A 144,179-nucleotide genomic window follows, 5' to 3' on the forward strand; every position below is an offset into this window, starting at 1 on the left:
CATGGTGAAATGACTTGGCCATTGTCACATAGATAGTAAATAGCAAAGTTAGGATTCGTACTCAGATAATTATGGTACTGTGGGAAGAGTGCAGTATTAGGTGTTAGAAGATCTGGCTCAGCCAATTATTGACTGTGTACCAATAGTCTCATTTTGCACATTTGTCAAACCAGGAGCTTAGATTAGATTCTCTAGAGCAGGGGGTCCCTAAAATGGCATCTGTGGAGAGATTTCAAGGAGTTTGTGAACTTGGATGGGAGAAATTCTATCCTTCCTTTCTCATACTACATATTTTCTTTTATGCATTTAAAATATCATTCTAAAAAGAGCTCCATAGGCTTCACAAGACTGTCAAGGGGGTCTAGGACACAAAAAGTTTAAGAACTGCTCTCTAGAGCATCTTTAAGATCTCTTCAAACTTGAAATCTCATGATCCTATTGATTGATTCTCTCTAAACACAGTGATGTTTTTCACTAAGATGCACTATTTCTAGCCTTCTGTAGAAGCTCCTGTTCAGAAAAATTGACCCCAAATGATGTTTTTTCTCCTCATTAATAGAAAGGATTTGAGTCTTCCCTTAAGGGAAACATTCTCCACTTACCCATGGACTGGTAAAGCACTGGAATTGTTCCTTAATTTACTCTCTCTGGCACTCGGGTTGGCCTATTCAAGGTACCCAAGGCTGTTAGCTGTCAGGATGATTGAGAGACCTTCAAGTCCATAAGATGATGGATTTAGAGCTAGCTGGGACATTTGAGGTCATTTTGCCCAACCCCTTCATTTTACAGATAAGCAAATTCATGCTTATGGACATTAGGTGACTTGTCCAAGGTCGTAAAGGTGGTGTACGTTAGAGGTGGGATTTGAACCCAGGGCCTTTAATTACCCATTTAATACACTTTCCATAATACTCCCATATCCTTCCCCTCCTTCCTTCCTTCCTTCCTTCCTTCCTTCCTTCCTTCCTTCCTTCCTTCCTTCCTTCCTTCCTTCCTTCCCTCCCTACTTTTCTTTCTTTCTTTCTTTCTTTCTTTCTTTCTTTCTTTCTTTCTTTCTTTCTTTCTTTCTTTCTTTCTTTCTTTCTTTCTTTCTTTCTTTCTTTCTTTCTTTCTTTCTTTCTTTCTTTCTTTCTTTCTTTCGTTCTTTCCTTCTTTCCTTCCACCCAGGGTTACACAACTAGTAAGTATTTAAGTCCAGATTTGAACACAGGAAGATGAGTCTTTCTGACTTAAGTCTGGTGCTTTATCTACTTCACTACCTAACTGTCCCTCCATGTGCTTTCAATCATTTTTAGTTGTATCAGTCTCCTAACCCCATTAGAGGTCTTCTTAGCAAAGATTATGGAATGGTTTGTCATTTCCTTCTCCAGATCATTTTATAGATGAGGAAACTCAGGCAAGCAAGGTTAAATGACTTGCCTAGGGTCACATAGCTTTAAGTGTCTGAGACTGAATTTGAACTCAGGAAGATGACTTCCTGACTCCAGTCTGGGAAATCTATCCACTGTGTCACTAGCTTCCCTCCCTCCAGCCCAACATCAGGGAAGGGCTTTGTGTTTCACAGTTCCAAAGGCTTCTATATTCTCATATTCTCAGGAACCAAGGTATTCTCCTATCTGTTTTCTCATATTTTTGCTTTGAGGAGCTATATGATTATATGGTTTCTATAATTTCAGGACTATTCTGAGTAGATGAGCTGGCCAATTATTACCTTGGAAGGCAGGGGGCTTTTAGCTCAGAGGGATTTAAGGATTTTGGACCAAGGACCAGAAGTTATCTTAGAAGTCTTCTAGTTCAATACCCTTATTTTACAGTTGGGGAGACCGAGTTTCAGAGAAGTGATGGGATAGCTTCAGGTCATATAAGTATTAAGTGTCAGAGATAGGATGGGAGATGACCCAGAACAGAGCAGGTTTAGGAGGAAGTCAGAAAGCAGGGTAAAAGAAAGGGAAAAAAGAAAGCTTAGGATAAGATTGAGTAGTAGCTAAATAGGAGCAGGGACCAAAGAGAGAGGGGAAACCAAAAGAGGAGGAGTGAGGGGGAAGAATAAAAGAGGAATGATACTTTATATTTTTACAAAGAGGAGGAAGGGTGGCAGAACAGGAGAGTGAGTGCCATGTAAAATACCAAGCCATACTTCCATCCCCTTAATGTGATAGAGTCAGCAGACTCATTTATTTTGGCTAAAAGGCAGGCAAGGAAGTATTTAAAGGACTCTGTGCCTCACCAGCCACCAGTACTAAACCCCAGTTTCAGAGGAAGGAAGCTGTCCTCTGCCGGCATACAGGCTCACTCTACCAGGAGGTGCCCTGGAAGTCACCTAATGCACCCCTCTGATTCCAGTCAGACTAATGAAACTTATTTCAGTCTGTCCAAAGGTGAACTGAAACATGAGAATAAGGAGAAAGGTGAAGGGTTGAGACATCATGTCATATGAGGGCTATTTGAAAAGAACAAACTAGCTCCCACCTGTATAATTCTTTCCTTGTGACTCCCCTATGTGGAAGGCTGTGCCAAGTAGGGATCAAGCAGTTTGGGGGATCTGGAGAGTCTTGAAAATACAGTCAAGCTTGTTCAGAAATGCCTTGTATAAGAAGGAGCAACTTCAGAGGCATGAATCAGGAGCACAGATATTATACTGAGGAGGACCTTAGCGGTCATCTAGTCTTAGCTCTTAATTTTACAAGTAAGGAAACTGAGACCCATATTTTTGAAGTGATTTGGATAAGGCTGCATAAGGCAGTAAAGGATTTGAACTCAAATCCTTTGAATCCATATTCAACACTATTTTTACTGAGGCAGCTAGGTAGTGAAGCAGATAGAGTGTTGGACCTGAAATCAGGAAGACATGATTATAGCTTTGGTTTCAGACACTAGCTATGCGACTGGGCAAGTCACTTAACCTTTGTCTGCTTCAGTTTCCTCATCTATAAAATGAGGATACTCATAGCACCTACCTCCCACTATGAGGATCAAGTGAAATAATATATATTTTCAAACATTTTGCATAGTGCTAGGCACATAGTAGGTACTTAGTAAATGATTGTTTCTTTTTTTCTAGTCCTAATCGAAATGACTTCCTCAGTGTAACCCAGTTAGTAAGGGTCTCAGCTAGAACTTGATCGAGTGCCAGAATTATAGGCTGTCAGTTTTGGAAAAGATTTTGGAGATCTAGTCCAGTGTCTTTATTTTATAGATGAGGAAACTGAAGTCCAGGAAGGTAAAGCAGTCAGTGTTCCTAAGGTTACACAGAGCCTCTGGACTCCAGAACCAGTATTTCAAAGGATCAAGGACTTAGAATTGGAAAGGACTTTGGAAGGCATCTAGTCTAACTCCCATTTTACAGATGAGTAAAATGAGTCCGAGAAAGGGTAAATTATTTGTCCAAGTTCACACATGTGGTAAGTATTGGAGGTGGGGTTTGAACCCAGCCTTTTGGACAACAAATCTAGCACTCTTTTTACTGTCTTGTGCTTCTTTCCTTATTTCCTTCACTATATTAACTTGTCCAGATGTTTGTGATACTTCTCATAAGAAATTAGAAGAAATGAATGAAAAACACTTATTAAGTTCTCACTACATGCCAATCACTGTGCTAAGTGCTGAGGATACAAATATGAAAGGTAAAGATAGTCACTGCCTTTAAGAACAGTATTTTATAATGATGGAGTCAACATAAAAAGGGCAGGGCCATGGCCAGGAAGTAGCACTTTGATCTGGAAATTTAAGGGCATTGTCAGTGGGATTCTTAGGGAAATAGAATGACATACACCCTCCAAGAACAATGGCAATGTTGATATGATCATGTTTAAACTAGAGAAGACTTGAGAGTGGTCTTCAAATGTCTAGAGCATTGTTGTACAGCTTCAAAACCTACCTATCCAAGGAGAACAAGATGGGGACATGGATAGAGAGATATTCCTATGAAAAAGTTCTTCAGGATCCAAGCTCAATTGTGAATCAGCAATAGAATGTAAGTATAACTCAAGCTCTACAGTCCATTGGTATGGGATTTTCTCCTCATGGTGGATATTAATATCCTGTCTCTGTGTGATAGTTGAGGCAGAATTGGTGAGAATAGGAGAGAAGAGAGATATAGTCTTTTTAGTGTCTTTGGTTCTTTTGGTTTCTATCTCTGAGAGATGAGTGGTGTCATCCTCTCTTTAGGTTGCTGAAGTGAAGAAAAAGCCTGGGAAGAAGCTGCCATGAGAAGTGACAGTCTCTATCATATCCTTATCCACTTTCCTCCATAAACATGGGCTCTTAAGACCATATCTGGAGTAGAGTGCTAGAGTTTACATCTTAGGGGAGTTATTGACAACCTGAAATAAAGCACAGGAATTCATCAAAGGAACTGATGATATCAAATCTTGTTTTCCCTACATTCCAGTAGAATAGGCATGCCTTTTCCATTTATTGTTTTGCATATTTCTAATATTTTTCCCCTCAATTATATAAAAAACATTTAAAAATTTTCATTTTAAAAAGTTTCAACCAAATTCTCAACTTCCCCACTCCCCCTTCCCTGAGAGGGCAAGTAATCTGATATAGATTTTACATGCCTAATGTTGTAACGTATCTTTCCATATTAGTCATTTTGTGAAAGAGAACTCGTACAAATGAAAGAAAAAAGTGAAATATACAATATTTTGCCCTGCATTCAGACTCCATCCATTCTTTTTCTAGAGGCAGATAGTGTTTTTCATTGAGTCCTTGAGAATTGTCTTTGATCACTAGGATTTGATCACTAGGATTGCTAGGAATAGCTAAGTCATTCATAAATGTTCATATATAACATTACTATTACTGTGTACAATGTTCTCTTGCTTCTCACTTCATTTTGCATCAATTCATGTAGGTTTTCTCAGGTTTTTCTTAAATCATTCTTTCCCTTATTTCTTATAGCACAGTAGTATTCCATTACAATCATACCATAATTTTTTTCAACCATTCCCCAACTGATGGACGTTCCTTTACCTTCCAATTCTCAATTACAAAAAGAGCTACTATAGATATTTTTGTACAAACAGATCTTTTTTCCTTTTCAAAAATCTCTTTGGGATTCAGACCTAATAGTGGTATTGCTGGATTATAGTTTTAAAGCCCTTCGGACAAAGTTCTAAATCACTCTTCATAATGAGTGGATCACAACTCCACCAGCAGTGCATTAGTTTCCCCAATTTTGCCATATCCTCTCCAGGATTGCTAATTTTATTTTTCTGTCATATTAGTGAATCTGATAAGTGTGAGCTGGTACCTCAGGGTTGTTTTGATTTGCATTTCACTAATCAAGAATGTCTTAGAGCATTTTTTAAACATGATTTTATATATAGCCTTGATTTCTTCATCTGAAAACTGCCTATTCATATCTCTTGACCATTTATCAATTGAGGAATGATTTGTGTTCTTAAAAATTTGACTCAGTTCTCTATGTACTTGAGACATAGAGTCTTAATCAGAGATACTTGCTGTAAAAAATTTCCCTAGCTGTCTATTTTTCTTTTAATCTTGGTTTCATTGGTTTTATTTGTGCCAAAAATTTTTAGTTTAATAGAATAAAAATTATCCATTGTATATCTTATAATGCTTTCTATTTCATGTTTGGTTATAACTTCTTCCCTTATCCATAGATTTGATGGGTAGACTCTTCTGTGCTCTTCTAATTTGCTACTGGTAGCACCCTTCATGTCTAAATCATATATCCATTTTGACCATATCTTGGTAGAGGGTGTGAGATGTTAATCTATACCTAGTCTGCCAAACTTATTGTAGTTATCCCAACAGTTTTTGTTAAATAGTAATTTCTTGTTCTAGAAGCTTGGATTTTTGGTTTATCAAACACTAAATAACTAGGGTCATTTGCTACTATGTGCTGTCTAGCTAATCCATTCCATTGATCTACTGTTCTATTTCTTAACCAGTACCAGATTGTTTTGATGATTACAGCTTTATAATACAGTTTGAGACTTGGTAATCCTAGACCACCTTTTTTCACCTTTTCTTCACTGGCTCACTTAGTATTCTTGATCTTTTGTTCTTCCAGATAAATTTTGTTATTATTTTTCCTAGTCCTGCAAAATAAATTTTGGGCAATTCCATTAGTATAGCACTGAAAAAAAAAACAGATTAAATTAGGTAGGATTGTCATTTTTATTATACTGGCTCAGCTAACCCATGAGCAATTAATATTTTTCCAGTTGTTTAGATCTGGCTTTATTTTCATGAAAGGTGTTTTGTAATTGTTTCCATATACTTTCTGGTTTTGTCTTGGCAGGTGGACAAGAATTTTATATTATCTACAGTTAATTTAAATGGATTTTTTTTCAATCTCTTGTTTCTGGGTTTTGTTGGATATTTATTCTAAATAAAAAAAGAGGTAAGAAATTTTAGTAGTCTTTAAGTATTTGGAGATACTATATGGAAGAGAGACCAGACTTGTTCAGTTTGGTCTCCAAATGCAACATTATATAGAAGTTGCAGAGAGACACATTTCATGTTGATATAGGCAAGGAAAAGCAAGTATCATTCATTGAACCGTTATGATATTCCAGGCATTGTACTAAGCACACACTTACAAATTTAATTAAAAAATAGTCCTTGCCCTCAAGGAGCTTGAATCTTACTAGAGGAGGTTAACATGTATATTCAAGCCAAAAAGCCATGAAGGGGGAATAAGGTGGTTGTTAGGGGCATGCTGTTGAAGTCCAGGAAATTCAGAAAACAGGTGGAAGGGAAATAAAGATTGGCTGATGTGAGTCCTTCCTTAAAATGGAGGTCCCCAAAACAACTCACCAATGGGAGAAGGGAACCAGCATGGCACAAGGATGTTCTAGTGTAAGAAGGATGTTGACAAGGATGAACAGGAGGACACATATATGGATATGTGTGACATATGTGTGTATACCTGTATATGTCATCCAAATCTGTCTCTTTCTCTATTTCTATTTCTATCTGTCTCTTTCTGATTCTGTCTCTCTGTTTCTCTCTGCATCTCTGTCTGTCTCTCTGCCTCTGTCTCTTTCTGTCAACTTTATAATATTCATATGTATGGAGCGGACTATTACCTATAAGCTAGCCTAGGACACATTACATGAATATTTGGCTGTATGTAAGTAAATGTTATTTTTTGAGGGATGGTGTGCTTTGCCCTGTCATATACTTGTTCTTAGTCATAAGGAGGTACCTAACATAAACCCATCTTAAAGTGTGAGGTGAAATCTTGAGCATATACTTATAGTTGCCTTTTTTTTGAAACCAGAAGAAACATTAGGATGGGCTAAGTGGTGATGACAATGAGTGGGTTATGGGTGGTTATTAGACAATATAAAAAGAGTGCCTGGAGAGATGCCTAGTGGTAGAAAGTGGAGACTGCCAGTGAATATTTGTTGATTTGAATATTAGAACTCAATTTCATTCACCAAACATTTATTAAGGACCTACTATACACCAGACACTGCACTGGCAATGGTGAAAGAAAAAAAGGTACAGCAAAAGAAAAAAAAAGAAAGGAAGGAAGGAAATGTAGTGACTTTTTCTATACCAGGCATCAGGATAAGCATTGGAAGAGAACAGGACAAAGGGAATAACCATTTATTAAGTACCTTCTATGTGCCAGACACTGTGCCAAGAATCTTACAAATATCTCTTTTGATCATCATAACCCTACAATGTAAGTGCTATTATTATCCACATTTTACAGTTGAGGAAACTGAGGCAAAGTTAAATGATTTCCCCAAGTTCATGCCAATAGTAAATGACTGAGGCTAGATTTGAACTCATATCTTCCTTACTTGAGCCTAGCATTCTATCCACTTCCCCACCTAGCTGTCAAGGGACTATGAAAATGGTAGAATTGATCTGATTTTAGTGCTCAGACCCCAGAGTAGGAAAGGAGTGGAGGAAGGGAGACATGAAATGCAGAGGTGGCTGAAAAGTGCCATGGTGGGCCTATTTATGGGCTAGATAGGGGGAAAGCTCATCCACCAAGCCTTCAGAGGGCTTACACATTTTACTGGAAAGAAACTACTGAACATAGACAGTTAAGGGAAGAAAAAACTTAGTTAACTGGAAATTATTTGGGGGATGAGGTAGAAGAATCTTGTAATTGGAGGCATCAAAAAAGATTTCTTGTAGGAGGTGGCCTTGAAAAAAGCTATGGAAAATGATAATTCTATCTAATTTAATTTACTTATTCAATGTCACACCAATCAAGCCATCAAATATTATTTTACAGAGCTAGAAAAATAACATTCATTTGGAAGGGCAAAAAGTCAAGAATACCAAGGAAAATCAATGGGAAAAAATTGAAGAAATATGACCCAGTAGTACCTGATCTCAAATTGTATTACAAACAACTAATCATTAAAACAACCTGATGCTGGCTAAGAAATAGAAGGATAGATCAGTGAGACTGGGTACACGGTACTCAGTAGTGAATGACCATAGAAATCTAGTTTGCTAACCACAAAGATCCAATTTTTTGAGGCAAGGAATCACTATTTGACAAAAATCACTGGAAAAATTGGAAAGCAGTTTGGCAGAAATAGGTATAGACTAGCATTCACACTATATACCAAGACATGGTCAAAATGAGTACATGATTTAGAAATACAGGATGAGGTCATAAATAAAATAGGGGAGCATGGAATATCTTACCTGTCAATTCTATGTATAAGGGAAGGATTTATAAAACAATAGCAGAAAGAGATAGAGAGCATTGCTGCATGCAAACTGGATAATTTTTGTTACATGAAATTAAAACATTTTTGCAGAAGCAAATCAAATGCAGCCAACATTATAAAGAAAGCAAAAAACTGGGAAAACATTTATAGCAAATATCTGATAAAGACCTCATTTCCCAAATATATAGAGAATTAAGTCAAAGCTATATGAACACGAGTCATTCTCCAGTTGATAAATGGTCAAAAGATATGAACAGGTAGTTTTCAGACAAAGAAATCAAAGCTATATATATTAATGTGAAAAATGTTCCAAATCACTAGTGATTTGAAATATAAAAATAAACACAACTCTGAAGTACAATCTTACACATATTAGCGTGTCTAATATAACAGAAAAGGGAAATAACCAATGTTGGAAGGCACGTGGGAAAATTTAGACACTACTGTCCTTGTTGGTGGAGTTGTGAACTGATCTAGCCATTCTGGGGAACAATTTGGAATTATGTCCCAAAGGCTCTAAAACTGACCCTTTGATACAGCGATACCACTAATATGTCTGCATCCTAAAGAGACATTTTTAAAAAGGAAAAGGACTTATATGCACAAAAATATTCACAGTAGCTCTTTTTTTTTTGTCAAATAGGGTTGTGACCTGCCCAGGGTCACACAACTAGTAAGTGTCTGAGGCCATATTTGAACACATGTCTTTCTGACTCTAGGTCTGGTGTTCTATCCACTGTGCACCTACCTGCCCCATTGATTGGCTACTTTTGCCTAATTTTTAGTTGTTTCAAGGGAGGGTTCTATCTATGATAGTGATAGTCGGATGCATTTATTAGGACATGGCTATAGGATAAAAGCAACAGGGGTGTAAGGCAGAATGGCATGATGGATAACAAACCAATCTGGGAGCCAGGACAACTTGGATCCAAATTGTTCTTCTGATACATAGCGACTGAATGGCTCTGGGCAAGCCACTTCTCAATGGCCCAGGACATTTTCTAAGACTAATTTGTAGGCACTGATATACATTGGTGGATGAGCTTCCTCGTGAAGAAATTTACAAAGCAACTTGGAGTCATGATTTAATTTTATCTTCATAAAGATGCTGCGATATAAGAGGTTGATGCCTTTATTTCCCTCCTGTATTTTGTAGATGAGGTAACTGAGTCCAGAGGGACCTAACATTATACTCTCCAAGTGAAGGAACCAGGACTCTAACTCGGGTGTTCTGCCTCCAACTTTCACACTCTTACTGTTACTAGACCAGATCATATCGCTAATTGCTTGTTAAATGAATGACACTGAATGTAATAGAAGGTCCCTTACAGCAGGAGCAATAATTCCATTGTTTTGCATCCTATCTCTTCCTGGGATTTGAAAGCCTTTTGTATACCTTGACCAGGCTGGACATTTATTCTTCATAACCTGGAGTTCCAGCCAGACTAATCTATTTGCTCTTCTCTAAAACTTAGCTTTCCACCTCCAGCCTCCATGCTTTTGTATAGACTGTCCCTCTGCTTGAGATGTATCCCCTCCTCACCTCTACCTCTCAGATTCTTTTCAGTCTTTTCAATTATTAATCAATCAGTCAACCAGTAGTCATAAAGTGCTAGACACTGTGACTGGAGATACAAAATAAAAAATGAAACATGACCTGTCCTTAAAGAGCTTACATTGTTTTTGGAGAGGCAACAACAATAACAACAACAATTATAAGTGCAATACAACCCTGGGAGGTGGGTGCTACTATTATTTCTATTTTATAGATGAAGGAAACTGAGGATGGAAGAGGTTACATGACTTGCTCAGGATCACACAGCAAGTGTCTGAGGCTAGATTTGAATGCCTTGGACATACATGAGAATATGCAAAACATAAAAATGAATTAAAAAATAATTCTTCTGGTGAAGGTGGGGTAGAAAGGAAGGCTCCAGGAGCTAGGGGAATCAGTAAAAGCTCCATGTAGAAGATGATGTTTGACTTGAATTTTGAAAGAACTTGTGGATTCAAAGAAAGACAAAGGAGAGATGCTTTCCAGGCTACTTTCTTTGGCTAAGCCTTTCCTGATCTCTCCTAGTTGTTAGTATTCTCTCCTGCTTCAAATTATCTTGTATTTACTTACCTGTGTAAATACTGTATCTCCTGGAAGAATATAAGCCTCTTTTTATCCCTAGAGTTTAACACATTCCCTTCACATCTCAAACAATCATTCGCACAGTATTTCTCCAGTGCCTACTATGTGCCAGGAAATGTGCCCGGCTCTGGGGATACAAATACAGGAGTCTTTACTCTCAAGGAGTTTCCATTCTATTTGGGAAGGAGCCAGAGCTGAGAGCCTTGGATGAGGCAGCTACTCCCCACTACAGGGAGTGGAGCTTCAGGGTAATAGATTGTTATGCCCTTGTCAGGAGAAGTAGTAAAACTGATTTTATTATTGTTCCTTGAGCAAGAATGAATGAATAAATCATTTGTTAAGGGCTTACTATGTGCAAAGCACATGTTAAGTGCTGGGGCTATGAAGAGAATAGTAAGGCATCTGCTGCTCTCAAGGAGTTCATATTCTAACAGGGAAGACAACAGAGAAGATTTTAGATGCAAGTCAGATGGGAAAGTCCTTTGGTCCTTAGGGTGCAGCAGCAAAGAAAATGATAATACCTCTTCTTCAATATTATTTTCACTGATAAAATCACACTTTTTCTGATACTGAATCATTTGACAGAGCCAAGGACGTTGGTGGCAAGAACTTTCTTTTCTGGGTCCTTAGTAGCTCGGATTGTAGCACCTGCAGGAGCAGTGGCTAGGATGTCTCTCCATAGGGGTTGTTTCCCAGGATGATGGCTGTGGACCCTCGGCTTTGGGGTTGAAGGTCTTGGACTTTCAAGAGATTCAGATGGTGGGGGCAGCTGGGTGGTTCGGTGGATTGAAAGTCAGGTCTAAAGATAGGAAGTCCAGGGTTCAAATCTGCCCTCAGATGCTTCTTAGCTGTGTGACCCTGGGCAAGTCACTTATCCCCCATTGCCTAGCTCTTACCGCTTTTCTGCCTTGGAGCCAATTCATGGTATTGATTCTGAGATGGAAGGTAAGAATTTTTTTTTAAGAGATTCGGATGGCACAGAAGCTAGGGATAGAGGGAGAATAAATGTGTAATGGAAGGACAGATGGCAGGATGCTCACATTGACTGGTTCCTGCTGTGGGTGGTCAGATAGGATGTGGGGCCAGGAAGCTTTGCTATTCCTAGGCTCTGGAACCTCAGACTAGGGTCAGTGGAATTGAGGACTGATTCACCCTTCAATCTGGGCTCTTCTGTCCTTGGGAGTCTAAAAACCGAATGGTTTGATTCTCCTTAATACATGAGGGTGGATGAAGAGAATGTTTTTAGGTATTTTCTGGAGAGTTGATAATCCCAGTGGGAAGAGGCATGCAGCAGCAGGGAAAAGAGTAAGATATCCCTTCTGGAAAGGATCTGGTTGCCCAATAAATGGTTGTATGGTAACTGGAGCTTAATAAGTGCTTGTTGAATTGAATTAAATTTCCCCTCTTTAAGGAAGCTCACTGTCCTTCAAGGGTGAAAACTACGCAGGGAAAAAACATATATTTTCCTGCAGAGACCTGGGACTAGAAATGTAAAGCCCCAGGTGAGGTATGAGGTAGGAAAGGAAAATTGGAAAATTTAGGGAAAAAATTTTCCTGACAACAAAGGGCACACCCCTCCCCAAATCAAACCTTAACCCTCTCCCCCAAATTCCTGCTCCAGTCCTTCACATTTCTTTACCTAAACCAAACATGATCATTTTATGAACAAACTATCCAGCACATAATGCATTTTATGGTTTAAACCAACAGGGGTCTGCAAAATGCACTAAAGTTTTAAGTATTGCATATATTTAATTTTTGTTGATGGTTCCATTTCTCCCTCAAACCTTTCCTTTCTCCACCCCCCACTGGCTTCAGCATTTCCAGAAATCTTGTAGCTTTACTCGGTGAAAGAGAGGCAACAGACCATAGCTGATAGGATGTTCTGTATGCAAATGGAAGACTTGGATTTGAATCCTGTCTCTGACCTCTAACTCCGGGAACCCAGTGTTTCTGGGTTCCATTTACTTCATCTCTAAAATCAAGAGGTTGGGTTTGAATCAGGGTTTCCCAAGATTTATTGCATCATTGATCACTTTTGCAGTCTAGTGAAGTCTTTGGACCTCTTCTCTGAATGCTGTTTGTTGACTACATTTGTAATAGGAGAAAATGTTAATTTTCAGTCAGCAATTTCCCTCCAAAGGGCAGCTAGGTGGTACAATGGATAGAGCACCTGGCCTGGAGTCAGAAAGACTGGGTTCAAATCCTGCCTCAGTCATACTTACTATTTATTTGATTCTGGGCAAGTCACTTAACACTATTTACCTCAGTTTCCTCTTCTGTAAAATGAGCTGGAGAAGTAAATGGCAAACCACTTCAATATCAAATGGGGTCAGGAAGAACTGGGCATGATTGGACAACAAAATTCCCCCATCCAAGTTCAGTGACCCCCTGACACCTATGTACCCTAGTTTACTACTAAATGTTTTCAGATATCCTTTTAGCTCTTCATCTCTAAGGTATTCCCTATAATCATCTATGATCCAACAAACCACACTGTCCTTTTGAGGAAGAGAAAAGGTCCAGGCTCTTGTTTTAGATCTTGCTATGTGACAGTTGATAAAATTGAGACATGGAAGTGTCAATTCATCTGTAATTCAGTTTCCCAGACTTCCAGCTTCTCCATTAAACCATGTGAATATGGGAAATATTGGAGGATGAACAGGGAAAAAAGGAAGAGTTGTAGTGCAGCCATTTCCAAGGAGCCCTGATACACATGGGTTGGTAGTACATGAAGATAACTAAAATAACATTGAAGCTAAGTAAAGTCTTTGACCTCAAGGACCAACATTCTACAGGGAAGCAAATCATGTATACAGGGAAATAAATATGAGAAAATTTGCCCAAGGAGAGAACACTAACATTTAAGGGGATGAGGAAGGATTCCTTTAGGAGGTAGCATAAATTTCAACTTATGAGGTAAGAATGATTTATTATTCTCATTTTACAGATGAGAAAACTGAGGATCAAGAAATAGAGGTAAATGACTTGCCCAAGATCAACCCTCTAGTAAATATAGGAACCTAAGCTTAGGTATCATAAATGGAAATCCAATGTTCACTTTACCTTTCTCCATTTCCTTTATGGATTAGGGCACAAAGCACATCTCCATTGTTCCCTTCTAACTTAGAATCTTACCTTCTTTTGGAATTTTCCATAATTACTTAGGATGAAATGCATCTGAGCCCTTAGACTTCATTAATGTGATACTTTTTTCTGCTCTACACTTCTATCTCTTTTCTTGGAGGGAAGATATTGGTATTGAGCCTCCTGGTATCTTTTTATTTTAAACCCTTCCCTTCTGTCTTAGAATCAATATTGTGTTTTGGTTCCAAGGCAGAAGAGTGGTAAGGGCTAGGCAATGGGGGTTAAGTGACTTGCCCAGGGTCACACACCACCAGGAAATATCTGAGACCATTGAACATAGAACCTCTAGTCTGTAGGTCTGGCTCTTAATCCACTGAGTCACCTAGATTCCCCTAAGCCTCATCATATCTTGAAGGGGCAGAAATTCATTTTCTCCCAGAAAGAGAGATCTTAGGCCACAATCTATATAGAAAGGCATAAAGACCCATGATCCACCTTAAGAGACACATCTTCCTTTGAAGTCCCTTAGGTCCAGTCCCTTCCCAATCCATATCCCTTTCTGGGATCTCTTCACTGAAAATCCTAGATTCCTGGTCTAGTTACCACTCCTTTGTCCATTTCTCCCTCATTGCTGAACTTTCCCCTTCAACTTGTGTCCCCATTCCTTGTCTCATGCCCAAGGCTGATGGACTCCCTAGGCTATATTCACTGACTCCCAGAACAACAAAGTGCCAAGACAGTTCCTCTCGGAGAATTCCAATGATTAATTCTGTTTCTTCTCACTGTATTCTGCCTCCAACTCGGAAGCTGGGGGGGGGGGGTCTGCTCTTCACTATTGTTACATCTGAGACCCGGTGTCTTTTTAAGGTCCAAAGGCCCTTGCCAATTAAGCCTGTTCTTGAACACACACTGAAGCCAGGAACTTCCTTTTAGTGTCTGACTTTGACAGCGAGGGAGCCTTCTCTCCTTTCTCCACCCCCTGTCTTCTTCCCAGCACTGGCATTTTCTCTACTCTCAGGGACACCACTTAACGCCTTTGTAATTCTGCCCTTGTTCCCTTTTTACTCAGACTTTGTTCTCCTATTGTTGGGCCAGAGAATGAGAGAATGAATGAGTTAATTGCGGTATCTAAGCTGAATTGGCTAGAGAAGGATGCAGATAGATTGGGGAATTCATGGCAGAGGAAACAAAGGGGTGGAAGTGTCTGGAAGAAACTCAAGTGATCAAGGCCTAAAGAAGCACACTCATTCTTAGCCTGTGCTCCTGGAGTAGGGAGAGGAAGCCAGTGATGGTGAACGTTTTTGAGGCTGAGTGCCCAAACTGCACCCTCATGGTGCATGGAAGCCAGTGATGGTGAACCTTTTTGAGGCTGAATGCCCAAACTGTACCCTCATGGTGCATGTGAGTTGCCCCCTAACCCCAAATAGGGGAGGGAGAAAGTGCTCCCATTGGGCTTCTGGGCAGAGGGGCCAGTGAAGTGAAAAATGTCCTCAGGCACAATGGAGATGGGAAGGGAGCAGCCCCTTCCAGCATGCATACCATAGGTTTGCCAAAATGACACTAGGCTATGGCCCAGAGAGTGGAGATGTTGTTGCGCTGAATTCAGTTCAATTCAATCCAATAAAATATTCATTGAGCACCTTCTATGTTGGAGGCACTGTGCTATGTCCTGGGCATACAAAGACAGAAATGAAATAGTGCCTGAACTCAAGGTGCTGACATTCTACTAGAAGGATGCAGGAAAAATACAAGTAAACATAAAGTAATTTGAAGAGGAAGAATGGGGAGAAAGACAAACCTTTCTTAGGAGGATGGCACCCAAACTTTGTTTTGAAGGAAGATAGTTCAAATTCAGAGAACTGCGTATACAACTCTGTGTGTGTGTGTGTGTGTGTGTGTGTGGTGTGTAATACTTAAGAAGGAACTGATGGAATGGGCCAGACATCATGAAGGTGGTAGGAGAACTGATGTACATCTATCTTCAGATTTTTTTTCTTTAAATATATTCTCTTGTGGATCAATGGAACAGACTAGGGGTAAATGGCCTCAGAAAACTAGTGTTTGATAAAGCCTAAGATCCCAGCTTTTGGAATAAGAATTCACTATGTGACAAAAACTGTTGGGAAAATTGGAAAACAGTATGGGAAAAATTAGGTTTAGATCAATTGCTCACACCCCATACCAAGATAAATTCAAAACGGGTAAATAACTTAAATATAAAGAGGAAAATTATAAATAAATCAGGTGAACATAGAATAGTGTACCTGTCAGATCTATGGGAAAGAAAGGAATTTAAGATCAAGCAAGAGACAGAGAACGTTACAAGATGTAAAATGAATAAGTTTGATTATATTAAATTAAAAAGGGTTTTATACAAACAAAACCAATGAAACCAAAGTTAGAAGGAAAGTAACAAATTTGGGGAAAAGTTTTATGACAAAATTCTTTGACAAAGGTCTGATTTCTTAAATACATAAGGAACTAAGTCAAATGTACAAGAAATCAAATCATTCCCTAACTGAAAAATGGTCAAAGGATATGAATAGGCAGTTTTCAGATGAAGAAATCAAAACTATTAATAATCACATGAAAATGTGTTCTAAATCCCTCCTGATTAGAAAAATGCAAATCAAAACAATTGTGAGGTATCATCTCATATATAGTAAATTGGCCAATAAAGAAAAATAATAAATGTTGGTGGGGATGTGGCAAAATTGGGACACTAATGCATTGCTACTGGTGTTGTGAATTGATCCAATCATTCTGGAAGGCAATTTGGAATTATGCCCAAAGGGCTTTAGAAGAATGCATGTCCTTTGATCCAGCAATACCACTACTAGGTTTGTAGCCCCAAAGAGATAATAAAAATGTTTGTACAAAAATATTCATAGCTGTGCTTTTTGTGGTGGCAAAAAATTGGAAAATGAGAGGATGTTCTTTGGTTGGGGAATGGCTGAACAAATTGTGGTATATGACAGTGATGGAATACTATTGTGCTGTAAGGAATGATGAACTACTGGATTTCTTTATGAACTGGAAAGACCTGCATGAACTGATGCAGAGTGAATGAGCAGAACCAAGAGAACATTGCACACAGAAACAGAAACATTGTGGACCAATCAAATGCAATTGACTACTACTAATAGCAATGTAATGATCAAGAACAGTCTTGTGGAACTTATGAGAAAGAACATGAAGAAAAAGAACTATGGGAATAAAAATTCATAAGAAAAACATGATTTATCACTTGGTTATATGAGTATATGATTTTGGGTTGTGGTTTTTAAAAGACTATTACAAATATGAATAATATGAAAATAGGTCTTGAGCAATAAAACAAGTATTACCCCAGTGGAATTGCTTGTCAGCTCTGGGAGGGAGGAGGGAAGAGGGGAGAGAGAGAATATGAATCATGTAACCATGGAAAAATATTCTAAAAATAAATAAAAATAAAAAACCCTCGCTAACTAAATATATCACCTCCATGAAGCCTTTCTTGCTTGTTCTGACCTCCTATAACATTTAAAGGTCCAAATCACAGGGTCTAGCCCATGGTCAATCAATTAATCAATACACAATTATTAAGTGCCTATTGTATGCTAAGTACTATTTTGGGTGCTAGAGATATAGATATAAGAAATAGATAGTTCTTGACTTCCAGAAGTTTATATTCCACTTTGAGAGAATGAATGAATGAATGAAGCATTTATTAGACACTTACTCCATACAAACCACTGTGCTAAATACTAGGAATATAAATTGAAAAATAAGAGTCTTTGCTGTCAAGGAGTTCATGTTCTGAAGAGGAGACAAGACACATGAGAAAATGGTAGCAAGGGAAGTTTTGGTCTAGACCAAGAATTCTTGACTTTTTTGTGCCATGGATCCCTTGAGGAGTATGATAAAACCTATGGATTCCTTCTCAAAAGAATATTTTAAAATGCATTAAATAAAATACATCAGATTCCAAAGAAAACCAATTATACTAAAATACAGATAATGAAATTTTTTTTTTTGAAAAAAAGTTTATACTGTCAACAAGCTCAAGATAATAACCTCTGGGTCAGGCTCTCAAAGGAACAATGAATGAAGTAGTAGGTTAGTAGATTGTACTGTCCTTGGCAATAACAATGTTATCTATGGATTCCATTATTGTTCCCTGAGAAAAAGATAGAAAATAATGGTGAGGGGGCAGCTTGGTGGCTCAGTGGATTGAGAGCCAGGCTTAGAGATGGGAGGTCCCAGTTCCAAATCTGTCCTCAGATACTTTCCAGCCCTGTGACTGTGGACATGTCACTTAACCCCTATTGCATAATCTTTATGGCTCTTCTGCTGTAGAACCATTACATAATATTGATTCTAAGTTAGGAGGTAAAAGTTTAAAAAAAAAAGAAAATGTTGGTAGTAAGGCATATCCACAGGTAGTAAAATCCCCATGTTTGCTGGGTCTTGGTGTATTGGTGGATGTGATGGAAGATGGTTTGGGGCTGCTTTGATATAGAAGAACCAATGAGGTCAGAAATTTAGAGTTGGAAGGGACCTTAGAGGTCAGCTAGTCCAACCCCTTACTGAGTCTCAGGAAAGTTAAATCATTTGATAAGTGTAAATAAATAGTGGGGCAGCATTTGGACCCAGGTCCCTTGACTCAAAATCCAGCAGTCTTCTACTCTATTGGAGCATCTCTCATTCTACAAATTGCAAACAAATATTCCTAGAAAATTTTTTCCTATAGTTCCACTTTTACCCTAACATACTCTTCTTTGTATCATATTTATTGGTGTATATGTCCAACCATCCTTCCCCCTCTACATCCCTGACCCCTCATTAAATTCTTTGCCTCTTCAAGGCAAGTTCTCTGCCATTTTGTAGAGTTGGAAGGGACTCTAGAGGTCATCAAATCTAACCCTTTCACTTCAGAGATGAAACAGTAGATACCCACAGTTGGTAAGTGAATTTCCCATGAACACATAGGTGATAACACAATTTTTATGAATTTCTGTGGCTGGAAACATCCCTTTATGACAATAAGCTTCTCTGGATATTGTTAAGCAGGCATTTGGTGGCAGACATACAATCCCCTCTCCAGGCCTCCTGACTTATAAACCTTTCAAAAACCTAGTGGTTAAGGATAGCTAGATGGCTCAGTGTATTGAGAGGCAGGCCTAGAGATAGGAGGTCCTGGGTTCAAATCTGACCTATCACATTTCCTAGCTATGTGCCTCTGGGAAAATCACTTAACCCCAATTACCTCCTTTGCCTTGAAACTGGCGCTTAGTATTGATTTTTAAGACAGAAAGTAAGGGTTTAAAAAAAGAACCTAGTGTTACCTCCACATTTTCAGGAAACAGCCAGAGAATTCAGTGAGGTCACTGCTTTTTATAATCATTTCCATAATTTGCCTAATCTTCCCAATGAGACTGTGAACTTGTTGAGGGCAGGAGCCTATTCTTCCCTTATTTCTTCTTCCTTAGCACCTATTATGGGACTGCTCACATAGGAGCATGCAGCAAGGTTTGTTGATTAAACTGTCACTGTTTACTGCATTTATGTCATTCTTATTTTTTTCCTCAGAATTTGTCCATGCTTGCATTGTTGATCCTGGCCTTGAAGTCCCTTGAGGGAAGGGTATATGTTTGGGGAAATGCTTTGATGGACCTAAGCCTATAAATATTCTTCTCCACGACTTGGTTGAAATTCATGGAATGAAAAGTCCTGCCCCACTTCAGTGACTCCATAGGCTGGAGAGAAAATTTGAAGATGAATAAAAAGAAGAGAATACCAGGAGAAGGAGATGGTGATGGGATGGACAGACAAGCTTGGAAGCCACAAAGAGTGCTTGGCCAGGAGTGGGGGATGTTAGGACTTGAGAAGAAACAGAACTAGGAAAGGGAACAGGAAAGGAGGAGGCTAGAGATTGGCCAGAACTGAGGAATAGAAATGAGGAGGATCCACTGATTTGGGAAGGGAAGAGAGTGGACTGGTGGTTAGACAGAATGGAAAAGAAAAGAAAGTGTAGACAAAATACATGTGGGGGAGAAACACTTATTTGACAATTGTGGAAGAATCCTTTTTTCAATTGTAAAATGCTATCTCAATGTGAATAATTATTATTATGGGGAGGGGATGAAACCTGGGGTCTTCACAGAATGGCAAAAGGCTCATGCCACATTCGATGTCTAATTCTGACAGTGTGCCTTGCCCCAGGGAGTTATTCAGCTCGGAATAGTGTCATTTACAGACAGATTCAAAACAGAGAATTACAAGTTTGTAAGCAACAGCCTCTCTGATGGCTTGAAGGGGAAAAAAAGTATCCTTGTATTATCCCATTGCAAATTATAAATTCATAACCAAGAGTGTTATCCTACTGAATGCAAAATGAATTCATTACCAACAGCATTATTCCACTGAATACCAACTGAAAGAGATGCGCATGGAGAAGAGGATCAGGATGTGTGAGAGAAGAGGGGAAACCACCCCCTCTCTACTCACTCTTTCTCTCTGTCCCATTGGGGTGATTTCCTGTCTGATCTTGAAGTTATATGTATATATCTGGACCAGTTATGGCTTGGACCAGTATACTTCTTAGCCATGTAACCTTGGGTAAGTAATTTCACCTCTCCAAGTCCCCAGATTCATCATCTGGAAAATTGGGATAATGATGCTTATTCTATCCACATCTCTAGGTTGCTGTGAGGATCAGATGGGATCAGAAGGATTTTCTAAACTGGCAATCATCTCCTGTGGTGGCTGTAATAATAATAATATTGATACTAAGCCCTTATATTTGCATAGCAGTTTGTAGCTTTCAATGCATTTCAACATCACTTCTGAGCTATTTTGGGCAAGGATTAGTAGTTATTTTTTTACAGATGCGGAAACTGAGAGTCAAAGCAGAAAAGTTACTTACTCAAGGCCATAGATCTGGTGAGAAGGTACAAACATCATCCCCAAGTGGCATTTCTTGAGAGCAAAAGTGGGAGACATGAGACGGTGTGTTAGTTTGAAGCCAAGGTATTTCATTCTTATAAGTTGTGAATTCACTCTTATCTGAGGGCAATTCTCATCTGTGGCTGTTACCCCTAGTAATCTGACAAGTTCAGGCCACTCTCTACTTTCCAGTTCATCAAAGGACTTAGATTGACAGCTCTCCTTCCTAGAAGATTAAAAAGACAGGGCATGTCTCTTTTTGTTGCGATCTTGAATGGGCACCCACAAATGGAGGGAGGTCAGAGAAAGAAGGGCTCCTAGTCTCCAGAGAGAGAATTTCCCAGACTACAGGGTACCTGCCTAAATGACCTGGAGTTGGAATGAGAAGTTTCTACTCTGTAGTCACCTATCTCAGAAAGCTGAGAAAGGTAGCTGATCAGAGGACTTCCTGGGCAAATTCATTCGAGTGTGTTTACAATACCGAAGGCAAATGATGATTGTAGCTCCAGCTGTGCCAGCTGTTTTTTTGGCTTTTCCTCTACTGTGTGAATGTACTATTACGCTCAGCATCCATGGTGCTCCAGATCCGATTGTGATTGCATGGTAGGCATGGCTTTCTGCTATAGGTGGGTTATTTGATATCTCTACTTTGCAGTGTGAAGATATTTCCTTGCTTTCAACTGTGATGGATTCACACTACTGACAGAGTGAATATAGTCTGTTTCTGTTTTTAATATGGTGGTAATAGTGGAGGATCTGGTAGCAATGTTGATGATTATTTTAAATAAAATATTTAACAAAGTCTCTGTTACTCTTCCTGTGGGAAAATAAGAATACATGGTCTAGATGATAGCATAGTTAAATGGATTTGGAAATGGTCGAATGGTTGGATCTAAATAGTAGTCATTAAGAACTCTGTGTCAGCCTGGAAGGAATCCTCTAGGGGAGTGTCCCAGGAGTATTTGGTCCTGGATTGTTTAACATTTTTATCCACAATTTGGTAAAAGATATAGATGGCACATTTAACAAGTTTTTCTATTCCACAAAGCTGGGAGGGAGCTAAGGACTCACAAACATCTCAATAATTTAGAAAATTGGTCTAAATCGGAGAAAATGATTTTTATGGGAATAAACGTCAGTTTATACTTCAGTCCAAAAAATTAACTTCATAAAACACAAGAAGGAATAGGCAAGACTAGAGAGATGCTTATATAAAAAGATTCATGTAGTTTATGGATCTTCAAGCTTATTATAGGTCAATAGTATAATACGGCAGCCAAAAAAAGTGAACATAGCCTTTGGATGCATTAAAGACATTCATTATTTAAAGGCAATATCCTCTCTGTCCTAGTCAGACCATATTTGCATTATTGTGTTCAGTCCTGGGCACCACATTTTGGGAAAAATACTGATAAACTGAAGAGGGTGACCATAATGAAGAAGGGCATCAAGTTTATGCATCATGAGGACCAGTTGAAGAAATTGAGTAAGTTTAACTAGGAGAAGGGAAGATGATTGCCCAAGTATTTGGAAAGCAATCATGTGGAAATGACTAGGTTTATTCTATTTGGCCCTATAGAGCAGACTTTAGAACAGTAGGCAGATTTCAGTTTAATTTAGAAGAATACAACTTCCTAACAATTATAGTTATGCAAAAGTAGAAAGGGTTGAAACCCAGCATGTAGCAAATTTCCCTTTCCCAGAAGTCTTCAAGCAAAGGCTAAATGACTAATGACTTAGAGGGGATTCTTATTGAGGTACATGAGATCCCTCCAACTCAGAGATTGTGTACACGATGGTAGAAGTGAGGGTGCTGAAGGTAATGATGATGAAAGTGATGAAGATGGTGATAGTGATGAAGTTGATGTGGGTCAAGATGAGGCTGACGGTGAAGGTGAGGTTTATGCTGATGGGGATCATGACTATGATAATGTTGTTGGTGCTGGTATTGGCTTTGATGTTCATGTGGATGTTCAGGATGTGGATGGTGATGGTGATCATTGTGATGGCCATGACAATTGATAGCTATAGCAATTCTTTCTTTGATGGTAATGTTCATGGTTATTATGATAATAATGATAATATTATGGTGATGGGAAAAGTCATCTAGAACTTGGATAGGCAAGATGTAATAAATAGGGCATTCTAATTTGTGGGAACAGCAGGAACAAAACTTTAGTGGTGGTGATCATTCTCACATGTGTTAGGGGTCAGTGAAGAGATATGATTGGCTGGAGAAGCAACTATGTTGGGAAGCCAAGGAAGATGAGTTTAGAGGTGTGTATGTGTGTGTGTGTGTGTGTGTGTCTGTCTGTCTGTCTGTCTATCTGTGTGTAGCAGATAGTAGAAAGCCCTGAAAACCATGGTAATTGGGAGCTGCTGAAGGACTTTGAGGAGAGGAGTGGCACAAATAGTGCTGTGTCTTTAGAAATTTAATTTGGCTATGCTTGCAAGCTGGAAGAAACTAGAGATGGGAAGACTGGCTAGAGTGTTCCAGGAATGTAGAGAAATAGGTTTAAATATTTATAGGATGTAGAGGTTAAAGGGAGATTGTGCAGAAGTGCAGAGATTCTAGAGTCCTATCCCTAGCAGTCTCTAGTAAGTTACTACTAGTAAGTAGTTCAAAAGCCTTCTTAGAGAAGGTGAGATTTTGGAATGTTGGAGAAGTTGAAAGAACCTTGGCTCTGGAGTCTGAGGAGCTAGGGTCAAATACAGGTTATTTACTCTCTATGAAATCTTGGGAAAGCCATTTGACTTATCTGTTCCTCGGTTTTCCTCATTTGCTTTTTTTTAAACCCTTACCTTCTGTCTTAGAATCAGTACTGTGTATTAAGTCCAAGGCAGAAGAGCAGTAAGGGCTAGGCAATGGGGATCAAGTGACTTGCCCAGGGTCACACAGCTAGGAAGTGCCCAAGGCCAGATTTGAAGGACCTTCCATTTCTAGGTCTAGCTCTCAAACCACTGAGTCACCTAGCTGCCCTCTCAGTTTCCTCATTTGTAAAAAGTGTTGGTAACTAAGGTGGTTCCTTCCAAACAAGTCTTTGATCCTGTGATATCTTAGTCCATTATTTATCTGTGTGATCTTGGGAATATCATTTCACTTTCCTAGGATTCTTTTTACTCATCTGAAAAATAGGGCATTTGGACAAGAATATACTCTCAGAGTGTGGTCTAGTGACCCCTGGGAATCTCTGAGATCCTTTCAGAGATTATATAAGGTCAAAGCTATTTTTATAATAATACTAAGATATTTTAAGTAAAAAAATTGGTAAAAATCAGTAGATATAACCCAGGTAAACAGAAGCTCTTGATGGGAGTATTCCTTGATTTTTAAGAGTGCAAAGAGGTGTCAACATGGAATCTAGATGCCCCCAAACTTGTAGCCTAGAAAGACTGAATGAACCCCAGTTTACTTGGCTTAGGGGTGAAGACTCCTGGCTTTACCTTGTCACACAAGAGTTCCTCCTAAGGGAAAGTCCTACTTCACTGCCTCTCAGACTAACAATAGACTTTAAGATGTCAAATGACTCTCCTTGTCTCCAGAAGCCTCTCCCAGTATATCACACCCTCCTTCCTAGGATCTAGAATCGAACTCAGGACCTTCAGCTTGCCAGACTTGATGGCTACCTACTGCACCAAATCTTTCTGTGAGACTAGGTCGAACCAGGAGCCTTCACCCCTAAGCCAAGTAAACTGGAGTTCATTTAGTCTTTCTAGGCTACAAGTTTGGGGGCTTCTAGATTCCATGTTGACAGAGGTCTTGAGACCCAAGTTTGAGAACCACTGGCTTAGATAATCTTGAAGGTCTCTTTTAGCTCTGAATACTCTAATCATATGGCTTTTCAGACAGAGGTGTTTATAAAGCTCAACATTGGGGAATGTTAGCCATCATTAGAAAGTCTGCTGGATTTGCAGCCAGATCCTAGCTGTTATTACTCATGTGACTTTGGAGCAAGTCACTTAAACTCACTGGACCTTAGTTTCCCTGTTTGTAAAAATGAGAATCTTGAATTAGATGTTCTCTTCCAGGTCTAAATTCAGGAGCATACAGTTCTCAAGTTAATTTGGGTCTTCGGGATAGGCTATTTGCAGTCAGCATCATGGAGATCAGAGGGCAGAGAAGAAGTCCTCCTGGTGGCATTCAGTAAAAGAAAGCCCTGGATGGCTTAGGGTGCCCCTGTGTAATCCTGCACCTGCTCTCTGCCTGCCTTCCCTCCCCCTCTCTGATTTAGCATTCATCTCTCATCCCCCACATGCCACCCCTCCAATGTCTCTCTCTGAGTCACTGATGCTCATGCTTTCTTATTAAATACTAATTTCTTGGGATAGGAATTTCCTTGCTTCTTTTGGCATCTGATTGGAGCATTCCTTAATGATGCATAGATTTGCCACTTTCTCTTTTCTTAAGCAAGGCTATCAGGGTGATGGAACACAGGTCTATGCCATGGATATTCAGTGCCCCAGGGAGTTAACCTGTCTGGCTACAGAATTCGCTTTCTCCCCCTTGCTCAACGGATTCAGCCATGGAAACAAGCATTCCAAGGATTCTAAAAGAAATTGATCTGCCGGTGAAAATAACATTGCCTACTCTGCCTCTCCTTAGTTGTCCTTGGGACCTGCATTTGGAGAGGAGAAAGTAGTCTAGCAAAATAAAACAAAACAAAACAAAACACAAAAACAAAAAACAACAAAAAACTTCCCACAAAACTAACCTCTTCAGTCCTCAGCTTCTCCATCTGCATAATGGGTTTGACCATTCTTGTGCCTCTTAGGAAAGATTGTCAAAAAGCTTAAAATAGTAGCTAATAATAGCTAGCATTTAACTAGCACTTTCAGGTTCCCAAAGCACTTTACAAATATCCCTTTTTTATTCTCACAATAACCCTGGGGGAGGTAGGTGCTATTATTATTCACATTTTGGAAATGAGGAAAGAATGGATGGGAGGTGGGGCCTTTGGTAAAGCTAAAAAAATTATTTTTCCTAATGGGCTAGGATGGTGACTAATTACAGTGAGGGTTAGAGCAAGGTGATGATGAGGGGGGCAGGGCTGGACCCAGGGATCCTTGCTGATATTAGAGAGTTCATATTTGTACCCAGTGAGTTCTGAACCCATTGGCCTTTGTTCACCCAAGACCTTGATTTCTCTAGTCAGAGACTGATCAGAGAAGCCAGGGATGACCAAGCTCTGGGGCTTGATTTTTACAGTCATAAAAATTAGATCCAGAAGGACAGCTGAGTGGCTTATTAGATTGAGATACAGACCTGGAGACAGGAAGTCCTGGGTTCAAATGTGATCTCAGGCACTTCTCAGCTGTGTGACCTTGGGCAAGTCACTTAACCCCCATTGCCTACTTCTTACTAGGCTTCTGCCTTGGAACCTATGCATGGTATTACATTGATTTTAAGGTAGAAGGTGAGGATTTTAAAAAATTAAAGCCAGAAGAGATCAACCAACCCAAGCTCTTAATTTTTAGAGGAAGGAAACGAGGTGCAGAGAGTGATTATTAAAAGTATGCTCCTTGAAGGGAGAAGGTCTCTTCCTTTTTGGTCTTGGCATCCACAGGGTCTCACTCAATGCCTAGCACATCATGGAGACTTAATAAATTGCTTGCCAACTGGCTGATTGATAGACCACCCAAGATGATCCAGTTTGTGGAAGATCCAGGACTTCAATCAAGAGCTGCCTGGTGCTCAATCCATTGATCTTTCCATTCTAAATTGCCTTTCATTATAGGACTATGTGTTGGAATATCTTCTTCCTGACCTGATTTTATTGTTGTACTTCCTGATACTTCTAATAACTTTGTTGGGAAGATGCTACATGGAAAGCAACTGGGAATCAACTCACATGGTTTGATTTTTGGATAATCAATTTATCTTTGAGATCTCCAGTTTCTAATTTGGTAAAATGGGATAGGAATTGGAACAGATGATCTCTGATGTCCCTTCTAGCTTTTGCACACCTCCAACTTTGGTCCTCATTATGGCAGAATATTGGAGCTGGAGGGAACCTCTGAAATCATCCAGTCCAGCCCTCTTCTTTTTTAAATGGGGAAACTGAGGACCAAAACTTGCAGATCACGAGATCATCTCTTTTTAAAGAGCTCTTCTGGGAGGGGGCAGATGGACAGTCTTAAACCCATAAGCAATCTTAGAGATAACAGGCTCAGAGATCTTTGCTCACTGGGGTTCTTTGCTATCTGCCCTCCCCTTTTTCCAGGTGGCTTCTCCAGGCTGAGGAGGAAAGGGGCTTAGAGCAACTGAAGTGATTCCAAATTCTTACTGACCTCTCCCTCCAACCCCCCACCCCCCAGGGAAAGAGGCCAGGCTATTTTTAACTCTGATTCTAAATTCCTAAAGACTATGAAACAAAAGCCATGAGGCAGCGCATGTGTCTGGGAGCAGCTAGAGAATCAGGGATGTCTCCGGGGATGCTGTGAGCCTTAACTGGAGAGGGGGGGTGTGGGAGAGTACACATTCAGATTGGAATTTTAAACAAGCTGAGTCACCACGAGATTCCCACCCTGGTAAAGAGGGAAGGACTCAATAGCCCCAGGCTTTAATTCAGGAATTTAAGGGTGACTCAGTGCCCTTTGAGACCAAGGGTTCCCTGAGAGCTGACTTCTCTATCAGGCCAAAGGTTGCAATAAGACAGAGGGTCTTGACTCTTCTGCCTTGGTCCAGGGGCTGCGAAAGAGCAGGGTAATCTATTCTTCCTCCTCTCTTCAAGGCTTCCTAGGGGATTTGTTTTGGGGTTTAAGTATCAAATGGAGCCAAGAGGGAGTGTTCCTTTAATGCCTCTTATTATTCCTATGACCTCACCTAGGTTTCCATGGTGATATGATTAGGGGACCAATAAAGAGATTAGTAAATTAGGCCAGGCATGCCAGAGACCCTCCCCAGGTTGGACCCTCCTTGCAACTATGGAGCCCAAGTCCAGGAGGACAGGCTAAGGATGGGAGAGTTGGGACAGAGATGGTTTGTTTGGTGATTGGGGAGGCAGAGATCCTCTACCCTACTTCCTGCTGTGCCAGCCCATTTTGTCAGAAAAAAAAATGGGGAAGCAGTGGTATGGTGGAAAAAGGATTAGACTGGGAACCAGGAGATCTAGGCTTAAGTCCTAGTTCAAGTACTAGGCAGCTTTATGATTCCTGGAACTTACTTTACATCTCTGGGCCTCAGTTTCCCCATTTCCAAATGGAGCAAGTGGACTAGGTGATGTGTTAGATCACAGAGGTGGGGAAGACTTAGAATTTGCTCCCCTATCCCCAGGGGAGCGTCAGGTTTCTTGTGTAAGAGTGCAACTGGGAGAGAGCAATGTTGAAACCAAAGGGGAAAGTTTTAATGGGGGAATTTCAGGCAACAAGAGAAGCCAGTGGAGGAGATATTTCTGAGCAGTAGGTTTTCTTGCTGCCTCTTACATTACCTATGTGCTGCTTACTGGGAAGAAAGAAGTTTTCCAGACAAAGTCATGCATATTTTACACTTAGCTTCATGGGTTTATGGCTAAATGGAGCCTTAGAGGCCATCTAGTGGTTAACCCTGTCATTTTACAGATGAGGAAACAGACTTGCCCAAGGTCATACAAGCACTGTAGTAAGTATGGTTGGGGTGTGAACCCATGTCCTGATTCTAAATCTATGGTTCTTTCCCACCATAGAATGGTTCAGTGCCCCCTTTACCACTTAACTATGTGATATTAACCTTTTAAAAAAAAACACCTTACCTTTTGTCCTAGAATCTTGGTTCCAAGGTAGAAAGGCAGTAAAGGCTAGGCAGTTGGGGCTGAGTGAGTTGCCCAGAGTCATACAGCTAGGCAGGGTCTGAAGCCAGATATGAACCCTAGACTTGCTATCTCTAGGTCTGGCTCTCTATCCATTGAGCTACTCCATCCTTTATCTTTCTGATGACTCTCTAAGATTTATTATAGTTGTAGAGTGATTACTGAGTTCATAAGCCAAGAAAATCAAACATCTTGATGGCAATAATGTATGTCACTATGCCTAATAGGCTCTTCTCCATGTCACTACAGTCAGAGTGAAAATAGAAAGACATCAAGATCATCCACTGCATCCCGGGTGATCATCTACTCTTGTCTTGCCACTGGACTTGGATGCCTCTGGAAGAAAGAGTGAGGCTGAGGACTTTGTGCAATCCTGCCTCATTTCAATCCAATTCATATGCAAGTCATGATGTCAGCCAGTGATGATGTTATGTCATTGGTCCTCTTTGAAAATGAAGGAGGAACAACAACCACAATGGAAAGGATTTAGATTTAGAAATCTGGTTTTTCTTCCACCAAAAGCATTCTGGGTTGAATACTAGCTCCACTCTCCAGATGGATTGGTCAAAAGCCCAGAGCCTCATCAGCATCCCAGAGTCCAGTCTTTCATCATCCCAATAGCTGGTTGCTGAAACTTGAGGTAATGCTTACCAATGAATGATTTCTAGGCACTATTTAACTTTCTCCTATTTAAGAGATTCTTGATTTTGAGTGAAAAAGAGAACAAAAGGTGCAAAACCCCTTTTATAAGGACTCACCTTTACAAAGTTCTCTACAGCTTAGAGATATATAAATATATATACATATATATTGCATATACATATATAAATAATATTTTATTTTCCCCCTATTGCATATAAAAACAATTTTTAAACATTGTTTTAAAAAAAAATTTGAGTTCCAGTTTCTCTCCCTTCTTTTGATCCTCCCTCCTTCCTGCCCTCTTTTTAAATATTTATTTTTATTTTTTAAAAAAAATTAGTTAAAAAATTTTAAATTTAATTTAGAATAATTTCCCATGTTTACATGATTCATTTTCTTTCTTTCCCCTCCTCCCACCTCCCTCCCATAGCCAATGCATAATTCTACTGGGTTTTACATGTGTCATTGATCTAATATTTGCACTAGGGTGATCAGTTAGAGTCAACATCCCCAATCATATCCCCATTAAATATGTGATCAAACAGTTGTTTATCTTCTGTGTTTCTGGTCCCACAGTTCTTCCTCTGGATGTGGACAGCATCTTTCTCATAAGTCCCTCAGAATTGTCCTGGATCATTTCATTGCTGCTAGTAGAGAAGATTATTACATTCCATTGTGCCATAATGTATCTGTCTCTGTGTACAATGTTCTCCTGGTTCTGCTCCTCTCACTCTGCATCAATTCCTGTAGGTTGTTCCAGTCTCCATGGAATTCCTCTACTTTATTATTCCTTTTAGCACAATAGTATTCCATCACCAATAGATACCACAATGTGTTCAGCCATTCCCCAATTGAAGGGCATCCCTTCATTTTCCAGTTTTTTACTACCACAAAGAGCTCAGCTATGAATATTCTTGTACATGTCTTTTTCCTTATTATCTCTTTGGAGTACAAACCCAACAGTGCTATGTCTGGATCAAAGGGTAGACAGTCTTTTAAAGCCCTTTGCCTACTGCCCTCTTTTTGAGACACTTTCTAATTTGATCCTCAGGACAACTCTGTGATATAGATAGTATGAGAATTATTAAAAATCAATAAATTAAGGGCATCTAGGTGGTGGTTCAGTGTGCAGTATACTAGAGCTGGAGATGAGAGGTCCTGGGTTCAAATCTGTCCTCATATACTTCCTAGCTGTGACTCTGGGCAAGTTGCTTAGCCCCAGTTGCTTAGTGCCCTTGTACCTTGAAACTAATACAGAATATTGATTCTAATAGGGTAAGCATTTTTTCTTAAACCCTTATCTTCCATCTTGGAGTCAATACTGTATATTGGCTCCAAGGCAGAAGAGTGGTAAGGGCTAGGCAATGGGGGTCAAGTGACTTGCCCAGGGTCACACAGCTGGGAAGTGTCTGAGGCCAGATTTGAACCTAGGACCTCCTGTCTCTAGGCCTGGCTCTCAATCCACTGAGCTACCCAGCTGCCCCCAGGGTAAGCATTTTTTAAAAAGTCAATAAATTAATAATCATTCATTAAGTGCTTATTATATATATGTATATACATATATACATATATACATATATATATGTTGGGCATAGGGAATGCAAATACAAGACTTGCCCTCAAGGAACATATATTCTATTAAGTGAACACATTTAAGTAAATTCAAATATATACAAATTAATACAAGATAATTTTTCTTTTTGGTGGGGGGAGGCATTGACAGTCGCCTCAGCCAAGAAAAGTTTCATCTAAGAGATGACACATACTAAGTTTTTAAGGAAGTTAGAGATTCTAAGAGGTACAATGGAAGAAGCATTGGCCTTGGGGTTAGAGGACCTGGATTCAATGCCTGCCTCTCATGCTTTCTACCTGTATGACTCTAGGCAAGTGAACTATCCTCTCTTAGTCTCAGTTTCTTCATAAGTCAAATGAGTGGGTTGTGCTGGATGTTTGCTGTGGTCCTTCCAATTCTGGATTTATGACTATGACTTTGACCTGTGACTAGAACATTAGGGCTACTGGGTAGTACAGTGGATACAGTACCAGCCCTGAGTTGAAATCTAACCTCAAACACTTACCAGCTCTGAGACTCTGGGCAAGTCATCACTTTGTTTGCCTTGGTTCCCTCATTCATAAAATGAGCTATAGAAGGAAGTGGCAAACCAAATACTAGTTGTGTGACCCTAGGCAAGTCACTTAACCCTGTTTGCCTCAATTTCTTCATCTTTGAATGAGCTGTAGAAGGAAATGGCAAACCACTCCAGTATTTTTGCCAAGAAAGCCCCTCAAAAGGTCACAGATAGTTGGACACGATTGAACAACATCAACAACAAAGGAAGGGTCTTGTAGGCTTGAGGACCAGTTTGTGCAAAGCTATGGAATATTGTGCTCAAAGATCACAAGAAAATCAATTTAGCTGTAACAGAGTGAGGGAAAGGGTGCAATAAGGAATAATGTGTAATTAGTCTAGAAAGGTAGGCTGGAGACTAATGTTAAGAACTTGACATGCTAAACAGTAGAGTCTGTTTTATATCCTATAGGCAATTGGGAGCCACTAGAACTCTTTGAGCAGAGAAGAGACATGATCAACCTATGTTTTAGGAATGTCATTTTGTGGCATCTATGTAGATTGAAGAGGGGAAAAGACTTGAGTTAGTGAGATCAATTAGGAAGCTATTATAGGAGCCCAGGTAAGAGGATCTAAGCTAGAGGGGCACCACATTAAAGAAAGGAAGGAATAATAAGAATGATTGTAAGGGTAGAATCAATAATATGTGATAATTAATTAGATATGGATGATGAGGGGAGTAGAGAATTGAGTATAACTCTGAAGCTGTCATCCTGGGTGGCTGGAAAGACTGAGCAGCGAACAGGGAAATTGAGTTTGAGATGCTTATAGGATATCCAGTATTTCCATGTTTAGTAGGCCATTGGTAATTCAGTCCTGGAGTTCAGAAGAAAGTCTCTCTCTGTCTGTCTCTGTCCCTGCCTGTCTCTCTGTCTCTCTGTTCTCCCTCCCTCCCTCTTTTTCTATACACACATTAGGCATACAAATACACACACACACACACACATATATATATATATATATATATTGATAGGATTAACTCTCCCCTTATCTATTTTTAGCTAATCAGATCAAGAATTCAAAGCACCCTTACAATTAAGTATGAGAGTTCACAAGTCACTTAAGCTCACATCTCCAAAGGTCACATCTCCACCCTGCCCTTAGGCAATGCTAGGCAAATTGAAAGACTGCCATTGGTTTATGTGAAGGAGGAGTGACAGAAAATGATGTGGAAAAAGGAGCATAAAAGAAGAGACCATCATGGTCTAGATTTTATTCACTTCCTGCCATTTGGAGAGATTGGTTCCAGAGATTCCTTTCCTGGCTTACAGGAAGAATTTTTTTTTTTCCTGGATCCTGCATTGGCTTGCTGGGAGAGTGGCTGAGATTCCTGCCTTGGCTTTGGAGGAGGCTTCATTGGTGGAACTCTGGCTGAAGACATCACCTGGACTTCTGGCTGAGGATAATTGGGAAATCCATGTGGAGACAGTCTTGGGGAAGCCAGACTTCACTAGAGAAAGACTGATAGGCTTGTTAGGAATCTGTCTCTTTATCTACATTTTCTCTTTCATTCTTCCCTCCTCTTTGTAAATAAAATCAAAAGTCATTTTGACTTAAGCAATAATATTTTAAAATTGGTGACCATAATATTACTTTATAATTCATATTTAGCATAAAACCTAAATTTAAACTCTTACCCTATATATGGAGACAGACAGAGACAGAAGAGAGACAAAGAGACAGAGAGGAGAGAGATAGATACACACACATAGAGAGAGACAGAGACAGAGATAGAGAGAAAAGAGAAGAGAAGAGAAGAGAGGAGAGAGAGATCTGATCTGGAAGACATCTGACTAGAGATGATAATTAGTCCCATAGGAACTGATAACAATCTCAAAGACTAAACAACTTGTCCAGTGGCAGGGTAGGGAATTGAACCTGTCTTCCCTGACCCCAGGTCTGGTGGCTTTAGTGGATAGGGTTGGAACAGGGAGTCCGAAAACCTAGGTTTCTCCTTCAGATACTAGCCATAAGACCTTTCTATCTCAGGTACTAGTTATGAGACCATGAGCAAATAACAATCTCTATGACCCTCAGTTTCCTGAGCTGTAAAATAGGAATAATGATACACTATCAACTGATAGAGTCTGTCTGAAGAAAGCAGTTGGCCAACTTACATATTATTCCAAAATACTAATAACATTTATATAATGCTTTAGGGTTTACAAGTTGTCAATCAAAGTGGAGCCCAGTGACAGCAGGATGAGTTACCACTAAGGCTCTAGCTAGGCACATGATAGGCAGTCAGAGGTGGCCTTGAGATTCTAAGTGATTCCATGAGGAGTTTACCTACACCATTCTGTTTAACTGGGATGTGCTCCCCCTAGCCTGTTCAGTAGCACAGTAGGTAAATCTGAGCCAGAAACAGCTGATTCTCAACCTGACATTCAAAGCTTTCCACAATTTGCTCCTATCTCTGATCTCTAAAAAAAATTACTCATGGCTCCTTAGGAGAGTCTTTACTACAGTCAGGAAGGTCTTTCCACTGTCCCATAAAACACTCAATGGCCAATTCTATATCCTAGTTTCTCATGGAATTCTTAACTCTATTGTAAGAATCCTTCCCGCACCTCTCTGACCATCCAAATCCTCCCTATCCTTTGAGTCTTGGCTTCTTTGGGAAACTTTTCCTGACCACTTCCGTTCACTTTTATACTCTCTTCTCAACTCCATCTTGTCTATACTGTCTATATCCTTTCTTTCCTACCTTGCAATATTATTCTCTGTTTTCTTTGTTTGTCTCCAATCAGCTGGATAGCTCTTTAAGAATATGGACTATTTCTTCTTTTAATATTTCTCCCACTGAGCACTGAATTGAATGTGCACATACATGGATGTGCCCAGAGAAGACTTGTTGGCTGAATAAATTCAGGGAAGCATTATGGTATAAGAGCTCCAAATTTAGAATCAATTGACCTGAATTTGAATCCCAGCACTGTTACTCATATCTTGTGTGACCTTGGGTAAGTCACTTAACTTCCATGCACCTCAGTTTCCTTATATATAAAATGAAGTGATTTTTGGGATCCCTTTCAGATATAAATCTGTGATCCAAATATTTATAATCTATGGTCTCTCATGGTCTCAGTCTTCAAATCTATGAAATAAGAAGATTGGATTAGATGGGTGTTTTTTAAACTCTTACCTTCCATCTTAGATGATTCTGAGGCAGAAGAGTGGTAAGGGCTAGGCAATGGGCATTAAGTAACTTGCCCAGGGTCACACAGCAAGGAAGTGTCTGAGGGCAGATTTGAACCCAGGACCTCCCATCTCTGGGCCTGGCTCTCAATCCACTGAGTCACCCAGTTGCCCACTACTAGATGATTTTTTTAAGGCATCTTCCATCTAAATCTATGATCCAAATAACAATAGTTAATGACCTTTCTGAAATTCAGTGTCCTCTGGTATAAAACAAAAAGGGTTGAACACTGTTGCTTCTACAGTCTCTACAATAATTCATTCTATGAGTCCTCCCTTTGATCACTTCATCAAAGTGAATAGAATGCTAGATCTGGAGTCATGAAGATAAATCTGGCCCCAAACACTTGGATTTGCAATCTGGAAAATCTGAGTTCAAACACCTACTGTCTGTGTGATCCTGGGTAAGTCATTTAAGCTCTATCTTTTACCACCAATTTCCTCAACTATAAAATGGGGATCATCAAAGCAACTATCTCCCAGAGTTTTTTTAAGGGTGAAAATGACATGACATTTGTAAGACACTTTGTGAATCTTAAAGTGCTATATAAATGTTGGCTATTATTAGTAATAATAATAACAATCAGATTCTGGACTCTGAACTACTTGCCTATTATTTCTGCCTACTGCTATAGGACTGCCTCCAGACTCACATTGTTACAGAATCTCAGAGTTGGAATGGATCTCAAAGTCCATTAGTCCAAATCCTGCCTGTGTAAGAATATTTTCTCTGTAATATATCTGAAGAATGATGATACAATCTTTGCTTAAAGGCTTCCGGTGTCGGAGAACCTTCTATCTCCCCAAGGCAGCCCATTCCACTTTGAGGGAGTTATTGGTCCTGACATCCAGGCCAGCTTTGCTTTTTTGTTATTTCATTCATTATTGTGGATTGTCAGGTGTCCCCATGTGGGCATGAATCCAAGGAAGAAACTAACATGATTATTCCACCTCTATGAAGGGTCATCACAACCCCCTGAATGTATTCAGGCAATCCTGTAGCCAAACAATCAAAAGCACTCATTTCCCAAGGGCTTGAGGTGCTCATACCTGGTTATTGCCCTCAGAATGTGAAATCTACAGGGATCTGGAAGAGAGATGGGGAGCACGTACAGCTGTCTCTTCTCTCTCTCCTCAAGGCCTCAACTCCATTCCTCCTCACCATTCACCATTCTCTTGGCAGATAAACCTCCCTACTTACTATTTTCCTGAGGAGAAGAAGGCCATCTAACATAATTTCTCTTTCATCTCCTTTAATCTTCCCTCTTCTAACCTCAGATTCTGTGTCTTCTAGTCTCTACTCATTTATCATTTATCCTCTGATCTCAGAAGATAAGATAATCTCTTTGAAAAAGTGAATCCTTCCATATTTGACCTTGATTTTACCTTCTCTTACTTCTTCTGGAACCTTGATCCATCCCACTCTCTCTTGCACCTTTGGTCTCTTGCTCTTTATTGGATCCTTTTCTGTTGCTTCCAGACACATGTAAGCCTCCCCCTATATAAGCTCCTGTTCCATTAAAAAAAAAAAACAATAATCCTCCCAAATGTCTCTTCTTGACTCTTAAGTTATCTTATTTCTTTCTTCTCCTTCAATGCAAAACCTCAGAACAGAGTGGCTTATACATATTGTCTCTACTTGCCTTTAGTCACTTATTCCTTGACTCTACTATAATCTGGCTTCTTACTATTTTAACATCAAAAAACTAGATCTGAAAGGGATGTCTGGGGTCACTGAGCCCAATCTCTTCATTTTACAGATGAGAAAACTAAGACCTGTAGAGGTTAAGTAATTCATTCAAGGATATGAAGTTAAAGAGTGTCAGAGATAGGATTTGAGCCAAGAGTCCTGGCCCTTCTGTTGTGTTGTATACTGTGACTTTCTCCAAGCTCACTGGAGAAGCCTTAATTACTAAATCCTATGGCGTATTCTCAGTCCTTCTCCGCCTTAGCTTTGGCACAACACAGCACTATGGCTATCCTGTTTTCCTGGATTTTACCTTTCCTTTGGGATTAGGTGACCTGGTCTTCTTCTAGGCACCCTTTTCCCCCCCAAAAGGAAAGCTGAGCATAAGCTTGGTGGTACCCAGGGTTTAGATAGACTGTACTAGAGAGAATCTGATTTTAATCATCACTTGCTTTATCCTCGTATATACTCTCTTATTCATGTGTGTATGTGTGTGTTTGTGTGTAGGGTGAGTATATGGGTGAGGGTATCCATGAGCCCTGGCTCTGAGCACTCCCATACACACATTGGATGAACAAATATTCAAGGAATGGAATTCCCTGGAAAATGAAAGTCTTGGACTCATTACGACTCTCATCTTTGTGTTTCTCTGTGATTCTGTCTCTGTCTGTCTGTCTTTCTCTGTCATTGACTATCTGTCTCTCCTCTAACTCAATCTCTGTTTTATCTCCCCATTTATCTCTGGCACCACAACCCAAAGGACCCTCAGATACACTCGACAGTGTCCACATTCTGTCTTCACATACTCGTTACAACCTCTGCCTCAACAAAAGCTTTCCTTCTCTGATACCAGACTCATAACAACCACACCAGCATATGATTACACTAGTGCCACATGTGGCCAATGCCCTTAAGTAAAAACCCCTGCAAAACCTTTCTTTCTTTGCAACTGTTTATACAATAATATAATGCAAGGGATGAATATTCCTGTAAGATCATAAGATGTCCTGTCTTTCCTTATCGGTCATGGAGCATCTGTGAAACTGCTTTGACCAGGCTTTCCTCTGACTACTCCTTCTTGTTCTCCTTAGCTGCTTTCTCTTTCTTCTTCTCCCTCATAAGTGCATATGTTCCAAGAATGCTCTGCCCTCAGCTTTCTCCCCTTTTTACATTTATCTTTGGGGATTTCATCCACTTCCCTGACTTCAATGATCATTTTTGTACATCTGACTGAAATATTTTCCTCGAGTTCACATGTCTTTCTTAAGTGCTAGTCCTGTATTTCCAACTACCTTTGGTCTTCTCCACCTGGCCCCCTCATAATTTCCTGTGGAAGAGAAGAATGATACATTTATCTTATAAACCAACTACAGGAAGTAACCAACGTTTCCAAAGAAATTGTATTTGGTGAATGGGGAAAGGGGAAAGGGGAAACACTTTAAAAAATTATTTTACCATATCACAAAGGTTGAAGATATAAAAGTTTTGCATATTTATAAATAAAAAAAATTTTAAGATTAAAAAAGCCCCCATTTCCCCAGATAAACACATTATCACCCAGTAATCAACCCCTTTTCTAAGTTTTCCTGTTGTTGACAACAACATTAGTACTCTCCCTGTCCCCCAGATAGAAATCTTGGAATCATATTCTATTCTTCCTTTCTCTCATACTCTATATCCATTCAATTGTGAAATCCTGTCAATTCTACCCTGTTGCTCCCATCTATTTCCTCCTGTTCATTGACACAGCTATTACTTGATTTCAACATGGGGTAGAGTATGGGGTTCTGGACTTGGAGCCAGGAAGACTTAAGTTCCAAACCTTTCTCAGACACTTCTAGCTGGGTGACCCTGGATAAGTCACTTAGCCTTTGTGAGCTTCCATTCCCATCTGGAAAATGGAGAACTCCTCTTTATAGGGCTGTTTTGATGAGGAAATAAAATAATCTATGCAATTTTCAACATTCAAGTTCTATGTAAATCAGCTCTTCAATTAAAGCAAGAACTTCTTTGTATCCTCAGATCTTGACACAGTGCCAGGCACATAGAGGGTATTTCATAAATGTTAATTGACTGACTGATTATTTAGGGCTTCACCTCTTCTCACTTGAACCAATAAACTTCCTTCAGCAACAATTGTAAGGAAAGAACTTCCACAGTAGTATTAAAGTAATTTTTCTGAAGAATAGGTATGACCTTTTACCAGGATCAAATGTGTGCTTCTTAGTATAGCACTGAAGGCTCATCACAACTTGATTCCTTCCTACCTTTGCACCTTCTCTTTCTCTCTCTCTCTCCCTCTCTCTCTCCCCCTTTCTCCCTCTCTCTCCCTCCCCCCTCTCTTCTTCTCTCTCTCCCCCCTCTCCCTTTCTCTCTCTACCCCTCTCTCATTCTTTTTCTCTTTTCTTCTCTCTCTCTGTCTCTCTCTCTCTGTCTCTCTCTCTCTGTCTGTCTCTGTCTGTCTGTCTCTCTCTCTCTCTCTCTCTCTCTCTCTCTCTCTCTCTCTCTCTCTGCATCTGTGTGTATATATTTATATGCCTATATATAGATATACACACTTTGCCATTCAATGATTCCCAATCTATTATACCATTTCTTGTAGCATACCTTCCATCTTCCTACTCCAAGACTTTTGCCCTGACTGTCCCACAGGATGTTGAGGAAGTTGTAGAGCAGGAGTCCTTAGCCTTTTGGTGTCCTAACCTCTCTTAAGTGCCTGATGAAGCCTGCAGAACCCTTCTCAGAATCATGTTTTTTAATGCATACAACAAAATACATTGAATTACAAAGGAAATAGTGGGTTACTAAAAATAAAGAAGTAATTCTGTCCTCCCTGTCACTAAAGTTAACTGCAGTTGCTGGTATACAATCTGCCCACTAGAGTATAAACTCCTTGAGGGAAGTTGTTTCTTATGTATTTTTTTGGGGGGGGGGGTATCTCTAGCACGTAGCACACTGACATGTGTATAACAAGTACTTAAAAATAATTGATGACAAAAAAGTTTGATGACTTAGTAGTATTCTATGGAGAATTGTGAAGGATTTGTTGGCCTCTCAGAATATTTTTAAGAACATAAAAATAAATGGATTGGATTATAAAGGAAACTTAAAATTTTGTGAAAATAAAGATCTATTTTTCTCAACTCAATCAACAGAGCACCCCATGAAATCTCTCCCTAGATTAATTCTATCTCCCTACCATTGACAATCTGTTGTAGAAGAAATGTCTCCTCACAGGATAGTTGTACCATGTGGACTCTGAAATCCCTTCCATAGATGAGCTTCTGTGCTTCTAAAATTGCTTATGGAAACCCCACCGTCTAGATTATAAACTTCTTGAGGACAGAGATTGTGCCTGATTTCATTTTTGTGCCTTTAGTACAGTGACTGTTATTGAGCAGGTACTTAAAAATGCTTCATAAATTAGCAGCTGTTTGGGGTAGAATTGTGAAGTAGGTGTTGTGTATGTAATTGACAAGTTCAATAGGGACCAGCTTTAATGAACAGATAAAAGTGATTTGAAATTGAACATCAAGTGTTTAGAAGTATAATTTACATAAACAAAAGTACTTGAAAAGAGTTGACTGCTCTGGTTGATTATCATCCTTCTTATACTCCTTCCTTTCTGTCGAACCCCACAAGCACCCCACTTCTTCCTGCTGTACCCCCTTCAAAGCTCCCTAGCACTTGTTTCCCCCTCAATGTGTGAGGCTCCTGAATTTTTGTGTCCTCTTCTCCAGCTATTAAAAGTTATCTGTTTCACTCTTTTCCAACCTGAACATTCAAATAGGAATGGAAGACACATATCAGATCATTTAGGAGATTAAGGAATGCTTGGGAGAGATTTAAGGAACTTATGGAAGCCAGAATGGAAAGGATATTGAATTTGGAGTCAGGAGGATCTGTGTTTAAATCCTGCCTCAGAAACCCAATAGCTGTGTGACCCTGGGCAAATCACTTATCCTCCTTGAACCTGTTTCTTCATCCATAAAATTGGAGTTAACAATATCACCAACTTTATAGGGTTATTATGAGAATCAAATCTGGCTATATAAGTGTTTTACAAACCTTATATGTTAGCTGTTATTAATAATTATTAACCCTAATCTTTGATCCTTGGGATCCCCTGAAAATGTTTCTAAGAACAGAAATTTTGGGCCAGGAGACTGTAAGACTCAGTTAAGGGAGATCCTCTGATGATCTGATTCACAAAATAGGTGAAATTCTCTGTCTCTGTCTGTCATTCTCTGACTCTCTCTCTCTCTCTCTCTCTCTCTCTCTCTCTCTCTCTCTCTCTCTCTCTCTCTCTCTCTCTCTCTCTCTCTCTCTCTCTCTCTCTCTCTCTCTTTCCCTCTCTCTCAGAGAAAACATAATTAAAAGGCAAATCTATATTATCCTTAAATCCCCATGGACTCAGGCAATAACTTATTTGTCCTAAGGTTAAGGAAACTACAAGTAAATTTTTTTCTTTATTCCAAATTTGACAAACACAAACAACTTGACAATCATGAATATTATCATCTTCAAAGAGGAAGAGAAAAAGGATTATAGTCAAAAAGTCTTAGAGCAGTTTTAAGCTACATATGAATATTATGACCAGATTGCCTTTTAAAAAGATAATGTATTAAATCAAACCCATTAGTTTCAAGGTTGTCCTACAACATAGCTCTTCGGCAAGAACATGCAGATTCCTTTTAGGGTTGTCTTCACCCCTTCCACACCGTAATCCATAACAGATCCCAAACATATCCCCTGAATTGATTGAATCATCACCAATGTGATAATACTAATAGTTGGAATTTACATAGGACTCTAAGGCTTACAAATCACATTACAGATGTTACCCTTTGATTTTCACCAAAGAGTTACTTTTTTTTAATTACCTCCACCTTACAGATAAAGAAACCAAGGAAGACAGATAAGTGACTTGACCAGAGTCACCCAGTCATGTCCAAGTCTAGATTTGAATTCCGTTCTTCCTGATTCCAATTCCTCTCCTTCTAGGTTCTACAGTAGAAGGAATGCTGAGTTTAAAGTCTAGAGATGTGATTGAGTTCCAGTTTTACCTATTACTGCCACTATGACCTTGAGTAAGTCACTTAATCTCAATAATCCTTGTTTCCTCATTTGTAGGATGAACAAGTTTGGACTAGATGATCTCAAAGTTTCCTTCCGGCTATAAATCTATGAATCCTATGATTCTATGATACATTCCTTCAAATAATTTTCTCCATGATGTGGCTGAATTTTTTCTTTCTTTTTTTTAATTTTCTTTGGTCAATTTCAAACTTTATTCCTTGGTTACAAAAATCATTCTATTTCTCCCTCCCCTCCCCCTCCCCTGAATTTTTTCTTAATGTTAAGAGATGTAGAGGAAAGTCTCTAGCACATTGGGTAGCACCTCTTTGGAACCTTTATGGGAAGAAATGAGCAAATTCAAATGGATTGAGAAGGTATTAACTCCTGAAAGAAATTCTCATGTGAATAGGATGATGGATCCATGAGAGTATACAGACATATAGTAGATCCTTCCTCAATAATTGTAGAATTAAATGTTTATTTTTATACTTGTTGTATATGACTATGAAATGATCAATTCTTTTAGAATAAAGCCCATGTCATGTCCATTTTACCACCCTTAGTATATTCCATAGCAGAAGCTCACAGTTGCTAGAGATAGCACCATGATGAAGTGGATTGAGCCCCGGGCCTAGAGTTAAAAAGATCCGAGTTCAAATCTAGCCTCAGGAAACTTACTAGCTGAGTGGCCCTGGGCAAATGAAAGCATAACTTCTGTCAGCCTATTTCCAAAAATGGAAAATGGGGATAATGACAATACCTACCTCATGAATTGTTGTGAGGAACAGGTGAAAGCAGACTTGCAAAGTACTTATTATAGTCCTGTGTCTCTCTCCCTAAGAGAAAAGTCCTATACTATAGGAACATATATATATATATGTATATACATATATATATATACATGTAGTGTATATATATATACATATATATAGTGTCTACTATATAAATGCTTATTCTCAATCCCCACACAATTTTAGACATTTGCTCCATCAAATTATTTCCCTCCTCTCCTTTAATATTGTGAACAATGGGCTTCTGCTTAAGGATTGGGGCATAGTATGCTTTTGGGAGAGGACCATGGAGCAGAGATAGGATCTAAATCCAATGGCAGCAGCTTATCCCAAAGGTTGCAGTAATGGGGCCTAAGGGGGATGGGACTCTCAGTAGGAATAACCAAGAGTAATCAGCTGCTATGCATGAGCCAAGTATTCTCCTAGGAACTGTGAACTTTGCACAGGTGGTTGTGATACAGTAGAAAGGATGTAGGATGCGCAGTCCAAGAATCTGAGTTTGAATCCTTATCTTGCCACTTATTATCTATAAGATCTTTATTAATTACTTCACCTTTTAGACTCAGTTTCCTAAATGTTAAAAATGAGGGAATTGGACTAAATGACATCAAGGGCCCCTTCTAGCTTGAATCTCAGATTCTGTCCTCGATCAAATCAAAACTGACCTGAACACTAGATCTACAGGGCAAGTTAGGTGTGGGAAGGGAGTCAGCAGCAAAGGATGTAGAACTAGAAAGTTATCAGACTCTTGTCAGTACAAACCCATTATAAAGATGGAATGGTAGGTGTCATTGATCAGATAGTTTACCCAGCCCACATAATGTTTATTTTTTCATGACATCAATAGGCTAGCCATGTCCTCATCTCAGTGTTCTGTGAGTGCCTTCCATGACAGTGATCCTCTGGCACCAAGGTTATCCCCAGGATGAGGTTTCATTCTATTCTGAGTGCTGAAACTCAGTCATGTGTCCTTCATCCACAACTATGCAATCCAGAAGGCTTTTGTAGACTTTAGGAAGATCCATAGGAAGGAAAAAAAAGCAGCCCTTGCCAGCTGAGGTTCTGCCAGACTTTGCATCTATGCTATTTTCCCAGTACCTTGGCATCCCTCCCAGTTTCAAGTGGCTTTAGGGTGACAGGAGGGGGCATATAGGGGGAGATTCCAAGAAACTCTTCCTTTGTGGTCTGGACAGCAAGCATGCTGTGAGATAACTGTGCTCTCCCCCTTCTTGGCTAGAGGACCAGTCTTGGTGTTTATCTAGATGCATTCTATGCTATCCCTAACAACACAGCTGCCCTAATATTAGGAAGAATAGAGGACCATGGCCAGTCCTTCCACCCCTTGCTTAAGAAGCCTTCATATGCTCCAATAGCTAAAGACAGCAAATCATTCCATGACAGTTTGTAATTCCAGGTGCCTGCTCTGATCTCATGTCTATTTCTTACCCTGGTTTCCTTACTTTGCTGCCATTCCAGACCCAATTGCAACCCCTTGGACACAGTTCATTTATCTGATTTATTAAGCACTGTTTTGCATCCTTGATTACAAGTGCTGATGCTCATTATAGCTTTGGAAGATGCCTCGTTTCTTCTCCCCAAGAACTCAACCCTAAGCTTCTAGATCATTCTGGACAGCTGCTAATGTCCCACCAAGCAGTGGTATCCTATGACTCTTTGAGGCATCAGTTCTCAAAATGTGCTGTAAGAACCCTTGGAGGTCCTTGGGACCACTTCAGAGGTCAAAACTATTTCATAATAATATTAACATTTTAATTTCAAATATAGTAAATATCAACATATATATTTATATCCATTATTTTAATAGATAATCATGTGGGTTACCATATAAGCCAAAGCTCTTGGTGGGGACTCCTCAATTACATTTAAGAGTAAAAAGAGGTCTGGAGACTAAAAATTTGAGAGCCAGTGCTTTAAGAGAAGCACAGTATATATAGTATATAGGTATACAGGAAAGGATTTGGAGTCAGAAGACTTGGGTTTCAATTCTATTTACCCTTTACAGCCTTGGTCTCCCTCAATATTTTCAATTCTAACAGCCAAACCCAGAATTATGATTGTATTCAGGTCCATTTTCATTTTATTCATAATTTTGAACACTATTTCCAAGTTTGAAGCCACTTGAATTCAAAGGAAAAAAAGACATTTAATTAAAATAGAATCTCAAGATTGAATTACATAGAAATTAGGAAGAATTTTCAGCGCTTCTATCTGGTTGAATAGTTTTGATACATTGGCAGAAAGATGACACAATGGATTGAACAGTAGCGCTAGGCTCAGTCAGAACTGAGTTCAGATTTAGCCTCAGACATTTCATAGTTCTACAAACCTGGGCAAGTCACTTATCCTTTGCTTCTCTCAGTTACCATTACTATAATATGGGGGTAATAATGGTAAGTACCTCCCAGAATTGTTGTGTGGATCAAAGGGGATAATATTTATAGTCTTCCCTTTCCCCTTCCCCATTCACTCTTGGCTCTTCTGGGATACTCTCCTTTCCATCTTGGCACTACAAGTATTTAATGTTCTCTTAGTAATAAAAATTCAGAATGTCAATCTGTAGGTTCTGCCTTATCTGTGCCAGTTTCATGCCAACATAAGACTAGATCTGCAGCATTGCCTAGATCCTAGGAGCTAGCTGGCTTCTTGTCTGAGCTAGCAACATGTGTCTCTGTCTCCTCTGTGTTTTGAAAGCACACCAAGTTGGCAATTGTGAACTGACCCAACCATTCTGGAGAGTAAATTAGAGCTATGCCAAAGGACTAGAAAATTGTGCATGCCCTTTGATCCAGCAATGCCGGTACTAGGTCTGATTCACAAAGATATTTTCAAAAGAGGGAAAGGACTTATTTATACAGAAATATTTATAACAGCACTTTTTGTGATGGGAAAAATGCTAAAGTGAGGGCATATCCATCAATTGGGGAATGTCTGAGCAAGCTGTGATATGTAATTGTGAGAAAATACTATTGTGCTTTAAGAAGTGATGAGTAAGATGATTTCAGAAAAATCTGGAAACAGTTATATGAACTGAGGCTAAGTGAATTGAGCAGAACCAGATGAGCTTTGTCCATAGTCACAGCAATATTGTATTATGATCAGCTGCAAATGACTTAGCTATTTTCAGTAATATAATTTTCCAAGACAAATCTGAAGGTCATGATGAAAAATGTTAATCATCTCCAGAGAAAGATGGAGTCTGATGGAAATACACCATTTTCAGCTTAGTTTTCCTTGTGTGTTTTTTTTGAAATGTATCTTCTTCCATGACATGACTAATGTAGAAATATGTTTTGCATGATATCCCATGTATAACCTAGATCAAATTGCTTACTCTCTTCCAGAAGAGACAAGGATAGGGACAGAGTCTGAAACTTAAAATTTTTGAAAATTAATGTTCAAAATTGCTTTTACATGTAATTTGGGGAAAATAAAATATTGAAAGATTAAAAAAAGAAAGTATACCAAAATTAACTAGAGTATGTTTGGAATGACACCACTCTCTGTGGAAGTTGCAATCCAAAAGGGATTTGGATTATGATGAAAGGAGCATTTTCCTTACACATTCATTAGCTGTGTGGATTTGGGCAGGCCATTTCCTTTCCTTTCTCCATTGAAGGTATGAAATTAAGCTAGATAGTCAACAATGTCTCATCTAGTTCCAATATTCTCTGAGTCTATGTTTAAGTTTTTCGTATTAAGGTTTTATTGACCATGAACAAGTAGTGGTTGGAAGTAGGAGAAAGCTTCCTTATAGCAGCAACTACAGAGATCCACACATTCTATGGCTTGAAAAATAATTCCTCCTAATGAGTATTACAAACACTTTGCTTCAGTTTCCTTATCTGTAAAATGAGGTGGTTGGACTCAGTAACTTCTAAGGTTCCTTTAAGTTTCTAGGATCCTAGGATTCCAATATTTTCTATTGTTCTCTAGATCTTTGAGATATATATTTGGGCCACATACTATAAAAATAATCTGACTTGCCAGCAAAATGAATAGATATATGATCATGGATCTAAACTGTCCCTATACAAGGGTGACTAATTTCCATCTTTGTTGGGGTAAGAGGAGGGTTATGGCTGGGCATTTGCTTCTTCCCCTGCCTATCTTAAAATAGGGTTATTGGTCTGGAACAGACCTTTTCATGTGTCATGAATCCCTTTTGTATTCTGCTGAAGCTTGCGGACACCTTCTTAGAATGATGTTTTAAATAACTGAAGGAAAAGCTGAATTTTAGTTAGAATTTAATGAAAATAAAAATGTAATTTTTTCCTTATTCAAGTTTGTGGAGTCCTTGAAATCTATCCACAGACCCCAGGCTAAGAACTCTTAAGAACTCCCACATCTCAATATCAATATCAAATATTGGTAGTCCAAGGATAAAGTCCTCTGGGAAAACTAAGATTTATCTATATTTGCAGAGATAGCATCATGTCTCTCAGGGGGAATATAATACTGAGCTTACTATTGTCAATTTAGTTTCTTCCTGCCAAACAATGGTTACACAAAAGATGATCATGAATAGGTAATATTCTTCTTCATCAAAGTAAACAGTAAGCAGATATTGGGGATATTATATAGATTAAAATAGAGCAAAGAACACACAAGAGTTAAAAACAGCTTTGACTAAGAATGAGATAAGATCCCAGTTCAATGAGAAATGAGAATGATCTCGATGAAGCTCAGTTTACAACCTCTAAAATTGTGCAGCATTTGAACAATTCCACACAGCTAATAAATAAATATATAGGGAGTATACTCCTGCACAGAAGTCACCAGAGCCCACATTTCTTTTGCATTTCACTTCTCAGGAGGCTATATAGGGGTTTTGTTTTATGGAATCACCTAAAGGAGAGAATGAAAAATTGACTTGTAGAAATTCTAAATTGTAAAAAATTCTCTTGTAGAAAAAGCCATCTCAATATAGGTGCAAGAACCTTTACTACCTTAGGGTTGCAAGCACTGGGTTGAGAAGCCTGTTAGGGTCCAGTCTACTCTGACCTCCTGTTTCAAAGTCTTTCAACAATTTTTGGAAAAATTCCTTCTTCGTTTATGCAGGCATATAATCTTGTGGCTTAGCATTTTCTCAAATATCATAGATCATGATATTGCTTTGACTTCCATGGAAGAAAACTGCCCTAGACTTGGGAAAAAGTGGGTTATATGGAGTGTGAATCCTCCATTATGGATCTTCAAGAATCTATGATTACATGGGTGGGGTTTCATACCATCAACACGGAAGTCTTTAACTTAAGAGGTAAGTCTTAGAAAATTGCTTGAGACTCAGAAACATGGAATGATTTATCCATATTTGCAAAGATAGCATCAGAGGCCAAATTTGAACCTAGATCTTCTGGACTCCAATTCAAGCACTTGGTTCATAATTTCCTCTGATTATGGACAATCATTATGTTTTTAGTTCAGTGATTCATATGAATGAATAATAGTCATTATTTATACTTTACATAATGTTTTCATATAATAACTATTTTAAGTAGGTCATGCAAATCCTTTTCAACTTATCTCTAATCTACCTTTCTAGGCTTATTATATATTCTCCATTATACTCTCAATCTACCAGCCAAACTGGTATTCTTGCTGATACAAATATCTAATAACTCATCTCTCATCTCTGTGTGATGAGATCAAATGAGTTCAATGAGATAATTTGTGTCTAACACAATGCCTGGCACATAGTAGGCATTTAGTAAGTACTTAATACCTTCTCTCCTTCCTTATCTCTGCCTTTTTGAATCTCATTTCCTTCTAAGCTCAGCTTGCCCTCCACCTTTTGTGTGAATTCTTCCCTGATCCTGTGACTTTGTAAGTGTTTTCCATGTATTTATATATGTATATGTTGTCTCCTCTGGTACACAGAAAGCACTTAATAAATGCCGGTTAACTGACTGACTGTAGAATGCAAACTCCTTGAGGATTTGCATTTCTGTCAGTACATCTCTAGAAGTTATATCAGTGCCTGGCACACAGAAGGTGACTGATAGATGTTTAATGATTGATCCCTATTTTTTGGATGAGGAAACTGAGTCCTCAAGAAGTAACATGATGAGTGCAAGATCTAATAGTTCTAAATGAGTAGAGCTAGGCTTCAAGCCTGAGTCTCTGAACTCAAACTTGGTGCTGTATTCTCTGTCTTTAATAGAGCATTAAACATTTTTTCTACCCTTTCCTCCAGAATAGATTGTAGATGATTCAATTTTGTTTGCTGGGGGTGGTAATGATGCTTTTTTTTTTTTTAATGATCAAAGGGTACATTTTGTTGAAGTCCCTGTAGTTGCCCTGGGTGAGATGTACATATATCAAAGGGAGACCAATGCTCTCTTTACTGATCTTTCAAAAAGCAATCTGTAAAATCCCCCTCCACCTCTCCCCTTAAACTCCTTATCAGTGTATTATCTGGAGGTTCCCTTTGGGGGAGTATTTGATAAACATTAGCTGTAGCTATTTGGTGCTTGATAGAATAGTGAAATGGCAAATGCCTTCCAGTAACAAACTGTTGTAATAAAAATGAGACATTAAGGAGGGGCTGATGTGCTGGGGAGAGATGCTGTTGGAACATACAGGTTAGGATCTTAACAATGGCTTGCATTTATATGGTACTTTATGGCTGTCATGCTGCATTATCTCATTAGAATGTCACAACAACTTAGTGAGGCAGGTAGTGCAAATAATATTAGCTCCATTTTACAGATGACAAAACTGAGGCTTCAAGACGTTAAATGGCTTGGGGACCCAGGTCCTTGTAACTCCAGGCTCAGTGTTTGCTCTACTATTAGAGTGCTTTAATGACATTTTCCATGCTTCTCTTGTTTAAGGTTTTGCCATGTGCCACGTGCTTCTTTTAGATCCCTAATCCCTCCTGAATTTTCTCTCCTCTTTCTCTGTCCCTCTCTCTGTCTCTCTTTCCTCCTCTCTTCCTCTTTCTGTTCCTCCCATATTCCCCTCTCTTCTTTCCTTGTCCCTCTCTTTTTTCTTCCTCTCCCTCTGGTTCTGTCTCTGGCTCTGTATCTGTTTTTGTTTCTGTCTCTGACTAGATGATTCTCTTCCTCCCCATATTTCTCTTCTTCTGTCCTCAGGTGGGATGTTTTCAGAGGCCTTTCTCTAGGAAAACCTCATGTAATGTAAGGGCAAAAGTTGGGGACTTGGCATCAGCAAAGATTTGGCATAGCCATTACCCTTACTCTGACTTCACTTTTCTCTTTCTAGTCTTGTCACTTTAATTAACCAGTTGAACTCCACACTGTGTTACACCCTGAAATCCTGTGCTTCCTTATTTTATCTCTGCTCATGCTCTTACCAAACCTTGAATTACTCTTATGATTCACATCAGTTGCACATTACTGCATGGAGCAGGAAGAAAGTCACCCAATCTAACTGGGTCCATTAACAATTTATTACCTAATTTCTGGACCATCATGGCAGCAAGATAACCCTTTCACTTGTCCCTAATAAATTCTCTATTCCATTCTGTACAGTGACTGTTCCAAAGCTTCTCTTTTCTCCTTAAACCATCGATATCTCCTACCTCAACACTCACAGCTGATATTTTACTGAGAAAACAAATCATTCACTATGAGTTTTCTCTCCTCTCTTTCCTTGGATCTGACAATCCAAAGGACAATAAACATAGAGTTGGAAGTGATCTTTGAGATCATCTAATATAACTCCTCTTTACAGATGAAGAAACTGAGGCAAAGAGAGTTTAAGAAATGAGGCAGAGAGGGTCACAGATATTAAGCAGCAGAGTTAGGATTCAACCTACAGGTTGACAAACTACAAACCTAGTACCCTTTCTACTACTATACCATGTCCTTTGACATATCTTCCATTATTTCCTCCTTTACTCTGATGATGGAGGTGGTCTTTCTCTTCAAGGCCAAAAATCTCTAGATATACCCTTGATTTCATCTCTTCTCATGTCCTCCAGCAGATCAGTGATATCCATCCTCTATCTCTCTCATCTTCAAACTCTCTGTTTATTGGTTCTTCCTCTGCTGCCTACAAACATTTCAAAATTTTACTTATCTATTAAAATAACTATCAGTAGACCCCACAGTCTCATAAAAGTATTATCCCATGTTACTGTTCTCTTTCTCAGCCAAACTGCTAGTAAAAGCTGTTGACATTAATTTCTTCCTCTTCATTCATTTCCTTTTCTTACTCATCCCTTAATCCTTTTCAATGTGACTTCATTATTTAACTGAAACTATTCTCTCTAAAGATACCAATGATTTCTTAATTACAAATCTGATGACCTTTTCTCAATCAAATAACATAAGTTAAGTATCTTGCAAATCTTAAAACTCTTCATCAATTCTAGCTTCTATTATTATTACTTGTAATAATGATCATTCTCATTCTACATGACCTCTCTGAGACACTTGACACTATTGACTACCCTCTTTTAAATGTTCTCACTTCTCTGGTTTTTGTTTCCCTATTATCTGTTAATCTCCTCCATTCCCCCAGCCCATTTTACCATTCCTCCATCTTCTTTGCTGGTTCATTATCTATATTATGTCCTCTAATTGAGGGTATACTCTAAGGCTTTGTCTAGGATATTTTTCTCTCTGCACTCTTTCTCAATGGCCTTATCAGATCCTTTAGATTTAATTTCCATTTTTGTTATGATGACTCCCATATTCATATTGTCTATTAGAAACTTTTCAAAGTTCTAGTCTTTTGCCACCAACTATTCACTAGATCCTTTCAAGGAGGCATCTTTTAGGCACCTGTTCTATATTTCCAAAACAACACTATATTTTATCCCCTTAGCCCACTCATCTTTCTAACTTTCTCAATTTTTATTGAGGGCGCTAGCATTCTCCCAGTCAACCCAGTTCACACTTTCAGCATCATTGTTGACTTCTCACTTTCACTCATCCCCCATGTCTAGCCCATTGACAAATCTTGTCATTTATATAATGTCCACAACATCTCTTGCATCATCTATATCCCTTTTCACTCAAAAGACCAATACCCTAATTTGGACTCATATCACTTCTCACCTGAAATATTGTAATAAGTTCCCAATTGGTCTTTCTACCTTGAATCTCATCCCACTCCAATCTATCTTTCACTCAGTTGTCAATGTAATATTCCTAAAACATGGGTTTGATCATATCAGTGACTATTAATAAACCCCAATGTCTCTCCATTAATTACTTCAAGGGTGAAATATAAATACCTCTGTTTAACATTTAAAGACTTTTACCATTGGAGAAAGGTATTGTATGTTACATCTCACTGGAATGGTCATTGTTAATGTCCCTAATAGCACTCAATCACCCATCTCCATGACTTTACATGAGCTGTCACTTATGCCAGGCATTCCCTCTCATCTTATCTTTGTCCCCTACAATCCCGTTTTCCTCAAGGAATAGATTAAATACCACCTTCTAGAGAAAAAATTTCTTGATATCTCCAACTGCTCATACCTTTTCCCACTGATTACTTTGTATTAACCTCTCATTTGTCTCTGTCTTTCCTCTCCTCCCTCCCTTTCCCTATCATTCCCTCTCTGTCTCTTATCTCACTGTCTTGCTTTTTCTCCCTCCCCTCCAACACATTGTCTTTGCTAGCTAGATTGTAAACTCCTTAAAGGCAGGGGTTATTTCACTTTTGTCTTTGTCTCACCAGTGCTTAATATAGTATAGTATATGGCCCATAATTGGGTCATTTGACTCAGACAGTCATTTGAATGACAGATATGTAGGAGCTTTAGCTCAATATAAATTAATTTATAGTGTGACAGAAGCCAGAAGAGTTCATCTATATTAGGAGGCATTGAGAAATATTTTATTTTATTTTTTAAATTTTATTTAGTCAATTTAGAATATTATTCCTTGTTTACAAGAATCATATTCTTTCCCTCCCTCCCCTTTCTCCCATCCTTCTTGTAGCTGTCACGCAATTCCACCGGGTATTGCATGTATCCTTGATCAGAACCTATTTCCATGTTGTTGATGTTTGCTCTAGGATGTTCATTTAGAGTCTACCTCCCCAGCCATATCCCCTCAACCCATGTAATCAAGTAGTTGTCTTTTTTCTGTGTTTCTACTCCCACAGTTTTTCCTCTGAATGTGGATTTCTCATAGATCCCTCCAAGTTGTTCAGGATCACTGCATTGCCACTAATGGAGAAGTCCATTACATTCGATTGTACCACAGTGTATCAGTCTCTGTGTACAATGTTCTCCTGGTTCTGCTCCTTTCACTGTGCATCAATTCCTGGAGGTCATTCCAGTTCCCATGGAATTCCTCCACTTTATCATTCCTTTCAGCACAATCGTATTCCATCTCCAACATATACCACAATTTGTTCAGCCATTCCCCAATTGAAGGGGAATTTTCCAATTTTTTGTCACCACAAAGAGCGCAGCTATGAATATTCTTGTACATGTCTTTTTCCTTATTACCTCTTTGGGGGTACAAATCCAGCAGTGCTATGGCTGGATCAAAGGGTAGACAGTCTTTTAGCACCATTTGGGCATAGTTCCAAATTGCCTTCCAGAATGGTTGGACCAATTCACAGCTGTACCAGCAGTGTATTAGTGTCCCAATTTTCCACATCCCCTCCAGCATTCATTACTTTCCTTTGCTGTCATGTTAGCCAATCTGCTAGGTGTGAGGTTATACCTCAGAGTTTATTTTGATTTGCATGTCTCTTATTATAAGAGATTTAGAACACTTTTTTTTCATGTGATTATTGATAGTTTTGATTTCTTTAACTGAAAATTGCTTATTCATGCCCCTTGCTCATGGCATGATTTTTTGTACAATTGATTTAGCTCTTTATAAATTTAAGTAATTAGACCTTTGTCAGAGGTTTTTATAAAGAAGATTGTTTCCCAATTTGTTGCTTCCCTTCTAATTTTGGATACATTAGTTTTGTTATTTTGCATTTTGTAATTTTTTCTAACTCTTGCTTGGTTTTAAAGTCTTTCCCTTCCCACAGGTCTGACATGTATAGTATTCTGTGTTCACCTAATTTACTTATAGTTTCCTTCTTTATATTCAAGTCATTCACCCATTCTGAATTTATCTTGGTGTAGGGTGTGAGATGTTGATCCAAACCTAATCTCTCCCATACTGTATTCCAATTTTCCCAGCAGTTTTTATCAAATAGTGGATTTTGGTCTCCAAAACTGGGATCTTTGGGTTTATTACAGACTGTCTTGCTGAGATCATTTACCCCAAGTCTATTCCACTGATCCTCCTTTCTGTCTCTTAGTCAGTGCCATATTGTTTTGATGACCACTGCTTTATAGTATAGTTTGAGATCTGGGACTACAAGGCTACTTTCCTTTGCATTTTTTTTCATGATTTCCCTAGATATTCTTGATCTTTTGTTCTTCCAAATGAACTTTGTTATGGTTTTTTTCTAATAATTGAGAAATATTTTGACTGGAACAAGGGAGACCAAAGTTCTACTGCATCTTGACCTGCCACATCTTAAATGTCAGATTCATTTCTGGGCACAATATTTAGGTAAGATGTTGACAAATCCAAGTGATGGTGACAAGTATGGTTAGAGAAAGGAAAATTATATTACTTAAGAATCACTTGAATAATATTGGGGCATTTAGCATGGAGAAAACAATATTTAGTGGGGAAATGATGGCTAGCTTCAATAATCTCATGTGTTGTCATATGGAAGAGGGATTAGACTTATTCTGCTTGGCCCCAGAAAGCAGAACTAAGAATAGTAGGGAGAACTGTAGGGAAGAAAATTTTGATTCAAGTGTAAGTAAAAACTTCTTTTGTATTAGAGCTATTCAAAAATGATCTGCTGGGGGTGGAGCCAAGATGGCACAATGAAACCAATTATCCCAACACAAACCTTTTGCAACAACTTAAAAAAATGTGCCACACCAAATTTTGAGAGCAAAAGTCAAGAAAAAGTCATAGTGAGTCATTTTTTTCTGGCCCAGGACAGCATAAGAAAAAAGGAAGAGAGATCTATGGACATTGGAGTGGGGGCTAGCTGGGAGCACAGAGCAGTGAAAGTGACATTGACTATGTGTTGGTGTAAGTGGTGGAGGAAAGCATTTCAGTACCTAGAGGCGGTAAGGGGACTAAATACTTCATCATAAAGAGATCCAAAATGACACCTGTATTTACACTGGTACCAGGATTTGCAACTGTCACCCATTATCAAGTTTTAGGACACAGTTCCAGGGTGGAGAGGAGCCTTCATCATTATAAGAGAGCATGGTTCTTATGTGGGTAAAATAAGACTAGTAAAACCACTCCCTAGATCATACCACTTTGAAAGCACTAAAAACTTACAGGACTCCACTGATCCAGGAGAGTAGCAGAAGGACATGAAAAAGCTAAACTTTTGACTAGATACTCTCTCCTACATCTTTAGAGGTGAACAGAGCTCATCTTTAACATAGAGTCCAAGGTCAATAAATAGGCTAGAAAATGAGCAAAAAAAAAGTACTTGGCAATAAAATCCTACTATGATGACCGGGAAGATCATGACACAAAATCAGAAGAAGACAATGGCTCAAAAACATCTCCCAGAAAAGCCTCAAAGAAAAATTCAGAGTGGATATGACTACAACAAGAATACCTAGAAGAGCTAAAGAAAAGTTTCAAATAAGATTTGAAAAATTAAGTAAGAATGGTAGGGGGAAACTGGGTAAAGAAATTAGAGCTATGAAAGGAAACTATGAAAAGAGAATTAACAGCTTGGTAAAATAGGCAAAAAAAATACTGAAGAAAATAATGCCTTAAAAAATTAATCAAATAGTAAAAGAAGCTCACTGAAGAAAATTAGTTCATAAAAATTAGAATTTTTCAAGTGGAAACTAATGACTTCATGAGACATTAAGAAACATTAAAATAAAGTCAAATGCTGAATAAAATAAAATAAAATGTGATATATCTTTTAGGAAACACAATTGATTTGGAAAATAGATCCAGGAGAGATAATTTTAGAATTATTGTACCACATGAACAATTTTAAAATAGCCTAGACATCACATTTCAAGAAAACTGCCTATGTATCTTAGAAGAAAAAGGGCAAATAAAAATTGAAATAATCTACCAGTCACCTTCTGAAGGAAATCCCTACACGAAAATTCTCAGAAATATTATAGCCAAAATCTAGTGCTCTCATGTCAAGGAGAAAATTATGCAAACATCCCATGACAAATAATTCTAATACCATGGAGCCACATTCAGGTACACACAAGATTTATTAGCTATCATCATAAAGAAGCCAGAGGACTTGGAATATGATATTCTGGAAATCAAAGGGTTTAAGATTCCAACCAAGAATTACCTACCCAATAAAACTTAGTATAATCCTTCAGGGGAAGGGTGGTATAAGAAATGGACTTCAAATTAAATAAGAGGCTTCCAAGCATTGTGAAAAGCATAGAACTGAATGGAAATTTGACATTCAAACACAAGACTCAAGAAAAATATAAAAAGGTAAAATGAGTGTGAAATTATAAGGGTCTTAACAAAGTTAAACTGTGTTTCTATACAAGAAGATGATATATGTGGCATCTAAGAACTTTATCATCATTAGGGTAGCTAGAAGGCAAAGAGTATAGTTGTGTTTCTTATGTTGGGATGATTTCAAAAGAAGAATGGAAGGATGAGGAAAAGGGATACATTAGGATAAAGAGAGGAAGGAAGAGGAAGAAAGATAAAAACTATCCCACAAAGAAGAGTTTTCAATGGAGGAAAAATGAGGGGGCAGGAAAATTTTGAATCTGACTCTTATCTGAATTGGATTAAGGAGGGAAGAATGTATAATATTTATGTAGTTAGGTATAAAAATTCATCTTATACAACAGGGAAGTAGGAAGAGAATACAATATAAGAAAGGCCTGGGAACTGATAAAAAGAAAGATAGAATAAATGAAGCAGTGGTCAGAAGCAAAACAGACTTTTTTTGGGAGAAGGGTAACAAAATGATCGATAAATTGAAGAGAATAAGATAAAGGGGAATATGGAGTTAGTAATCATAACTGTGAATGGGATACACTTACCACCAAATCAGAAAAGGATAGCTGAATAGATTATAAATTAGAATCCAACAATACATTGTTTACAAGAGACACGCTTGAGAAAGAAGTGCAGACAGAGTTAAAGTGGTGGATCAGAATCTATTATGCTTCAGCTGAAGAAAAAAGGCAGGTGTAGCAACCATGATTTCAGACAAAGCAAAAACAATATTTGACCCAATCAAAAGAGATAATCAGGGAAATTATATTTTACTGAAAGGTACTATAGACAATTAATTAATTTAAATACTGAACTCATATGCACTATATGCATAGAATCTAAAATTTTAAGAAAAAGTTAAATGAATTACAGGAACAAGTAAACTAAAACTATACTAGTAGGGGATCTCAATTTATCCCTCTTATATCTTGATTTGTTTAATGATAAGACAAACAAGAAAGAAGTTAAGGAGATAAATAGAATTTCCAAAAAGGTAGAACTCTGAAGAACATTGAATGGGACTAGAAAGAATTATGACTATTTTTCAGCTGTGTGTAGTACCTTCACAAAAATCAGCTATGTATTAGGTGCAAAATACAAAGAGATGTAGAAAAGAAGTATGAGGTATACCTTTTTAAAACCATAATGCAATAAATATTACATTTTAAAAATAATTTATACTATAAACATTAATTAATAAAAGACCTTTGAATTATGGATTAAGATTAATTGGCAACTAAATAATCTAATCCTAAAGAATGAATGGGTCAAAGAACAAATCATAGAAATAATCAATCGTTTAAATTAAAGATAATGGCAATGATGAGACAGCATGCCAAAATTTGTAGGATATAGCCAAACAGTACTTTGGAGAAAATTTATTTTTAAAGTGATCTCTTAGGAGGTAATGGGTTCTACCTCATTGGAAATTTTCATGAAGATGTTGTATGGAAGATCATAGCTTTAAAGAAGGATCCTTAGATTATCCATTCACTCTATTAAGTATAAATTCCACTTTATAGATAACAATACTGAGGTACACAAGTTAAGTGGTTTGATTAAGGTTGCAAAGGGATAAGTAAGTGAACTGAAATGTCAAAGTGGAAATACTTTTTCAGGTTGAGTTTGGAGTAGATGGTCAATGAGGTCTATTCTAGCTCTGAGATTCTGCACTTCTGAGAGTTCAGGTCTTCTGATGCCAAGACCAGTGCTCTCTCTATTACATCATGCTGCTCCCTCCTCTTTTAATTGCCATTCCTCAGCTCTCCTCTGGTCTTTCTCCTACTTCTCCAATTGTTCCATGACACATTCTGCAGAGAAAGTAATAGTTGACTAAATTATTCTCCTGATGTAACCCATAATTTTAAGATCATATAGATTTAGAGTACAAGTCAAAACAGGAAACATTTCCCAAGGGTATAAAGATATTTGTGAGTTATAATATCTGCAGCTACCAAATTATCTGAAATTTCTATCCTCTCTCCCTAGCAAATGTGAACAATGCACACACATGGAGGTGCTGAAACAAACATATCAAGTGTAAAAAGGGTAAAGCAGTTTAGACAGAGCTCTTTTATTGTAATCTTAGGGATACTGGAGAGAAAGGTCACAGCACTTGGCAACCACCTGCAATCTTGCACTTATCTATAATCCTGCACTTAGCTATAATATGGATTATTATTTAGACATGCTTTCTGTGCCTTGATATTGTGTTTATTTTTTAAACTTATTTAAGACCTTTACATTTATTCTCATCCAATGTCATCTTTCTCCAATTTAGCCCAGTGATGTAGTTAGACAAGATATTTTTGAATCCTTATTCTGCCATTCAAAAAGTTAGCTCTCCCTCCCAGATTTAGGTCATTTGCAAATTTGCCAAGCTTGCCCTCTATGTCTTTATTTAAGTCATTGGCAAAAATGTCATATGAAGAGGAAGGAAAGAGCATTAAGTATTAAGGACTTCATAGGTAGCATCTTATTTGAATAATAAACCAGAGGAGAAAGCACATATCCCTGGGGAATTGTAGATTTTCCAATCTAACCTTGAACCACTGATGATGACTTTTTGTATCTAGTCACTTCAACAGAAAACTAGGTTGAGCAATGGAGAGAATTGGGGATTTAGAATCAGGCAGACCTGAATAAGAATTCTGCCTTAGACACTTACTAGCTGTGTGATCCCAAGGAAGTCACTTAATATTCTTGGGTCTCAGTTCCTCATCTGTAAAATGGAGCTAATAATAGCTTCAACTTCATAGGGTTGTTGTGAGGACCAGAAAGCCAGTTAGGTGGTTTAATAGACAGAGTGTTGGTCTTGGAGTCAGGAAGACCTGAGTTCAAATCCCTCAGATATTTCTTAACAGAGTTATCCTAGGCAAGCAATTTAATCTGTTTTAACCTTAGTTTTCTCATCTGTAAAATAGAAATAATAATAGCACCTACCTCACAAGGTTTCAAATGAGGTAATACAAACCTTCTAGTGTTATGTAAATGTTAGTTATTGTTTTTTAACCTTTGGAGGAGGAAGAGATAACAGGAGCTTTCAGTGAAGGATCTCAAAATTTTTGGTGCAGTATGATCAAGGTCCTCCCTCATACTAGAACAGAATATTTTCTACTTCATCATGTGTGTATGTACGCGCGCGTGCACGCATGGTGTTTTTGTTTGTTGTCAAAGGGAAAATCCAAGTCTGGCAATGGAGGCATTGAAATGACTGCAACATAAAGACAAAAGACATCAATAAAATACATATTTAAAAAGTGAAGAATGAGAAGAATTATCACAGAATTAGATAAGAGCAAATTGTCCTAATTGTTTTTGTTGTGTTTTGTTTTATTAATGGAAAAAATTAAATCTTCAGATTGTGAACCTATGAGCTTTACTATGATTTCTGGCAAAATTCTAAAACACATTATTAGAGATGGTTGTTGATTATCAACAATCACAAAGGGTCACACCCTCTGTAGCTTTAGTCCTGTATCCTGTCATCTCTTCCCCAAGATTGCTTCCACCATCCTCTCCAATCTTTCTCTAATCTTTAATCTCTTCCTTTTGACTTTCTTTAATTTTTCTCTTTCCATGTTGTTTACAAAACACATCCAGATCTCTCCTATCTTAAAAATCCCTCACTAGATCCTACCATTCCCACTAGTTATTGTTATTTCTCCTGTCCCTTTTCAGGTAAACTCCTTGAAAAATGCATCTATACCTCATGTATCCATTTCTTTACTACTCACTCTTTCCTAAACTGACTTCTGATCTCATCTCTCCACCGAGACCACTCTCTCCAAACTTACCAGTGATCTCTTAATTGCTAAATCTAATGACATTTTCTCAATCCACATCCTTCTTGACCTCTCTTCAGCTTCTGATACTGTTTACTACCTTTTCCTCCTGGATGTTTTCTCCCCTCAAGTGAACCCTTGATTTTCCTCCTGCTTATTAATAATTACTTCTTCAGTTTCTTTTCTGGATATTCATCTTTGCCATACTTACTAAGCAAGGATATCCCCTAAAGCTCTGTCACAACCTCGTTTTCCTTTTCTTTCTGTAGACTCTTACTTGATGATCCCATATTCCCATGGGTTTCTTTATCATCTCTCTTCATATGTTTCCCAGATTTTTTTCAGCTTTAGTCTCTCTCTTGAATTCTACTCCTATGTAACCAACTGCTTTTGGGACATTTAAATTGAATGTCCTCCAGGCACCTGAAATTTAATATGTCCAAAGCAGAATTTATTTCTCTGCTAAACCCCTCCTTTCTTCTAAAGTTCTCCATTATGGTCTAGAACACCACCATCCTCTAAGTCACAAGATTCTCAGCTTTACATTATCCTTGACCTTTCATTTTCCCTCATCTTTCATATTCAATCAGATATCTTGTCTTGTTCCCCCCCCCCCCAACTCTTCCACAACATATCTCAATGCATTCTCTTCTCTCTCCACACATAGATTCCATCATGCCAGCATGGGCTCTTATAAACTTTCCTGGACTATTTTAATGATCTTTTAATTGCTCTCCCTTTCTCAATTCTCTTCCTTCTCCAAGTCATTCTCCATATGACTGACAAAGCAGTTTTCCTAAAGCACAGGTCTGACTATGTCACTCCCTTATTTGGTGAACTTCAAAGGCTCCCAATTACTTTTAGGATGAAGAACAATCTCCCATTAGCCTTTTAAAACTCTTCATAACTTGATCACAATCTATCTTTTCATCATCATTATATATATACTTTCCCATATTCAGATAAAATGACCTTCTTGTTGCATTTATCATCTCTTTTCCTTTTCACTGACTACCCTTCATGAATGGAATATATGCTCTCTTCATTTCCACCTTTAGTATATTCTCTTTTCTCCAAAATTTAACTCGAATACTATTTTCAGCATAAAGCGTTACCTGATACTCTAGATACAATTAATCTCAAAATTATTTTTATTTATTGGTAGCCCATTTAAAGACTGAGGATCCTTATCCCAATTGCCAATTCCAACTTTCTCAGATCCCAGAATAAGGCTAGATTTTTCCTTAGGGTTGATTTTGTATTGTCATTTTCTCAAGCCCCCATTTGTGTGCTTCTTCCTCAAGATGATTAGTTAAGAATCATTACTAGCCAGTCTTAAGTAGTTTATTTTAAAAAGGGATATTTATTAAGTTGATGCAGTAAAAATCTTTGATACAAACCACTCCAACCTCCTCCCTCACCCCCAATCTGTAACCCATTCTTCTACAAGTATATGGAGAGTTCAGAGGGAAATGGGCTCAAGCTTAAAAAGCACATCTGAATAAGGGGCAACAGCTTTTGGTTCTTGAAGTAAGTTCCTTCCATTTATAGGGCACTCAAGAAGTTTCCCTTAGGCATGATAAAATTTCCCTCCTAGATCTTTGTGGAACTATGAATCTTTGTCCAGTCTGTCCATGGCTCCCTTAGGGAGACACTGCCATCAGCTGATCTAAGGAGTCAGCCAGGATGTCCTTGGGAAGATATGAAGTTAATCTTCATCTTCATCTTCAAAACTCACAAAGCCCTTATAAATAAAGTGAGGCAGAAAAAGAGACCCAGGCCAAGAGCTCTAATTCCCCAAGAAGCAGTCCTCCCCCCTGACTTAGAGGGTTTAGTTGGAACACCATGTGTGCTCCAATTTCTGGAATAAGTCCAATTCAAAACTAGCTTGATAATTTATAGATGCTTCTTGGAGTGTGACCAAATTTTCTCAGCCTATCCAAATAGAAATCTTGGGCAACATCACATCAGTTTCAAAGACTTTTCACACTTAGTCAAAGGCTTATGATTGAGATTGATTGATTGAGCATCTCATCACTCATTTTAAGTAGGTTGGGATAATTTAGTTGATTTACTCAACAACCCCAACATTATATATGATTTTATATTATGTGTCAACATATATGTACAAGTTATTTGCCCCAATAGGATATAAACTTCTTAAGGGCAAGGGCCATTTCATTTTTTCATTGTATTCCTAATATCTATCATAGTGACTGACAAATGATAAACATTTAATAGATTCCATTTGATTTTACTGGTTGTCCTCTATCATCTGTAATCATCATTTCATGCAACCTCCCAAAACTATTCCAAATCTTTCCCCAAACATATCTGATAAGCCTTTTTGTTGTTCCTTGAGTTGTGGTACTTCTTATATACTATTAATATGACACTCTTTTATATTTACCCTTTATTACCTGCCCTGACTTTCATCTTCTGAATATATATATATTAAAAAAACTAAATTAGTCAATGAGTACCTTGTGTAGCCTCATCAGTCTTTTTTAGACAACTCCTCCTTTATTTTCTCAAAGCAATAACTTATGTTGTTGTTAGAGTTTTATTCCTAAATGCCTTAAGGTTTACTTCTTCAGATTTCCTTTTTTCTCTAAGAGGCGGTGTTTTTAAGATATACCACCATGAATTCCATGACCATTAGTTGTTTTCTACTCCTTATAGACTATAACACAATTATCAGAAGTCATTTACACTCTCCATTTTTTCCTGCCTCTCTTCCTTTCTCCATTTCTCCTAGCAAGGAGATGTCTACTTTTAGACATGAAATGCTAAATCCAAAGATTCAGTGTGATGGAGTCCATGATGTTACCGTCATCTTCCCCTTCTTTCACCACAGCTCAAATATTACCATAGAATTCCCCCTCTGCCAAAGGAAGCAAAAAGACAGTTATTTGGTGGGATTTCAAAAGTGCACAGAGGGCCTAGGGATTAGGAAATGCAGAGAATGCTTCATCCAAACTCAAATCAATGAATGGTGGCCAGTGTGGCAGGGGTTGGCTTATTTCCCTGGAAACAGGGGTTATTTCCCAGAGAACCAGGAGAGTGGAAAATTGGACCAGAATAACTCTTTGCTTTTAAGACTAGCTCTACTATTTAATTTACTATTAATAATAGCTCCTGAAGAGATCTTCTCTTGAATGTTAATGTGAATTCAAATGACCTCTTTGGTATTTTTACGGTATGCATTCTCCTTTCTTTTATTCTCTTTCCTCCCTTCCCTATCTTTTTTTCATTCTCTTCCTCCCTCCTTTCCCTTATCTTCATCCTTCCTCCTTCCCTCCCCCTTCTCTTTCCCTATTCTCTCCCTTCCCCTCCTCATTTCCTCTCTCTTTCCCCTTCCATCTTCCCTCCCCTCTCTTTCTCTTCCTTCCTTCCTTCCTTCCTACCTTCCTTCCTTCCTTCCTTCCTTCCTTCCTTCCTTCCTTCCTTCCTTCCTTCCTTCCTTCCTTCCCTCCTTCCCTCCTTCCCTCCTTCCCTCCTTCCTTCCCACCCCATTGCCTGTATATTCACCCATCTACATTTCACATAGGAGTTTGGTCATCATTACTTTTGGAGAGGAACAGACTTCTCCCCACTTTGTGAACAAGGAAAATCTAAATAGATTCTCCACCTGACTTGTTCAGTTTACAAAGTGGGGCCATTGTGTTTTTATGTGATCTGTTTTGCACAGTTAGGAATTCTTATACAGAGAAAAAAATAGTTGTTGAGGAAGTGGCACAAAGGATACTCCTACTCCTACTCTGGATATACATGTGGTGGAAGAAAGCATGAGCCATGCCCCAGAAAGTTGGGCCCATACTCTCATGGAAGAACTGGAGGCTTACAACACACATTTACAACAGGAGAAATGAGAAAGGATATTTGGATTAAGGAGATAGACTCTGAGAGAGGGACACTACAATGATAGAACCTTTAGGACCTTGAAGTGGCTTCCTGGGGATGGACAATGGAGAGGAACAAAAAGAATGGGTTTATTCATCTTGAGGGATCTTGAGGATCATAATAAGAAAGAAAATAGGATCTAATGAATGTCAGATACTTGGGGAAAGATAATCAATTTAGAACTCTGAATAGAAGACACAGTGGGATTTAAAAAATTCTCTCTACTTTTCATTTGGTGGTATGATTATGAAAGTATATTTTAATGTAAAATAGCATCTATAAAGACCAGCCTATTTTTTTTTATATATTCATCAAGGATATCTTTAAAGTGTCTGCAGACAATTTTTTTAACCTTTATCTTCCATCTTGGAGTCAATACTGTGTGTTGGTTCCACGGCAGAAGAGTGGTAAGGGTTAGGCAATGGGGGTCAAGTGACTTGCCTAGGGTCACACAACTAGGAAGTGTCTGAGGCCAAATCTGAACCTAGGATCTCTGGTCTCTAGGCCTGGTTCTCAATCCACTGAGCCACCCAGCTGCCCCCACAGGTCATTTAGAGAGATACAAAACCAAATATGAACTATGAGTTAATAGTTTTTTACATCTTATTGGTTTCTTTGTTGGAGAAATGTAGTATCCTTTTTATTCTTCTAAAATATTTCCCTTTTTTAGACATCTTGAAAATTAATACCTGACTGATTTTTAAATTGTGTTGACTTCAGTATAGATTCCTTTCTGTGTATTTGTAAAGTCCAGTTGCCCTTCCCAACTTCATCTTCTTAAGTGCCATTACCATTGTCTTACATAGTACATTGGGTTCTGAGGTGTGCGAATCTGAATGGGGATAATTTCAACTATTGTCTCTCATCAGAATAGATTACTACAGACTGTTATGAAGATCAAATGAGATAATGTGTGTAAAATGCTTCATAAGCTATAAAGTGCTATAGAAATGTCAGTTCTCATTTTTGCTATTATCATTTTAACAATTAGAGTTTGCTGATGGCAGAGTTGCCTACTTTGCAACATAGTGCAAAGTTGGAAAGGTTTGGGCAGAAACTAGATGGTCACATATTAGGGATGTTGCAGAGATTCCTGCACTGAGTGGAATGTCAAATCAGATGACTACCAAGGTTTAACTTTGAGATTGAAGGGTTTTATAATGAATCAAAACCAAATAAAATTCCATCAAAATATCTAGATATTTCAGAAGCTAAAGTATTCCATTATATATGTAATCTGATTTCTCAATATGACCAGAATTGGGGGATCAGGTTTACAAAAGTGTCTTCCTGGACTACAACTCTTACTCCCAGCTTTTTGATGATGGCAGGGGTGGCGAAATAGTTATTTTTTAGCTATGTGTGCTCAGATTAGCCTGGCAGTGATCCAAGCATGAGCCCCTGGATACTTGCTCCATGGTCTGGCTTTCATATGGCTCAGGAAGGTAGGTACTTCCTCATTTTTGAGATGAGGAAACATATTGCACATGCTATAAATTTCTTTGTCCTGAACTGTCATGAGCTAAATTCTCTAGATAGGAGAATGGAGAAGTTAATGGGTCCTTGTTGGGTCAGTGTTCAGTTTGGTTCTGTTCTTGAGTCGAAGAGTTCCCTTAATAATCTGAAGAATCAGTCCTAGGATTTAGCTTTTTCTGATTCAGATCCTCTGGCTGGGTAATTTTCTAGAGATGTTTTTGGTTTTTCTTTGTCATCTTCTTGCCTCCCTCCTCATATGCCTCCAAATAGGAGTTTCTTTTCTTCCTAAGGAAATGAATTCTGATAAAATTAATATGATGGTGAGGAGAAAGAAGGAAAACATATATATATATATGTATATCTATATCTATCTCTCTCTCTATATATATATATATATATTAGAAGTACTGATAAAAAGCTCCACAAGCATTTGTACTTTATATCTATACCCTCTCTTGACATAGATGAGACCTTATGAGTGAGGGGTAGTCTTCTCCTATAAGGAAGAACAACAAGAGATGGTAGGACAGAAAGTCAAGAGGACAAGGACATCAGTGAAATTCTAAGTTTGTGAAGTGATTCCCAAGTAATCCCCAAAATTATTCACAATATTATCTATTATAAGACCTATTCATTTCTGTCCATAACACCTCACTCTCTAGGGAAAAGGGAGTTTAGGAAAAAAGGATTAGCAGACTCTCACTCATGAGAAGATCATCTGCCCCCAATGTACAAACCAAACTCTATATCCCATTCTTCTCCTCTGTGCTCCAATCAGGCTGTCCATGTGATTAGGAAGCAACCAGTGAATGGGAGAGATACTGCAGAAATAGAATCAATAGGACTTATTGGATTCTGCCAGAGGAAAGAATTAAAGATGAATACCACATTTTTGAGGTGGTGGCATGGCCAATGGAAGGAAGAATATCAAGAAAAGAGACAGGTTTTTTTTATGGAGGGAGGATGACAAATGATAAACTCTTTTTGGAATATGTTGAATCTGAAGCACTGGTAGAACAATAAAGTTTCTTAATGTAGGGTCTGTGAATTTGCTTTTTTAAACATTATTTTGATAACCATAATTCAATATAATCAGTTTCCTTTATCATCCACATATTTTATTTTACACATTTAAAAACATGATCCTGAGAAGGAATCCACAGGTTTTACCAAACTGCTAAAGGGGGTTCATGACCTCCAAAAATTCAGTACCTCTGATCTAGAGTCTTTTCTAGATACATATTTATGCCAAGCTATGGAGTGGAATGGGAATGGGGTGGAGAAAAGAGGAGGAGGAAAATATGATGTGGTCCTTGCTCCTAGAAATAAATACACATTGTACTATACTTACCTACTTCACTTCTTACTTCTTCAAACTACTCTTTCACTGTGTCCTCAATTTCCCATTTTATAGGTAATAATATTCCTCAAAGTCTTGTTTTCTTGATGCTTTCCCTTCACTGTCGTGTCCATTCCTTAAGATCCAATTAACAATCCCATATAGGTGAGTCCCCAATCCCTTCTCTCCCCTGAGCTCCTTCTCATCATCACAAAAATGTGGTATTGTAGAAAAAGCACTGGTTCCATCCAGGCAGAGGACCTGTATTCAAATCCTGTCTTTGATTTTCACTAACAGCATAATCTTGGGAAAGTCAGGAAAACTCCCTGGACTTTGGTATCTGGTATCTTTATTTGTAGAAGAAAAGCATTTAGAAATGGTGGCCCCTTCCAGATCTAGATCCTATGATATTCATTTGGATGTTCATCAGTCAGTTTGTTAATAATCATTTATTACATGTTTAGGAAGCAGAAAGTATTATATCAGAATAGAATTTCAAGGGTTCCAGGTTGAGTCACACTGTCTCCATCATAACTGTGCCTGGTGCTCTTATGACAACTGAATTCTTGTGGTCTGCCTAACCTCTTAGAACACAGTGTGGTATATGAGAGGGTTGGACTAGATGACCCCTCAGATACCTTCCAGCTCTTAGTCTAGGATCCTGAGATTCTTTTTCCCCAGTAAGAAGAACAGGTAGACTGATGGGTCAAGGAGTGATCAAGGCAGCCTTCAAAATACCTGAATGAGTGACAGAACAATGGGTTTGTCTTTCAAACCAGGCTCTAGGTTTCTTCTCTTGGTTCTCTGTTGGGTCCATCTCCAATCCATTCACCAGTAAGGATTTGCTTGTTTCAATAGGAGTCTCTAACCCTCAACTTAACAAGACATTACCTGAAGGGTAAATCTACTGCCAAAGATTCTTTTTTAAAAAAAATCCTTAACTTCCATCTTATATTCAATACTGTGTATTAGTTGCAAAGCAGAAGAGTGGTAAGGGCTAGGCAATGGGAATTAAATGACTTACCCAGGGGCACACAGGATGTGTCTGACTTCACATTTGAATACAGGACTTTGTGTCTTTAGGACTGGCTCTCATTCCACTGAGTTACCTAGTTTCCTTCAACTGAAGAGTCTGAATAATTCCCCAATTAATAAATGTTCAAAGGGCATATTAATAGGCAGTTTTCAGACAAGTAATTAAAACTATCTATAATCATGTGAAAAGACCACTCTAATTCACTATTAATTAGAAATATGCAAATTAAAACAAGTCTGAGATACAACCTCACACCTATCAGATTGCCTAGTATGACAGAAAAAGAAAATGACAAAAGTTGAAGGGGATATGGGAAATTTGAGACACTAAGACACTCGGGGGATTTGTGAACCATTCGGAAGAACAATTTTGGAACTATGCCCAAAGAGCTATGAAACTTACTAGGTCTGTATCCCAAAGAGATAAAAACAATAAAGAAAAGGATTTGTAAGTGCAAAAATATTTCAGATCTTTTTGTGATGGCAAAGAATTGGAAATTGAGGGTATGCTCATCAGTTGAGGAAATATTGAACAAATTGTGGTATATGATATTGTTACATTATAAGAAATAATGAGCAGAATGGTTTAAGAAAACCTGAAAAGACTTACACAAACTGATGCAGAATGAAGTGAGTAGAACCAGGAGGATATTGTATATGATAACAGCAGTATTGTATGGTGAACAACTGTGAATGATATCTTTCCTCAGCAATACAATAATTCAAGACAATCCCAAAGGACTCATGATGAAAAATGTAATTTTTCTCAAGAGAAAGAATTGATGGAGTCTAAATCCAGCCCGAAGCATACTATAATTCACTTTCTTCATTTTATTTGTTCAAGTTTTCTTCTTGGATTGATTGGGAAAGGATTGATAAGGGAAAATGTTTTACATGACTGCATAAGGTATTGGATTGTTTAGTCTCAATGGGGGGGAGGGAAGGGAAGCAGGGAGAGAATTTGGGATGTAAAATTTAAGAAAAGTGTTAAAGATTGTTTTTACATGTAATTGAGGAAAAAGTTAAAATATACGTATCTCTCCCACATCATGGGGGTTAGGGAGTGCAGTGCCTCTGTGATCTTGAAAATCCATGTAAAATTTCTGGCTCCTGCCCTCTTACCAGAGAAGAAATCTGAACTTTTTTTCTTTTTCTTTTATGGGGTGTTTATTTTGGGTTAAGTATACATTTCTGAATTTCTAAATTTTTCTGCATTGTCTGCTGGCCTTTGCATTTTGTCTGTGGCTTCTGAAAAACTTTTCCCAAATTTCCATTTAATTTTTTTCAGTTGGTTGGTGACAAATAGAAACCATGACAGGGAAAGTTGTGATGTGGAAGGGATAACTATATTATCAAATTAAAAATAAACCAAAAATAACAAACAAATGCTAAAAAATAAGAGAACATGTTTCAGAACTAAATATCACTGACTTTTTCCACTGTTTGGAATCAGTTTTCACTAGGGCATCCTAGATAATGGGGCCTGCCTGATTTTTTCTCCCTTTACTGAGGTTCCAGTGAAGATAGGCTACGTTTCTTATAATTGAATCTCATATGTGTTTAAGGAAATCCTACAGGGGTTTTTCATGACTCTATTTAATAGAATTTAGTTCTGTACTTTTTCTGGTGGTGAGAAAACAAATATTTCTAGAGGCTTGTATGTTCAGTTCAATGACATGCAATGCAATAAAAGAAAGAACACAAGAGCTCTGACAGAGAGCTCACAATCCAACGGGGGAGACTGGACATGTAGTATGAAACTCATCTTTCTCCCCTTTCCTGCTTCCTTCTATTCCTTTCCTCTTTTCTATTTTATTCTGTCTCTTTCCTATTTCTTCCCTTTTTGCTTCTTTTATTTCCTTCTCCCTCTCTCTCTTCTTTTCTCTTCTTTCTTTTCTGTTTTCTCTCCACTCGACACTTCCCTTCTCCTCTCTTTCCTACTTTTCCTATTCTTTCCTACTTTTCCTACTTAGCCCCATTTGTTCCCCTTCTCCCATCTTCTTCTTCTTCATTCTGGCTCTGTCCTCTCTCCTTTTCAAGTATTCCTTGTTTGTCATTTTCAAGGGTCTGTTCATTCTAACCAGCCACTTCTGTTATGAGGGAGAGACTTCAAGACTCTTATAAGAGAGATGTGATATAATATCATAGAGAGAGGCCTGGATTGAGGATGAGGAGGCCCAGCTTTTGATCCCAGGCCTGCCATTAACTTGCTATATGGCCTTGGACAAGTCACTTCTAGGAATCAATTTCCTCATCTGCAAAATGAGGAAGATGGAGAAGATGACTTGAAAGAAATTTTGCCAGTCTGATAAATTCTGTGGTTTCCTCCACCATTGAGTACTTCCTTATTTACATCCTGCCCCCCTTACCTGAACCCCAATTGCATAATTAATTTTCTCTCTTGTCCCCTGCTGCTTACCTAATCACATCAGCAGGGGATGGATTCTTTAAAAAAAATGATTGCCTCTTTTGGGAGGTGGGAAGGGGGACAATTATACTTGTAGGGGGCATTTAAACACTCTTAGGGCTCCCTTGATGCTTCCTGGACTTCCTGTCAGATTTTTGGTAAAGATTGTGCTTCATTGGTAGATGCATGAAGTATAAGTTTTGTTTCAAGGGAATCACTTTAAAAGACTGATATATATTAATTTAAGGTCGCCAAGGAATCAGCTATGTAATTCCTAAATGAAAAACTCAAGTCAGCCGTCAGCCTTTTTGGAGTTTAATTACAATAGGAGCAAGAAAGGAATTAGAGATATATAGAGAGAGAGAAAGGGGAGAGAAGGGAATAGGGCTTAAATACCCCCTCTGTTTAGGCTGGGCCAAAAGGCCCAAGCCCTTAGATAGCTGGGGCAAAGAAAAGAGATCAGTCCCTTTCACTCACGTGTCCAAAATGGAGAAACAGTCTCAGAGGCCCCCACTTTCAGCTTCCTTCAGAGCAAGCTTCCTCAGAGCCCAGGAACCACCGACCAAAAACTCAACCCCCTTCAGTCTCCAGACCCTCCTATCTTTAAGGACACCATCCAAGTTGCCTCCCCTCAGTCCTCACATCTACCAATCACTCTTCATCAATTTCCCTGTCAATGGAGGCTCTCGCTTAACCCAGGACCGCCCAGAGGTTTCTGGCTTTTTGCACATGTCTGTTGAAGGTCATATTTTCCAATGATTAAATCTATACTCCTTTGCTACAGCCCTTTCTAAATCCTGTTAACTTGAGTATGGTAGAGATTGGAATAATTAAATTTTGATCTAGGCTGCAGCCCTTACTCAATCCTATTAGGACTGAATAGGGTGGAGATTTATTCCAAGTATCTCCATTGTATCAATTCTAAATCAATCAAGACTCAAAGAAATTCCTGTTCTATGCTTAAGCATAGGTCAAAGTCCTTTCCATTGTTCAGCAAAGGGTTTCTGTCCTAAAGTAATCTTAAGAAGGGAAGAGAAGGAACCTCCCATGCCAATGGAGTTCCCATTCCAATAGACTATCAGTAAGAAATTTTCCAAGTATGAAATATCCCAATGGTGAAATTTCCAACATTTATAAGTCTAAGGAATTTTGAGGTTTACAGTTTAGCCTGAGGAACCACAAAGAGCATATAGTAGAAATTTGGAGATCTCAGGAAACTGTATGGTAGAAAGAGCATCCTTCCTAGAGTTAGAGAATCTGAGTTCAGATTCCACCTAGTCAGTCAGTCAATAAACATTTATTAAGCACCTATTTTGTACTAGGAACTATGTTAAGTATTGCGGATATAAAAAGAGACAAAAGATAGTCCCCACCTTCAAGGAGTTCACCATCCAATGGGGGTGAAAATGAGCAAACAAAATACGTATGAGCAAGGTATAGATAGGATAAATAGGAAATAATTTAAAGAGGGAAGGCATTGGAATAAAGAAAATTTGGAAAAAGGCTTCCTGGAGAAGGTGAGATTTAAGCTGAGACTTGAAGGAAGTCATGTGGCAGAGATGAGGAGGGAGGGTATTTCAGGCATGGGGAATAGCCAGAGAAAATGCCCAGAGCTGAGATGGTGTGTCTTATTAATGAAATAGCAAGGAAGCTAGTATCTTTAAAGAGTAAATATTGGGGAATAAAGTATAAGGAGACTAGAAAAGTGAGAGGGGCTAGTTATGAACCAAATAGAGCATTCTGCATTGATCCTGTTGGTGATGGTATCAAATACAAAATTCTGTCTCTTACACTTACTATATGTGTGACTTTGAAGAAGTCTCTTAACTCGACCTTCCTTTATGCATCTGTAAAATGAGAGTGTTGGATAGCTGGATAGCTTTTGAGGTCCTTTTCAGCTCTGTGATAGATATAGCAAGTAAATGGGCTGCAACTTGAACCTAGCTCTTCTAATTCTTGTCCTTACAACCTATAGTCCTATGACCTAGCTCAGGGGTTTTAAACCTGTTTTTCAGAACCATGGACAGCTTTCAAGGGTCCTTGAACTTAAATGGAAGAAAAAAGTTTGTCTTTATTTTTGCTAACCTTGGGTTTCTGTAGTAATCCCTTTAAAATATGTTTTATACTTTCAATACATAGTGTTTTATACATTTAAAAGCATCACTCCAAAAAGGGGTCCATCGGCTTCACTAGACTGACTGCCAAAATAAGTCATGACACAGAAAAGGTTAAAAATTCTTTGATCTAGTTCCAACTCTTTGATTGTTCTGATGCATGGTGTAGAGAAGGCTACTTGGAATTCTGAATCCCCATTCATCCAAGGCAGGAATGGGCTGGGTCTCTAAGATCCTCCTCAGCTCTAAGTTCTATGTCTCTTGCACCATTGGCCCTAGTCTGTGGCTCACTAGGCATAGAGTCATCCTTCTAATTCTTGTTTCAAAGGGCCTTGGTAGTGCTCTCTAATTTTTCTATATATGAATTTTGTATTTTGCTACCCACCAGGTAATTTCCCCCCAACCAGAATATGTACTTTTCTTTTTTTCTTGTCTTCCCTATAACTGAATAGAGGGTGGATGTAGGCATACAGAAGGAACTCAAAAGTACAGGCTTCTGGTGGAGAGGAATGAATAATGAATTCCTCCCTCCCTTCCCAGGAATGAAGTCTGAGGATGACAGAAGAGTGAAACTATGGGGGGCAGCTGGGTAGCTCAATGGATTGAGAACCAGACCTAGAGATGGGAGATCCTAGGTTCAAATCTGACCTCAGCCACTTCCTAGCTGTTTGACCCTGGGCAAGTCACTTGACCCCCATTGCCTAGCCCTTACCACTCTTCTGCCTTGGAGCCAATACACAGTATTGACTCCAAGATGGAAGGTAAGGGTTTAAAAAAAAAGAGTGGAACTATGGACTAGCCTGATATCCTGTCTTTATGGAGATGGGCTGTCCATCCACATCAGAAGTGTGTGGTGAAAGGTACATGAGACTAGAGTCAGAGGACCCGGGTTCAAATTCTGACTGTTCCTTATTACCTATGTGACTTTGGGTGAGTTACTGTACTACTCTGGGTCTTCATTTCAGCAACAAAATGGGGAAGTTGAATGAATGAGATGGTTTCCAAAGTCCCTTCCAGTTTCAAATCTTATGACCTCGATTTCCCCATATATTGATTAGTTTGCCCATCTACAAAATGGATTGAACCTCCTTTTCAGAGTTCTGTAGGATGCTCCAAGAGCCTTTGGCCCTATATGGCCTCACAATGCTCTTAGGCTCTCTTATTGTGTCTTGAGCCAATGCACATACTCATATGCATTCCTTCACACTTAGCCCTGCTTGGGGGGCTCTGGCGCTACTATCTGTTCCAAGAGGAATTTGAATGGATGTTCTCAGCCTTTTTTTTCCTCTTTCAATTAACACAAAATATTATTATTAGCCTCCAACAAGCAGGTCTGTCTTTGCCAGGGCCTATAAATACAGGAGGCCGATGATTCAGCAAATCTGTTGCTATTTTTCTCTCAGGTCCATACATATCTGTCTATGTACACGATGGCCCAATCTTCCAGCTTCCTCAGTGGCTGTCTCCATGGAAACACAGTCCTCCCCAAACTGTACTACTATAGCTAACAAAAACTCTGCAGCCCCCCTTCCCCCCTTTTCCCACCTATTCTGTTAAGAGAGAAAGAACTGAAAGGGATTTCAGAGGTCATCTGTCCAACTCATACCCAAACAAGAAAGGCTGCTAGGTGGCACAATGGACAGACAGAGTGCTAGACTTGGACTCATTTTAAACTCAACTTCAGACAATTAATTAATTGTGTGTCCAGCAAGTCACCTAACTTTTGCCTGACTTAGTTTTCTCATCTGTAAAACAGAGATAATAGTAGTAGCTACCTCCCAAAGCAGTCCTAAGGATAAAATGTGATATTTGTAAAGAGCTTTGCAAATTTTAGATGTTAGCTATTTATGTGGAGGGGCAGCTAAGTGGCACAGTGGATAGAGCAGCAGGCTTAAAATCAGGAAGACTCATCTCATGAGTTCAAATCTGGCCTCAGACATTTGTTAGCTTTATGACCCTGAAAAAATGTTTGCTTCAGTTTCTTCACTTGTGATCTGGAGGAGGAAATGGTAAACCATTCCAGTATCGCTGCCAAGAAAACCCCAAATGGGGTCATGAAGAATCAGATCTAACTAAAATGACTGAAAAACAACCACAATTGATGATGATGATGATGGTGATGGTGATGGTGCCCCTCTGCTACATTCCAACAAGTGTTTTCAGGCCCTGTTTGCAGATTTCTGCTATAAAGAAATCACTAACTTCCAAGAGAGAGCATTCAACTTTGGATAGCTCTACTCCTTGGACCCTATACCAAACAAAGCCTGTAAAAACCAAGCATTATTCTTATTTCTATCTTTTTTGGCCTCTCTTTTCTGATGAATTGAGTTTCATAAATTCATAGAATATTAGCACTAGAAGGAACCACAGAATTAATATAGTACAACCCCTCCATTATATAATTGCTTCTTAATGTGAAAAAGTAACAGAAATATATCCATAGTGTTCTTGGTCTTGTTCTGAGATCCATGAATACAAAGAGGCAAGGCTAATTCAATCTTTAGGCCTAGAATCATAGACTCTTAGAATTTGAAAAGACTTCAGAGGGCATCTAACTTGATCCCTACCTGAAACATGAATAACCTTTGCATTCCCAACAATAAACAAGCATTCTTGACAAATGTCATCCAGCTGGTATTAAACAGTCTCTAGGGACTCAGAGCTCATTATCTGCTAAGGCAATCCAATCCACTTTGGGACATCTCTAAAATTGAGGAAGTTTTCCCTTACATCAAGCCCAAAATGTGCCTTCTTTGAACTTCCAACTCATACAGAACAAATCTAATCTTTTCAAGTTGATCTTTCAACTATTTAAGGACAGCTACAATTCTTTATGAAAGTCTTCTCTTTTCCAGCTTAAACATACATAGGTATTTTCAACTCAATTCCACAAACATTTGTTAAGTACCTACTATGTGTTCTAAGTTGTGGGAATATGAATAAGATAAAGAAAGACAGCCCTAAGCCCTCAAGAGACTTATAATCAAGTGGGAAAGGTCATAACTCTCACATGACATTCATAAGGATCTTGAACTAGAAAGCACCTTAGAATAATAGCTTTTTTAGTTTAACTTATTATCATCATTTATAAAATGCTTTGTAGTTTGAAAAAAATTACATATGCTCTCTCATTTGATACTTATAATCACTATTTCCACTTTACAGAAGTTGAAAAACCTCTGCAGGATAATCTAACTAGTATTTTGAGTCAGGATTCAAATTAGGGTTTTCCTGACTCCAAGACCAACGCTATCAACTGAGCTACTAAACTGAATTTAGTCTAACCCCTCATTTTCTAGATGAGCAAGTGGTGGCCTAAAACAGTTAATGATCTGTAAAAGCTCACATAGGTATTGAGTTGCCTTATGAGGATTTGAACCACAATTCCTTGATTTTAAATCTAGGGGGTCTTTGGGAGTCATAGGACTCACATTCAAATTCTTCTTCTGTTACTGAAAGACCTCTGACAAGTTACTTGCCTCCTTTGGACCTCAGTTTGCTCCTCTGTGAAATGAGGAGGTTGGACAAGATGGCCTCTTAGGTCCCTATCATTCCCTGCCTATCACCTTTCTGGTGCTATCCCATATGCTTATTTCTTGTCAAGGAGCTAGCCATCTAAACCAATCCACTTGCCTCCAGGCACAATTGTAGTGGAGTATTTGCAGATGATTCTGAGTCTACCTAACTCCTGAAGAGGCAGTGATCTCCCTGACTGTCCCCACTCCTGTGAATAACAGCCTCTTCCCATTCCCTGAGCAATTATTATAAAGTGTTATTACAAAAATAAACTGATAGCAATGGAAAGGATAGTGCTGCACAAAAACCATTTTGGTTCATTAATGGGACCATACTATTGATACAGCATCTTGCTATTTGGCAGCTACAAGTGTCAATGCTTATAATCAGCCTACAATGGTAAAGAGAGGATTCCAGGTACAGAGGAGTGAAGGAAGAGCATGCTGGAAGCATAGATCAAAGCCTAGCAAGGGGCTAATAGCAGGGGATATGTTGATAGGAATTCTAGCAAAACACAAGTGATGAGGTTTAGAAAAATGTCTTAAGAGCTGGGAAGGTCTTTAGAGATTGCCCTTATTTTGCAAGTAGGGGAGCACAAGACTATATACAGGAAAGGAACTGCTCAAGTTTTAATTAGTGGGTAGAAGAACTTGATCCCAGTACCCCTGACTCTTTGGCTAGTGTTCATCTCAAGGTACCAGGAGGAAGGGAAGACCAGAAAGTTTTTTACTAAATTTAGGGAAAAGAACACAGGTGAAAAAGTAATGGGCAAAGAACAGTGGTGTGTGTGTGTGTGTGTGTGTGTGTGTGTGTGTGTGTGTGTGTGTGTGTGACAGAGAGAGAATGAGAGAGAGAGAGAGAGAGAGAGAGAGAGAGAGAGAGAGAGAGAGAGAGAGAGAGAGATGAAAGGAGAGAGAGAGATTCCAAGAAATAGAGGAAATCTGTAGTCATCATGTGAGTTCTGAAGAGGTGAAGTGAAACTGTAACATTGCTTTGGTCAGTGGCTGAGTGGGAGAACCATCTGGCTTTTTTTTAAAATGCCAGTCTAGCTTACATGGGAAGCACATAACAAAATAGCTCACCAAGGCTCTTAAAACAAGCATTATATATACTTCTTTCATATTCACCTTCCTTCATCTTCCCTAATATCCAATTTAATTCAATTCAATAAATTTTATATTTTATAATTTATAATTAGGATCAACCGTTTTACAGTTGGGGAAAACTAAAGCCCAGGAATATAATGGTGGTGATAGAATTAGACCACAGAGTACTTGGTACATTGGAGAAACTGTTGGATTTGGACTCACAGACTCTCTCATTTATTAGCTGAGTGACCATGGATGAGTCATTTCAGCTTTCTCAGCCTCAGTTTTCTAGTATAGTGATACACTCCTTAGATCTCTGCTACTAGGGAGGTTGAGGCATGCAAATGCCTTGAGCTTAGGAATTCTGAGCTGCTATTCCATTGGCTATGTCAATGGAGTATCTTCCACATACTTAGCATCAATATAGTAAACCTGGGGTGGGGTGGGGTGGGGGGCAACCAGGATGTCCAGGACAACAAAGAGGGACAAACTAATCCAGGTTAGAGATGGAGCAGATCAAAGATTCTGTGTTGGTCAGTTGTAGAAGTAGCCCTTATACTTCCAGTCTGGACAAGATAGGGAGACCTAATTTTATTTATTTTTTTAATATTGTCTAGGGTGATTTTATTTTTTTAATTTTATTTTTTTATTTGGCCAATTTCAAACATCATTCCTTGGTTACAAGAATCATATTCTATCCCTCCCTCTCCTCCCCCCACCCTTCCCGTAGCCCATGCACAATTCCACTGGGACCTTGATCAGAACCTATTTCCATGTTGTTGATGTTTGCACCGGGATGTTCATTTAGAGAGACCTAACTTTAAAAAAGAAAAAATGAATACAATGAGAGGTTAGACTAGATGACCTTGAAGTTCCCTTCTAACTTTATGTCTGTGGTCTTATCATTTTTCAAGACCTAGGAGAAAATTCCCCCCACTTAAGTTTGATATCTTACTGAAGTGTGAAGGTGACTTTGGGTTATTGAATGTTAAGCTGTGCAAGTAAGTTTAGTCTGGTTCTACTGAACTAGAAAATCCCACTTTAAAAAAACAAACTAGGATTACTGAGCCGATAGGTCAAGAGTCTACTCTAGAATTTACCTAATTTCCACCAGACTTTTGAAAAACTCTAACCCTAACCCTACATTACTGCATTTTAGGGAAGGCATTGATAACCTATGTCCAGAATATCCAGAGGAAGGCAACCTTGAGTTCATGCCATAGGAGGATTAGTTGAAGTCGAGCTATTTAGCTATGAGTGTCCAGAAGTTGGCAACTATGATGACAAGGACCTTAGGTCATGTTCTATGAGGATTGATGGAAGGATGTGGGTTGTTTAGCTGGAGAAGAGAAGTGTAGGGGTCCTAGGTAAGGACGCAGCAGGAAGAGCACTGCTTTTCAGTATCTGAAGGGCTAGACTTGTTTTGTTTGGCCCCAGAGGTCAGCACTAGGAGCAATGAGTGGAAATTACCATTTAAAGGCAAATTTAAACTTAATGTAAGGAAAAAAAAACTCTTTAATAATTGGAGCTATTCAAGAGTGAAATGGGCTGCCTAGGAAGGTGGCCTGTTTCTCCTCCCCTGAGGTTTGGGAGTACAGGCTGAATGACCACATAGCTGGCATAATGTAGAAGGGATTCTTTGTCATTCAAAAGTTAGACAATGTGGCCTCTGAGGTCTTGTTTTTTCTTGTTTTTTAAATTAAAATTTTTATTGATACTTTTTGTTCTTACATTACCTTTCTTTCTGATAATATAGCTTGCACTTCTACCCAGCGACTCATTCTTAATAACAAAGAATAAAATGGAAAGAAGGGGAAAAAGTAGTTAAGCAAAACTAAACAACTCATTGACTGAATCTGGAAGTATATACAATGTTCTAAACCTGTAGTCCACTGCTTCTGCCAAGAAGGTGGGGAGGAAGGTACATTTTTTCACCTCTTTTCCTGAGACAACCTTGCTTATTATAACGACATAGCATTCACTTTCTTTTTCACTATTATTACTTTTTTTCCCATTTCCACTGTTTCAGTCACTGTGTTTTTCTGGTTCTGCTTATTTCACTCTGCATTGGCTCACATAAATCTTTTCATGCTTCTCTGAATTCTTCATATTCATCATTTCTTTTATCTCAGCAATATTTCATTCCATTCTTTGGTGTCTTTTTCATCTCTGAGATTCTGTGAGTTGTTGTTGCTTAGTTGTATTTAATCATGTCCATCCCTTTATGACCCCATTTGAGATTTTCTTGGCAAAGATACCGCAGTGGTTTGCCACATCCTTCTCTGGTTGAGGAAACTAAGACCAACAGGGTTATTGACTTCCCAGGGCCACACAAGTAGTAAGTATCTGATGCTAGATTTGAACTCACAAAGAGGGATCTTCCTAATTCCAGGGCCAGAACTCCATCCACTACAATGCCTCCAAAAAAGTGACTGAGTGCAGAGAGGTACCCTACTAGGTGATGAAATACTTAAGCCATAACAGCTCATTCAGACCATCTAGTAAAAGCTTGGTGGTGATAGTGTATGGGGATTGTAATCTCTGTTCATGGGCACCCACACTGAAGAGATCATAGTTCATTTGAAGCTTTAAAGAATCTTAAATGACACCCACCCTGACAACGTTCCCTCAAATCATTCCAAACAACATTCTTATAAATACATTTTATAGATAATTAATCATAGCATCATTGACTTATAGTTAGAAGGACCTTATAGTCCATCTAGATCAACATCCCTCATTTTTATAGATAAGGAAACTGAGGCCCAAGGAAGTTAAGTCCTAGGTCACACAGGTAGCTGAGCTGGGATTTGAAGCCAGGTCCTTGGATGACAAATCAGGCTCTCTTACCACTGTGCCAAATATTGCTCTATCACTGTAAGGCTTACAGAGCAGTGCTAGTATCATTATTCCCATTTTACAGAGGGGACCTAAAGACACTGAGACCTAAGGAAGTTAGTGATTAACACGTGGCCAGAAAGTGGGACCTAATGGTCCTCTGACTCTGAATTCAATGAATTTTCCATTATGCCAAACTGTTTCCTTGAATCAAAGATTCTTATCATTTCACTAGCCTTAGGGTGTTTGTCTTTTATAATTTTTACTCACTGTTCTAGGAAAGAAAAAAAAACAGACTCATGGAATAATCATCCCCATGTTTGAAAGATACATAGCACATTATACTCCCCATCTGGGCCAAGAAAACACCTTACAGAATGTAAGTTCTTAGAGGACAGAAATTGTTTTTTATACTTGCATTTGTATTCCTAGCATAGTGCCTGGCACAGAGCAATTGTGAATTGAATGAATGACTTGTACCTTTCCTTGTCTTGATTGACAAATAATGACCAAACCTGAAGCCTACTCAGCAAAGGGGCTGGTTCCTTTGAGTTCTTTCTTCCTCATTTATGTTATAAAGGCAGCATGGCCCAAGTTAAGACATGGAGTTAGAAGACATGAATTGGAATCATGTTTTCTATAATTGTTACCTCTTGAGATCATGGGGCAGTAATTTAAGCAATTTGCTTCTCAGTTTTCTTATCTGTAACCTTGTGGGGCAGGTGTTTTTATTATGATGTCCATTTTACAGATGAGGAAACAGATAACACAAAAAGATTGAATGCCCAGGGTCATACGGTTAGCAAATGTCTGAAGCAACACTGACTTTCCATCACGTAATCTATCCACTGTACTACCTAGGTACTTCCAAAATTGTACTGACCTTTTAAAAGCCAGGGAGGATTTAGAGTAGGGGGAAACGTACACTTGTCAGAATAGTTCTTGATCTTGTTTTCTCTTGCCAGGAGAAAAACTGTCAAATGGAAAGGAGTCTGGGTTCTGTCTGAATTTTTTGAAGGATCAAGATCCTTTCTGTCTTGCTGACAAATCTTCTGTGGTTTCTTTCTCTCGCTTTTTTCTCTCTGGTCTCTGTTTACTTTTCTTCTTTCAGTCTGTCTCTGTTCTATATCTCTGCCTCTCCATCATATCTCTTGGTCTCAGTTTTCATTGGTGTCTGTTTGGGTTTCTCCATCCCTTGTCTTTGCGTCTGTATCCCTCTCTCCTTCTCCCATTTCTCACTGTATCCTTCCTTTGCCTTTCCCTTTCCCTCTGAGATGGGCATGAGAGCTGATTCTGCCTGGGGGATCAATGACTCCCCCCTTCCTTTCTGCTCCTCTTCCACCTGAAATGGAAGTGAATGTGTGTAGGAAAGAATGATCGTCATGGATCACCTCCATGGGCACACTTGACTGCTGCTCCCCAGGGACTCTGGCCATTTTTCATAAACGATCTTGGAAATGAATATTTTAAACCCACTTTTGTAGGTTTTTTGCTGCTGATGCCATTAAAGTCACTTTCCTTCCAAGGTAAGGTGTTGACTTTGAAGAGACATATTTCCCAGAACTGCTCCTATTTCCCTGGCCCTCTTTATTTCACTTTTTTTTTTAATTTATGCTTTTGGGGCATCCTAAAAACCAGAGCAGTAACTAAGGCAGGGACTGAGTAGCTTTGTCCTCAGGTATAAACATGGGGGGGGGATCCACTTTATTGATCTCTCATTAAAAAAAGAAAAAGAAAAAAACATTAACTGATCCCATCTTTTATCCTCTTTACCAATTTGCATGGAATTAGGGGAAACCTCAGGGTTGTTTTAATTTGTATTTTTCCTTACTCTAAGTGATTTAGAGCATGCTTTCATATGGTCATTTATAGTTTTCAAATCTTCTTTGGAAAAGAATTCCTAGAGTCTCATTTTTGCTGCTGTGATGACCCTTTCTGAAAGCTTGCTCCCTCTCAACCCCTCCCATTCTTCCTTTTCTTAGGGATGCATTAACAAACCTATAGTGCTGCTCCCCTCACACCTGAGGACATTTTCTCATTCACTGGCCCCTCTGCCTAGCAGCCCAATGGGAGCACTTCCTTTGTCCCCTGTCTGGGGTAAGGGGGCAGTTCATGTGCAGTGTGAGGGTTGCAGTTTGGGCACTTAGTCTCCAAATGTTTCACCATCACTGTCCTATGGATTGGGACTTATTGTTTTTAATTGATAAATGTTATTTAATTAATTAATTTAGAATATTTTTCCATGGTTACATGATTCATGTTCTTTCCCTTCCCTCCTCCTCCTCCTCCCTGTAGCCAATGAACAATTCCAATGGGTTTTACATGTGTCATTGATCAAGACCTATTTTTATATTATTAATATTTGCATTAGGGTGATCACTTAAGAGTCCACATCCCCAAGGGATTGAGAATGTTTAACTATAACATAGTTAAATTATTCATATTATTTGAAGGGCGGGCCATCCCTTTTTGGGTATACCAATAGGTTGGGTAAACAGGTGACGGTGGGTAGTCTGAGTCCTGGGGCTTCTTATCTGTAAGTATGTATGCATGTATTTGTTTATTTATTTAATTTAGAATATTTTTCCATGGTTCCATGATTCATGTTCTTTCCCTCCCCTCCTCCCTTCCCCCACCTGAAGCCAACAAGCAATTCCACTGGGTTTTACATGTATCATTGTTCAAAACCTATTTCCATGTGATTAATATTTGCAATAGTATGAACAATAAAATCAATATCTCCAATCATATACCCATTGAACCATGTTTTCTTCTGTGTTTCTGCTCCCACAGTTCTTTCTCATAAGTCCCTCAGAATTGTCCTGGATCATTGTATTGCTGCTGATAGAGAAGTCCATTTTAATAGATTGTGTCACAGTGTATCAGGCTCTGTGTATAATGTTCTCCTGGTTTTGTTCCTTTCACTCTCCATCAATTCTTGGAGGTTGTTCTAGCTCACATAGGATTGCTTCAGTTCATTATTACTTTCAGCACAATAGTATTCCATCACCATCAGATACCACAATTTGTAATATGTTTGTACATGTATTTTTTCCTATTGTCTCTTTGGGGTACAAACCCAGCAGTGGCATGGTTGGATCAAAGGGCAGACAGTCTTTTAAAGCCCTTTGGGCATAGTTCCAGAATGGTTGGATCAATTCACAACTCTACCAGCAGTGCATTAGTGTCCCAATTTTGCCACATCCCTTCCAACATTTATCACTTTCTTTTGCTGTCATATTGGCCAGTCTGCTAGGTGTGAGGTGGTACCTCAGAGTTGTTTTGATTTTCATTTCTCTACTTATGAGAGATTTAGAATACTTTTTCATGTGCTTATTAATAGTTTTGATTTCTTTATCTAAAAACTGCCTATTCATGTCCTTTGCCCATTTATCAGTTGGGGAATGGCTTGTTTTTTTGTACAATTGATTTAGCTCCCTATAAATTTGAGAAATTAGACCTTTATCAGATGTTTTTGTTATAAAGATTTTCTTCCAATGGTTTTGTTTGTAAAAAACCTTTTTAATTTAATGTAGTCAAAATTATTTGTTTTACATTTTGTAATATTTTTCTCTCTTGCTTGGTCTTAATGCTTTCCTTTTCCATAGATCTGACAGGTATACTATTCCATGTTAACTTTCCCAGTGGGTTCTTGTCCCCAAAGCTGGGATCTTTGGGTTTATCATATACTATCTTGCTGAGGTCATTTACCCCAAGTCTATTCCATTGATCCTCCCTCTGTCTCTTAACCAGTACCATATCGTTTTTGATGACCACTGCTTTATAGTACAATTTAAGATCTGGTACTGCTAGGCCCCCATCCTTCACATTTTTTTTTCATTAGTTCTCTTGATATTCTTGATCTTTTATTCTTCCAAATGAACTTTGTTATAATTTTTCTAATTCAATAAAAAAGTTTCTTGGAAAGTTTGATAGATAAGACACTGAATAAGTAAATTAATTTGGGCAGGATTGCCATTTTTATTATATTAGCTCATCCTACCCATGAGCAATTAATGTTTTTCCCATTATTTAGATCTAGTTTTAATTGTGTGAAAAGTGTTTTATAGTTGTATTCATATAATTCCTGTGTTTATCTTGACAAATAGATTCCTAAATATTTTATATTATCTAGAGTGATTTTAAATGGAATTTCTCTTTCTAACTCTTGCTGTCAAGATGTGTTGAAGACATATAGAAATGCTGATGACTTATGTGGGTTTATTTTGTATCCTGCAACTTTGCTAAAGTTGATTATTTCCACTAGCCTTTTAGCTGATTTTTTTGGGAATTCTTTAAGTAGACTATCATATCATCTGCAAAGAGTGATAGTTTAGTCTCCTCATTGCCTACTTTAATCCCTTCAATTTCTTTTTCTTCTCTAATTGCTCCCATTAGCATTTCTAGTACATTATTAAATAATAGAGGTGATAATGGGCATCCTTGCTTCACTCCTGATCTTATTGGAGAGGCTTTTAACTTATCCCCACTGCAGATGATGCTTGCTGATAGTTTTAAATATATACTGTTTATTATTTTTAGGAAAGGCCCATCTATTACTATACTTTCTAGTGTTTTCAATAGGAATGAGAGTTGTATTTTGTCAAAGGCCTTTTCTGTATCTATTGAGATAATCATGTGTTTCTGTTGGTCTGGGTTATTTATATAGTCAATTATGTGGATGGTTTCCCTAATATTAAACCATCCTTGTATTTTTGGTATAAATCCCACCTGATCATAGTGAATAATCCTTGTGATAACTTGCTGGAATTTTTTTGTTAGTGTTCTATTTAAGATTTTTGCATCTATGTTCATTAAGGAGGCCAGTCTAATTTTCTTTCTCTGTTCTTGGTCTGCCTGGTGTTGGAACCAGTATTTGTGTCATAAAAAGAATTTGGTAAAACTCCTTCTTTGCTTTTTTATCAAATAGTTTGTGTGGTATTAGGATTAGTCATTATTTAAATCTTTGATAGAATTTACTTGTGAATTCCATCTTGGCCTAGGGATTGTTTTTTAGGGAGTACCTTGATGGCTTGTTCAAATCACAACCCCCTCCTATTACTCCCTACTTTAAGTGGCACTATAGTGCCTCTTAAATGACCCCCAAACTCTCCCTCTCTTGTATTGCTCCCCTCCCCACCAGTTCATTTATTACCCTTCTATTCCTCTATAGGGCATGATACAATTCTTGGCCCCAATAGATCTAATTGTTCTTCCCTCTCTGAGTCAATTCCAATGAGCATAAGATTTAAATATTACCTGTTGCCAACTTTTTCCACCCTTCCATTGTTTTGGTCTTCTCCTCCCCTCCCACTGTGTGCTTCTTTATGAAATATATATATATATATATATATATATATATATATTTAGCCTATTTTTCTCTTTTCCCTTTTATCTTAGTATTATACTCTTTTTTACCCCTAATTTTTTATATTTTTTGACATATCATCCTATACAGTTTGTCTCTGTGTCCTCTAAGTATACTTCTTCTTACTACCCTGATGATCATAACAATTTTTAAGAGTTACCAATATTACCTTTTCATATAGGAATACAAATCATTTGAATTTATTCTATCTCTTTAAATTTTTTTCCCCTTTCTTAATTACCTTTTGGTGATTCTTTTGAGTTCTATATTTGGGCACCAAATTTTATGTTTAAGTCTGGTCTTTTCTTCAGGAATGCTTGGAAGTCTTCTATTTTATTAAATGAACATACTCTCCCCTGCAAGAATATAGTCAATTTAGCTGGGTAGTTGATTCTTGGTTGTAGACCTGGTTCCCTTGCTTTCCAGAATATCATATTCCATGCCTTTTGGTCCTTCAGTGTAGTTGCAGCCAGGTCCTGTTTAATCCTGACTGTGGCTCCCTGATATTTGAATTGTTTCATTTTAGCAATTTGTACTATCTTTTCCTTTATCTGGATGTTCTTGAACTTGGCTATAATATTCCTGGGTGTTGCCAATTGGGGATTTAATGCAAAAGGTGATCTATGGATTCTTTTAATCTCTACTTTACCCTATTGTTCAAGAATATTAGGGCAGTTTTCTTGAATAATTTCCTGTAGAATAATGTCCAGGCTTTTTCTTTTGACATGATTTTCCAGTAGGTCAATAATACTCAATTTGTCTCTCATGGATCTATTTTCCAGGTCTGTTGTTTTATCAATGTGGTGTTTGATAATTCCCTCAATTTTTCCATTCTTTTGATTTTATTTTATCGACTCTTGCTGCCTTGTGAAGTCATCTGCTTCTAGTTGTTTGATTCTAATTTTTAGAGACTGAATTTATCCCTGGATTGATCTATTTTTCCTTTTAACATATCTTTCTTTGTAGGTCTTCTTTCATTTTCTTAGACTCATTTTCAAGGTAGTCAATTCTGGCTTTTGAGACACTATTTTCTTGTTTTAGTTCATGTATCTCTGTTTTCAGATGACATATTTTGCTTTTTAAGTACTTTTCCCAATTTTATTCAGCCTCTTTTAATTGTTTTTTGAATTCTGTTTTGAGTACTTCCAATTCACTGGAGTTCCTGAGTTTTTGCTTGGTGTCCCTCGGTCTTCCTCTGTTCCATTTGTTCTTTATTTGCTTCCTGAATAGAAACTATCAAATATAATTTCCTTTTTCTATTGTTTACTCATATACCCTCCCTTCTTTTCCCCTCCTTATTGGCTGTATTCTTCCTTCTCTGTTTGTTTGCTGGATCTGTGAGTTTGGGCTTTTCTGACCTGAAGGGACTTCTCTGCTCTGCTAATTAACTGGAGTAGGCTTATCGAACTGACCTGTTGTATTAATGTGACCTGAGACCAGATCTTCCCCAGCTGCCAGTAGAAGCTGAAGGTGAAAGTGAAGGTAGAGGCTAAAGATAGTTACCCTCTACCTCCACTCTCTTCCTTTTGCCAGCTGCCTCCCTGCCAGCTCCCTGGTCAGGGTCCTGAGCTTCCCATGGTGGTACCAAGGTACTCTGTTGGGGTTGCAACTTTTCCCCTGGGATCCCAGTCAGCCAAATTCTAACCTGGGTTCTCAGTGCAACAACTGGGGGAGGAGTGTTGGAGATTGACCTTTTCTGCCCTCTGAGGGCTTCTTATCTCCACTATTGATAGACTGGATTAATTCAGTTGAGCTGATCTACAGAATGGAATGTGCCCTGAGGCCAAAACTTCCAGAGGCAGAGGCCCAAGATGGAGAAGTGATGGCTGAAGGCTGTGACCAGACTGCCCTCCTCTTTGCTCCTCTCCTCTAGCTGCCTCATGCCAGCTGTGGTCAGAGCCCTGAGCCTTGAGTAGCTGTGATAGCAAGGAACTTCCTCTGGGCTGGAGCCCTCCCTGGGAGATCCCTGAAACCGCCTGAGTCTCAGTACAATTGGTGGTGGGGTGGGGGGCGGAGAAGGGGTGTCCAGGAACCTTCCTTCTTTCTTTTTTTTTAAGCTGGAGAATTCAATCTTTTCTGTGTACCTTTTAAGGTGAATCAGGCAGGAGGGAGCCCCAGCTTTGTTCTGGCTTCTTATCTTTCAAAAATGTCACCTTTCTTGGATTTGGTTATATTTAACTCTGGTGGGGGAAATTCAGAACTTCCACACTTGGGAATTTCAGCTTTCCAGTGTGCTCAGTGCTAGAAACAGGGACAGGAATGAGGTGGATCTTTTGAGAGATGCCTTAAGTACCATTAGCATATAGGAACTGAATAACAGAGGAAAGGCTGCTCTCATGGATGGAGGGATTCCTACTTGGCTAGTATAAAGAAGCTCATGCCTCTATGGAAGGAGCCCTTCCTAGAGCAGACCTGGCACTTGTCCCCAAGGCCCAGGGGTTTGGGGGATACCTTACCCCTTTCTCCTCAAGTTTTCTAGATTTGACTGCTCTCATATGGGGATGGTGTGGGGGGCTAGGAGGAGGAGACAAGAACTTCAAGCCTTAGAGGTATTTGCCAAAAGCTTCAGCTTTGGAGCCTGGAGCTCCTCCTTCTCTTCATTGTCCCCAGATTCCCTCCTTGCCGTATTCCATTGAGTCTAGAGTTCAGATGTGGCAGGGCCTATAATTATTATCTTCCCCTCCCCCAATTCTCCTTCTGACTGCCTCCCACAGCCTTGGCTTGGGGAGGGGGAGGAGGGGGCAAGAGGATCAAATCTAATAGAAACCATCTGGCCTGGGAGCCTGCAAAGAGGAGTCAATTTTACTGTTTTTCTGTCACTTCTTCTGGCCAAATGGAATGTCTCTGATCTATGGTTCACTTGCTGTGTGAACTGAGCACCCACTGTCTGCTCAGTGTCCAGGGAGTTGGAAAATCAGGTAGCCTATAGGGTCCTCCCCAACCTTCCTTCTTTTCCTCTCCATAAATGGCCATGGAGAAATGGGGGTCTGGTTTCTCCCTTACAGCATAGACCAACTTTTGGGTGATTTCACAGGATCATGAAAGACAGTAGGATTATTCAGGGGGCTTCCCTGCTGCTCCACTGCTCCCCAGCAAGCATCTGAGCCCTGGAAAATGTGAAACAGGGTCCTTGCCTCTGGGCTCAGCCTCCCCTCTGCCAGAATTACTCCCTTCCCCCAACCATGACTCATCCAAGCCTTTTATAATGATCTGTAATTAGAGCAGCCATAGGCAAGCTCAATTCAGCTTGGCTCTCATTCCCCTCCTTGTTTCTGTTCATATTCTCAGTCACTGATGTTTTTTATTTCAATGTCTGCCTAAACCTCTTCATTCTCAAAAGCCCTAGCATCTTCTCCAGTGGATTAGATCTCTCCCTAAATTGGGGAAGTTTTCTGGGAAAAGGGAGATCTTGGATGAGTTCTCTAATCTCAGCTGCTAACTAGCTGTGTGACCTTGAGAAAATCAATAACCTTCTCTGGGTCTGACTACTTCTATTCTATGATGTCAAACATTGTATAGCCATAGCCTCATTTATTTAGAGCTGGAAAGGAGGACTCTTAGGGGGTCATCTACTCCAACACCTTCATTTTACAGGTGAGGAAATTGAAGTCAAGAAGTTAAGCAATTTCCCATAAATCATGAAAGAGCAAAACCAGGTCTTCTGACTTCAAAGTTCCACACTTTCATTTCCAAAGAAGAAACTGGGGACCATCAATGTTTGGGTTTTTTAAGCCCTTATCTTCTGTCTTAGTATCAATTCTAAGACAGAAGAGCAGCCAGGGCCAGGCAATTGAAATTAAATGACTTGCCCAGGGTCACACAACTAGGAAGTGTCTGAGGCCAGATTTGTACCTCCTGACTCCAGGCTTGGCACTCTTTCCACTATGGCACCTAGTCCTCTATCACCTAGGTAGTAAATAGATGAGCCAGGATTGGAGCCCAGTTTTCTGATTTCAAACCTAGCACCCTTTGCATTGTCCCATGAGAAGGTCTCTAAGGATCTGGCTGTCTTTGTTCTATGGCTTCACATCTCAGAGCTCAGAGCTGGAGACATTGATGTCTCCTTGAGCCAGAATCTAGGTCTGACCCCCAGTTCAATGAGAAAGTCTACTAAATGTCACCAGAGCCTCCTGACTCTTTTCTTTCAACTCTCCTCCTTTTCCTTCCCATCCTCTCTTCCTATTTCCCGAATATCCAACTCTTCCCCATCCCTCTTAAAGTAGGCTTCCAGGAAGGAAGTTATAAATTAAATTGGCAAGAATCCAATAATCTACCAACAACCAATCAACAAGTATTTATTTGAAGATCTGTATTCTCGGCCTTTAATAAGTTTTCACTGATTGGTTGTTGGGTTGTCAATACATATAGCTTTCCATATATGTATACCTATATGTATATGTAAACATATTCAAGTGTATATGTATATTCACACATGTTTATATATACATATGTGTTTGTGCATTTATATGTTTATGTGTCTATGTATACACAATGGTAGGTGGTACAGTGGATAGAACACTGGCCTAAAATCATGGAGACCCAAATTCAAACATGACCTCAAATACTTCCTAGCTATGGGACCCTGGACAGGCCACTTAACTCTGTTGGCCTCCATTTCATTATCTGTAAGATGGGATTAATAATAGCACCTAGCTCCCAGTATTGATGAAAGGATTAAATGTGATGATAAATGTAAAGCACTTAGTAGAGTACCTGGCATGTAATAAGTGCTATATAAATGTTAACCATAATCTATCTATTGATCTCTCTCTCTCTCTCTCTCTCTCTCTCTCTCTCTCTCTCTCTCTCTCTCTCTCTCTGTCTCTCTCTACATCTAATCTCTCTATCTATCTCTCTCTCTTTCTCTCTTCATCTAATCTCTCTCTCTCTCTCTCTATCTATCCATCCATCTAATCTATTTATCTATCTATCTATCTATCTATCTATCTATCTATCTATCTATCTATCTATCTATCTATCTATCTATCTATCCACCTTATCTATCTATCTATCTATCTATCTATCTATCTATCTATCTATCTATCTATCTATCTATCTATCTATCTATCTATCTATCTATATATCTATCTATCTATCCACCTTATCTATCTATCTATCTATCTATCTATCTATCTATCTATCTATCTATCTATCTATCTATCTATCTATCTATCTATCTATCTATCTATCTATCTATCTATCCACCTTATCTATCTATCTATCTATCTATCTATCTATCTATCTATCTATCTATCTATCTATCTATCTATCTATCTATCTATCTATCTATCTATCTATCTATCTATCTATCTATTTATCTATCCACCTTATCTATCTATCCATCCATCCATCCATCTATCTATCTATCTATCTATCTATCTATCTATCTATCTATCTATCTATCTATCTATCTATCTAATCTATCCATCCATCCATCCATCCATCCATCCATCCATCCATCCATCCATCCATCCATCCATCCATCCATCCATCTAATCTATCTATCTATCTATCTATCTATCTATCTATCTATCTATCTATCTATCTATCTATCTATCTATCTATCTATCCATCCATCTATCTAATCTATCTACCCACATTTTTATATATTCATATGTACACACATTCATAAATTATATGTAATATATGACTATATACACATAGATAATATATATGTGTATACACACACACACAAAGTAACAGGTATTTGGGGATGGCAAGGAGAGACTAGACTCTATGAAGTTCAGGATAGATCTCAGGAGGGAGCATTTGAAATGAGCTTTATAGGAAACTAGAGGTTCTAAGTAGTGAAGGGGAGGACGGTGTGTCATCCAGGAATGGAAGATATTTCCAAACTAATATTTTAAGTTTTTGAAACCATACAAAGGTGGGGGCAGCTGGGTGGCTCAATGGATGGAGAGACAGGCCCAGAGATGGGAGGTCCTGGATTCAAACTTGATCTCAGATACTTTCTAGCTGTGTGACCCTGGTCAAGTCACTTAACCCCTATTGCCTAGCCCTTACTGCTTTTCTGCCTTGGAACCAATAAATTGTATTGATTCTAAGACAGAAGGTAAGGATTTAGAAAAAGATGTGCAAAGTTTTGGCAGTCCTTCAAATATAATTTTAGGTAGGGAATGATGATAGTGAAGATAAGATTCAAGCAAAATGCTCTAGGAAAATTAGGAGAGGAAGGAAACACTTTCAATGAAGGAAGGCATCACTGATATGGTGAGACCTGAGTTGAACCTTGAAAAAAGAGAGCAGAATTCAGGGAGGCAGTGATGAGTGTGTTTAAGCAAAAAGGGTATCTTTTTTTTTCCCCAATTAATTAGACCTGGGATATAATCTGTCAAAGTGGAGGAACCTTGGACAAATTGTCCTGCTTGGCAGTGAGTGAAAGGGAATTTTCTCCACTGGGTTGTACTCTTCTGGACTGGATTCTATATTTACCACCCCACCCCTACCCTTTCCCCCCTTTTCAGGTTCTATTTATGAGTACATTTCTCCATTAGATTGGAAGTTCCTTGAGGAGAGAAACTGTCTTTTTTTCACATTTGTATGTCCAACTCTTAGCTGGCACATAATGGGCACTTAATAAATCTTGACTGACTGACCGAATGAATGATGGAAAGGTCTGACAAGTAGGTTGGATCCAAGTCATAGAGGATTTTAAGTACTAGACTAAGAAGTTTTTGTTTTATCCTCAAGGCAACAGAGAAAGCAATGGAGAGAATGCTAGACTTGAAGTCAGGAAGACTTGAATTTGAATCCTGCCATAGGTACTTACTGTTAGTTTCTTTTTTTAAAAACCCTTACCAATTATGTGTATTGACTCCAAAGTAGAAGGGTGTTAAGGCTAGGCAATGGGAGTTAAGTGACTTGTCCAGGGTCACACAGCTGGGAAGCGTCCAAGGCCAGATTTGAATTTAGGACCTCCCATCTCTAGGCCTGACTCTCAATCCACTGAGTCACTCAGCTGCCCTTTATTGTTAGTTTCTTAAACTCACTGAGCCTCAGTTTTCCTATCTGTAAAGTTTGGGGAATGGAACCCCTGGCCTTTAAGGTCTCTTCCAGCTCTACATTTATGATCCTCATGAGCAATGAAAGGTTTTTGGACAAGGGTATGTCATGTCTACACCTAAACACGAGCAAGACTATTTTGGCAACTTTGTGAAGGATGAAGGAGAAGAGAGACACTTGAAGCATGGAGACCAGCGATGAGGATGTTATCATAATTTATTCATCATATATACTGTATATAATTAATTATATATACTCTATCTCAATCCCTTATCATCTCTTGCCTGAACGAATTATGATAATATCCTCATCACTGATCTCCCTGCCTCATGTCTGATGGAATATTTAAAAAAAAGAAGGGGTCAGATGTGAGAAGTGTTATGGAGGTATGTTATGACAACTGACAGGGTGGAGGGTGTGAGGAGAGGGAAGGGTCAGAGGATTTTGAGATTTCAAGTCTTAGGAATATGAAAATATGGTAAGGAATAATAGTAATGGAGAAACTGGGAGAAAAGGCAAGTTTAAGTGGAAAGAGGATGGGTTCAGGTTCAGACATGTTGAATTTGAGGTACTGTTGGAACATCAGTGTGGTCCAGTGGAAAGAACTAGATAGAACCTGAATCTGAATCCCAGATCTGTCAGTTATGACTTGTATAGTCTTGAGTTAGTTATTTGAACTCCATGATTTTCCATTTCCTTGTTTACCAAATGAAGAATTTGGTCAGATGGTCTCTAAGGTTCCGTTTAGCTCAAAATCTAGGATCCTATGTCTAGTCAGCGGTTAGAAATGTATGATTGGAGATCAGGAGAAATTTTTACACTAGATATATCAATGTGGGAGTCATTGAGAAGAGGTAAAAATTAAATTGATAATTAACTGCATGGGAGCTAATGAGATCATTAAAAGATTATATATAGAAGGGAAGAGAATTTTGGATTGAATCTTGGAAGACAACCATATTTATTTTTTATTTTAATTTTTCAATTATTTTTCTAAGTTTCCATGATTCATGTTTTCTACCTTCCCTCTTTGTTTCCCTCTCCCCGAGCTGACAAGCAATTCCATTTGTTATTATATTAATATGTTATTATGTGATACCCATTTTCATATTATTCATTTTTGTAATAGAGTAATCTTTTAAAACCAAAACCCCAAATCAAATATCCCCATAAACAAGTGATAAATCAGATGTCTTTCTCCTGCATTTCTATTCCCACAGTTCTTTCTCTCCATGTGGACAGCATTCTTTCTTATAAATCCCTCAGGATTGTCCTGGATCATTGTATTGCTACCAGTAGCAACATCCACAATGTTTCAGTCTCTGTGTACAATGTTCTGTTTCTGTTCATTTCACTCTGCATCAGTTCATGCAGTTCTTTCCAGCTCCTATAGAAATCAAGCAGTTCATCATTCCTTAGAGCACAATAGTATCCCATCACAATCATATACCATAAATTGTTCAGCCATTCCCCAATCAAGGGACACCCCCCTCATTTTCCAATTTTTTACCCCCACAAATAGCCCGGCTACAAATATTTTTTAATATCTCTCTGAGATACAAACATAGTAGTGTTGTTGCTGGATCAAATGGCATGCATTCTTTTAAAACCCTTTTCCAAATTGTTTTCCAGAATGGTTTGATCACTTCACAATCCCAGGAGTAATGCATTAGAGTCCCAATTTTGTCACATCCCCTCCAACATTTATTATTTTCCTTTATTGTCATATTGGCCAATCTGCTAGGTGTGATATGGTACCTCAGAGTTGTTTTGATTTGCATTTCTCGGAAACAGGAGAGATTTAGAATACTTTCTCATATGATTATTGATCATTTTGATTTCTTCACCTGAAAACTGTCTATTCATGTCCCTTGACCATTTGTCAATTGGGGAATACTTGATTTCTTGCACTTTTGACTTAGTTCCTTATAAATTTGAGAAAGGACAACCATATTTAAAAGGTAGAGGATAGAAGGAGGCAATGAACCACCATAAATCACAACCAACAAGCATAGAAAGTCATTACGTCATTCTGTTTAGGTCCTCCATTTTGGAGAAGAGTTTGAGACCAGCCATCTCTAATCTCCAGAGAGCCAGCGTTCCTCAGCTGTCTCCTGACTCCATTCCTACAGGTCTTTTCTCTCCCATTGGTTAGTTCTCTCAGAATCTCCATTTGGGGGAATGATCCCAGAACAACTTTTCCTCATTCCCTTATTTTCCAAGGTCAGCCAACATACTCCTTGTGTTGGAATCTACTTTCCCACTTTCCCTTCTTTTCAATTTTTTATTGTGTTATATTACCCCATAAGAATATAACCTTCTTGAGAGTAGGGATAGTCTTTCTTTATTTGCAACCTTAGAGCTGAGCATAGTGCCTAGCACAGAGTGAGCATTTAATTAGTGGTTGTTGATTGGTGAACCTTAATAAATACTTGTTTGAGCAGTACCATGTATCAGTTAGGCATTGAGGATACAAAACCAAAACCAAAAACAATGCTTGGCCTCAAAGGGATTACATTCTATTAAGGGAGACAAATGTACATATATAAATATATATAAAATGTTTACAAAGTAGATATAAGGTAATTTTTAGGGAAAAGGCAGTAGGAACTGGGGAGATCAGGAGAGACCTCATGTAGATGGTGCTTGAGCAGAGTATTGAAGGAAACCAGGGATTCTAAGAGGCAACATTGAGGAGAGAGAGAGTATTCCAGGCAAGGTTCTAACCAGTGAAAATATTTTTGAATCCTAACTCTATTATTCAATATATTAGCCATCCCAGATAACTCTGGATCATTTGCATATTTAGTAAGCATACGATCTTTTCTCATTATTCAGGCCATTGATAAAAATATTAAATGGTCAAGACCCAATCACAGATCTCTGGGAACATTCCACAGGAGTCCTCATCCCAAGCTGCCATCAAATTAATGACTATTCTTGGTGTCTTACCAGACAACCTCTTTCAAGTGGATATAACTGTACCATTGTCCAACTCAGATTTCTCCATCTTCCCCTCTCCCCCCCCCCCCAAGAATAGCATGACTGTCAAATGTTCCACTGAAATGAATACATTTCTATGGCATTTTTTCAAAAGCAGGAAATGTGGTTGTCCTGGCACAACCCATTCTTGATGGAGCCTTGCTGGATCTTTGCATGATCACTTCTTCCTTTTACAGATATTGCCTAACTATCCTTTTAAAAGCATGTCCTCTAATTTGGGAAGGAAGCAAAGTCAACCTCACTGGCTTATAGTTTGTAGAATTTGGTCTCTTTCTTTTGTTTGAGAACTGGACATTTTTTCTTCTTTAGTTTCAAGACACTTTTAAAAAGATTGCTAAAGTGATTATTAAAAACTCTGAGAGACTGGGTTGTAGGTAAGAAAATCAACTTATTGATCAGGCTAGCAATAACCAATAAATCAATTAGTCAGTGATCTCCTTTGGTGACCAAAGACCAAGATGTATGGCATCTTGAGTCATTAAATACAATTTTGGGAGCTCTTTATTCAGCTTTCTCTAGATTTATCTCCCTGGTGAATACTTAATAAGGGGGAAGAATAATTTTTCTCTCAGCCTCTTCCCAATTCCTTCATGGTAATCGGGGAGTCATGCCTGATGATAAGATTCTAATAACCCTTGATGATCTAAATGGAAAGATCAAGATGTCTCTGGCTAAGTTTTACTCTCCATAGCTCATTTCAGTGGGATCCAGAGTCTCTGCCTTGCTATCTTCCAAGCATACTACCAGGCAAGATGAAGCTCACAATCTCACTTTTCAACTGTCCGGGTAAGGAGCATGCTTTGGGGTAGGAAATATGAAAAGCATTCCTTGACTTTGTTAGGAACAAAGGAATTAGGAAGAGGTTTGAAAGCTAGGCTTGAGCCTCAATTTAAAACTTAAAAATAAAAATGATACCCTATTAGAAATAAATCATCTCACTAATAAGAGCTAAGCCATGATATTTATGAGTTTTTTGAGTACCTTGGGATGTTGGTGATTTGGGCCTAGTGATTTAAACTCATTCTGTCCCCCTCCCCCCTGGGCAGTAAGGATTCTCCTGTTGTCTCCTTATTTACCTTGGAGATCAATTCCCTAGGTCATTATGTTCTGTCTTTTCTAGTTGAAAAATCACTTTAATTGGCAGAGAACAGAAGCAAAATATGAGGTGAGAAGCTTCATTTTCTCATTGCCATCTATTATCATCATTCCATCTACCTAAGTTGTAGTCCTATTCCTTCTTTGACCCCCATTTGCCCGCTAGAACTATCCCTTTCCTTTTTTGGTTATCTCCTGCTTTTTTCACCAGATCCAATTTATTCTAGGGTTTTTTAAAAACATTCTTTTTATTTATTTTTATTTTAAAATAATTTTCCATGTTTACATGATTTATTTTCTTTCCCTCCCTTCTTCCCTTCCCCCTCCCAGAGCTGACAAGCAATTACATTGGGTTGTACAAATGTTATCATTGGATACCTTTTTAAACATTCTTGATAGTAAACATATAGGATTGTACCACACCTGCATATTCACCTTCTTTTTTTATGAATTTACCCCCTAAAAATAAATTGATTATGCATCTATAGTAGTTTCTTTTTTCTTTTTCTTTTTTTAAACCCTTAACTCCCATCTTGGAATCAATACTGTGTATTGGTTCCCAGGCAGAAGAGTGGTAAGGGCTAGGCAATGGGGGTTAAGTGACTTGCCCAGGGTCAAATGGGAAATGTCTGAGGTCAAATTTGAACCCAGGACCTCCCATCTCTAGGCCTGGCTCTCAATCCACTGAGATACCCAGCTACCCCCTATAGTAGTTTCTTTATTGTACCCCCCTTCTCTCTTTTCCTCCTCAATAGAACTCTTTCTTTCTTTTTTCATTTTTGGGCTTCAGGATTCTGTTCTTTTTGAGCATCACATAAATCTCAGATGGACTGCTTCTGTAGAATTTTAAGCTTTGGATACTCACCTATTCTTTCTCTGAACATTATGAAATCTGATCTCCAGAAAGCTAAGATCCATGTTCAAAATCCTTGAAGCCTTCCTGTCTCTTTATAACAAATTCTAAGATGGAGTAGTTACTTCCCCTTGAGGTTCCCATACCTTTTGGAAGGAAGATCCTCAGACTTTTGTCTTTATAGCTGATACCTCTTTCTTTTGAAATAGGTACGCCATCTTTGAGAGCCCCAGGAGTAATGATGACACAGGAAGATAAAGACAAGAGAAATAGCCAGCCCTGATCAAATACATATGAAGAAATGCATTCTGGTGAAAACAAAATTTTAAAAGCACTCAGGGATTGATTCTGAAGATATCTTGAAGAATAGAAGATTATACTGGAATGGAAAAGATCAGGCCTTTGTTAAAAAACAACCAAACACCCCAAAACTGAAGATATTAGCAGTTTCTGACTCATATGCCTATTTTTTCATCCATATACTTTCAGTGGGGGGTTTATCAGTGAAAAGAAGAGAAGGGGACAGTCAAGCTTTTATGGATGATTCTCTACAGCAGACCACATCTTTACAGTCACAAATTGACTTAAGAGTGGCAAAAATAAGATCCTGCCATGTTTACTTATTATTGATTTAAAGGAAGCATTTGACTTGGTTGAGCCAGGTGTGGTGTTAAAGGCTCTCCTTAGAGGAAGCCTCTCTCACACGGTACATCAAAATCACACAGAGTTCTCTGACAGATGTGACTACAGGGATCTCTCTGTCCAACCATCTGCTAAATATGGACATCAAACAAGATGCCAAGCTGCGAGATAGACAGTCGCCATTTATCCAGTGCCATGGAAGATGTTCGGTGTGAAGCCAGAAAAAAAGAATGACTCTGTTGATTGTTAGAGGGGTTCTCCAAGTGCTCTTGTTGACAGATGAGTTCATGTTAATTGTATAGAAATCTAGAACTTAAGAACTCCTTAAGGAAATCCACAGTAAAGCAAAGGATATTAGTTTAACTATTTACTGACAAGTAAACAAGTAGATGACAAATGTGTATGGTTCAGATTGTGACATGCTTCTGGATGTACAGCCTAGCCAATCCAGTGCAATTAAATGAATATTTATTAAGCACCAATCATTACCTGCTGAGGCCCTGGGCTGAGTATTAGAGGTAAAAACAAACAAACAAAAAAAAACCCAAAATATTCTTTGTGCTTCAAAAGATTTGCATGTATTTTCAATTTATATTATCTTGGACAGGGCTAGATGACAGACAATGAGATCCAATTTGCACAGGAGGTCAGACTGGAGCACTTAAAAAAACAATTTTTACTGATGTATTCTTAAAAAGTCATTATAGTTTTCCCCTGTATCCTTTTCTACTACTAGAAAGCCATTCCATAGAATAAATAGTGTATTTTAAATACATAAAAGAAATATATGATGTAATATATAATACATAAATAATAAATATATAGTATAAATATATAATGTAAATAAATATAAATCTATAATAAATATATAATTATAATAAATAGTATATTTTTAAAAGACAGGAAAAGGAAAAGTAGAAAAATCATCAGAACTGATCAATACATTAACAAAATCTAAAAATGTGCACAATGTATATTTGTGGACTTCCCACCTCTTCAAAGGGGTGGGGGTGGATTATCTTCTCTTATTTCTTCTTTTGCAACATTCACTTTTGATTTGTGTGTGTGTGTGCGTGTGTGTGGTTATTCTTTATGATTACATTATTGTAGCCATTAATGCATATCGTTTTCTTGTCTCTGCTTCATTTTGCTTCATTCTTCATCACCAGTTCATGAAGATCTTTCCATGCTTCTCTGTATTCTTTATATCCATCCCTTCTTATAGCACAATAATATTCCATGATATTCATACACCACAATTTTGTTAAGCTATTCCCCAACTGATGAGCATCCATTTTATTTCCATTTACTCTGATATCACCAAAAGTACTAGTATAAATATTTTGGTGTATATGGAATGTTTCTTCTTATCAAAGGCTTCTTTGACTTCCTAATATTGGAATCTTTGGATCAAAGGATCAGAATAATTTTGTTGTTTTATTTGCATATTTTGTAATTACTTTTCAAACTGTCTGATCCACAGCTCAATTAGTAGTGAACCACTATGTCCATTTTCCCACAAAACATCCAACATTCCCTATTACCATTTTTCTTCATCTCTGCAGAAGTACAAGGTGTAAGGTAAAATCCCAGGGTGTTTTGACTTGCATTTCTCTTGTATTAATGATTTGGAACATTCTTTCATGTGGTTGTGAATAGTTTGCAATTCTTCTTTGGAGAACTATTTGTTGATATTCTTATCTATAATATTCACTTATGTCGACTTATCTCTGGGGATGTCTTCACTCTCTAGGTGGAACTCATTGATTCTTTCTTTTAACCAGGGGTTCTCTACCAGTCAATCAAAAAGTATACCAATTGAATTTTATTTGCTTGTATATTTTTGGTACCCTACCTATATTAACTCATGTTCATTTAGCCTCCCATTTTCTCTCTTGCAAGTGGCAAAAATGAAAATGCAAATGATTATATGGGGGCAATATTCCTAACAGTCAAAGTCAGGGGAAAAAACCCCTTCAGAGCACATAGTTCTCCCCTAAAACTGACAACAAGTGAAAAGGAATTTGATTGTGTGAAGTATGAGCTCCTGAGGTCTCACCACTACTCCTTCCTACTCTACCTAGCCGACTTTTGTTATTAAATAAATTGCAGTATCATGACCTAACATGAAGCTTTACCTGCAGGTTGAAGACATGCCTTCAACCCCCCTGCTTCTTTCTGCTTTCAGTATGTAGCACCGTGGTTCCTGAATCACATAAAGCAGAGGTGATCAAAGGAACCCTTCATTTACTGGATTTGTGCACCTCATGGAGCTGGACATGTGCTCTGTGTGCTTGTGGCCAGGTTCTTATACTGTAAGCCACCACTGTTGATGAAGAGCAGGAGAATGAATGAGAATGATTTCTCTCCTTTCCCACTTTTCCCAAGTCAAGGAAGAGAAAGCCCCATACAAAGAGAGAAGGGGCCAAAACAAGGCAGTCATTTTCATAGACCTGATAGATCATGGAAGTCCCAAGAACAAGAGAGTGCTTCCCACTGTTCAGTCTCCAATCATATTTAGCAGTCCTGGTCAGAGGGGATTAATTAGGAGCACTGTGTATCATTCCTGAGTAGTGCACATCTCCCACCAAAGAGTCAGAGCTCATGTCCAACTCCATGGGAGGAGCCCCAGGCCAGGAGGTCAAGGATTTCTCCAAGTGGCTCCTGTTCTCAAGCAAAACTTGACTTTGTCCCCAGTAGTATAGGGCTTGGGCTAAAGTTCTGAATATTCAGCCTTAGAGGGATAGACAGCATTCCTGTCCGAAGACTCTTCACTGAGCCCTGGCAATGTGGCAGGGCAGTGAGGAGAGAGATCTTTCCATTCCTCCCATGAGCAAGTCTCATTATGTTTCCCATTACCCCTAGCACAAAAGTGCATATGTAATGGAAATATTCAGTCTTGCTAGCGCAGCCAGGGACAATCTTTTGATGGGGAGGGATTAATTATGATCTCAGGGAATGGGAGAACAGCTAATGAGGAACAGATGAAAGGAAGCAGCTGGCCAGGGCAAACGGTTTCTTACTCATGGCCCCCAGCTTGCCCCTAAGATAATCACTACTACCCTCTCTTGAGATGAATGGCAGATGCATGAATAACATAGATAGGTAGATAGATAGATTGACAGACAAACAAATATAGACGATAGAAGGACAGACAGACAGATGAACAGATGGATGGAAGGACAGACAGACAGACTGATCGATAGATGGATAGATAGATAGCATTTATTAAGCACCTATGAATGCCAGGCACTGTGTTAAACCTCGAGAATGCAAATAAAAGCAAGCTAGATAGTTCTTACTCTCAAGAAGCTTACATTATAAAAGGAGAAGATGACAAAGGAAAGCTCAAAGGGGACAAGAAGAGTATGCCCATGCAGAGACAAGGCTGTGGGCAAGAATGTAGAAATGTCTGGAGGGTGAGTTGAGCTGGGATTGAATTGAGCATGGCTCACATAAATTCATAGATTTGACACTGGATGGGAGCTCAGAGGTCCAACTCTGTTTTACAGATGAGAAAACTGAGTCACATCTTTCCCCATTTACTCTATCCACAAAAGCCCTAAATAGTCTCAGATTCTCTCTCCCCATGAAGTCTTCCCTGAATACTCATAACTTATTGATTTCTTCCTTCTCTGATGTCCTGCCCAAACCACTAAGTTAGGCCTACTCTGGACCTTCATTAAATACTGTCCTGTTTTATTCTTAAGTCCCTCTATATAAGTAGTCATTGTATAGTAGCAAGAGATGCCATTTTAGCCACAGAAGACCTGAATTTAAGTCTTAGATCTGATTCTCATGTGGGCAAGTCACTTAACCAACTTGTGCCTCAGTTTCCTCATTTATAAAAGTGGCATAATAATATTTGCACTGCTTTCCACATTGGGTCACTTAACATACAGATAAATCTTGTCCATCCAGATAATCTGTGAATTTCATGAGGACAGGGACCATTTCCCGTTCTCTTCTACTAGGATTAACACAGGGCTTCTGGCAGGCCAGTTGGCTACTTGTGGTATCTATATGTTTACCTTTCCTCCTCTGATGATTAATTGTAGATGAGGACACTCTGGGGTCTCCAAGGTTACAGCAGCAGAGTACAAGTTGTGCCAGATCTTGCAATATTGAAAAATTGTCCAGGAAGGTCCCAGAGATGGTCATGAGTTCTATTGCCCAAAGACCAACCCAGTTAATTTGAAAAAGACCCCTTACCAGAAGGCTGAGCACTATCTGATTAATTTATTTTGGGCCATGAAAATTCAGGACAACAGAAATGAATAGAATCATACATCTATGGAATCTCACTTAAGGATACATAGACAATATCACAGAGTAATGTTATATCTTTAAATAAATTTGAGATTACAGTGTGAGGTAAAAATAGCTCTGTTTCAGATTCTAGACTGCTCTGCCATTTGCTTATTGTGTATGTGACCTTGGACAAGTCACCTAACCTTCATTGTCCTCAATTTATAAAATCATCAGTCTCTTTATAGGATTATACATCTGGAGGTTTTGTAGTAGGGGGAACTGAGACCCAGGAAATTTAAATTCCTTGCCCAATGTCACACAGCTAATAAGTATCTAAGGTAAGATTCAAACCTACATCTTTCGGACTCAAACTCCAACATTATCCACTAGATCATGCAACATTTTGTAAAATTAGGGGGTTACACTAGATGTCCTCTGGAGCAGCATTGGTGAACTTTTTAGAGAACATGTCCCCAAAAATTGCACTCTCAAGCTGCCTGTGAGCCCCTTACATTACCCCAGAGAGTGGAGGGAGGAAGTGATTACACTTAGTTGCTGGACAGAGGGGTGGGGTGCAAAAAATGTCTTCGGGTGCAGTGGAGAAGGGGAATGGAGTAGCCCCCTCTGGAAAGCCAGGGCATGTATGCCACACCTTCACCAACATGGCTCTAAAGTCTCTTCCAGCTCAAAATCTATCATCCTGTGGTTAGACAAGCTATGCCCAATCTTTTCAGTCTAAGGACCTCTTTTTTAAAAACATAAATAATTTTCTCTGACATCTTCTCAACCACACAATAATAATTATACTACTGTTAAGATCCATTGGTTGAAAAGCCACTTCATGACAAAAAAAGTCATTCTGAATATAGTAATATTTTAAATGATATTTTATTAATCAGAGCAGCACCACCACAGATTGGAAAAACAGTAATGTATATGTGTGAGACATGTTTATTGAGTCTACAGAAGGTGTGTTTTGCTTATTTGTTGTACTGAGTCACACTGAATATATTTTCCTCATATTTTGTTGGAGCTAAATAAAGAACAAATGACAGTGTTGGTACACACATAGATTTTTACCATCAGCCTCCCCACCCTAAGGATGCATCTGTCCTTAGACTCTGAATTCCTGATTGGGAACCCTTTCCTGGGGCCCCTTGCCATACCTACTTTACTCTCGGTTCAAAGCATTCTGGGGACTCCTTTACTTTTCCACTAGCATCTAGCTAGTATGGGTCCCACCTTTTCAGCTTCCCTTTGGGTATTTTCTTCCTTCATTAGAATGTAAGTGACTTGAAGGCAAGGATTACCCTATATTTGTATCCTCAACATGTAGTGTTGGGCACTTACTAATCATTTAATAAACTCTCTCTCTTATCTCTGTCTCTGTCTCTCTGTCGCTGTCTCTCTGTCTCTCCTCTGTCTCTCTCTCTCCCTCTCTCTCTGTCTCTCTCACTCCTTCCCTCTCCCTCTCTCTCTGTCTCTGTCTCTGTCTCTCTCTGTCTCTCTCTCTGTCTCTCTCTCTGTCTCTCTCTCTTTCTGTCTCTCTCTCTCTGTCTCTCTCTCTGTCTCTCTCTCTTTCTGTCTCTCTCTCTTTCTGTCTCTCTCTCTGTCTCTCTGTCTCTCTCTCTTTCTTTCTCTCTCACTCCCTCCCTCTCCCTCTCTCTCTGTCTCTGTCTCTGTCTCTCTCTGTCTCTCTCTCTGTCTCTCTCTCTGTCTCTCTCTCTTTCTATCTCTCTCTCTTTCTGTCTCTCTCTCTGTCTCTCTGTCTCTCTCTCTTTCTTTCTCTCTCACTCCCTCCCTCTCCCTCTCTCTCTGTCTCTGTCTCTCTCTGTCTCTCTCTCTTTCTGTCTCTCTCTCTCTCTGTCTCTCTCGCACTCTGTCTATCTCTGTCTGTCTTCCTTTCTCTCTCTGTCTCTTTCTACTCGTCTATCTATCTGATTTTCTAACTGCTTGTCTGACTATATCTGTCTTTCTGTGTATCTGTGATCACCAGGTATATGTTCTTGATGGGCATGCTTTGTTTTCTACAGTTCTCAAAGGCAAAAGGATGTAGAACAGGGTACTAGTCAGGCACTGGCAACACACAGGAGGGAAATTAAATGAATGGGGAAGCAGTACTGTCCTGTGGAAAGAGGTCTGTAGGCAAAGGATGTAGGTTCAAATCTTGCCTCAGCTGTGTATGAACTGTGACCTTGAGCAAGTCATAGACTGTTGTCTGTCCTCAGTTTTCCTCATGTGTAGAATGGGGACATTAGATTCTCTGTTCTCTGAAGTCTTTTCTAGTTTGGGAGCTACAATGCTTTGGAATAGAAATTCTTCCATCTGGGGCAAAAGCTATCCAGGTTGGTGAGTGCCCTTGTTGACTTTGGTGGAGAGGACAGTGGTAGGGGAATATGGTTCCAAAGCGCAGGAAGAGGGATCAGCCTGACCCTGAGAGGATCTAGCCTTTTCTTTGAGAAGGTTGAGAAGGCTTTAGGGGTGGCAGCCCTGGGGTGATAGTGTCAACTAGGGGTGTCAGCCCAAGGATAGTGTAGCTAGTTATTGATCATGAAGCAAAGTGTGGGGACAGTGGTTGCCAAAAGGAGGAATCCTCAGCCCATCTCCATTTGGGGGACCCGAGGCATAACCCCCTTCACCCCAGTGATACTCACAGTTCAGACTAATTGCAGAGCATTTGACAATATCCAGTTCCCTATGACATTGAAAATAAAGTGCAATATACAACAATTGGATTTTTATTTGGCCTTCCACTAATCAAACCAATCTTTTCAACCTCAGTACTACCTCGGAAAGCATGGGGCCTGGACCTGAATTTTCAGGAATACATTGTCTGTAACCAAACACCGATTGGGGTGGGATGTTTAACCTTCTGGAGTGAACAAGCTGCGGTAAAGTACCTTGAGAGCATTCATGTCTTTGTGCCAATGGAGCAGCTAATTACAAAGGAATCTTCTTTATCATTCAAACAGGCTTCTGCAGGACCTGTGCTTGGGAAGACTGCGTTAAGACTTAGAGTGGTTAGATCAACCATTCTTAAAAATATGCTCAGACTATTCCTTTAAAAGAGTATTCCATGGGGATATGATTGGGGACGTAGACTCTAAACCATCACCCTAGTGCAATTATTATCAATAATATGGAAATAGGTCTTGTTCAATGACACATATAAAACCCAGTGGAATTGCGTGTTGGCTATGGGAGGAGGGAGAGAGGAGGGGAGCGAAAGAACATAAATCATGGATCTATAGAAAAATGTTCTAGATTAATTAATTAAATAAAATGAAATTTTATACCTCCCCTCTCCAAAATAAGAGTATTCCATGGGTGCTCCTGACTCATTGATTCTCAATGGGAGGGTAAAGGGAAGGAATACGTTTTTACTAAGTACCCCAGGACTTTATAAACATTGTCATTTGAATGGATGCCCTTTTGTGGAAACAATCAAAGCTCATTTCTTTCCTCTTGGACAGTTCAGCAAGTGATTCAGCTATAAGGAATGGATCTCATATTCAGCATATGGAGCCTTGATTTCTTAAACTTGTTTTCTATTATGTAGTTTGCACCCACTGGTGACTGGAGTTGTAGAGAGAGCATTAGAACTTTACAGAACTTTGCACTGTCAGTTCAGCTATTTACTATCTATATGACCTTGGGGTATATGGAGTGTTCTGGAAAGAGTAGGCCCTCTGGTGTGAAGGTTTGCCAAGCCCTTTCTGTTTTCCTCTTTTGGTGTTCACCTGCCACTCAGCTCTCACCTGTGGCTTCGAGAAGTTGTAGCATGAAAAGTGGCCCTACTCTGGCAAACCATCTCAATATGTGGGCTAAATCAGGTTGAGAGTAACGGAAAGGCTTCAAATCAGTGAGTTGGGGGTGGGGGTGACTAATCCAAGCATGCGAAGACATAGGATGAGAACATTTAGTTCCAATGGCCACGAGGGAGGCTGAATCAGGTGCTGTGGAATGCTGAGCGCTTGATCAGATGTTGAAGAAGCCAAGGTCATTCCCTGCATCCTGAGGCATCACCAGTCTTCTTGACTCTTGTCTTGCCACTGGGCTTTGATGACTCTGGAAGAGAGAGTAGGGCTGATGACTTTGTACAACTCTGCCTCACTTAAATCCAGTTTATGCTTGAGTCAAAAAATATCAGTGATAATCATTTTGGTTGTCTCTGAGTATGAAGGACAACAACCAATCAATCTGTGTGACCTTGGACAAGTAATTTTTCCTCGTAGTTTCTGCAATTGTAAAATGGGAGTGTTAGATTAGGAGAACTCTAAAGTCCCTTCCATCTCTGGAGTCTATAATTCTAAAAATCCAGAACCCAATCATCCTCAAATTGAGTACAATCGGATATTTGTTATCATTCCACATCTGATGTTTTTTGACATTTAAAAAATTTATTTTATTTTCAGTTCTACTTTCTCTCCCTCATACCTCTCCCCATCCCCACTGAAAAATGAGAAAAACAAAATCCCTGTTATAAACATGTACAGTCATTTTAATTTGTATTTTTTTCTAATTATTAGTGATTGAGGAATATCATATATGGCTTTTAATAGCTTGGGATTCTTCCTCTACAAACTTCCTATTCACATCATAAGGCCATTTGTTAAATGGGAAATGGCTCTTATTCTTATAAATTTACATCCATTTTTAGAAATTAGAATTATTTAAGAATTTAAGACAATTAGAATCTTATTTAAAGATTTTTTCTCATTTACTTGCCTCTTTTCTAATGTTATTTTACTTATTTTTATTGTAAAGATATTTTATTTTACTAATTACACATAATAACAAAATTCTGCACAAGTTTTCTGAAGTTATATGATCCAAATTGTCTCCCTCTCTTCCTTCTCTTCCCCCTCCCACAGCTGACAAGTGATTCAATCTGGGTTATACATGTATGATCATGCAAAACATATTTCCATATTGTTTATTTTTGTAAGAGAATAATCTTATAAAAACAAACCCCCCAAGTAAAAACCCAAATAAATTAAAATGAAAAATCATATGCTTTGATCTGTATCAGACTCTTGATAGTTTTTTCTCAGGAGGTGGATAATGTTCTTTGTCTTAAGTCCTGCAGAATTGTCTTGGATCATTGTATTGCTGAGAGTACATGCTTGATAAAATAAAAACAACAATAGCAACAACAAAACAATTTTTGGAAGCCTTTTTATGATCTGACAAAACCAGTCATTAGGAACCAACTACATTAAAAAAAAAAAAGAATTTTTCATTCATGGCCAGGGTATGAAAGAAGGAAAATAATGAAAAGAGCGCACTTTGTGATCATGCTTAAAGGTTTATAAAGAACCTTTATTTATTCAATAAACTTAATTAAAAACCTAACCTATGTCAGGTACTCTGTTGAAATAATCCCTGCCCTCAAGAAGATTCTATTCTATTTAGGGGGCAAAAACACAGAACACAGAGAAATCTATGCAAAATACATGTGAAACAAATACAAAATAAAAGGAAGGAAGGATCTGGATGAGCGTCCCTTTGGAGGTTAACTCTTGAGTTGAGCCTTGAAGGAAGTTTGAGATTCTGCCAGGTCAGAATGAGGGGGAGCCCATCCAGGAATGGGAAAAGCCTGTATACAGAGAGAGTCACATAGACCAGAGGTAGATTGTGGTGTATAGGACTCAGTGAGTGGTTGAGTTGGTCCTGAGAATATGTGAAAGACAGTCATGTTTTATCAGCCTGGAAAGAGAGACCTGAGCTAGATTGGGAAAGGCTTTGAATACTGAATAGAGGGGAAGCTAGATTGCTCAGTGGATTGAAAGACAGGTCTAGAGATAGTAGGACAAGAAGCTAAGTTTTTCGGAGTATGAAATTAGCGTTCCTGGCTGTGCCATTTACTATTTTTTGGTAAATCACTTACCCTCTCATTTTTAAATGAAAGCCTTACTTTAGATAAATACCAATTGGATTGCCTAAATCAGAATAATTTAAAATTCATTCCAGGGGAAACAAGAATATATTCTACTTTAAATCTACTATCAATAATTCAAAGATCCTGTACTTCAGTGGTTTCAAATTCAAATAGAAACAGATCCCTGCAGCCACAGATTGACTTGGAAAACCACAAAGTAACATTATCTATGTTATATTGTATTTTTATATTTTGTGTTGTGTTTCCAAGTTACATTTAAAGCTGATTCTGACTACATTCAGAAGTTATGCTGCTGCTTGCCCAAGGGCTGGAAGTTTGATATCTGTCATATAGTCCAATCCAGTTTATAGATGAGAAGGAAGTTGATTTACCTAAAGTTATGCAGATAGTAAACAGAATGACTCAAACCTAGGTCATCCTAATCTTCTTCTTCTTTTAAAAAATAAATCCTTGTCTTCCATCTTAGAATTGGGTGAAGAGTGGCAAGGGCTAGGCAATTGGAGTTACGGTGTGTGACTTGCTCAGGAACCCAGGACCTCCTGTTTCCAGGCTTAGAGGATTGAGGTCCCAAACCTGTCTTCTTACTTCAAATCCAGTCTTCTTTCCCCACCAGACTTCTTCCTATATAATATTAGAGCATTAGGGGTGAAAAGCTGCAATATCATGATATGCCTAAATCAAAATTTCTATATCGATTCCTTAATCAATAAAAACTCATTAAGTACCTACTATGTGCCAGGCACTATGCTAATAAGCACATTATAATGATGTGGGGACTACAGAAAACTTCCTCTTTCTCAGCACAGTCACCAGATCCCAGAGAAGCTGGTTCTGCCTCCTTTCTCTTAATTTTGGAGATCTTTCCAGAAGAAACCATGAGGTAATTTGAATAACTCAGCTCAGATGCCCCAGAGAAAAAAGGAATATGGAGAGGTAGGGAAAGAACAAGAGAGACTAATTCTTTGGACTTAGTGGAGGCGCTAATTTGAGGAGAAGACACATCATCTGGGTTCTCAAGGTAACTTAATGGGTAGAGTGCTGGGTCTAGAGTCAGAAAGACTTGTGTTTGAATCCAGACTCAGACAATTATTAGCTGTGTGACCCTGGGCAAGTCACTTAATCCCTGTCTGCTTCAGTTTCCTTATTTATAAAATAGGGATAAAAAAAAGACCTGCCCCTTAGGTTTGTTTTAAGGATTCAGTGAGATAATATTTGTAAATCAGTCAGTCAATAACCATTTATTAAATGCCTTTCATATTCCAGGCATTGTCCTAAACCCTGGGAATGCAAAGAAAGGCAAAAGATCATCCCTCTTTTTGAGGATTTCAGAATATAATAGGGGAGACAACATGCAAACAATTATATGAAGTCAAAAAATATTCAAGGGTAGATTGGAGGCAATCTTAGAAGAAAGGCACTGGCCTGGAATGGGGAGAGGCTTGAGGCAGGGGCACTAACCATTAGGCTATTCCATCTCTTAGAAGATGATGGAGTCTGCACCAGGTTAGCGGTTGTGTGATCAGAGAAGGGGGATGCAGTAGAGAAATATTCAGAAGGCTCAAATGGCAAATCTGCAACAGATTGGACATGGATGGGGTAGGTGAATAAGAATGAGAAGTTGAGGATGACATTGAAAATGTGAGCCTGGGTAACTGGGAGAATGATGGTATCCTAGATGATAATAGGAAAGGTCAGAAGAGGGGAAGGTTTGGGGAGAAAGATAATGAGTTCTGTTTTGGACATGTTGAGTTTCAAATGCCCAAGAGACATCCAATTTGAGGTATCCAATAGGCAGTTGGGGATGTGAGAGTGGAGGTCAGGAAGAGGTTTGGGTTGAATAAAGAGATTTGAAAATCATCTGCATAAAGATGATAATTGAATCCATGGGAGCTGATGAGATCACCAAATGAGATAGTTTAGAGGAAGAAGAGAAAAGGGCTTAGGACATACCCTTAGGGAATCCCCATGGTTAGCAGGTGTAAGTGCATGAAAAATCCAGCAAAGGGGATAGAGAAAGAATGGGCCAGGAAGGTAGGAGAAGAATGAGGAGAGAACAATGTCATAAAAAACCTAGATGTAAGAGTATTCTGGAGAAGAGGATAATCAACAGTGTCGAAGGCTTTATTTAGAGAGGTCAAGAAAGAGGAGAGGAGAAAAAACCATTAGATTTGGCAATTAAGAGATCATCAGTAACTTTGAAAAGAGCAGTGGAGGCTGGATGATGAGGTCAGAAGCCAGATTGCAGAGTATTTAGAAAGATATGCCCGAAAAGAGAGAGCCAGAAAGCAGGAACAGGAAAACAAGGAATCCAGACATTATGAAGGAAGTCACAAATAGAATCAGGATACTGGCTCTACAAGCATTAATGGTTTAATTTGTGCAATTCCACTGTTTAGCACAGTACCTAACTATGGCCTGGACATAGGATTTCACTAGTATAGGACGCTCTGCCAAGGGAATACCTTCCAACACTGCAGACTGACACCTTCTCTCCAATTTCTGTGTTTAGAGTCTCCTAGAGAGAGTACCAAGAGATTAGGTAGACTTGCCAATCAGCACATGTCAGAGGTGGGTTTTAGTGCCAGGAAGTAAATATGAAGTCTTCCTCTGCCCCTTACTATGTGTGTGACTCAATTTCCCCATTTATAAAATAAAGGCTAAGAGACCTCTGAAGTCCCTTCCAGTCTCAGATCTATGATCCTATATATCGAAACTTCTCCTTTCTCAGTGTGTAAGAGTTAAAGTTTAGAGGGGGGAAGCTGGGGCAGGTAGAAATTAGTTTCTCTCTGCAAGGAGTATTATATTTTTAGAGGTTTACTTAAGATTAAGAATTTAAGAATATACAAGTAAGAAAAGTACGTGTCTAGGCCAGAGAGAGGTCTAGACAACCTCACCTACATCATGAAAAGACCCATCCGCTTGCAAGCAGAAACAGGAAAGCCAAGAGACCCCACCGTAGGTGGAGACCCTTTAAATAATAATTTGCTCTCGGCCCAGGTGAGAATTCAGTGAGATTACAAAGCATTCTGGGGAAGTGGAGCAAGGACTTCTGGGGATTGAAGTCCTGGATTCAAGTCTCCATTTCTACATTTCACTGTATGATCATTTTTTGGAAAAAAGAAGAATTTCCCCCAAAAGATCATGAAAACATAATCAACTTACAGATTACAATAATTTGAGGATAAGAGAAAAAAAGAACAAAACCAATAATTGCTGGACACATTGACAAAAAGCCAGTTAGGAGGCAGTCCCCCTTTGGCATGAAAGTATACATACAAATAAATGTTCAATCAACTATACCCAAAGTTCATTCTTGTGCAGCTTGTGGTCTGGAAGCTTCTTCATGGTGTCTTCTCCAAGAGTTCAGTTTCTGGATTCAGAGAGGTAGTAGCATCTTTACCTAAAATTCTTCTCAAAAGGAATTTAAACTTTGCAATTTAAAATAATGATTTTTTTTTACATTTCCCTGTGTTGTGGGTGATTGAAAAATACAGGATCGCTTTAGGGATGCATGGCTGAGGTATGAGGTATATGAATCAATTAGCAAGAGAAATTAAAAAGACATCAGAAAAATCCAAAAGAAAAGAAAATTTCTGGATGAAAATATAGACTATCAAAGTCTTATGTGTAAAAATTCCAGGTAAAGGAAAAATAAATCTATAACAGGTCCTTGAATCAGGGCCCAATTAAAGTGATCTAAGCAATGATGCATTTACCTAGTCAATAGCCAGGACTACAGAAAGTTACAACACTATGAAAGACAGAAAAAAGGGACCAGATTATAAAAGCCAAGTAGGAGCCAAGTTTGAGATACTTGGTAGAATGTGGAACAAGGAAGACCTGCCTTTAACACATGTTAAACAGCTGTAACCTCGAACCCCAAACACGTTCAAGTCCTCTTTGTCTAGACTCAAAATTACATCAATCCCACCAGGATTGGTTGGTCTCTTTGACCTTGTGCTCGATTGGCACTATGCAGTTTAGCTTTGTGCTTCTTTGGCACTGTGAATGGCTCTTTTGTGTGTATCTTGTCCTGGAATCAGACAGAATCATTAAGCAAAGTCCCATAATTTTTTAAAAAAAATAATTAGTGGCACCATTTTTATAGTCCCAAGCTTTTAGGGCATGCATTAGCAAATGTATCTTAAACTTATAGTACTGAAAAATCAAAAAGTTAAAGAAAATCTAAATGCTGGTGACATGTGCTTCAAATATAAAAAGGAGAGAAAAAAAACCTGAAATAGTATATTGCACATGCAAGAAAAATATAATAATAAAAGAGCTTTAAAAATAAAAATGTAGCTTATAATCATTGACACACTGTGTCAGCTGAGAAAATATAGAATGCAAGGTTTTCTCACCAAAAATGAAATCCATTTCCTCTTCATATCTCGCCATGAGTATGAGCAAATGAATGTTACAAGGTTGTTTTTTTTATAAGGAACAGTAGTACAAATATGCAGTTATCAATATTCCCAAAATTCTCAATAGCCCAATTAATTACAATAGCAAACAAACACACTATCATATTTCACATAAGTTGCTGTATGGCATTTTAAAAAACCTATGAATCAATGGATATTTGTCACAATTTTTACAAATGTAGCGATCTTTCAACCTTGGTAATAAACATATTTTTAAACAAAGTAAAACTCATTTTGGGTTTAGAACATCATCAAGAAATCTAGATATCATTCTGGTGGAAGTAAAGTAGTGAGCTGAAGAGTTTATGAGAGGTGCTCCTTTTCTGGAGGCTTTTTAGGGATACAAATGCCCTGAGATTAACTGCCCAACTTCCATTCACATAGTTAGAAATGCGGGAAGATTGGGGGTTATAATTGTATTTCACTTCAGCTATTAGAATGGGCCTTACATCTTGTGTTAGGGGCAGGCAAAATAACCAGAGATTGTTAAAAAAATTCTAAAAATCATGTTTAAAAAACCCTTAAGATCAGTTGAGATATTTAGCACTTTAAATTTTTCAAAGGTTGTATAGCAATTGTAACCAATTCTGATGAAGTCCATCTATCCTCTATGTGACAATTTACAAGGTCAAATTTAGAAAAGCTGTTTTCATATATGGGCTTAATTACAATGATATTTGTTCAATATGGCTATAGGGGAAAAGCAATAGATTTTAACAGTATTTAAAACTCAGTACATTAAAATGATTCAGTGTAACAGAATGATATTGAATGCAGTAACATATGAACTTAAAATCAAAAAGTTAGATCTTAAACAAAGCAAACAGTAAAATGCAATAGAAATACAGAGATTTGTATAAACCATTGGAGTCTGAAATGCCTTAAAATATATAACCTCCAGACTTTTTAAAAGTTCCTTGGGTTTTTATCCATTTAGATGTCTATTATCAGAAGGCAAATTGATAAGGGATAAGCAACGAGGTCCAAGCAATCTGCTCAGGGCCACACGGCCATGAAGTGTCTCAGGCCAGATTCCAACCAAAGACCTCCCGTCTCTAGGCCTGGCTCTCAGTCCACTGAGACACCCAGCTGCCTCCTCAAAGTTAGCTAAAAGGTTGTACAGAGCTGAATATTTTCCCTGACATGCAGGTGAAGTCAATAAAAGGATCAATGCAATTAAAAGATATTCTTATAAAACAGCCATGCTTTTAAGTTCCTGTTTTGAAAGTCTCTTCTCGCCCTTTTTCTCTCTCCCCTCCCATACCGCCTCCTGCCCCAGTCCACGTGGCTAATCTTAGCCTAAGGGAAAATTACCCTGTCTTTACCAGCTAGTAGAAATGAGTCCTGGGCCTGAGTCAGGATTGCTGGGCCGGGAGGTTCATCTGGGTCAGGATTGCAGGCAGCAAGGCAGGGAGCCGGAGCACCAGGTAAGAATGGGGAGTGGTCAGCTGGGGTGGGCAGGGCCAGACCAAGTGGGCTATATCAATCAAACAGGTCCAGATTACAGGCAACAGTAGCCAGGCCAGAAGGGCTGTTACCAGGTGATCGATATTGGATCAAGAAAGTCCAAAGCGGATGGCTGCCAGCAGGAGCTGATCAAGATAGTTTTCTAAAAAAGCATCTTGGAGAAATGTGGCTTAAAAAATTTTCTAGGCAGTAGCTATTAAAAGCTGAACTTAGTAGAGAAAAGAATCCAAAAAAAATCAGAAGATTGAGATATTTCGTTTTCCCAAAGTGGTTGCCAAACTGTAAGGATTAAAATTTTGGGGAAAGCTGGGGCAGGTAGGAATTAGTTTCCCTTTGCAAAAAGTATTATATTTTTATGAGGTTTATTAAAGGTTGAGAATTTAAGAAAATACAAGTAAGAAAGGCACCTGCTAGGTGGGCCAAGAGGCCCAATTCATGAGAGATGCATCTGCTCCACAGAGGAAGTAGGAAGGAGACCCTCAGTTGGCGGAGAACTCCTTTAAATAATAATTTGCTCTCAGCCCAGGTGAGAATTCAGTGAGATTATAAAGCATTCTGGGGAAGTGGAACAAGGACTTCTGGGGATTGAAGTTCTGGATTCAAGTCTCCATTTTTATAGTGACCTTTCTGAATTTCTTTTTACCATCAAATGATCTGAGCAGAGGCAGTGGGCAAGACTCAGGAGATTCCATTTGTTGAAAATGTGACTTGTAAATTTGTGAAATTTGTGAATTTGTGAAAATGTGTTAAGTAACAGTGAGGGAGTCTACTTTTGTTTCCTTTCTGACATCTGGTCAGGTACCAGTACTTGCTTCCACTTCTTGACCCATCCTTTCTGCTCAGTACTTTCTTCCCCCGTTCTTTCCTTTGCCCATCCTTGATGCTGAGAAATAAAAGGATTAGCTTTGGCAGCAATTCCTAAGTCGAGCCTCTGCCCAGGGAGAAGGTAGTTTCCATTCGTGGGCATAGGTCAGAGACCAAATCTCTTTATCCCATCTGGGCTGCTTTATCTGAGACTAGCCATGAATCACCAGCTTTTTAGAAACACTTCCTTGCTTTTGTTCTTGCAACCACACTGATGTGGAGGGTACTCAGCACGTGAAGCAGCTGCCAGGCCCCTTCCTGGATGCCCAAGGGTCATTCATTTGGCTTGCCCTAAAATATGATTTGCTGAGTAGCATTTATGGCTAACAATCTGAACTCTTAAGAAAGTCAGAGCTTTGGAGATCATTGGGTGTGAGAAAGGCAGGAAGCCAGTTATCTCAGTAAGGAGAAACCCCTGTTTTTCATCAATCAGAGCACAGGTATCATTGGGGGGCTCTTCTCAGGCCAGAGACATAGGCAGAACTAGGAAGGAGCTAAAGGGGATGGGAAGTCAAACAAGGAAGAGGCAGTATAAGAGGAATAGAGACGAAGAGTCTAGGGGCTTAGAGAGCATCTATTGCAGCTCCTGAATCTATTTTTTCTTGTTCAATTGTTTTCAGTTGTATCTGACTCTTCATGAACCCATTTAGGATTTTCTTGGCAAAGATACTGGAGTGGTTTACCATTTCCTTCTCCAGTTCATTTTTACAGATGAGGGAAGTGAGGGTTAAATGATTTGTCCTGGGTCACACAGGTAGTAAGTATCCAAGGCTGGATTTGAATTCAGATCTTCCTGACTCTAGGGCAATGATGGTGAACCTTTTAGAGAAGCAGGTGATATGAGAAATGTCCTCAGACTAGGGGGAGGGGAGCAGCCAGGTATACATCCCTCTGCTTTCTAGTAATGAACTCTGGTGAACTCTGTGCTGGGGTGAGGGCATGTGTGCCACAGAGATGACTCCGAGTGCCCCCTCTGGTGTGCCATAGGTTTGCCACCATGGCTCTAGGGCCTGAATTCTATCTATCCACTGTGCCACCTATTTGCTCCTTGCCTTTTTATGATATTGAATCAGTCAACAAGCATTTAGAGTACCACTATGTTCTAGGCACCGAGTTGAGCTTTATGAGTACAAAGGCAGACCTGAAATTGTCCTCCTCAAGGGACTTGCATTCTCTCAGGAGAGAGGACATGCACATGTATAAGAATGAACAAAATCCATGGGAAATAAATGCAAACTCTTCTGGGAGAGCAGATGATGGGACTATTAGGGGAATCAGGAAAGATTTCCTGTGGAAGGAATGTATCCCTTGAGTTGGACTTTGAAGGAAACCAGAGATTCTAAGACATGGCTGGGAGCCTGGGAAAGGAGGGCATTCAAGGTATGGGGACAGTCTGTGCAAAGTCTCAGAGATGGGAAATGGACTATTGTATATGAGGAACAGAAATTAGGCCAATTTGGCTGAAGTGTAGAGTATATAAAGGCAAGTCATTTATAAAAGGATTGGACAGGTAGATTGGGAAAGTGCCAAACAGAGGAGTTAATGTTTGATTCTGGATGTCATAAGGAGCAATAGGAGTTTGTAGAGTAGGGGAGGGACCTGTGTTTTAGAACAATCACTTTGGCAGCTATATAGGATAACAGATGATGACCCCCGATTTCCCTACAAGAAGCTAGAGGATTCTCAGCCTTAGGGAAAGCAAATAAAAATAAGGTGCTTCAGATGTCTGGGAGAAGACCTCTTCCTTTAAGAGAAGGCCTCCTTGACCACTTTACTGTCTCTAATCTCTATTTTCTGAGACAATTAAGACCTAGCCAAGCTAAGAATGAACTCTTTCCTGTCCTACACTGGTCACCCAAGTGATCTGTATGAAATGTATCTCTTCATCCAGATTAGGAACTCCCCTTTGTGTCTGGTGTAGCCAAGCAGAGCTCTGGCCTCCTCTGGGAGGTGCCTTCTGAGGTGCCCAAAGGGTCTTTGCTGATTGGTTGGTTAAGCATTGGCCCAAGGCCTTTGGAAAGGCTAGCTTCCTCTGGGTCTTCCTACTGTTCTCCCCTGGCCGCAAGCCTGCTGTGACCAAAGAATTATGAAGCTCAGAAAACTCATCTCAATCCCGAGTTCTCATTTATGTCAGCCATTTATATAGAATACAGTTTATCCTTCCCAAGTGCCACATTCCAGATATGTAAATCAAACTGTTTCCTTAGCGTTTATTAGCAAGATTTATGCCTTCATAGTAGTTCTGCAAAAAAAAAAAAAAACAACAGCTTGTGGCTGAGCTCTCTCTCTGTTGACGTGGGTAACTGAACCCTAAATAATCTCTGTACAATAACCCTTCTCCCTCCACCCCAGCCCTCATCCCCTGGTCCAGAGGGTTCCACCTCCCACCTTCCCTTGGAGGTCACCTCCAGTCTGTGCTGGACTGATCTCTGCCTGATATCCTGTTCTTTGTCACGACTGTGGCCAAAACCACCCCGGTGTCCACGGCTCTCCACATGTTTTGTTGGACCACCTATCTCTCCTGATCTTGTTGTAGATAGCCAGTTGTGGCAGAGGACAGACAGAGTGCTGCCTTTGGAGACAGGAAGAAGATGGTTGAAATCCTTCCTCAGAGATTGACTACCTGGATGACTCTGGGCAAGGCAACTGACCTCTATTAACCTCAACTTTCTCATTTGTAAAATGGGAATGATAAGAGCATCTACCTTGCCAAGGTTATTATGATGAAATAAAGAAATAATATATGTAAAACAGTAGGCAAAATTTAAAGCACTACATAAATGCTAGCTGTTCTTATTGTTATTGCAATTTGTAATGCTTTCCAAACCTTTCCCGCTGTACCATGTGGGCAAAGATCTGGAATTAGAGGACTCTGGATTTAAACCCTGCCTCTTCTAGGTACTAGTTGTATAACCACTTACCACCTATGTCATCTTAGGTAAGCCACTTGACCTTTTGTGGGCCTCAGTTTCTTCATTTGTAAAATGAGGGGGATTGGTCTGCCTATGAGGTCCCTTTCAACTTAAGATCTCTGATCCTTACAGTGGTTTGATAAGAAAAGCTGCAAGATAAGAAAGGGTAAAGCCAGAAATCCTGAAAGAAAGCTGCTGTGATCTGAGAACTCTGAGCCTCAGTTTCTCCAGATATAAAATGGGGATAATGCAAGGAAAATAGTTTATAAATGTTAAAACCCCATATAAATGTCCACAGTTGTTCTTCTTCTGCCCAGGACCTATATTTTAATACATACATTGAAAGGGTTAGGGCACCAGTGCCAAAATCAAGGTAACATGGAGCATGTACAACATTAAAATAAGCCAGCCTTATTGAGGAGATTTACTTAACATATGAAGGACAGTCAGGGAGAGTGGGAGAAAAGAGGTCCTTTGTGTCTTCTGGGATCCTGTTGGAATTGGGCATACCCCAGTGGGGCTCCAGAGATAATGAGATATTGCCACCACTAATGTCTGGTCCGTTTGTATAGGGTTCTTATCTTGGTCTAACAGGACCAGACATTGGGGGAAGGGACCAAGAATCATGGACTTGGAGACTGCAGTGATTCATGCTAGTCAGGGGGAGATTAACCCTCTCTCTTTTCTTCCAGATTTCCCCCACAGCTCCAGTGATTTGAGCTCAACCCCTTCCCTGGCTTGAATTAGCTCCATGCCTGTTTCTCTCCCTTCCCCCAAGCCTGATGCTGATGTCATCCCCCAAGGTGATTCTTCAACAGACTGATTATTCAGAAGATATCAGAGTTGAAAAATGAAGACAAATCTGGGCAACTGTTTCTTCCTGGAAGAGATACCTTTGTACACTCAGCAGTGCACTAGTCAGACAGAGACTAAGGAAGCAAGAAGCCACTGGATGACAGAATGGGCATCCAAGAAGACCTTAATGGGCTAAAGCAATGAACTTAAATGACGGAGAGGAAATCTAATAGAGAACATTATAGAATTTGGGTCCTAGGTTTAAAAATCAATCATATAGCTAGGTAGCTCAGTAGATGGAGAGCCAGAGATCGGAGGTCCTGGGCTCAAATATGGCCACAGACACTTTTTAGATCTATGACCCTGGGCAAATCACATAACCCCAATTGCCTAGCTCTTATTACTCTTCTGACTTGGAACCAATACTTACTATTGATTCCAAGATGGAAGGTAAGGGTTTAAAAAAAGCCAACATATAAGCACAAGGGAAGATCTGGGTTAACAATAGGACTAAAGAAAAAGGCAGGCATTCATTGGGAGCATCTGGGTGGCTCAGTGGATTGAGAGATAGGAGGTCCTAAGTTCAAATCTGGCCTCAAACTCTTGCAAGCTATGTGACCCTGGGCAAGTCATTACCCCCCCCCCCCATAGCTCTTACTGCTCTTTTGTCTTAGAACCAATATACAGTATTGATTCCAAGATGGAAGGGAAGGGTTTAAAAGAAAGAATTATTCAATGTCTACTAAATGGCAGGCCCTCCAGAGCGGAGAGAAATAAAAAGGCAAAAAACAGTCCCTGACCTCAAGACGCTTACACAGCATGCAAACAAATATGTACAAACTACATACAGGCTAAACTGGGGATAATCAACAGAGAGCAGGGACCAGAATCAAGAGGATGGGAATGGCTTCCCGCAGAGCTAGGGTGTGAGGAAAGCCACGGAAGGAAGGAGGAAGAGATGAAGAAGGAGAGAATTTTCCAGGCATGGGGGAAAAGCCAGTGAAAACACCCAGAATGGAGAGATGGAATGTGCATGACTGGATATAACGGTATGTTGTGGGGAAGGGATGTAAGATGCAAGAAGACTAGAAAGATGGAAAGAAAGGATTAGGTTATGAGGATTTTATATCTGATTCTGGAAATGGTATAAAGCTACTGGGGTATATTGAGTAAGGAGTGTCATATGGTCAGATCAGATCTGACATGCAGGAAAATTGCTGGGATGACTCCTAGGTTTCAAGTTTGGGGGGCTAAGAGGCTGGGAGCACCCTTGACTGTAATAGAAAAGTTTGGAAGAGGGGAAGGTTAGGATGAAAGAGCTGAACTTGTCTTTCCCCCTAAACTAGAAGTTAGGAGCTGAGGAAGAGCGGAGATCTTGTTTATTGGTAATGTGACTAACAGCTGCAAGAGAGATATAATGCATTTAAATTCAAAATCTCCTTATAATTCCCCTTATAACTAATACCTTAGGCTTTATAAGGCAAGTCTGCCTATATTGAGAACCATAGATTTAAGCAGTGATGACTCCATGTCTCTCCTTTAGAACATAAGAGGGGCCCTTCGTCACATCCTGCAGAGTTATAATCTGGAATATTTGCATTGGGGAGCAAAGTGCCATAGCCACATTTTGGACATGTAGAAAGAAATACAGTCTCCATTGGGGGAGGGGGCATAGGGAGAAAGAAAGAGGAACTGAGGACAATGCCCCATAAATGGGACATAGAATCCCTGATTCACTAGCCTGGGAAGCCAAGGGTGTAGAACAGTATAAAGTAATAGGTAGAAAGAGTTTACCCTAGCTTCCCATCTGGTAGCTTCTTATTTTAACTATTTACTATTTCTGACTAAGGTGCTCAGATCTGATGTTTTTAGCCTGATGCAGGATTGAAGAGGATGAGAGCAACCTTGAGATTTGGTACCTTGGTGCAAAGTGTTGGTGGCCCACCTTAGTTATGTAATAAGAGGTCAGAGGTACAGGAAAGGCAGCAGGTACCATGTTTCCTCACAAGTCCTCAGAAATCGTGCTTTGTCATTGGACTGCTCAGAGGTCCCAAGTCATTAAAAGTTGTTGTTAATTAATTATTAATTCATTAAAATAGATATATTAATAATAATACAATTAAATTAATTAATTTAAATTAATAATAATAGTATTGCATTAATTGTCCTCTTAGCTTCTGATTCTTGAGCTAGTTGTGTCTTAAAAGAAAAAAAGGGGTGGAAATAAGTAAGGAAGATGTATATTCCTGGCAGATCAACAGCAGGGAGATGGGAAATGGAGTGTTATGTGTAAGAAATAGAAAGAAGGGCAGTTTGGCTAGATGGCTGAGTTCAGGAGGAAGAGAACATTCTGTATGGGATCTCAAAGTTCATCTTATCAGGGTAGGTTGAGGCTGTTTTAGACTCTGAGAAAGGTCAAAAGGGGACTGGACAGGAAGGCAACCTCACACTTCCTTTCCCTCTTGTTGGACCTCCAGGACTGCTAGGTGGATTCCAGTTAGGTTTGGGCTGGACTGGTGCCCTTGAACCTGGGTTCAATGCCCTTCCTCTTTCCCAAGCAGCTCTTGTTTCTAGCTACACTTTCCAGCCCTGCAAGGGCTGCCCATGGGTTACTTAACATTTCACACCAGCTCTTGAGAAAGGAAAACATCCTGGCTGCTCCTGCCAACCTTTCCCTGCCATGCTTCCCAGAGAGCCAGAGGCTGTCAGAGCCAACAATCAACCCATCCCAGGCAGAGAAAGGGAGGGGTGCTGGAGGGAGGAGGAGGAGGAAAAGGGGCACATGCAAACATGCCTCTGTGTTGGAGGACTTTCCATAGGATTTAGAGCTGAAAGAGACCTCAGAGACCACCTGGCTCAACTCTCATTTGACAGAGGAGAAAAATGAATTTGAGACAAAAAGAAGCATTGATACAATCAATCTTGGAAGACTTCCTGGAGAGAGAAAGCATCACAATGACATGAGAAGGAAAGACTTGGAAGCATCCATATTAAAGCATACATATAATGGCCAACCAGCTTCCCCCATAGAAATAAAGGGTGTAGCATTGGCGAACCTTTAAGAGATCACATGTCCAAACTACATCTTCAAGCTGACTATGAGCCCCTCCCCCACCCAATTTACCCCAGAGACTGGAGGGAGGAAGTGCTTGCATTGGTGTGTTGGACAGAGCTACCACCGGACATGCAAAAAATGTCCTCAGGCATGGTGGAGAGGGGGAATGAGCAGCCCCCTCCTGCACACCAGGGCATGTGTGCCATGTCTTCAGTGGGTAGAGGTTGAAGGATCTCCCAGAGCCTTACCTAGAATTGTCAGGCTTGAGACTACAGTAAAATAATTCTGCCCACTCCCAGGATTCACTATTTTTCCCAAAGGTTCTCTGTGCCCCACTTAAACATTCTCAAAAACCATATTTTCTCAAACAACAAAGAAGTGGTTAAATTCTCTAAATCTGCACTGGCAGAAGGTCAGGGACTTGGCTTGGGGAAGACTGACTCATCACATGACTTGAGTCTGCAAGGGGAAAGGGCCAAAGGCAGTGGTGAGAGGGTAGGTATGTGGGTCAGGGACACAGCCCCTGTCAACTGTCAAGAAACAAAGAGGAAAACAGGTTAGTGTTGGGGAAATCATATCAAAGCAACCCTTGGAGAGGTGGAGAGAGACAGAGAGAGAGAGAGAAAGACAGCCAGACAGACACATAGGCAGAGAAAAGAATAGGAAGAAGAAGAAGGGAGAGAGAGAGACAGATAAACAATCACAGAGACACACAGACAGGCACAGAGAAAGACAGACAGACAGACAGTCGCATAGAGGGAGGAATAGGAAGAAGGGAGAGAGAGAGAGACATAAAGAATCACAGAGACCCATAAACGGAAAGACACAGAAAAATAGACCAAAAATCAGACACAGAGATAGAAAGAGAAGAACAGAAATACAGAGAGAGAACAAGCATATGCACATGGAACACTAGAGAGTTTGGAATTTCACTACTAACTTTGAATAAGGTGGTGGTGGTGGTGGTGGTGGGGCAAACATCAGTCAGCTAGTGTAGACCCAATTATTCAACATGATTTGGATGAAAAGATGTGTTGCCTCTCTAGTAGCCCTCAGCCTCCAAGACTTTTCATTCCTGTGATAGTCTAAGCTCCAAGTAGCAGCATACAACTGAGTATATGGGTTTCTGTAGGGGGAAAAGGAATTCCTTAAAATGTCAAGATGTCCCTTGACCAACAGCTTCAAGTTCATTTCCCTTCCAAGGGGAGTTCAAATCCCAGAGTGTCATTTTGAGTCTTGGGAGGACGACACAAATCCTTGTGGAGATATGGACTCAATAAAATGTTGGGGAGTTGGCCCTGATGGCAAGTTCAGGTCCAATTCCTTTCATAGAATTGGCCCAATCAGTCAATAAGTCAGTAAATAAGCATTTATTAATCCCCTACTTTGTACCAGACATGGTGCTAAACTGGGGGGGGGGGTATAAAGAAAGGTTAAAGATAGGTCATACTCTCAAGGATTTCACAGTCTGATAGGGAGCAGCCTGCCAGAGATAATATATGTATATATACCCATGGTCATATCCATACATCTCTGTATTATAAATGGGAAATAATCAACAAAGGGAGATGATTAGCATTAAAGGGAATTAGAAAAGGCTTCCTGTAGAAAGTGAAATTTTGAGCAAGAACTTGAAGAAGCCAAGGAAGCCAGGAAGTAGAGTTGAGGAGAGAGAGAGGCAGAGAGAAAGAGAGACAGAGAGACAGAGAAAGAGAGATAGAGAGACAGAGACACACACAGAGAGAGACAGAGAGATAAGAGAGACACACAGAGAGAGACAGAGAGACAGAGAGAGACACAGAGAGAGAGACAGAGAGAGAGAGACAGAGGGAGAGAGACACAGAGAGAGACAGAGACAGAGACAGAGAGACAGAGAGAGAGACAGAGACACAGAGAGACACAGAGAGAGACAGAGAGAGAGACAGAGAGAGGGAGACAGAGAGACAGAGAGACACAGAGAGACAGAGAGACAGAGAGAGACAGAGAGATACAGAGAGACACAGAGAGAGACAGAGAGAGAGACAGAGAGAGAGATACAGAGAGACAGAGACAGAGAGACAGAGACACACAGAGAGACAGAGAGACAGAGAAACAGAGAGAGAGACAGAGAGAGAGACAGAGAGACACAGAGACACAGAGACACAGAGAGACACAGAGAGAGAGAGAGAGACAGACAGAGACAGAGAGAGACAGAGAGAAAAAGAAAGTTCCGGACATGGAAAGTAAATATTTATTTAATGCTTACTACATGCTAGTCATTGCACTAAGAGCTTTACAAATATTATCCCATTTGATGGTTATGACAATTCTAGGAGGTAGATGCTATTATTATCCCCATTTTATAGATGGGGACTCTGAGGTGGACAGGTTATGTGATTTGCTTAGTGTTATGCAACCAGTAAGTGTCTGAAACTGAATTTGAATTCAGATCTTCCTGATTCCAAATCTAGCTCCCTATCCAGTAATTCACCTTTTCCTTAGCAAAAATGCCTGGATTCAGGAGATGGAGCAGCAGTGAGGCTGGAAGATTTGAGGACCCTGTTGGAAAGTGAGGATCACCATAGAGAAAAGTGAATCATACTGACTGTTTATTGTGAGTCCTTGACATATTTTGTAAATTTTCTGGAGGGTGAAATAGAGCCTGCCATTTGCTTTATGTAATTATATACCTTACATACATGCATGGGGTCTTGGAGGTATAAGGGAGGTGGATACCTTTTACCCAATCATATCTGTTCAATGCTATGTGATACTCCATGTGAATACTAGATATGAATTCCACTGAGATTTTCTAAGAGTAAATTCAGGGTGGGGGAATAATGAATCCAAATGTTAGAGGCTTTTAAAAATCCTCCTCCATATGTTTGATCCCCTGCATTGGACTCATTTTCTATAACCCCAACCCAGGGGTTTGGGTGCAAGGCCATGGATAATAACTTCTCTCATTCCAAGTATCCTTCAATGTTTAATATCTTCTATTCTGTTTTATACTTTCATTTATTACCATTTCTATGAGAGAAAGAGAAAAATTCATTTTCCCACATTTAGTAGGAAGGAAGACCTAGGTTCAAATACCACCTCATATATTTCCTACCTCTGCCCCTGGGTAAGTGCCTTTATCTCTCCATGGCTTACTTCCATTATCTGTAAACTGAGGGTGATGAACTCAAAAACCTAAGGTCCTTTCCAGGGTCACAGTATCCATGATTCTATGGCTACTGTAGATTCAGATAGAGCATATGACCTGAGAAGTTATACTTTGTATGATAAAACTGGCCACAACCTCCAATCTACTATCGAATTCTGTTAGAATCATTCTTTTCATGCACCCCAGAGATTTCATATTCTGAGAAAAATGAATTCTTCTCTTAATTACTGTCCCATCCCCTACTCATACCTCATACTAGGCCACAGAATACTCTAAATGATAACAAGGGGGGGGGGGAATCTAGACTGGGAAAATGCCCTATGGGCAGGTAGTAAGTGGAGTACCTCATTATTACCCTCTTTTGGTTTTGTCTGTAGCATTTAGCACAGGTTTGGGCATATGTGAGTTCTCACAGGAAACCTGAGTAATCAATGGGTACATTGAGCCTTAAAGACCTGAGTTCTAATCTTGCATCAAATACTTACAAGGTACATGACATTTATCTTTGAAATGGGAATTGTGGGAGAAATACTTTATTATTTATGAAAATTATTTGAATCTAGCTTTATGTGATCTGAATTTATCTAATCCACAGCTTACTGTTGAGGTCACACTGACCTCAGAAATGCTCCAGGGAAGCCACTGTGAGTAATGCTTGATTCCTTCCAAAGCTTGCATTTTGGGTTCCCCAATAAGCTTGTCCTGACTTTGCCTTAGTTTCATTGAATGTTTTTACTTATCTCCTGATATATATTCTGAGCAAGTTGACTATATGCAGTGTAAAAATTAAATTAATTTCTCTACTAAAAGTATTAAAATTTTATGAGGTTTATTAAAGATTATTAGAATTAAGAAATAAAGAAAATACAAAATAAGAAAGCATGTGCTTAGGGCACAGAGCCCATCCACAGCCACTCACATCTTGCCTGTGTATGCTTAGAAGAGGAAGTAAAGAGACCCGAAGTAGGCGGAGAGTCAGTTTAAATACAAATTGTGTTCTTGGCCCAGGTGAGCACTCAGGTGAGATTTTAGGGAATTCTGGGAACTACCGAGGACTTCTGGGGATTGAAGTCTGGGGTTCAAATCTCCATTTTTGCAGCAGCCATTCATGGGCTGGTACCCTTTCTTGAACACAGTACAATGTGAAACAGAGACTCAGGAGGAAGCAGCTTTTTTTTTCTAGCTTCCTCCTTTACCAAATCAACTTAATATTTTTTTTCCAAAAAATTTTTATGGTTTTGGAGTTTGTTCTCCAGCAACAGCATAATCATAGTACATCCTTCAAAGGGTCATTGTGAAGACCAAACAAATTAACACATATAAAGTACTTTGCAAGCCTTAAAATGCTAGAAAATGCTTAAGATGATGGTAAAGATGATGGAAGTAGGAAGGCAGGGGCTTGATGGGGACAGACAGAGCAAGTGCAGAGGGGAATTGTTGGTGAGGGTGGTTGATGGCAAAGGAAACAGACTTTTACTAAGTTCAGTATCATGCCTCAGGGACCTCAGATGTGTGTGTATTTATCAAGTGGAGAAGAGTGTTATGCAAATAGTAAACCAGTCAGCCTTTATCTTCTGGAGTTTGAGGTCTCAGTTCCAGGTGTTAAGATGCTTACAAAAAGGGAAATGATCATCTGGAGCAAGGTTTTGAAGGAATAGGAAGGAGAAAAGGCCATTGGTAGAAAGTAGGTGTAAGGATAACTCTTTCTCTGAAAAAAAAAAAAAGAAAGTAGGATGAGAGGAGAGGTGATGTCAAGAAGCTTGGAGGAAAGAAGTTGAAGGAAGTCACAAAGAATCATCTTGATGTTCTCAGTGACCCAGACTCAGTGACTAAAACTTGAAATGAACTCTTATTTTCAGATGCTATGATAGGCTATTGGAGAAGAGATTTTTAGGATTGAAGGAAATGGGGATTTCCATTTGTGACATCTACAACCAAATTGGGTTGGGTCACACCTGTTCTGCCCCCACCCCCAAACCTCAACGTAGATCCTTCAGTCAATCATAAATCGTCTCATGGTTAAAACTGTGCTCCAAGAGGAGTGAACCTAGCAGAAAACTGTTTTAGCTAGTTCTGTTTCAGAACTCATCCCTGTCTCCTAACCAAGCAGTAGAGAAAGACCATATAATATGGAAAAATGAGACTATGAGGAAACATGATTAAGGTCTGAGTCTCAAAAAGAAGAGTAATGTGAAAGATAGTGAAGGGTGGGAACTAACATGGGTTAGTTAGTTGCTTGGAAAAGGCTCTGGAGTACTCAGCCAATGAAGATACAGGGGAAGGCTTGGCCTGCTAGGCTTAGGAAATCCATCCTGTTGTTCCTGCCCTCAGGATGTGCCTGTCACCAGACACCAGTAAGGCACCCATTCTTGTAAGGACATTAATAAAGGGCTTTTCTACTTTACAATTCAGTAAGTATTTTCTTTTCAGATAAGGCCATGTTTCTTACAGGATGGCATGCAATGAGGTCGGAGGACTTCCAAATACTCCCCACTACAGTCACAAGACTGGTGGGAGGAAGCTTGTAGAGAGGAAAGTTTTAGCAGAATGGCACAGAGGAAGAGGAGAGAGAGCCCTGGATTTGGAATCAGAAGGTTCACATGTGGATTCTGCTCCTCACTACCTGTGTGACCTTGGGCAAGTCACAGTTCATTCCTCAGCAAAATGAAGGAGATTTATTACAGGATCTCTAAGACTACTTCTAGATCAAAGCCCTTCCAGACTTCCTCATTGTGGGGGGAGGGGGATATTCTCTCTAGTACCCTTCCTCATGACAGAGATCCATCTTCCAAACAGAGTTTGCCTTTCCCAGAGTCCCAGTAAACAACCCCATCCAGCATCCCAGATGTACCCTAGCTTTTATAAGCAAAGCTTTAAGCACCACTTCTTACATCAATGACTTTAAATGAAAAAAGAAAGCTCTTTTGAATACAAATGCTGCATTTATTTCCTTAATGCCTCTCTCAGCTCTTAGCTACCTTCAAACCCATCAGAGCCACTTTCAAATATTGAGGGAGCTCCCCTCATTTTGATGCTAATGTAGCATTTCATGCAGATAACATCTTTTGAATCCGACTGAGGAAATACATTAAAGGTGAAATCTAGAACTTTGAAATTCCCGCTGGAGGAGCTGATCCTAGCTGGGGGTGGGGAGGAGGTGGTTTGGAGTCCATGAGAGGGCAGTTGAATCCAGGATGACCTCCCTGGTCCACTCTCTGGGAATGCTTTCAGAGGCTACTCCCCTCCTAGAAGGAATGCCTAGCTAAGGTGAGGGAGAGATGGGAGTTAGTGAAGGTACTGTTCTTGTCTTTAAGGAAGCAGCTACCAGGCTGGTCTTAGAAAGAGGGTTAGATTTGGTCTTAGTTCCTGCAGCCATCCCTTTCCAGCCTTAAAACAGAAAATCTAGTTTTCTTGTGTTTCATTCTGGTGTGATTCTCTTTGATTGTGCACATCTCTGGCAGGCCTTACCCAGGTGGGAAGGCTTGGAGTTCTGCCTGGTGATGGCTGGCATCTGTTGTCCCAGGGGCAGCCTTGCTGATGCTCGTTACCAGAAGGCTGGCCATCCTGTGGTTCATTTTTCCAGTTACAGAAACACATGAAACCATGTACTAAGACCTAGATTATGATAGCATGAATGATAATAACATTTACATAACACTTTAAGATTTGGGAAGCACTTTACAATGATTACCTAATTTGATCATTATATCAACCCTGGGGGGGTAAGTACTATTATTATACCCATTTCATAGATGAGGAAACTGGAACAGGTACCAGTGAAGAGACTTGCCCAGATTCATATAGCTAGTTCATTTAGGAAGTTGTTTTTGAACTCAGATCTTCCTGACTCCAGGTCCAGTGCTCTGTTTTAGAGAAGAGAGGAATGATGGATTCATGGATTCTTTAAAAAAATGGAGATTTATGATAATAAAGTGCTTCCACCCTTTATTGGCTTCACATTCTACATATTCTTGTCTATGTCCTTGGTAAATCCTTCAGGGGGTCCTACCAGTATTCAGAGGTTGGGGTATCTCCTCAAGCCCTCTTGACATTATATGGGGTTCCAGTATAGCACTGGGTTTGTCCATTGGCTAGTCGTTGATGTGTTACTGACTTAGCCCTCTTTCTATGCACATATCTCTTTTGTGCAAAGACATAACTAGAGTAAATTCCCTTCCTTCCTACATTCTCTCTCTTCTCTAGGTTTTTCTGATGCTGCTCTTTTATGGTTCTCCTCCTATCTTTTTGACTACTCTTTCTCAGACTCCTTTGCTGACCCATCATATATATTGTACATTCCAACTATGTATATTTCCCAGCTTTTTGCTCTAGACCTTTGTTTTTTTTTTCCTTCGCTTCATAGGTTCTTAACCCAGAGGGAAGATGAACTTTTTAAGAGAAATATTTTGATAATTATATTTCAATATAATTGGTTTCCTTTATAATTCTAAGTATTTTATAGTAGGCATTAAATATTATTCTGATGGGGTCTATAGACTTCATGAAACTGTCAGGGGGTCCATGACATCAAAAAATTAAGAACTCTCATTCTACACTGTCTCTCTCAGTAACCTCACCAGCTCCCATGGGTTTAACTATCATTTCTGTGCAGATGACTCACAACTCTACATATCCAGCCTCAGTGGCTCCCTTGAGATCCAGTCCTGCATCACTAATTGCCTATCGGGCATTTCCAACTCAACTGAATTAAATATCTTTTCCTACCCCCCTCTAAACTTCCCTAATTTGGTTGAAGGCACCTTCCTTCTAGACTCCTAAATTCCTACCCTCAGCATTATCCCTGATTCTTGTCTTTCCTTCAGCCCACAAACCCAATCAGTTACCAAATATTCCCATTTGAACCTTCACAGCATCTTTTGCACCTGATCCCTTATCCTCCCCCAACAGTTTAATTCAGGCCCTCATCATCTCTCATCTAGATTTGCCTCTTAATTACCTCCTAATCAATCCACCTACCTCGCCTCACCATTCCAACCCATTGGGTGCACTTCTTTTTGTCATTCAGTCATTTCAGTTATTGGGGATCCCATTTGGGGTTTTCTTTGGCAAAAATACCAAATAGTTTTTCATTTCCTGCTGCTGCTCATTTTCAGATGAGGAAATTGAGGAAAATAGGGTTAAATGACTTGCCAAGGGTCACATAGCTAGTAAGTGGCTGAGGCCAGATTTGAACTCTGGAAAACGGGTTTTCTTGACTCTCAGCCTGGCAATCTATCACTGCACCAACTATGACTAAAGTAATTTTCACTAGAAGTTGATTTGACCATGTCATTTTTCTCTTCAATCAATTCCAGGGGCTTCCTTTTGCCTCTACAATAAAAAATAAATTTCCCTGTTTAGCTTTTAAATCTCTTTGCAACCTGGTTTCAATCTGTCTTTCCACCTTGCTGGTCATTATTTCCCCTCCCACAAATTACACCAGGCAATACAGCCAAACTGGCCTTATCTCTGTTTTCCTGAATCCATTTGTTCCTTTAAAAAGGAGATGGGAAGGAAATAAACATTTATATAGCACCTACTATGTGCCAGACACTCTGCTAAACACTATACAAATATCTCACTTAATCTTCACAACCATCCTGGGAGGTAGGTGCTAGTATGATCCCCATTTTACAGTTCCAGAAACCGAGGCTAAGTGACTATCCTAGAGTAAAAAAGCTAGCAACTGTCAAAGACTGGATTTGAACTCAGGCCTTTCTGATTCTATATACATGACTGCATCCTTTAGGATTCAGCTCAAATATCATCACCTGCATGAAATCTTTTTATTTCCAAATGCCAGTGCCTTCCCTCCTAAATGAATTTGTTTTGAAATTAGTTTGAATGTATATGTATTTGTGTAATATTCATTTATACATGTATACATATGTATATATATGTGTGTATGTATATATATTTATAATGATATCTATTCCATATGTTGCTATGTCCTCTATTAGAATGTAAGCTTTTGGAGAGTAGAAATTGTTTCACTTGTAAATCTTTGTGTCCCTAGCACCTAGGACAGTTCCTGGAACAGTCAAGAGGCTTAAAAAAATTCCTCTTCATTGATTGATAGGGTAAGGTGCCTTGGGTTTTGCTCTAAGATAACTAAATTTAGAGGGTGCTGACAGCTTTGTAGCTTTCTGCAGGTAGAAAAAAATTAGACTCCATGCATAATTAGCAAGAATAATTAGTTAAGATAGTAAGCTGCCAGATAGGGGCTTCCTCCCCTAGATGCCAAACTCCAGGGGAGCTCCTCCCCTGTCACCTGTTTAGTGGAGGCTTACTGCATCCTGGGCTCTCTGCCTGTGAAATGTCCTAGGGTGTCTATCATCCTTCCTTCTCAACTGAATCAATCTCAGAATGATGAATGATTTGAGGGTGTTCTTCATGTTACCTGTCCTGGTCCCATTTTGTGAAGTTCCTGTTTTCCTTTGATGATATCTTTTACGCTCCTTTTTGTGGATAATTAGCTATTGCTCATAATGCTACAGTTCAGAAGCAGCAACCCATCTGATTTTTTATGATTGCCTCACATTGCAAATATCAAGACAGAAATACAATGGTGAGACATGAAATCTCCAAAGGCATTTGCCACTGTCATGGAAGACATTTAGCAGAAGAGACCAAATAGAAGGTGAATTACTTAGGTGGGGATGGTAATCATCCTCCAGGTGCTTCTATCAGGATATAGAGTCAAGAAGGAGATAATGTGCTATGGAAATACTTTCTCTGTGTAGGGTGGTGCCTATTGGGAGGGATTGAGAATGTTAATTAGGCCAGTTCAATAAATTGCTCTATCAGTTTGATGAGATTATAAAGCATGAGCCTTTGGAGGTATCCAAAGAGTACCGGGTGGGGGGAGTAGGTGGGATGGGGAACTGTGTGGTCCCTTGATGCCATCATGATTAGTATACACAACTTTTGATTGGATCTCAATACCTGGTGCTACCTCTAAGATGATTGGCTGGTGGGGCTCAGGAGGCCTTACTCTTGTCTGAGGAGTCAACCATCTTCAGGGTCTATAAATAAGTCTAGAGAAATGGGTGGCACAGAGACTAGAGTGCTGGATTAGGAGTTTGAATTTTGTCTCAGTTACTCATTGAGCTTTGTTAGCCTGAGCCAGTCACAGAAACTTTTCCTCCCTCAGTTTCCTTACCTATAAAATAATAGCACCTACTTCAAAGTGTTCTCATGGGGATCAGACAAGATGTGTGTGATGTTCTTTGAAAACCTTACAGTACAATATAAATTCTGGCTGTCTAGAAAAGCTGATGGATATATCAGTTCAGCAGGAATTTATATTTTCAGGGTCATGGGACCTTACAAGTTTGAAAGAAGAAAATAGATCTAGGTGCCAGATCTTCCTTCATTTTGGGGATAGGTGAAAAGGGAAGTGAATGATTACATTTCTTGAAAGACAATTAGGAATAACATTGTGGTCCATGTCCTTGGTGGTTCAAAGTCCAATGATGCCCCAATAACAAGCAGCTTACAAGGAGTGATAATAGTGGCCATGAGTATGTGTTCTGGGCATATGTTCCTAGTGAGGGTTCTATGGCCTGCTGCCCTAGGGAGATGTATCTTTCTTCTACTGCCATAAGCATGGGTCCCCACCTACTGTGTTCCCTCCAAATGTTAGGTATCAATGACTAGCACCCAAGTTCTATTGAATCACTTAATATGAATTAGGTTTTACAAAAGGATATTCACTTCAAAGAAAGAGCACCAAGCATCAACACTTCCCCTAATGCCTCAAAGACCTACTTTTCCCTATAGTACCCTTAGTTGGGAGGAGGGTGAGTAGGTTCAACTTTGCTTGGGTCATATATAGCATTGGTGCCCTTGAATTCATTTCTATGATGTGGCTTAACTGCTGGATGAAACCTTCTTCTCATCATCTGTCTGACCTGGGTCTAGAAGGTCACTGCCAAAGGCTGCTCCTTGCTCCTCAGGACATAGGTACAGCATTAGTTGTCAAATTTGAGCTGGAATATCAAGATGTTTGCTCTATTGACCTTTCAAAACTCCCAAGACCCCATTCCCTTTACCTTACAAAAACTAAATGTAAAAAAATGCAGAAAAATACAAATGCTGAATCCAAAGTTCAAGCCCTCTTTCTTGGGGCTGTGTGGCTCCAACAGAGGGTAGAAGACTCCACTGCCTCTCACTTTACAGCATAATCTCTCCCTGGACACCATATAATCACAAACAGAACACCTAAAAAGACTGAGGCAGGAGAGACCTTGAGGAAGCTGGTCAAGGTTTTAGAACACCTCTACATCTAATCCAAGAATTTCTTATTCATCCATGGTAAGCTAACCAGAGGCAGTCACAATATCCACACACACTCTACAGTCTTTCCAAGATATTGCCCTTACACACTACCCTGACTCTCCTGGAAAAATGTTTCCAGCCCCTCCACATGGAGAGTGATATGTACCAGATGCCCATTACACGTGTGAGATTAGGGAGTGAGTAGGAGAGGTGTTAAAATGAGAGTGGTTGTAGTGAGGGAAAATTTGGGGAGGGAGGGAGAGGGAGAGAGAGATGGAGAAAGAGACAGAGATGACAAGAGAGACAGACACACAGACACACAGAGAGACAGAAAGACAGAGACATACAGAGAGACAGAAACAGAGAGAGAAAGACAGAGACAGAAAGACAGAGACAGTCAGACAGACAGAGCTAGAGAGAGAACAGACATATAGACACAGAGAGTTTGACAGAGAGAAATAGGGACACACATACAGAAACAGAGACAGAGAGACAAGCAGAGACAGAGAAAGATAGAGACAGACAAAGATAAAGATAGAGGAAGGGGGAAAGGAGGAAATAAACAGAAGGGAGAGGAGAGGAGAGGAGAGGAGAGAGAGAGAGAGAGAGAGAGAGAGAGAGAGAGAGAGAGAGAGAGAGAGAGAGAGAGAGAGAGAGACAGAGACAGAGAGAGAGACAGAGAGAGAGACAGAGAGAGAGAGGCAGAAAGACACACATACACACACACACATACACACACACACACACACACACACACACACACAGAACCAGAGACTGCTGACCATAGGGTCTGTAACCATGTTAAAGATTAGTACACATACACCAATCCAAAGCCAGTATGAAAGGGTACACAGAAGGATTAGATTCTGCTTTATATTTCACATCTGAATCATGAGCATCCAAGCTCCTCTGGGTTTCTCTGATAGAACCAGATTGCCTAGAGGGGTGCTGGGCCACCTGACAAATACAGATGTCAGCTATCATCATCATCATTATTATTACTGGGAAGACAAGAATCTCATACTTACACTTTTTTACCTCAGTGAACTGATCCTATCCCATAGCTCTAACTCCCATCTTTGGATGATTTCTAAGTCCTTATTTTAGTTAGAGGCAGTGTGGCCTGTTGGCTGATATTCTAAATTCATGAATCCTGCTTCAGACAATAATGAGTTATGTGGGCTTGGGCAAATCCTTTAACCTCTTTTAGCAGTAGTTTCCTCATCTGTAAAATGGGGATGCTAATAGTACTTATTTCATGGAGTAGGCATTCCATCATGCATGCAAAGCATTATATAAATGTCAGCTGTTATCATTATTCCCTTCATCCCTGACTTTCCCACCTGGGTATCTTGGCAGAACATATCTAAAAATGAACTCATCATCCCCCCGCCCTCAGCCAGCTCCTGCTGATTTCCCTGTATTTTGTTGATGGCACCACCATTCTCCAAGTCTTTCAGGCTTAAAACTTCTAAGTCATCTTGGATTCCTCCCTCTCCAATTAGTCACCAAATCACATGGTTTATTCTTGGGAGATGTCTCTCAAATCCATCACCTACCCCACTGCCTCCATCCTGGTCCAAACCTTTTTTTTAAACCCTTATTTTATGTCTTAGAATCAATATTGTATTGGTTCTAAGGCAAAAGAGCCGTAAGGACTAGGCAATGGAGGTTAGGTGACTTGCCCAGGGTCACACAGCTAGGAAGTGTCTGAGGCCATATTTGAACCCAGGACTTCCAATTTCTGGACCTGACCTTCAATCGACTGAGCCACCTGCCTGCCCTCCCCTCTACCCTCATCTAAATATTTTTTTCACTTCTCACCTGGCTTATTACAGTAGATTTCTAATTAGACTTTTACCTCCAATATTTATTCTTTTCATCCATCCTGCATAGGATGCCAAAGAAACTTTTCTAAACTACTACTGTCAATTTTCTGTTAAAAACAACAACAAAAAAACTCAACTTTTAGTAGCTCCTCAATAGATTGCCTTCAGGGCTCCTCAATCTGGAATTCAAGGATCTTTATAATTTGGTCCCACTTTACCAGAGCTCTGGAGTCAGGAAGAATTGAATTCAAATCCAACCACTTACTATGACTGTGTGACCTTAGACAAGTCATTTAACTGTTTGCTTCAGTTTCCTAAACTGTAAAATCAGTATAATAGCACCTACCTCTCAAGGTGGTTGAATCAAACAAGATATTTGTAAAGAGTTTAGCAGTATGCCTGGCAAATAGTAGGTTATTATTATTATTATTATTATTATTATTATTATTATTATTATTGTTATTGTTACTTTATCTATCTAACATTATCTCCCATTACTCCCAAGACCATACACTTTACTCTAGTGGGAGTTTCCTCATTATTCCTCTCTTCCTTTCCCCATACTTGGCTAATTTCCAATTCTAAGCTTTTGTTCCCTGTACCTGAAACATTCTCTTCCCCTCCTTTTCCCATAAGCAAATATAACCCATCTCGTTTGATACTCAGGGCCAATCTTCTTCATGAAATCTTTGGTAGCAAGAGCAGCCAAAATTGAGCTCCCCCTTCTTCTTCCTCCTATAACCCCTATTATCTGTACCACATGGTACAAAATCTTAGGGTTGAGAAAAACTTCAGAAGTTTTCTGCTCTAGCCCTTAACTGAATAACAATCTCCTGAGCAGTGATCAAACTGGCTGCTCATAGACCTTCAGTGATGGGGAAACCTGTATCTTCCTTTCTTCTTTGTTTTTTTTTTTCTTCTAATTTGGCATGTAATTTCATTGGTAATTTCATAGCTCATGGTGAGGAGCTTCCTCTTCTAAACTAGTGATTTTATATTAGACAGGTACCTAGGGCTCTTAGAGGTTAAGTCACACAGTCAATATATGGTAGAGGCAGGATTTGAACCCAGGACTTGGTGAGTCTGTGGCCAGTTCTCTATCCACTATTCAATACTGCCTCACCATGTGAAGGGAATTTACCTCCCCCACTTTCTGGGGTTACACTGGTGACCCCAGAAATTTCAGGATACAGGACAGTCAACCTAGTAGGGAGCCATTGTCTCCAGTCGACTACCTGCATACCTGGCATCAGCCTGAACTTGACCAGGAAGGGTAGGATAGGAGCAGGGGAGTCAGGAGGTTATAAAAAGTGCTAAGCAGGACATTTGTGCTCTCTCTGTCTCTGGTGCTCTGCCTATAAACTTCTGTGCTGTGGTCTGCTAGAGGAGCCATGTGGAAAAGTTAGATTAGGGCCCCTTTCTATCTCTCATCTTCTACCTATCCAAATAATCCTAATATGTTTTATTAGACCCTAAGGACCGACTCCTATTTTAATCAAAACAGCACTCCATTCCACTTTCATAATTGATAGGAAGTTGTCTTATATAGTTAGTTAGTTTAAATTCACCTCTCTAAAATTCCTACCTCTTGTGCCTTTCTTTTGGGGTTATGTAGAACAATTCAGATCCCTCTCAATACCTCCAAATACTTTGTACCCCCTAAGACTTTTATTCTCCAGGATAAACAATCCAAGTTCCTTTAATTAATCTTCTTATGAGGATCAAAAGGGATAGCAGATGCTTTGCAAGTAAAGGATATAAATGCTTATTATTGTTATTATTATATCTTCAGTCCCTTCACTATCCTGGTTACCCTTTTCCACATGTATTCCAGCTTGTAAATGTCTATTGGAAGCTCCAGCTTAATCCTGTCCTGCCCTACCTTATATTGTATATAACACACTGCCGAACACATAAAAGTGCTAAGTGAAGACTTGTCAAATGAATGAAGGTGAGAAGAATTTCTGACAATGACTCACATTTCCCATTATTTTTCTGATGTTCTATGGCAAGCACAGAACACAATGATCTTGTACCAATCAAAATTGCAAGTGACCCAAAGGGCAGTGGAAAGCTGTATGGTGGGTGTAAACAGGCTGCAGAATCCTGCCAAAGATGATTTGTGCTCAAGAAATGGCATAAAAGACATTATCAAAGACATTGATGGCCAGAAAAGGAGGATGAATGACAATAGATGGGCAACCTCAGTGCTGTGCTGGTGCCCTCAAGATTAAGAGGAAAGCCTCTAGCTCACTTGCAGGTCATTTATGGAGGATTTATGAAAATAGAAAAATATTGTACCATATCCTCATGTCCTAGTCTCCAGAACCTATTCAGGTTCACTCTTTATTTAGGGACTGCTCATGGACCCCTATTTTCTTCCCTGAAAATCCCTGACTACCCAGAATTCATCACATGACATCAAAGAATGCAAAGAGCCATTTACTTAATGCGAGATATTTTTTAATAACACAAGATAGGACATGCAGTGTTCACTCTCACTACCTATTTTCCAAGAACAACCACTCCTATTTCTAAGAAACATCAGGTGTGGGTCCTCTTGATTCTACTTCCTGTACTGGCTTTATCAGCCTGACTGGGAGAATAGGAAAAACAGATTTGCAATTCAACGACTTAGAGGAGGGTAAAGAAGTGTTAGCAACTTATTTGGCAATTGAACGCAAGAGACTCAGGCTCTGAAAGGCAGTCCATCTCAGTACAAAATCTGTGAAGCATTAAAATCTTGCAATTATGGATTCTCTTCTTGGGAACTATAGTTGAGAAGATAACTGTAGCTGTGGTTTCCTAGCATAGAACAGGGAAAGCCTATTGGTATTGCTATTTGGCAAGAGTGAGATACAGGTGTTGGACAGTTCCTTGGTATCATGCAATTTCTTTCTTCTCCTTCCTAGGACACCATACTCCAATCTTCCCACCTTCCATCTCTCATGCTACAAATGTTGCTGATAGCATTATTGCCCAATGTACTCCCCACAGTAGTATGGAGGATACATTTCCCAAGGAGACCATGTTGTATATAGATTAGAAATCAGAATTAGAAAGTAGGGATACATTGCATTCTACAACAATGTAGGGAATACCAGTGCCCAAAAGAGAATTCATGGGAGTATCTACATGTCTGTAGTCAATCTTCTTCCAATAAGTAATTGTAGACTGAGACATACTGACAGATGGGGATAGAGCTGGATATGGTAAAATATAAATGTGGGGTCTTAAAGATTTAAACTGTTTTTATGAAGGGCTTGTCAGAACAGGATGGCAAATGACATAATCAGGACAGGAGGCAATAGGCCAGTATTGGAAGTCTGGGAAGAGTCAAGGGGTCTTGGTAGAAGCTGGGAGTATCAATATACTGTAGTTTTATGGCTGTAGGGACCATTAAATAAGGGATAAACATATAGGAATATGGATCTGGTAAGAAAGACCTAGACCAAAAGATCATTAAGTGAAAGGATAGGTGAGGCTAAATGCTATGAATTGGGATTAGAATATAGGGCTGGATATGGGGTACTCTTTGATACAAGCTAGGGCAAAGGCATGCAAAGAGTGAATCAAACTTTCTTTGTCTATCAATAAGCAATTTTTAAGTTAATCAATCAAAAACTTAAATATCCCTATTTAACACTAAGTAAGAGAGTTCGCAAGTCACTTGCTAAAGTGGGTGATAACTCCAGAGTGCTAGGCAAATTGAAAGATTGCAACTGGTTCCCATAAAGTGGAGGAAGGGACAGGAAGTGACTGTGGGAAAAGGACTATAAAAAGTCCTGAACTTCTTGTCCAAGGGAGCTTTGACCTTGAACTTTGGCTTCACTTCCAGCTGGGACTTTGGCTCTTAGACTGCTTCTAAGAGGACTTCTCCTGGATCTTCTCCTTTGGACTTCAGTGTTGGAGGACTTTGCCTTGGGTGGATGAGTAGAGCTGGCCTTCATTTCCTGGCTTCTGGAGAGATTAGTTCCAGAGAGGCTTTCCTTTCCTAGAGGAGGCTACATTGATAGAACCCTTGCTGAGGACACCACCAGACTTCTGGCTCAGAATTACTAGAAAATCCATGTGGGGACAAGGGATATGGTGAAGCTCTGCTGGGGCTGAGCCCCACATCTGAGCAGCACTTAGGGTGATAGGCTAAATAATTCTCTACCTTCTTCTTACATTTCTCTTCTTTCACTCTTTCCACATCTTTGTAAATAAAGCTGCTAAAAGTCATTTTGACTTTAGCTAGAATATTTTTAAATTGGCGACCACAATATTATTTTAGAATTATCATATTTAGCCAGAACCCTAAATTTTAAATTCTTACAGGCAGAAGTCCAAATGGCCACCAGTAAGCATCATAGAGTCTGAGAGGTGATGGGATATAAGGCAAGAACATTCAAGTTAGAGTCAGAAGCTCAGGGTTTGAATCTCTGCTAACTCTCCTCCTTTGCTAGGTGATTGAGGGCCAGTTACAAACTCTCTGAGCTTAAAGATTTATATCTGAAAAAGAGGTTATCTACCTAACTCATAGAAATATTGTGAGAAATGTGAGCTATAAATTTTTCATGGAGTTATGGTATCGGGAATCAGGGACCTAGAATTTTGGACCCAGTTATGGAGAAATTAAATGCCTGGAGCTTAAAAAAAACCCTTAGGGGACAGCTGGTTGGTTCAGTGGATTGAAAACCAAGCTTAGAGATGGGAGGTCCTAGGTTCAAATCTGACCTCAGACACTTCCCAGTTGGGTGACCCTGAGCAAGTCACTTTACCCCCATTGCCTAGTCCTTGCTACTCTTCTTCCTTGGAACCAATGCACAGTATTGATTCCAAGACAGAAGGTAAGGGTTTAAAAAAAACAAACAAACAAGGCAAAGAGTGCTAAGGGTTAGGAAATAGGAGTTAAGTGACTTGCACATGGTCACACACCTACAAAATGTCTGAGATCAGATTTGAGCTAAGGACCTTGTCTCTAGACCTGGCTCTCTATCCACTGAGACATCTATCCATTCCCCTTCTTGGACTCTTAATAGACACTGATAGACTGAGACATGAGGGCAGGGAGCTAGTTATTGGGGCATAATGGCACAATCCTGACCTATTCTGAAATATGGCACTGTGAAAAGGGGGTTAATTTTTAAGACTTGTTCTTTATGAGCTGGAGACTGGTTTTGTCTGTGGCAGATTGACATGCCTGGGAATATACCACGAAAGTGTATTTACACTTTTTACCTCAGCAAGCTGAGTTAATAATAAGTGATAGAGTGCTAGGTTTGGCGTCTGAAGTCCCAGGTTCACACCCCGTCTTTGACACTCACTAGTTATGTTACATGTGACACCCAGTAAATCACTTAAGTTCTATGATAACTCCCTAGGATTTGGTATCTTGAAGGGGATGGTGGATAGAGTGCTGGACTCAGGGAAATCTGGGTTCAAATCCAGCCTCAGAAATTTGCTAGCTATGTGACTATGACTAGGTAAATCACTTATGACTGCCTCAATTTTCTTCTTTGTAAAATGTAAATAATAACAGTACTTTCTCCCAGATTTGTTGTGAAGATCAAATGAGAAGATGTTTGAAAAATGCTTTACAAACTTTAAAGTATTATATTTCAGTCAGTTGGTCAGTGGATAATCATTTATGAATATGTTCTTCTTCTTCTTAGTCTCCGAAACAACCCTTGTGGGGATCATGTCCTGCTTCGTCCCCACTTCATTTACAGGTGCTTCCATATGAAGCCACAAAGTGATGACTTGTCTCTTGCTCTGTTACCTGCACAAATTATCCTTACAAATCATTGTTCAATAAAAGAACACATGAATCTCTTCCTTTCCCACCTCTATGCATTTACTCTTACATTTCCCACTTTGCCTATAGAAATCCTTCCCATCATTCCTTTCCAGTCTTCTTTCACTCCCTGCCACCATCATGTACTCTGATCCAGTGATGCTGGCCTTGCTATTCCTTGCACAAGACTTCAGGTGTTTTGCTGACCATGTGCTGTGCCTGGAGTATTATATTGTCTCATCTCTGTCTCCCAGATTCCCTGGCTTCCTTTAAGTCTGAGCTAAGATCCCATTTTTGGTAGGAAATCTTTCCTAATCTACCAGAATTCTTCCCTCTGTTGAGTATTCTTGTTTCCCCCATCTATAGTTTCTTTGTACATGGTTGTTTTCATATTGTCTACTCCATTAGACTGTGAGCTCTTTAGGGGCAGGCACTATCTCTTGTCTTTTTTCCCAACTCCAGAACTTAGCAGAGTGCCTGGTGCAGGCATAGTAAGCCCTTAATAAATGCTTCCCCCCTCCTTTAAAACCCTTACCTTCTGTCTTAGAATCAATACTATGCATTGGTTCCAAGGCAGAAGAGCAATAAGGGCTAGGCAATGGGGGTTAAGTGACTTGTCCAGGGTCACACAGCTAGGAAGTGTCTGAGGCTAGATTTGAACCCAGGACTTCTCATCTCTAGGTCTTGCTCTTAATCCACTGAGCCACCCAGCTGCTCCCAATAAATGTCTTTTGAATGATTGATTGAAAGCCCAGTTCAAGTACCAACTGTTCTGTAAACTCTTCCTTGATTTCCCCCAGTTAGAAGTAATCTCCCCATGATGAGATGCTTCACAACACTATAATTATGTGTGTTCTTGTCTTATTTCACCTACAGAATGGAAAACTGTATGTCCCTGAACAAATGATTTAACCTTATATGTCACATGAAAGGGTTGGAGTAGCCATTGGATTACAGCTCCTAGCTCTAACCTATGATTCCATGACTTCTTGTAGATGGGGACTGCCTTATTCATCTTTGTAGCAATGGTGGCCAGACCTGGGGATGGAAGATCTTGGGTTCAAATCTGACTTCAGATATTTCCTGACTATATGACCCTGGGAAAGTCATTTAACCCCCCACTGCCTAGCCCTTACCTCTCTTCTGCCATGGAACTGAATCAATTCTAAGGCAGAAGGTAAAGGTTTAAAAAAATAAAACCTTGAACAAAGGGATATGGATAGTATTAGGGAAAGGGATAGGTAATGGATTTGTAATATCACTGATATCAGGAACTCCTAGATGAAACAACTCCCTTCACTGATGCTGGTGGGCACCATCTTTGCCACTTAGAGTATTTAAGAGCTCCTTAGAACAATGAGGTTAAATGAGTATATAGCCAGTATATATTAGGGAGAGGTTTTTCAACTGGGATCTTCCTGGCTCTTACAGAGCAGGTGATTAAGAAACTCTTACTGAATTGAGTTGACCTCAAGTCCAAGCTTAAGTTCCACCTCTTTCAGGAAGCCCTCTCTGATTATTCTTATCTTCTCTGATCTTTTCTTTATCTAGACTCTCAGCCCTTAATGCGATTAGGACTTCTTGATAATCCGATTGCCTTGTATTTTCATCTTTTCCTTCTCAGTTGTCATTCATTCATCCATCACATTTTCTGAGTACTCACCATGTGCCAGGCCTGTGCTGGGCACTGTGAGGGTTCACAAAGATAAATAAGAAGTGAGCCCTGCCATCCTAGCAGCTTATGGGATAATAAGATTTGGCATGAACAAAAATAGCCAGACGTTGTACAAGGTGGGATGTACACAATGCTATAAAACAGCATGTACATGCTAAGTGGCTGGTGCTGGCTAAATACCACAGGAATTCCAAGGAGAATAAGGACTCCCCTGGCCAGGCCTGTTTAGGCTAGGTTTTCTGGGAAAATTGGGACTTCAGGTAGGCTTTGAAGGATAAATCAAATTCATTGAGCAGGTGGAAGAAAGGATCAGGGTCAGTATGAGCAAAAACAGGTAGGAGAGAAAGGAAGAGGCATGTCCTAGGAATGGTAGAGACCAGTTTGGTTGGAATGGAGGCTTCCTATCTAACAGCTGGCTTTCACAGGGTAGGAACCATGCATGTTTCTTCCTCCTGACTCCCTCATCCCCAGCACAGGTCTGGACACACATAAGAGATTGGTCAGTGTAGATGTGTTATTTGCCTGTTATCTGGCTAGCTCAGGCCACAGGAGGAGCAGGTTCTACCCCTTGTAACCATTTGACCTTAGGTAAGTCACTTCCCTTTCAGGGATCTTAGTTTTTCTACCTATATAATGAGGAGGTTGGGCTAGATGACCTCTAAGGTCCTTCCCAATTGTAAATATCTGGAGGCTGGCAGCTGCTCAGGATATCAGTGAAGGGGTGCTAAGGTTGGGATATTTTGTCACGACTTTTTATAAATATACATAATTTTCATGCTTGGAAATGCCACACTCCACAGCCTGTAGGCATTTATTTCATGATAAGTCAAGTGTTTCAGTGAAATATCCAAGCCTACGGTGAATGGTGGACATTATAATGCTCATGGCACACAACGATGAAGAAAAACAGACTTTCTAGAGAATCCTCATTGTCTTTGGAGGGTTGGGAGAGGGAAGACAAACCTTGAGAAGGGTGAACCATTTCCTTGTCCAAGTTCACATCCAAGTGCAAACCTGCATGGGCTTTGCCAGTCTGGGTCGGTGAGATTTGGCTTCTGCAGACTATGGCACCTGAGTCCTGGTTATTGGGGAAAAAGTTGCCTGGGTTTGCCAACCTCAAGGCAGAAGAGGGCCAAGAACCTGTACTAAAGGGATCCTGGGGGAATCCTATATTATAGGCTCTTTTGGGGAATGTAGAAAAGCAACCCTAAAGAAGCACAATTGAATTACCAACTCTATTTGATTTAGTCCAGTTTTCCCATTTCCTGGAAACTCTGCTAAGTTTAGTCTAATTTTCCCACTTCTTTGATAAGGAAACTGAGGCTCAGAGGGGTCAAATTAATTTCCAAAGGTAACACAGCAATAGAATTTGAGCCCAAGTCTTTACCCCATGCTATATTGCTTCCTCTTTTCCTTTTTCACTCTTTCTCTTCTGGCCCAGCCCACCCCCTCCCCAGTTCCAGATCTAGCCATTCCCCAATGGGAACACAAGCTAAGGTTATGAGGGGTGGCATGTGGCCCAGAGCTGCAGGTGTTTCCTCTAGGCAGGCAGAAAGGAACCCTGTGGATTTTGCTTACTCAAGAGTGTTTTTTCTGAGCTGGGAGGTTTTTTGGAATTTGCCTGACATGCTGAGCCAGCTGCCTGGTTGTGAGGGATTTGGAGAGAAGCTGCCCACTGATTGGCTCCCGGGTATGTTCAGCTTTGTGATGCAAGTCTACCACTGCCTCCCTGTGCCATCGCTATTACTTCCGGGGACCTCAGCATTCCCCGAAATGGGGGCAATCTGCGTCTATTGGTGCGGAATAAACTCTTTATGGAGAGTGAGGAGACGGGTGTTTGAATCCTGCTTCTGACAGCTACTATAATGATAATAATAATCACTGAGGTTGAACACTTTACATACATTGTCTCCGTTTTTCTAGTCAGCCTCAGTGAAATGCCTTCATTGTTCTAATCACGGGGGATGAAGACAAAAGTAATCCCTGCCCTCAAACAGCTTATTTTATAGGAGAGAAAGTAACATGGTCGCATACTGATAAATACAAAATATATACAAAGTAAACGTCGTCGTCGGGTAATTGCAGAGAGGGACTAGGCACAAACAGCTGGCTGGACCACATAAGGTTCTAATAATGTTTTAGGCATTATGGTTATTACGTCCATTTTACAGGTGACGAAATTTAACCTTAAAAAAAGGCTAAATGTCAGGCCCTTGGCTATAATTAGTAAGGAATACAGGGAGAATTCCAGCCCAGGTTTTGTCTGTCTCCAGGTCTTGTGCTCTTTCTAAGGCACAGCATAGATTTGTATAATTGTTACAACGGTCTAGTTTTCTATTTTAAAAATTCTGCTGGTCTCTTCTGTTTTTACTTGGTGCTCATGGCTAAGTAATCTCCCCTGACTTCCCTATCCAGTGAGCTTTCCTTTGAAAAAAGAAGAAAAAAGAAAAAAGATAAGTAAAACCAACCACAGTATTGAGCACCTCTGACAGCATATGAGCCATTTTGGTGGTAATAGTTATGTGGCAGAAGAGGTGTCAGCATGATCCATGTGGTCTCCAAAAGAATAACAACAATAATAATAAATCCCATTTCAGAGACTCTTGCATAATTTTGATACATTCACTGATTACAGGAATTTCATATAGTAATTTAACTGATGTAAAT

The 144,179-nt window shown here is 39.3% G+C and overlaps 1 long non-coding RNA gene across 1 annotated transcript; it reads left to right on the plus strand.

Annotated features, from left to right (window-relative positions):
• The first annotated feature begins 29,088 nt into the window (after window positions 1–29,088).
• LOC103097131 (uncharacterized) lies at window positions 29,089–97,517 on the plus strand. Its single transcript, XR_459966.2, has 3 exons — window positions 29,089–29,256; window positions 41,276–41,361; window positions 96,699–97,517. It is a non-coding gene; the product is annotated as an uncharacterized LOC103097131 (long non-coding RNA).
• The last annotated feature ends 46,662 nt before the right edge of the window (window positions 97,518–144,179 follow it).

This window comes from Monodelphis domestica, chromosome 1 (assembly GCF_027887165.1).
Source record: "Monodelphis domestica isolate mMonDom1 chromosome 1, mMonDom1.pri, whole genome shotgun sequence".
Lineage (NCBI taxonomy): Eukaryota > Metazoa > Chordata > Mammalia > Didelphimorphia > Didelphidae > Monodelphis > Monodelphis domestica.